Raw genomic sequence first — 144179 nt, 5'->3', positions numbered from 1 at the left:
TTAGAGGTCAGACACACCAAGAAAACAGACCACCAAAACGTACTTAGCACAGTAGGCTGCCGTTCCTTCTCTTGCTCGAAAAAACAAATAAACACTGTCTGCTGAGTACTGACCTGGTACCGACAAACCGTTCGGTTGTACTTGTAGTGTCGCCTACCTGTCAGTGGCCGACAAATTGACTGAGCCAATCCGAGAGCACGGACCTCTAAGTGGGGGAGCCGAAAGGAAAATGTAAAAAAGTTCATTACACTGGGAAAGTAGCCAATTATTATTTTAAGTATGTTCAAGCAATCCTGATGAAACAATCAAAATCGCGGCATAATACTTTTTTTCCCTAGAGCATGTCTTTACATATTCTACATCTAGCTAAGGAGTTTAGTACTTTAAGCATATTTTGTTAATGTGCGCTTGCTCATTATTAACTTGCATTATAGGGAATCATGTTTTTTGGGGGGTGGGGTGGGAAATATGGTTATTTTAAGGAAGCTTTCATGTTTCACTGTATCAATTAAGTTCTAGTCTTTCTGGCTAGCTGGCATTAGCTTGCTCTGGGCCAAGCAGTCACACACTTCATATTAAACAAATGGGGTGGTAAGTACAGCACAATGCACACAACACTAAATGATTTACCTAGCAAGCTATCTAGCAAGATTAAGAAATAATTTCAGCCCCTCTCCTTTATCCCACAGGCCCTACTGCCATTGCAAGTTGCTAGCTAACTTTAGCGTCACCATTCGCCAGTTAGCATAGCTACTCCAGTAACTCTGGGAAGCTTACAGGCAGCTGTTTGACAAAAAAAACGAATACATTGTAATATAATATAGCTAGTGACGCTAGTTATCAACAAACGCTTACTACAAATTCTATCTAGTTAGCTGGCAACAACATTAGCAAAGCTACAAGCCAAACATAGCTTAAGAAAGCCATGCTACTGCCACCCTGTGGTCTGGAGTATTTTAACGAGGCTCAAGGCAGTTGATCTGTTCCATCTAAACAACAAACATTGACTGCTGACACTCTGGGTCGAGGTTCTAAGTATCTATCGGCAGTCAAAATCCTTGGTGTGTCTGAGGCTTTAAAAAGAGTATACCGACTGAGTTCGCACTCTCCTCCCATCAGATGCCTCTGCTCTTGGTGGCTTAGAAGAGCCGGATAACCTTGCTCACAGAGATTGAAAAGGCTTTGTCCCAATCCAATACAGACTAGTTTAGGAGTTCAACTTTGGCTCAGCAGATGTTTGTTATCTGACTGTTTGGTGATTAGGCCTTGCCGGGTGGAGGACTGGCCCATCAGGTTTTAAATCTGTGTACTCGCATGCAACTAGCTAGTCCTAGCTGTGTAAACTACATTTGGAGTAATCTACGTAAGCATTTCTGTCCTAGATTCTGTCCCCATCGGTGCAATGCAGCCAACCAACACTTGAGTAAAACTATTTCTTTATACAGAACAAAACAAATGACTGGGTGAAATCCCCAGTGTTCACAATCAGCAAAGAGGTGTACCCAGAGGACAATTGGTTTCTGATCTGCACTGTGCACTGGGGTGGATTACAAAGGTTCGGGTTTCAACAGAAATAATCCCTGTCTACAAGTATTAAAACCCAAATCTGGCTTTAGAAACAACACAACAGAGGGAATGGTGCACAACAGCAAGGCTGTATTTACAATCTGGGAATACTTGAAGCAGATCATTTTAAAAAACAGCTTCCACAACCAGTTTAAGATATGACTAATCTCTCGACTAACTGAAACAATGTGCAGCACATGGAATTTTTCCAAATGGGGTAGGTTGTTTACTTGGAATTCAAAGTTATTCTAATACTGTGGTAGATTCAGAGATTTATACAGGATTCACATTTTATTAAAACAAAAAATGACATGTCATGCTGGAAGTAATAGAATTTAGTTTTCCTCAAGACAAACTAATCAAGATGTTCCATCTTCCTACAAAAGGCCTCTAGCTACTAGGCTGTTAATATTTGGGGAGTTGCCTTCCATCAGATTGCACATATTTACTGGGATGTCTGCTGATGTAATTGTTTGCTGCTGGAAAGCATGCCAGATAAAAATGAGATGGGATGTGTTGGGATGGGCGGGGGGTTAGTGGGGTTGTTCAGCAGCAACAGCGCCGATCAGAGCTGCATGAATCTTAAGTAGTCCCATGTTGAGGGGGTCTTTGTTCCCGGACCACTGACGGGGGACACTCTCCCACTTTTCTTTTCCCTTCCTTTTGGCAGGAACATTTATCATTCTTCCAAACGAACAATTGTGCTACAACACTGACCAGCACAGGCAGAACAATGAACTACTAAATCTGGGGCCTCCGTCACCCCCAATGCTGGTTGCTAAGAAACCTTTGATCTGCCGGACAGCTTGTCAACAAGCTCATCACTTACTTACTGAACTCAAAACCATCTAAGTTTTCATTCTGCACACATGTAGAAATACAGGCAGACGTACATTGTTCTACAAAAACGGGCTGGTAAAGGCTTAGCTAGTTAAAAACGGATCTGCCTCAGTATCAAAATGATCTGTCGGTTTTCAGCAATATTTTCTATGATTCTATATGCATTTAAAAACTTATGAACACATTCAAACTTTCAAAATTAAACTGTGTGCTGTAGGCTACCACTGATGCAGAGGAATGTTATCAGTCTAGGGCCTGTGGATGAAACCAGTCCAACTCCACATACCCTGGCCTTGAAGGGGTTAACTTCTTTCTGTCAGGGTGCTGCGCGTGTGTGTATATATCACAGCTGTAACCATTGAGAACGGCGTCGCTGACTCTGTGCACACTGCATGGCTCCAGTAAAGTTCAACTTATCGCACCATTTACCTGTATCGCATCAATGCAGGCAATTTATCTCAATCTGGAATTTTGACAGTGGTGCCGACAGACCCGGTCGAGCGTTTTCTAGCTCCAAGCCAACTTTGCAGTATTTGGCTTTTTTTGGTGCAATTTCTTAAATTATTATGCGCGCTAATAGCGTTTCAAATTGGTGACGTCACTCGCTTCGAGACCTTGAAGTAGTTGTTCCCCTTGCTCTGCAAGGGCTGCGACTTTTGTGGAACGATGGGTAACGATGCTTCGTGGGAGGCAGTTGTAGATGTGTGCAGAGGGTCCCTGGTTCGAGCCCAGGTAGGGGCGAGGAGAGGGACGGAAGCTATACTGTTACCTATAGGCAGAAACTAAGCAGGAAGCACTCATGGTAAAAACAGTTCAATGTTGGTCTGACCAATCAGAATCGATTACAACTTATCCAAACGAAAAACCCATGGGTAGATGGCTGCATTCACGTAAAACTGAAAGCGTAAACTACCGCATTTAACCACGGCTAAATGCCTGGGAACATGGAAGTGTACAAACAGAACAGCTATGACCTCCGTAAGGCAATCAAAGAGGAAAAAACGATAGTACAGGGACAAAGTGGAGTCACAATTAATTGCCTCAGACAAGATGTGGCAGGGACTCCAGACAATCACGGATTATAAAAGGGAAAGCCAGCCATGTCAGACACTGACGCCTTGCTCCCACAAGCTAAACACCTCTTTCGCCCGTGTAGAGGAAAATAGAGTCGCTGAAGTGGGCCCCCGCCGCGCACGAGTAATGCGTGCTCCCAATCTCTGTGGCCGACGTGAGTAAACCCTTGCAAGGCTGCCAGCCCAGACGGCGTCCTAAGAGCATGTGCAGGCTAGCTGGCTGTTCATGGAAGTTTACATACTTAGATTGTTGTCATTAAAACTCGTTTTTCAACCACTCCACAAATTTCTTGTTAACAAACTATAGTTTTGGCAAGTCGGTTAGGACATCTACTTTGTGCATGACAAGTAAATCTTCCAACAATTGTTTACAGGCAGATTATTTCACTGCATCACAATTCCAGTGGGTCAGAAGTTTACATGACTGTGCCTTTAAACAGCTTGGAAAATTCCAGAAAATGATGTCATGGCTTTAGAAGCTTCTGATAGGCTAATTGACATCATTTGAGTCAATTGGAGGTGTACCTGTGTATGTATTTCAAGGCCTACCTTCAAACTCAGTGCCTCTTTGCTTGACATCATGGGAAAATCAGCCAAGACAAAAAAAAAAAAAAAAAAATGTAGACCTCTACAAGTCTGGTTCATCCTTGGGAGCAATTTCCAAACACCTGGAGCGTGGTACAACTTATCTGTACAAACAATAGTGCGCAAGCATAAACACCGTGGGACCACGCAGCCGTCATACCGCTCAGGAAGGAGACGTATTCTGTCTCCGAGAGATGAACGTAATTTGGTGCAGAAAGTGAAAATCAATCCCAGAACAACAGCAAAGGACCTTGTGAAGGTGTGGAGGAAACAGGTACAAAAGTATCTATATCCACAGTAAAACAAGTCCAATAATTGACATAACCTGAAAGGCCGCTCAGCAAGGAAGAAGCCACTGCACAAAAACCGCCATAAAAAAGCCAGACTACGGTTTGCAACTGCACATGGGGACAAAGATCATACTTTTTGGAGAAATGTCCTCTGGTCTGATGAAACAAACATAGAACTGTTTGGCAATAATGACCATCGATATGTTTGGAGGAAAAATGGGGATGCTTGCAAGCCGAAGAACACCATCCCAACCGTGAAACACGGGGGTGCATTGCTGCAGGAGGGAATGGTGCCATTCACAAAATAGATGGCATCATGAGGAAAGAAAATGATGTGGATATCTTGAAGCAACATCTCAAGACATCAGTCAGGAAGTTCAAGCTTGGTTGCAAATGGGTCTTCCAAATGGACAATGGCCCAAGGATACTTCCTAAGTTGTGGAAAATGGCTTAAGGACAACAAAGTCAAGGTATTGTCGGCAGAACTGAAAAAGCATGTGCGAGCAAGGAGACCTACAAACCTGACTCAGTTACACCAGCTCTGTCAGGAGGAATGGGCCAAAATTCACCCAACTTATTGTGGGAAGCTTGTGGAAGGCTCCCCGACATGTTTGACCCAAGTTAAACAATTTAAAGGCAATGCTACCAAATACTAATTGCATGTATGTAAACTTATGACCCACTGGGAATGTGATGAAAGAAATAAAAGCTGAAATAAATCATTCTCTACTATTATTCTGACATTTCACATTCTTAAAATAAAGTGGTGTTCCTGACTGACCTAAGACAGGGAATTTTTAATAGGATTAAATGTCAGGAATTGTGAAAAACTGAGTTTAAATGTATTTTGCTAAGGTGAATGTACACGTCAGACTTCAACTGTATATGTGACCGATCGCCTCGATCTTATGTAGCAAAATTTTACATTGGATAAAAATAAGAGACTCAGAGCTACAAAATGGGTGAGTGGCGCAGCGGCCTATGGTGCTGCGTCACTACAGATCCTGGTTCAAGCCCAGGCTGTCCCACAGCCGGCCACGACCGGGAGACCCATGAGGCAACGCACAATTGTCCCAACATCGTCCGGGTTAGGGGAGGGTTTGGCCGACCGGGTTGTCCTTGTCCCATCGCGCTCTAGCGACTCCTGTGGCGGGCTGGGCACAATACACGCTGACTTCGGTAGGCAGCTGTACGGCATTTCCTCCGACACATTGGTGCGGCTGGCTTCCGGGCTAAATCAAGCAATATGTCCAGAAGCAGTGCTGCTTGGTGGGGTCGTGTTCCCCACCCATCTCTTTAAGGATTCACATGAAGCCATGTGCTAAACAGACTGAGGAAGGTAGTGTAATAAAACAACCAAAGATTAAGACTAAAAGTGGTGAAAAATAGTAGCCTACAATAAAGAAAACTCCAGGTAAAAAAATACACATTATCTAGTCCTTGGCCTTTATCCTAATCTGACTTTGAAAGTGTCCAGATAAAAATATTTTATAATTATTAGATGCTTACTGAGACACACTTGTTAAATTGATGGGTCAATGTGACAAAAAAAAAGTGCTAGAACCACCTCCCAGGCTAAGTGGTCACTATTGTCTAGACATGTACATTAAACCTAGTTGGTTAGCTTTAGGGACCTACAGTCGTACGCCAGCAATTCATGCATGTTGGCTAGCTATGATGTTTGTACTGTAACTATGGGTTGGGATTATGGTGCATTCTTTAGCTAGCTAGCTACATGTCTAAACAAAAGACCACGTCGCCAGATGATTACATGACCCTTCAAGTTACCCAGGTGGCCGTAAACACACCACAGACACACCTGATGTACATGACCCATCAAGTTATCAGCAAAACATGAACCATAATCCCAACCCATACCAACAGTAAAAACTGATTGTCATAGCTAGTCACCATGAATGAAAAGCTGCAGTATGTATCTGCAGGTTGCTAAAGTCAATCAACTAAGTTATAACTAGCAATGAAAATGGCTTTGTGAGATACTGATAATATTACTACACATTTCATACACGTAACGTTAAGCTAGCGAGCCAGCAAGCAAATGTTCGCTAGCTAGTTAACAGTACGTTGTAACTTGCAATGAAAAAAAAAATATATATATATATATATATATATATCTGAAAAAGTAGATAGGTTCTTACACATGGATGAGCGCTTCACGGCAGCGTCTTTTCTGTTTGATTTGTAGCTACACAAAAGTATGTGGACATCTCTTCAAATTAGTGGATTCGGAATCACATTTCACCATATGGCATTCCGACGGACAACTCTGGGTTTGGCAGATGCCAGGAGAACGCAACCTGCCCCAGTGCATAGTGCAACGGTAAAGTTTGGTGGAGGAAGAATAATGGTCTGGGGCTGTTTTTCCATGTTCGGGCTATGCCCCTTAGTTCCAGTGAAGGGAAATCTTAACACTACAGCATACAATAACATTGACAATTCTGTGCTTCCAATTTTGTGGCAACAGTTTGTGGAAGGCCCTTTCCTGTTTCAGCATGACAATTCCCCCGAGCACATAGCAAGGTCCAAACAGAAATGGTTTGTCGAGATCGGTGTGGAAGAACTTGACTGGCCTGCACAGACCTCTGACCTCAACCCCATCAAACACCTTTGGGATGAATTGGAACGCTGCTGACTGTGAGCCAGGCCTAGTCGCTCGACATCAGTGCTTGATCTCACTAATGCGCTTGTGGCTGAACGGAAGCACGTTCCCGCAGCAATGTTCCAACATCGAGTGGAAAAGCCATCCTAGAAGAGTGGATGCTATTATAACAGCAAGGGGGGGGGACCAACGCCATATTAACGCCCATGATTTTGGAATAAGTTGGTCGACGAGCAGGTGTCCATATTCTTTTGGTCATGTAGTGCAGCTTGTTTGGCCAGTTGTGTCAAGTCACTCCGGTACACACTGACTGCGCAGAAAGTAGTCCATTACAACTTTTTCCCACTGATCTTCGTCGATAACGCCTAATAAATTCAGGGCAGAATTGAGAGAAGTATCAACAATTCTGCAATTCTCCATGGCCTCAAATCAAATTTTATTTCTCACATGCGCCAAATACAACAGGTGTAGACCTTACCGAGAAATGCTTACTTACAAGCCCTTAACTCTATTTCTTGAAATGCGTTGCTGGTTAAGAAAATATTTACTAAATAAACTAAAGTAAAAAATAATAAAAAGGCACAAGAAAATTACATAATAACTAGGCAATATATAGGGGGTACCGAATCAATGTGCAAGGTACAGGTTAGTCTAGATAATAAAAAGCGAGTTGCAGCAGTGTAAAAACAAAAAGGGGGAGGTGTCAATGTAAATAGTCCAGTGGCCATTTGATTAATTGTTCAGCAGTCTTATGGCTTGGGGGTAGAAGCTGTTCAGAAGCATTTTGGACCTACACTTGACGCTCCGGTACCACTTGCAGTGCGGTAGCAGAGAGAACAGTCTGACTAGGGTGACTGGAGTCTGACCATGTTTTGGACTTTCCTCTGACACCGCCTTGTATATAGGTCCTGGATGTCAGGAAGCTTGGCCCCAGTGATGTACTTACGTTGTATCTTTCAAAAAGCAGCGATAGCAAGAATTATCTACACATACTGAACAGCTCATGTTATAGACAGAAGCATGCTACATGGCAGACCAATCCAAACGCATCTCTCGGCATATCCAGCCCATCCATTATCTCAGCTAATCATGCCTAGCAGGAAGGTTCCTGACATTTTCTGTACCTAAACCAACTAGGAACTTTACATTTTATTGGCATTTATAGACAGTATACACATTTGTTATTAAGGCACAGCAAAGTTCCAGAAGGCATTTCTGCCCCAAAACACATTAAATAAATACGTTAAAAAGCCTCTCCTGCGAAGTAGTGATGTGCGACAGATGCCTAGCTTCTTGAAATGGGTTGCGTATTCATTCTCTCCCTATCCCAGTCTGTTGTTCCCACTTGCTTCAAGATGTCCACCATTGTTCCTGTACCTAAGAAAGAATAGGTAACTGAACTAAATTACTATCGCCCCGTAGCACTCACTTCTGTCATTTTGAAGTGGTCATGGGTGAAGTCCTTGTTCACCCATGACTGCGTGGCCACGTACGTCTCCAACTCAATGATCAAGTTTTCTGACGACAACAGTGATAGGCCTGATTACCAACAATGCTGAGACAGCCTACAGGGAGGAGGTGAGAGCCCTGGTGGAGTGGTGCCAGGTAAATCACCTCTCCTTCAACATCAACAAAATGAAGGGGCTGATCGTGGACTACAGGAGACCGCAGAGAAAGCACATCCCCATCCACATCAACGGGGCCGCAGTGGAAGGGGTTAAAAAGCTTCAAGTTCCTCAGTGTGCACATCACTGAGGACCTGAAAAATGGTCCTTCACACCGAGACTGTATCACCGCCTGGTACGGCAACTGCAGGGCCCTCCAGAGGGTTGTGCGGTCAGCTAAACGCATCATCGGGGGCACACTGCCAGCCCTCCAGTACATCTACAGCACCCGATGTCACAGGAAGGCCAAGTAGATCATCAAGGACCTCAGCCACCCTAGAAACAGGCCTGTTCCCATGACCTTAAAAAAAAAAAACAGTCACTAGCCAGTATCTTACCCTGCACCTTAGAGACTGCTGCCCTAATGTACATAGTCATTGAAAACTGGACACTAATGTTTTCATAACATTTTACCCACTTTATATGTATATACTGTATTCTAGTCATGGCTCATCCTATGTAACTACTGCTGTACACACCTTTTCTATTCACATACTGTCCATACACACACACACACACACGTCAAAAGTTGACACCTACTTATTCCAGGGTTTCTTTATTTTTACTATTTTCTACATTGTAGAATAATAGTGAAGACAAAACTATGACATAACACATATGGTCATGTAATAACCAAAAGTGTTAAACAAATCAAAATATATTTTATATTTGAGATTCTTCAAAGTAGCCACCTTGACAGCTTTGCACACTCTTGGCATTCTCTCAACCAGCTTCATGAGGTAGTCACCTGGAATGCATATCAATCAACAGGTGTGCCTTGTTCATTTGTGGAATTTCTTTCCTTAATGCGTTTGAGCCAATCAGTTGTGTTGTAACAAGGTAGGGTTGGTATACAGAAGATAGCCCTACTTGGTCAAAGACCAAGTCCATATTATGGCAAGAACAGCTCAAATAAGCAAAGAGAAATGACAGCCCATCATTACTTTAAGACATGAAGGTCAGTCAATGCGGAAAATTTAAAGAACTTTGAAAGTTTCTTCAAGTGCCGTCACAAAAACCATCAAGCTCTATGATGAAACTGGCTCTCATGAGAACCGCCACAGGAAAGGGAGACCCAGAGTTACCTCTGCTGCAGAGGATAAGTTCATTAGAGTTACCAGCCTCAGAAATTGCAGCCCAAATAAATGCTTCAGTGTTCAAGTAACAGACACATTTCAACATCACCTGTTCAGAGGAGACCGCATGAAGCAGGCCTTCACGGTCAAACTGCTGCAAAGAAACCACTACTGAAGGACACCAGTAAGAAGAGACTTGCTTGGGCCAAGAAACACGAGCAATGGACATTAGACCAGTGGAAATCGGTCTTTTGGTCTGATGAGTCCAAATTTGAGATTTTTGGTTCCAACCGTCGTGTCTTCGTGAGACGCACAGTAGGTGAACGGATGATCTCTGCATGTGTTGTTCCCACCGTGAAGTATGGAGGAGGTGGTGTGATGGTTTGGGGGTTCTTTGCTGGTGACACTGTCAGTGATTTATTTAGAATTCAAGGCACACTTAACCAGCATGGCTACCACCGCATTCTGCAGCAATACGCCATCCCATCTGGTTTGCGCTTAGTGGGACTATCATTTGTTTTTCAACAGGACAATGACCCAACACACCTCCAGGCTGTGTAAGGTCTATTTGACCGTGATGGAGTGCTGCATCAGATGGCCTCCACAATCACCTGACCTCAACCTAATTGATGGTTTGGGATGAGTTGGACCGCTGAGTGAAGGAAAAGCAGCCAACAAGTGCTCAGCACATGTGGGAACTCCCTCAAGACTGTTGGAAAAGCATTCCAAGTGAAGCTTGTTGAGAGAATGCCAAGAGTGTGCAAAGCTGTCATCAAGGCAAATGGTAGCTACTTTAAAGAATCTCAAATATATTTTACATTTGTTTAACACTTTTTTTGGTTACTACATGATTCCATGTGTTATTTCATAGTTTTGATGTCCTCACAATGTAGAAAATAGTAAAAATACTTGAATGAGTAGGTGTGTCCAAACTTTTGACTGGTACTGTATATATTTATATTCCAGACTATGACACTGCTCGTTCTGATAAGTTAATCAAATAATTAAGACCATCGGATGATGTGTGTGTTGTTGTTGTCGTCATTGTGTTGCTAGATATTGCTGCCCTTCTGGAGCTTCACCTGCGATGACATCCGCAAAACTGGGCCTCCCGAGTGGCGCAGCGGTCTAAGGCACTGCATCGCAGTGCTAGAGGCGTCACTACAGATGCGGTTCGATCCCGGGCTGTGTCGCAGCCGGCCGCGACCAGGAGACCCATGAGGCGGCGCACAATTGGCCCAGCGTCGTCCGGGTTAGTGGAGGGTTTGGCCGGCTGGGAGGTCCTTGTCCCATCGCGCTCTAGCGACTCCGTGTGGCGGCCGGGCGCATGCATGCTGACTTCGGTCGCCAGCTGTACAGTGTTTCCTCTGACACATTGGTGTGGCTGGCTTCCGGGTTAAGCGAGCAGTGTGTCAAGAAACAGTACGGCTTGGCGTGGTCGTGTTTCAGAGGACGCATGGCTCTCAGCCTTCGCCTCTCCTGAATCCGTACGGGAGTTGCAGCGATGGGACAAGACTAACTCCCAATTGGATATCACGTTTTTTAACAAAACATCTGCAAAACTGTGTACGCGGCCAATGAACTTTGATTCGTCCATATAGCCCAGCTCTCCTGTCAACACCCACATACTGTAGGGATACATACAGTATATCCCTAACAAGAGAGATGTCTCAAAATGTTAGACTAAGATGACATGGTATCAAAATTGTGCAATATAACTACAGTATGATTAGGTATGAGGCAGATGTTTGCAACAGGGTAGTTGGTTAAAACTCTAGAGGGAACAATTAGTGTTAGACGCCCAAGTGACAATTACAAGCCAGAAACGTGACAAGCTAGCATTTTATTAGCCAGAAACGTGACAAGCTAGCATTTTATTTGCCAGAAACGTGACCAGCTAGCATTTTATTAGCCAGAAACGTGACAAGCTAGCATTTTATTGCCTCCGTCTCAACATAAGAGTATTATATAGGCTACAGAGGAACTCCAGCGTTCCAATGGAAAATAACAGGCGAGCCAGCAGCAACAAGCGAGCCAGCAGCAACAAGCGAGTCAGCAGCAACAACCGAGCCAGAAGCAACAAGCGAGTCAGCAGCAACAAGCGAGCCAGCAGCAACAGTGAACATAACAAATGAAGAGGATGCAAATGAGGCCCCATGAGAATCACATACGTCTTCTGGGAGAAAACAGAAAGGTTTTACCAGGCTGGGTTAGTGCTACATCACATGGGGTGGAGGTTATACCAGGCTGGGTTAGTGCTACATCACGTGGTGGAGGTTATACCAGGCTGGGTTAGTGCTACGTCACATGGGGTGGAGGTTATACCAGGCTGGGTTAGTGCTACATCACATGTGGTGGAGGTTATACCAGGCTGGGTTAGTGCTACGTCACATGGGGTGGAGGTTATACCAGGCTGGGTTAGTGCTACATCACATGTGGTGGAGGTTATACCAGGCTGGGTTAGTGCTACATCACTAGCACTAACCCAGCCTGGTATAACCTCCACCACATGTGACGTAGCACTAACCTTACACTAGCCCACTCTTCCTGCCTCTTGGCATGCAAAGCATTGCATGGGCGGGGAAAGCGTAATAAAAAGGCACACTAACATGATGGTGACATCCTCTTACTTCATCCAACAAAACAGGCACGAGAGAAGACAGTGGACGCTTTCTAGAACCTTCATGCAGACAATGGGAACAAGAACTTACTTGTCTGTCATGGCTTCAACTAGCGAATATTGATTCATGAAACGGCCTTTTCTGTCCTGCACAGTAGCTTGAAACAGGGGAGTGAAGGATGAGATGGTTTACATCACAGATCTGTGAAGGGAGAGAAGAGGTAAAGAGGAGGAGGATAGGAAGAGGAACAATGAGTTCATATGAAACATCAACAGCTTTACATGTGTCATTATAGCATTTATAAAATGCTACTTGCTGACATGGAACTCACAACACCCTATCTTTTCATGAAGAAAAAAAAACATGCATATACTTGACTAGAAAACCTAAAAATGCCCTTTAAAAATGGCCCGGTAGGTATTTCCCTTGCTTGTAATATGGACACTAAGCTTCTCTGGAACACTTATTACAACACCCTGTGTTTCAGCACAAAAGACATTTGAACAGGCTGAGGATAACTTGCAGACAAGCCCGACTTGCTCACAATTAGCAAAGGCAAGGATTGGTCTTCAACTTGTGGGGGATACAGTTGCCATGGCTACCAGCGCAGCTGAAGCCGCCAAGCATAAATTGTGATTCTAGCACTGAGAAATCCACCAGGCAACCAGACGGCTGGAAAGAGTGGTCTAGGATATTCTTCGGGGCATAAATTGCCGAAACGTTTCGTTAAATCAAATTTCACCACAACAAAATGTCATTACCTGATGAAAATGCATTACACCATCCAGTGTACATGTGTTTGCTATGGTTGCATCAATGTTAACAGTCATCACGTGGCGCAATATGTACACAAGGGTTCCGAAAGGCACTTGACTACAGTACACAAAGCATTTCTTTATGCATGCCAATGACGCCATTGTAGAAGTGTTTTTCTAAATAAAAAAAGACACCTATAGTATAGTGATGTAAAATGTGTTAACATTATTTACTACTGCAGTTGTATCATAAAATCGGTGTAAAAAAAAAAAAAGGCATAAATCATTATGCAGAGCACATTCTCTAATCCTGTAGAGTTTATCCTGCAATAGAGCTCTGATATTAAAAAGAAATGAAAACCTGCTCAATTTTGGATTTTCATTAGGATGTTGGTGACAACATTTTAATTTGGAATGTTTTATTTGCCACGCGCTTAACCTTAGAGCTCTAAGCTGTGTCCTCAGTGTACAGTAATGCATCAGCAGAATCAGCCATAAGTCTATCAGCTTATCTTTCCATAAAAAGATTAAAATAGTAACACACTAGCTAAATAGATTAGGCCCATCCGCATGTCAACACATACGCTAAAAAATATCCAACACCTATCCTGAAGAGGGATAGGTAGATAATCAGCTAGATGGGTTTTCGCTCTTTTAGCCTAAAAAACTGGGCCTGGCTACTGCCATTTTCAGCAAGTAGACAGACTTACAATAGGCCTTTTGACAATTACACTGGTCTGACATTACTGAATGATCACACACAACATGTAGGTCAAGATATACTTCACCACCTAATCAAAAGCAATGTTAAAAAGCCATAATGGTTTAGGACTGCTGGTGTGGATACCATAACAGAGATGCTCCAAGCAATAAAGTGTACCGTTGGAGCTGCCAGACCAGAGCTGATCTAGGATCAGGTCCTACCTGGTCCATAACAAATCTGATTCATTATGACTTAATGCCGGGCAGTACACGATTTCACCACAAAAATGCGTCGTCGTTTTTGCCGTCACCAGACTAAATTTTCACAATCGGGGTGAAATCCTATGAACTTAGGCTAGGATCAGTATGTCGGGACTGGGGTATTTTTAGTGGGTTAAGGACACCCCGATGATGGCTGTTTCCTACAGACCCCCGTCAGATGTCCTGAGCATTTTCTAACATGTCAGACGTTTTTGGTTTTGCATCTTGTAGTAGGAGCAGAGCTACGACTTAAATTGGACACGGCCTACTGCCAGTAGCCAATGAGCGCTCAGCATGTGAGATCAAAACAATGACCAAGAGGAAATCAACAACACATAGGTTGTCACTAGTTACCACAGCCACTATGTCAACATTGACTATATATCGTAAACATTCATTTTTTGTTGTCTTCATTTAAGATTAGGCATAAGGTTAGCAGTGTGGTTAAGATAAGTTTTAAAAACTGATTTTAATAAGATAAAATGTAGAAATAGGCGGGTTTAGTCATAATTAATGAGATTGATTGTGCTGTGGGGAGAACGCTGCTTCCTTTTCAATATTAAAAGTTCTCACCTCCAAGTCCTACTGTAGAACAATACAGTGCATTCGGAAAGTTTTCAGACCTTGACTTTTTCAACTTTGTTACGTTGAAGCCTGATTCCAAAAAATATATATAATTATATATATATAATATATATATATATATATATATATATATATATATATATATATATAAACAATACTGATTAAGTGAAAACAGGTTTTAAAAAACAGAAATAACTCATTTACTTAAGTATTCAGACCCTTTGCTATGAGACTTGAAATTTATTTTTTCATTGCTCCTCCTTGAGATGTTTCTACAACTTGATTGGAGTCCACCTGTGGTAAATTCAATTGATTGGACATTATTTGGAAAGGCACACATACGTCTATATAAGGTCCCACAGTTGTCAGAGGAAAAACCAAGCCATGAGGTCAAAGAAATTGTCCGTAGAGCCCCGAAACAGGATTGTGTTGAGGCACAGATCTGGGGGAAGGGTACCAAACAATTTCTGCAGCATGGAAGGTCCCCAAAAACAGTGGCCTCCATCATTCTGAAATGGAAGAAGTTTGGAACCACCAAGATTCTTCCTAGATCCGGCCAAACTGAGCAATGGGGGGAGAAAGTCTCTGAAAGTCCTTGAGGCCCAGCCAGAGCCCGAACCCGATGGACATCTCTGGAGAGACCTGAAAAATAGCTGTGCAGCGACGCTCCCCATCCAACCCGACAGAGCTTGAGAGGATCTGCAGAGAAGAATGCGAGAAACTCCCCAAATACAGGTGTGCCAAGTTTGTAGCGTCATACCCAAGAAAACGCGAGGCTGTAGTCGCTGCCAAAAGATGCAAAAATTTCGAAAAAACCTGTTTTTGCTTTGTCATTATGGGGTAGTGTGTGTAGATTGAGGAGGACTATTTAATCCATTTTACAATAAGGCTGTAACATAACAAAATGTGGAAAAAGTCAAAGCAATGTAAATCCATATTGTCCACGCCATATTTTGTGCCTCTGAGAAACACAGGGCAGGATCAACTAGGAAATCATCATGTAATGTGAGCACCCACATCCTGGGGTTGAGGATGAACAGAAGATCTGGGACAAGAAAACATTTATTAGGGAAATATGTGGGCACGTCCAAGTTGTTACGATTTTAGAGGTTGTGTATGCCCAGTATAAAAAGCAAAACAGATCCTACTCAGAGGCTTGATAAATACAGACCCAGACAGCCTCTAGCTGTGGAACCTGGAGACAATGACTGGTTCTCTGGGGGGGAAACCATCCTGGCTGGGTTGCCTGGCTGTCGTCTAGTGTTCCTGTCTGCCTCCGTCCACCTTGTTAGTGAGGTTAGGATGTCTGATGCAGTCTGCCTGCCCTGGGACATGGCTTGAGATTAGATTCCTATGGCGTTCCAAATTAACAGCCATGTCTTAGGGCAAGTAGTCTGGCCCCAGTCCCCTCGGTGCTCCTCCCCGTCAAGACAGGCCCTCTCTTTACAATAACATAAGGCAGCAGAATGGCTGACATTCTTCAATTAGGTCTATGCTCCTGGTCCTACCTCTATGTCTATAACTCAGTAAAGCTCAAATCTTCTCTACAATATACAGGTCTCCTTTTTGTCTTTAGGTCCACCCCAGCCCCTACCCATAAGCAATTGAGCATTCAATTCTTCTGTAAAGAAAAAATGTAAGAAAAGAAACATTGACCTGTGCCTGCCAACATTTGTACGGGTCTCTTGGGCCGGCAGATTAGACTACCCCAGAACGTGTGGGGCGATAACCACTATTTTCTCTAGTCAATTTCCTACAGCCAATAATGGAAAAGTTTGAAATATGCAGAGATAGCAGAGGGTTTTCCACAATGCAGTTGTTCATGAACCAATTGTCAAAGTGCTCAGTGCTGCAGACGCTAATGGAAAAATGGCAAGCGTTGCAGTTTGCCTTGCGGAGAGGAAATTCCATTAAAGTATGTCCAAGGGGGAAAAGCAACTGTTAAAAGGGTAGGACTGTGGAATTTTAAGAATATATCTTGATATCTGCATAGATGAATGCGTAAATTAGTTTCAGGTATCAAAGAGCTTCCAAGGAAAGTGCAGACTTCGAAGTCAATTCTGTTGTTTTCCTTTACCTTAGTTCAACCATCATCTAGGTGATTGAAAATGTTCTATTTTATAAAGATCTGTCCAATAGAATTCATGGAGGCTCATCAAGAAATGTGAATTTCACTACCACAGCAGGAATTCAAAAAGAGCATCATATATATAATTTTTTTTTTTATGAACAAAAGGGGGGACCCAACCTACATCTCTGATAAACAGACATCCACACAAAAAAAGATGTCAACAATTTCTATTTGCATTTTCCACTCTGTACATGTAGGATTAAATGGAAAATAATGAGGTGGTGTCAAATCACACATCACTTGATCCTTGTGATGTTTAAAGATGGCACATGAATGACAAAAGGCTGCATGGCTATCTGTTCTGTGCTACCACTGCTATTTCGGGGAATTGAGAGCTCCGAGGCACGAGCCCAGAGTCTTTGAAGTGCAGCGATAGCACTTGAAAAGACGTTAACTGGCTTTGATCTTGTGAAGCAAGGCAACACTGACTGGGCTGGCTGCTGCAAACGAAAACAGTATCCCCCATACCCAATAATGAGGTGGAAAACAAGCATCTCTACAGGGAGAGACCAAAAATACCAGCTTCCTTGTCAGGGTAAAATAATGACACACAGCGAGTAGCTTCACAACTTTTTCCATGTCCTGCTGTAACAAAACCTCAAAAAGGAATAGGTCACTTTAGCAAATAAATCCCATCTGTATAGCCTGGTAGAGGAAGGACATTAGAAAGGCCATTTCTTTTTAGAGCCTGTACAAATGTACCCCTTGCAGATCTAACTACCGGTAAATAAACAGTCAATAAGCTCATTTAAAAAGGCATAAATATTATTGTAACTAAAGAGTATAAGAATCAAGTGGAATACCTCACCACCGATAGTACGGTGGTGCTAAACAGTTTTAAAATCACATGCAGGCACCAGGAGATTTCACTAGAAACAAAAACACTGAATAATTCAACATCCAGACAGAGAAAATATGTAAAAACACTAAAACCATATGCATAAGCTTACTTCGAATGTGGAGCGTAGTAGTCGACTTCCAAAGACAAACTGATCATGACATGTTCTCAACAATAAAGTGTTATTGGTCACATTTATGCTGCTTCCGTCCAGTGTCTGTTGTCCCATGCAAGTCCTGGTAGTATTTATGATAACGGACTCTTACCAAGCTCTGTAGCCCAGTCAGAAGCTCCTCCAGCTGGGGAGAGTAGCAGTTGGTGGCTCCACTCTTCACAACCCCCTACCAAGATGTTAGCATGACCAGTGACAACACTGCTGACCATGACAAAGAGAAGAAAAAAATACAAGCATCCACCAGAGGCAGCAGTCACCTCCTCCTCTTTCCAGAGGCAGCAGTCACCTCCTCCTCTTTCCAGAGGCAGCAGTCACCTCCTCCTCTTTCCAGAGGCAGCAGTCACCTCCTCCTCTTTCCAGAGGCAGCAGTCACCTCCTCCTCTTTCCAGAGGCAGCAGTCACCTCCTCCTCTTTCCAGAGGCAGCAGTCACCTCCTCCTCTTTCCAGAGGCAGCAGTCACCTCCTCCTCTTTCCAGAGGCAGCAGTCACCTCCTCCTCTTTCCAGAGGCAGCAGTCACCTCCTCCTCTTTCCAGAGGCAGCAGTCACCTCCTCCTCTTTCCAGCCATACCGCTCCTTCCTTCTCTCCAGCAACAATAAATGATTCAACCGTCTGTCCAAAAATGCGACAGAAATAAGAAAAGGAGGGAAAAGCCCACTCATCCAACACACGGAGAGCAGAGCAGCCTTGCCTCTTTGGCAGCCCTACTCAAACAATAGGAGTATCTAGTGGACTTGCCTGCCTGCCTTCTCTCTGTCAAGGCAGTCAAGCGGTGCACGTTGTGGAGCGATAGCGCTGAAATCTCTCTCGCCTCTGGAATGCACACAATTCCAGGAGGAGGAGGGGGAAGAGGGGTTTCTCTGAGTGTCTATTGATTAAAAGGGTCGTTCTGCGATCCTTAGCAGGCAGGGTGAATAGGGATCAGTATTCCAGCTGCCCTCTTTCAGCAGTAAATCCTATTGTTACCCAAGGTGCTCTGGTGCTGCTACAGTGAGAGAAACAGGAGCGGGTTATATCGGACCATCATTTCAGTGGTTAGTGTCCACCCACATGAGTAGAACACGTGTTATAGGTTAAAGATTGACAAGTTGTACGACAATGGTGTGGACGTCAGCTGCAAAAGAGCGGTGGACATCCCAGTGACGGAATGTACTGTACGTAGAAAACTCCCTTTCTTTCAGCCACACTGGAAACTTTTCAAAACACTGTCAATAGCACTGTGCTTCACTGAGCTTTCTGTTTCTCCCCTCAGTGACATCCATCCTCTTGGCTTCAGCTGTTGCATCTTGGAGACTTTTCAATTTCGGAGTTCTGTTTTCCTTCGGGAAGGGGGCCAGGAGTTGCCAGGACAACCATAAATACTCTTGGAAATGGAAACCATTGTTACACTGACTGAAGGCATTTGTAAGACTGAATGTTGCGATAACAGCCATACAGTATAACACGACAGTTGGGTTTCTTTTGCATCAAGCGGTTTTACACTGGATATAGGCTACCTCACGTTAACTCAACGGTATTCACAGCGTTTCAGTTTGATCCTCCTTGGCTTATACCTATAGGCTCAATGTAGACTAATAATCTCTTGCTGTCCCCGCCGCTTCAATCAATCTGACATGAGCACAACGCCTAAAGCACCATAATGTGGTTTTGATGCTTCATTGATCCTGGACAATTCATGTCACATGCATGGAAGTCACTGAGGTGATTTCATAGCAATATTTTTGATTTTCTAAAAGTCGCTAAGACATATCAATTGACAACTGAATTTGAGCCTAGAGGAGAATTGTTTTTTAAATAATAATAAAAAAGAAAAAGACAAATTGGGAGTCGTGGTGCTGAAATGAGATCTGCCGCAACTCCATGTAAGTTGGCAGTTCTTATAGTAGCAACTGAATAGAGCAACTTCTCAAATAAAAGTAGTCGTACATACATAGTGTCAATATGAGCTCCATGCCAATAGAAATAAAGAAACGTGCAGTATCTTGTTGGGTTTTTTTGGTGAAGAAAGCAGCTGTGCAGGAAACGCTAGATCAATCTTCAATATGTAGCTTCTTATCATTTGATATGAAATCATATTTCTGCTAAATAGCAAGACAAACATTAAAATGGAATATTGAAGGATTCTGGAATGCAATGCAACACACTATTCCCCGAGGCTCCGACAACAATTTAATTGTGTCTGTTGCAAGGAGCAGATGCTCCTCATGTTTGTGCCAATAGGAAATTATTCAAGCCTGGGGATGTTGGTGTGTGGGTGTGGCGGGGGTAGTTCTGCGTCTTCCATCACAATCCTGTTGGAATGCAACATATTCCCTAAAAACAACTATAGTAAGTCCTCATGTTGCTCAGGTCCTTGAGTGCCGGGGGAACAGAGGTAATGCATATGTAAATAGGTACAACAGAACAATGGGATGTGTATGATGACTTCATAGCACCGTTTACAGTGGCCTCCACAGCTGGGGGTAGAAGGCAGCTCACAACTGCTCTGGCAATTGCCAGTCTAGCCTGGAATTCAAACTGATATGAAACTGTGCATATTGTGGTCCCCAAACCCAGCAGACCCAGTCCATTAAATGACCTGATGCAGGTCGACTTACTGCAGCAGGAAAGCTTGCGAAACACAAACCTGTGATCCAACTTGGCCGTGTTAGGTACCATGCGGAAGAAAAGACTTAAAAACCTGAACTTGTCCAATAAGACCCTTGTTTCTGTTTTCCATTGCAAAATGTTTAAAAGTGATTTCAGTTGTGTACCCTAATAAACATGACCCTGTCCTCTACAATAATTGGGGTTTGCCTCACTGGTAGCAGTGACATAGAAAACCCTCGGTGTGCTAACGGCATATCCATGCAACCCTGCACAAGCCCTCTGTCAGAGGCAATTTGAGCACTCATAAGTTCTGACAAATAGTCTGGTCTCACAGACAAGGAGTACATAACTCATGACAAGCAAAACAAACGCCATTTTTTCACATAAGTCTAGTTGGAACAAAGATGCTTTTGAGTGATATAGAGCATTCCATTTCAGTCTTATTCCAACTAGCCATAAATCAATTACCGGTGAAAAGTCTCTGAAGTCTGGGTTGCGTGCTTCAATAGGTTGTGTCACAAGCAAGAATATTCTATGTAATTCGATCTCAACTCGTTTGCGAGTCCTGTGCTTCCAATGATGTCGTTAACAACATGAACCTCAACGTCAAGACAACACAGTAGTCACACAGATGTTTAGTCAATGAAAGGATTGCAAGCGTTCAAAACATCATTAGCATGTTTGAATTAAGGAGTCACTGAATAAACCAAAACAATCTACTGCAATGAAGTCCCATAACCTTTCCTGACCTTTACTCTGAAATAACAAGACCGTAGGAAAGCAACTTGATATTGGAATTCAAGAAGTGAAACAAAATACCAAAGCAACATTTATGCATCAATGTTCTTGCATGACTTCTTCACTACAGTGAATTACCAATGACATAGCCTAAATCCGTTTATTGATCCATCATTTAAGAGTCATGATGACTACGTGCGTGTTGCTTTGAAGTAGCCTCGAGTCTAGATAATTTACCAGCATGCATTTCAATGTTAAAGCGACATCGGCCTCTTCTCCTGCTGAGAGGATTAAAGCTGAAGTTCACACACATATAATGTTGCGGATAAAGTTCGGAATTACACAATATCGTATGTACAACATCTAAAAGACCTGAACCACTATACGGAGAGATCAGATGTTTCTAAAATGACATGTCTGTTTTGGAGCCTTTGTTCATCTGTGGCCGCCATACTGCAGAACAAGCAATGAGGAAGTCTCCTGGTGGTGGGATAAATTTCTCAAAACCAAGTGGGAAAAAAAAGAGATTTGATTCACATCAGGTGAACTTCTTTAAAATGGCAGCACTGTATTCTGATGGAGGCACAGAGTCCGACAAGAGGCTCTTCTCTTCCCTGGAGTACCTGACGCGCTATTGATGAGCTCTGAAAGCACTTGGCACACACAAGTCGGCAGGAGTCAACACAGCCCTTCTGTCACTAGTCTGTCTGTTGACAGACAGGGTCCTTCCTACATTGTCTAGTTGGGTTCACCGGGTGTGCTGAGAATCATAAGTCATCATCGATATTCAACATGTTTGACTAGACAGTTCCCCATTCAAACCAAAGTTACCAAAAGTTGTCATCATATAATGTCCATAACCAGCTGATTAGTCTGTTTTCCAATGCCTTAGACTTGGCTCATAAGATGTTGGTTTCATGTACAGTACCAGTCAAAAGTTGACACCTACTCATTCAAGAGTGTTATTTTTACTATATTGTAGAATAGTGAAGACATCACAACTCTGAAATAACACGTGGAATCATGTAGTATTTTTAAGTGTTAAAATCAAAATATATTTTATATTTGAGATTCTTCAAAGTAGCTAGCCTTTGCCTTGATGACAGCTTAGCACACTCCTGGCACTCTCAACCAGCTTCATGAGGAATGCTTTTCCAACAGTCTTTCCAGTTCCCACAAATGCTGAGCACTTGTTGGCTGCTTTTCCTTCACTCTGCGGTCAATTGGGTTGAGGTTGGGTGATTGTGGAGGCCAGGTCATCTGATGCAGCACTTCATCACTCTTCTTCTTGATCAAATAGCCCTTACACAGCCTGGAGGTGTGTTGGGTTATTGTCCTGTTGAAAAGCAAATGATCATCCCATCTGGTTTGCGCACAGTGGGACTGCGTATCGCTGCAGAATGCTGTGGTAGCCATGCTGGTTAAGTGTGCCTTGAGTTCTAAATCACTGGCAGTGTCAACAGCAATGCATCAACACACCTCCTCCTCCATGCTTCACGGTGGGAACCACACAAGCAGAGACCTACTCTGCATCTCACAGACAGAGGTTAGAACCAAAAATCTCCAATTTGGACTCATCAGACCAATGGACAGATTTCCACCAGTCTAATGTCCGTTGCTCGTGTTTCTTAGCCAAAGCCAATCTCTTCTTCTTCTTATTGGTGTTCTTCAGTAGTGGTTTCTTTGCAGCAATTCGACCATGAAGGCCTGCGTCACGCAGTCTCCTCTGAACAGTTGATGTGGAGATGTGTCCGTTACTTGAACACTGAAGCATTTATTTGGACTGCAATTTCTGAGGCTGGTAACGCTAATGAACTTATCCTCTGCAGCAGAGGTAACTCTGGGTCTTCCTTTGCTGTGGCGGTCCTCGTGAGAGCCAGTTTCAGCATAGCGTTTGATGGTTTTTGCGACTGCACTTAAACTTTTTTTTTTAAGTTCTTAATTTTCCGCATTGACCGACCTTCACGTCTTAAAGTAAATGGACTGTCATTTTTCTTTGCTTATTTGAGCTGTTCTTGCCATAATATGGACTTGGTCTTTTACCAAATTTGGCCCTCTTCTGTATACCACCTCTACCTTGACACAACACAACTGATTGGCTCAAACGCATTAAGGAAAGAAATTCCACAAAATAACAAGACAACGGTTAATTGAAATGCATTCCAGGTGGCTACCTCAATCTGGTTGAGAGAATACCAAGAGTGTACAAAGCTATCATCAAGGCAAAGGGTGGCTACTTTGAAGAACCTCAAATATAAAATATATTTCGATTTGTTTAACACCGTTTTGGTTACTACATGATTCCATGTGTTATTTCATAGTTTTGTTGTCTTCACTATTATTCTACAATGTAGAAAATAGTAAAAAAGAAAAACCCTTGAATGAGTAGGTGTGTCCAAACTTTTGACTGGTACTGTACCTCCACTGTTTATGAACTGCTATATACACACACACAGCTTTAATGAACATGAATACTACCACCTCACACTGTTTTATGATTGTCTGCTGGCTGGTAAATGTTCACAGCAATTTCCGGTCCTGCTCTAACAAAGAGCCAGAGGTACAGGGCCAGAGGGACAACCAGAGTGAAGTGCGAGTCCACCATTATATTGACAAGGTCCGGGTGGCTGCCATGCCTCACATGACCCAACACAGGACTGGAATCTAATTTGATGAGGCAGAATAATTACTATATTGAGGCCTCGGGGGGGGGGGGGGGGTCCAATCAGACAGGCAGAGCATAGTATTCCGTCAGTGGGTCTTCAAGCATTATAAATCAATGTTCAGAGTAATGAACCTTTGATGTATAAAATAATAACTTAGTGAAACATTAAATTAATTAGGTACGTGAACAGATGTGTTCATACAACGAAAGCATTTAGCTGCCTATCTGTCCTCAATGCAAAGATGCATTTCTCACACTTGATAGCTCATCCACAAGGTAGGTTACCTTCTGGATGTCATACAGGCCTAACATTCTGTATGACTATCTGTTGTTGGCAGAGTGTCCAATGTTATCTACTATCAATATCTCCACAGGCTTCACATTTGACTAGAAGCGAAGAGCAACACAGTCAACTGGGTGGCAGGTAGCCTAGTGGTTAAGAGCGTTGTGCCAGTAAACAAAGGGTTGCTGGTTTCAATCCCCGAGCTGACTAGGTGAGAAAGAAAAAAAAAACCTGTCGATGCGCCCTTGAGCAAGACACTTAACCCTAATTGCTCTTGTAAGTCACTCTGGATAAGAGTGTCTGCTAAATTACAAACATTTAACTTCCACATTTTCCTATATTTGCTAGCAGGCTCCTGGACAAGCAACCAGGGGTACTAGCACCTCTGGGGGTACTTGATCTATCCACAGGGGGTACTTCAGGGGTACTACGGGCAGAGCAAAATTCAGTTGGTGGTACAGTCAGCAAAAAAAAAGGTTGGGAACTACTGCTATAGAGGACATTCATTTTAATGGCTTTGCATTGATATGCCTGAACTGGATAAGTTTCTCTGTACTACTTCACTCCATATCACCCAGGAGATCTGCTGAAAGAGGTAAAAGATCAAGCCTTCCCAGTAATAAAAATGACTATCATTATGAGAACTATGATTGATGCGTGTGTCTCAGCAGCATGATATACAGGTAACGCCGTGTTCTCGGTTGAGAGTATTCCAACGCGTATGCTCTTTGGTTTGACCCTAGCCTAGAAACCTGACAATGAAATTCATTGAATTCTACGCCGGACATTAATAAGTGTTTGGATCACAACCTCTACAAACCAGAATGTTCAATAAAATTACATTTTAACTTTACTGGTTGTCAATGTGGTTGGTCCTTTTGCAGGTAAGGATGTAAGACAACAGGAAAGTAGAATTACGTCAAGGTTTCTAGGGGCAGGACACCTGACAGTCCTTCTGCCTGCTCAGGTCAAGAGCCTCCTCAGGTCAAGAGCCTCCTCAGGTCAAGAGCCTCCTCAGCGGCCTCCCAGGCAGGCCTCCTCAGGTCAGAGCCTCCCGGCGGCCTCCCCGTCTCTCTCCAAGTGGACAAGAGTGATAGTAGCTGATGCTATGTGTTATACAGTCCTTGAATTATGTCACTATTTTCTTATACAGTCAACATTATTATTTCTCTTGTGCTAGTACTCATTCATTCGCATGCTGTTTATTATGGACAGTATATTAATTCACACATTCTCTGTAAAGATACACATCCATCTCATATATCCTCTGGAAGTTGCCTTATTCCTGCCAGTGAGTCCCTGGAGCACCGCTCGCTTTTACTGGTAGTGCGTTCAGATCTCTGTCGCCTGAAGCATGACCAACATGAAAACACCTACATGAGACGCAGGCATACTTGCCGAGTTCGTGCACGCGTTTACATGGTTCTGCGCATGCTTCAAGTGATAGAAATCTGAACTCACTACCTGCTGTAAAGTAAGTTAAAATATTATTGTATTCAACATTCTGGCTTGTAGAGGTCGTGAGAGGAAACGTTTCTGATCCAACCGCTAATTTATGCCAGGCATTGAATCCAATGCAATTCGACGTCGGGTCTCCAGGCTAGTTCAAACAATTATGTACATAAACCCTGGATTGCTGGTGCTATGTATTGGCCATTGTGAGGCTTTGAAGCCACCGGTTGGCCCTCCACCGGAGCAGTCCTCCATAGGAATTAATGGAATTTTACAGTATTTCAATTAAATGTCAAGGACAAAAAAAAAGGTTATTTTTTTGTATACTTTAAAAGGAACATTTTAATTTGTGTGTTTATTTCACATATAATTCAAACGTATGCATTAATGAGTCTTTAATAGAATAAACATGGCAAAAACGAATGTAGACATTAATAAATGCACTTCTATAGCTTCCAAAATGCTTTACAATGGTGATAGGTGCCAAGATGGAGGCACGGTAGCTTCAACACAGCCCCCCCCCCAGTCACCTAGTACATCTATTTATATAAAATCATTCAATTCAACCACTGTAATCTCAAACTGTTACGTGGATAGTCGTTCCTTCTCTCCCATTTCAATACAAATATTGTGTTGTTCAAATGAATGAGCGCCCTTCATTTATGCGTGCATCTCTAGCAACCCCGGAATGACCCTGAGAACTCATTAAACATGGAGATTTTAATCTTTAAAAAAGCCTCTTGACTAAATAATAATAATAAAAATTCTCTAACTGAAACAATTTTACGCCACATGTGTAATATATGAGGTGAGACGCTGTTGTGGCTACATTGTAACAAACGTGTATTTGCAAAAGTTATTAAAAAGCATGAAATACATTTTACAAGCCTTCCTTTGAAATTATTTAGATGGTGATGACAACCTACCCACGATTTTAGTCTGATAAAGGCAAGTCAACAACAGTGCACTTTTTTTTGTTACAGGAAAATCGATCTTTCAGAAGCATTTATTAATGTAACTAGATCGCAAACTTCAAAATAAACATAGTAAAGCTGTAGTAAATTCGTTACAAAATAAACAACCTGTTGTAACAAGTGTAAGGCGAACTAAAAGCTCCAACCCCTCAAATATAGACATTGCTCCAACCCTACTCACTGAGTGAGCAGCATGCATGACCGCAAGGCAAACTCAGATACCAGATAGACAGCCATGCAACAACCCGCAGCAGATAAAGTTTCAACAAATGCTCAGTAAAACATATCCGTATCACGAATTAAACGGTGCATTGATCTAAACATAAAATCAATATTTGACTTACTTGATAAAAAAGATCCTCTTTGTCTGGGTCGTTAAAATAGTTGACCGTGGTTGCCGGAGCTTGTCAAGTTTGTCGCTGTGGCTCACAGCATGGCGGGTGTGACCTGTGTGTGCTGCTGCGAATTCAAAAATCCTTTCTCAGCAGTGATATCAGTCGAGATAGAGTGGGGGGTGGGACAGGGAAAAGCATTATGCAAACAAGCAAGGTAGGTCTCCAGAGGGCACTGATGCGCTTGTGAGAGAGAGCGGCACAAAGCCTGCAGTTGTTACACATTTTATTCAGTCTTTAATGCTTGTTACGAATAATATTCTATTTGAAAGTTATTATGATACATAGGCCTAGCAGATAATGTAATTTATTTAACACCTTTAAAAAAAAAGATAATTGAGGACAGACAGAGGAGTTTAAATGTTGTAGCACATTCAATTTAGAATAGAATAGAACAGACTCAAACCTCCAAATGTGCGTCTGCATGGACTCACTAATGTCTAGACTTTACTTTTGACCAAAACTTTGGGGGGGAAATCCTTGGACAGCTACTCACAGACATTCTACTGAAGGGGTTGGAAAGGTCATTGTTATGGGTCAAAGGTTATGCAACATTTCCTCAAATGGAGCAGTGAATCAAAAACACAGTAAAGCCAGACAAACCATCCCTTGTCTTATGGTCCAAAGAAGGGGGTGGAGAGGGTAGAGTGCGGGGGTTCCAACCCCAGACTCCATAAAGTGGTGGCTTGGGCTAAACACAATCACATCTTTCAGCCGTGGAGCTTCTCTACTCTTGATGAAATGTGGTTGTGAAGTGTGAACAAAGTACTGTTGAAATATATCCAGTATTCCAATAGCCTATCTAAATGAATTATGATTTTTCCCTCGTCCCTTAGTCTAACTTAAATTCCATGCCCTCCATCTGTATAATGGCATAGTATTCCTACATATCTTTAAGTTTAATGGTCAGCGTATACAGTACATGTTTTCCTTCTACATAGATTTTTCAGCTATATCTTCACGACATACATCTAAACGTAAATGTCACATTATCTTTCTTCACCTTTATCTTTCAGACTTAGGTCCTTGTTTTGAGAAGATAATTGTAGTATGTTGTTGGTAAGATGTAACCGCTCTGTTACACACTATTATTGAGATATACAGTAAGTCATATAACTTAGTCCAATCACAGTCCTATCAGTCCCTGTAGTATCTAGAGCAGAGGAGGCTGGTCGGAGGAGCTATAGGAGGATGGGCTCATTGTAATGGCTCGAATGGAATAAATCGAACGGTATCAAACACATGTGAACCAAGTTTAACTCCGTTCCATCTATTCCATTTCAGCCATTGCAATGAGCCCATCCTCCTATAGCTCCTCCCACCAGCCTCCTCTGATCTTGCGCTTACTTTAAATGACTCCCTGTGTTAGTGGTACCGTAAGTGCTGCCCAAAATGAATATAAAAAGCAGCTGTGGTAATCTTCATTCACCATGTGACGTGTTGGTTAAGAGAAAACAGGTGACTATGGAATGTTTGTTGGAACCAGTCTCCAAACGCAATTCAGAGTCTGCTGATTTCTACAGATGTGCATTCTAGAATCTAGATCCCTTCCATTGCCTTCTAGATCCCTCCCTGTGCATTCTAGATCCCTCCCTGTGCATTCCAGATCCCTCCCTGTAGATTCTAGATCTATCCTCCACATATAATAATAATAATAATTTATTCAACTTTCATAGCGCTATTCATTACATAAAGAACCTCAAAGAGCTTTAAAACAACACAAAAAAATGGTTGGAAAGTCCATGGGTTGAGTAATCATTGGAGGGAGGGGGTCAAAGTGGAGAGCAAGCAAAGATGCTCTCTGGAGCAAGTCCAGGGGAAGGCAGGCAGCACGGTGTCATCAAGGTGTCTCGCTGTCCTTGCCGTCTGTGTGGCTTCTCCATAGTAGGACTCTGATTAAGTTTGAGCTCAGCCACTGCAGTTCATGGACTCCGTAGTAGGTGTAGCCAGCTAGCTGGTCCTTCACTACTACCAAAATGAAGCACCCACAGGTGAAGATATGGTAGCCATGTGGTCAGAAATCACACCACATTTCAATAATTAAAGGAGATGTATCATCTGCTTGGATAGGATGCATTTTTGGGAATATTTTTATTCTGTACAGGCTTTCTTTTTTCTCTCTGTCAGTTAGGTTAGTATTGTGGATTAACTACAATGTTGTTGATCCATCCTCAGTTTTCTCCTATCACAGCCATTCATTTAAACTCTGTAACTCTTTTAAGTCACCATTGGCCTCAATGTGAAATCCCTGAGCGGTTTCCTTCCTCATCGGCAACTAAGTTAGGAAGGACGCCTCTATCTTTGTAGTGACTGGGTGCATTGATACATACAGTGCCTTCGGAAAGTATTCAGACCCCTTCAATTTTTCCACATTTTGTTATGTTACAGCCTTATTCTTAAATGAATTTCATGGTTTTCCTCAGCTATCTACACACAATACCCATAATGACAACGTGAAAACAGGTTTTTAGATTTTTTTTTGCAAATGTATAAAAAATAAAAAAGTATTCAGACCCTTTGCTATGAGACTCGAAATTGACCAATAATGCAATGGCCACTTTAACAGATCTCTAGAGTTCCTCTGTGGAGATGGGAGAAGCTTCCAGAAGGACAACCATCTCTGTAGCACTCCACCAATCAGACCTTTATGGTAGAGTGGCCAGACAGAAGCCACTCCTCAGTCAAAGGCACATGACAGCCCGCTTGGAGTTTGCCAAAAAGGCAACGAAAGACTCTCAGACCATGAGAAATAAGATTCTCTGGCATGATGAAACCAAGATTGAACTCTTTGGCCTGAATGCCAAGCATCACGTCTGGAGGAAACCTGGCACCATTCCTACGGTGAAGCATGGTGGTGGCAGCATCATGCTGTGGGGAAGTTTTTCAGCGCCAGGGACTAGTCAGGATCGAGGCAAAGATGAACAGAGCAGAATACAGAGGGATCCTTGATGAAAACCTGCTCCAGAGCGCTCAAGACCTCAGACTGGGGCGAAGGTTCACCTTCCAACAGGACAACAACCCTAAGCACACAGCCAAGACAATGCAGGAGTGTCTTCAGGACGAGTCTCTGAATGTTCTGGAGTGGCCCAGCCAGAGCCTGGACTTGAACCCGATCGAACATCTCTGGAGAGACTTGAAAATAGCTGTGCAACGACACTCCCCATCCAACCCGACAGAGCTTGAGAGGATCTACAGAGAAGAAAGGGAGAAACTCCCCAAATACAGGTGTACCGAGCTTGTGACGTCATACCCAATAAGACTTGAGGCTGTAATCGCTGCCAAAGATGCTTCAACAAAGTACTGGGTAAAGGGTCTGAATACTTATGTAAATGTACTATTTCATGTATTTTTTTATTGGCTAACATTTCTAAAAAACTGTTTTTTCTTTGTCATTATGGGGTATTGTGTGTAGGTTGATGAGGCAAACATTTTTTTTTATACATTTTAGAATAAGGCTGTAACAAAACAAAATGCGGAAAAAGTCAATGTTGTGAATACTTTCTGAATGTACTGTATATGAGTGATAAAGTAATGTCACCCTTCATTTGCTGTTAACCTTTGGAAGTGCTTCGATAGCAAGTTTGGGAGGGGTGTGATCTCTACACCAGAGCCACTCTTCAGATATGCCAGTGAACTAGGCAATATATAGTCTTGTTGGCATGTCCATGCTGCAGAGCAGACCGATACATCACTGGAATAAATCATACTGGAAGAAGTTGTTATGCATTAAACAAAATGTGTCTGCATCATTATGTACTGACTACAGACACACGTTACTGTCTTTCAGTGTTTTTATTGTGCTTCAACTTTTTAGAGAGAACGTTTAAGTCAAGTGGTTTCAAAGTAAAGTGGTGTCGAAGACAAAATGTCAGAAAGGTGTTGCATCAGGGCATGTAGATGTTTGTGGAAGTGTGACTATGTTAGGGGATCTTAGGGCAGACCAAGAGATCACTGTGGGTGACGTGCTCTATTAATGGAATTGAACCTCAAAATTGTCTGGTGCAGAAAATGAGGTTAAAAACGTAGTGTATGTGTGTGTGCGCAGTGCTTGTGTGCGAGAACGATATGATAGTAGGTTATGATGATTCATACTGTAATGACAGGGTCCCTCTGAAAAACTTGATGAAATGCTTTAAAAATATTTTCCACTGTTTAAAAGCCAGATCATATTATATATTTAATATAAATAGTTATTCTGCCACAGCCATCTGGGGCATTCCAGATATGAACTAGACACCATGCTCAATCTATGTTGCCTGCAGCCACGGCATGCCTTCACTCTCAATAACATGAGCACTGCACCCACAGAACAACAACAGTCACAACGTTCATAAAAAAGCAAGACAATCAAAATGGCCTTGGTAGAGAGTAAATGATCAATCCAGTCAAGAATTGACCTACTCAGGCACATAAGGCTATTGCACAACCAGCAGGTGACCTCTAGCCACATAAAGCATTGCCTATTTACACTATTTTGGTAAGGCATTTATTGTAAAGTGAAAGCTGTTAACTTCATAGATTCCATTTTTTTTTTTTAAATCTGTATTTCAATCATCCTCCTTCACCTCCCCGCTGCACCAACCACCAACACACCAACACTCAGCAGGTATCCTCCAGAAATATTATAGCCAAACACATCTAAATTATGGTACACCAACTATGAGCACGTAAAAGTGGCATCCTGCAAAATTATAGTTCGTTTCTTTTTAAGTAGGCCTACACCTCAATATTGGACAGGTAAGTACCAATAAGTTCCCGTCTTCACCGATGCCCTGTTTTAACATGTCCTATAGCACCATCTCATGGCCAAAAGCTTACAACACAACATTTCTGCAGGACCAAGTAACCAATTTCAAAAATATATTTATTCTCATCAAAAGTAATGACATTCAAAAAAGACAACAGCCAAACACCATAGAATGATTTAGGCTCAAGAGTGACAAACTTCTTTCATACCATTCTGTTAAGTGATACCAAGAAATGGGCCTGGTTGTCAATCACAAATGATAAGTTTGCATTTCAGACTGATGATATCCTCAGTGGTTCAGTTTAGAGGCTGTACGGCTCTATCAACAGTTATGATCACAAATACATGAGCTGAAAAATAAACATGTATGACTGGCCACCAAAAGTGGCCTGGCTGGCTACTTGTCATGCCACACGTGCTGCCTGCATGTCAGTGGACAGTACATAGAAAAACAGGTACTTTGGAGAACCTGGAACATGTAAAGTATACAAGCAAACACCATCTTTACTGGGCTTTCAATAAGAGTTGACTTTATGTACAAAAAGCTAGTCAATACCGTCTGGTGCACCTACTTATAAATCCATTCAGTTAGAAAATAGAAAACACAGTACATATCATTAGTCCTAGAAAAGTGAGCACATGCAGCCATTTGGGAAGGTCATACAACAATGATATTAAAGTGATAGAAAAACAACATGTTATGTCAATAACATGTTACTCAATACTTTATTTCAACACTTGATCAAAAGGTCGATATTCATCGTAGGCACTTTGGTATTAGTGTAGTACTAGTAGCAACATAGTGGTGACGTACGATATCCATTAAATGCCACGGTGACAGAACATTCACCTCCTCCATGCAATCAGAATTAGCTTGGTTGCTGAGACAAAGACAGCTTCATGCACAGCAGACAATATAACTTGTAGGGGAGCAAGTATTCAATGAATACCACGGAATGTTGACAGGAAGGAACGTTTCAGATCAGTTCTTCGGTAGTGGTCGTCTAAACAGGAGAATGTGAGGCTCTGAAAGAAAGAAAGAAAAAAATATATATATATATATATAAAAAAGAAGAAGAATTAACTTACAAATTCCAAACCCTTTACATATAGTCTACGCTTAGCCTGGTCCCAGATCTGTTTGTGCCGTCTTGCCAACTCCTTTGGGTCACTCACTGTCACGCCAAGCATGACAACAGAAAATTGTCAAGAAACAAAACAAGCCCTGGGACCAGGCTATTTGCCTTGAGACGTGATTGATGTGGTGTAGACCAAGAATTTAGCGTACAAACCAGGTTCATGGATCATATAGTGCACCCATCCAAGAGACTGCTGCACTCCCATTCGCCTCCACTCATCCTCAGACATCAGGTGGGATTTGGGGACTTGTTTCACCATCTCCCGTGGCAACACAACATGTCTGTTGGAAGAGCAAGGAGAGCAACAATAAACACATTTTTACTGTAGTAAATAATATATTCAAAGTCCATATAGTTTGAATATTTTCTAAAAGTACTGGTTAGTGGTTATGTACTTTATAACCTAAAACCAGTGCGAGTTCATCTTTAGACTGTAGCTAGCTAGGCCTATCCAACTGAACGGAACAATAAAAGAGGCTAAGATTCAACGTTAGATATTGGTAGGTAACAGTTAAAGTAGCTAGCTAGACCACCAATTCAAATCAGGAACTGGTTATTAATGGAATTATCAATTGAAAGCTGAAACTTCAACTTTCATCAGACTGCATGAATTGACAAAGCCATCGATCACGTGACACCATTCATTATGTGACGACTCAATAGCTCATTTGAAGTATCTCAGGTGGGAGATTTATGTAGACATAAAACTATTAGTTTGAGCTACTCGAGTGGCACAGCGGTCTAAGTGCTGGAGGCGTCACTAGACACCCTGGTTCGAATCCAGGCTGAGTCACAACGGGCCATGATTGGGAGTCCCATGCCAAGTCCCATAGGGCGGCGCACAATTGGCCCAGCTTCGTCCGGCATAGGCCGTCATTGTAAATAAGAATGTGTTCTTAACCGACTTGCCTAGTTAAATAAAAGGTTAAATATTCCAGGAAATGCTATTGCAGGCTAGCTCAGTGCTGCCCCCTCTCATTGAGTGTCTCAAGTTGAAGGCTGACTGGGGTACTGCAAGCTGCCATTAGCTATTAAATTATCCTTATAACTTTTTTCTGTGATTTTAAAATAATCAGGGCATACATCTGGTGTAACAGAAGCAATTATTGGTTTCATGATTATCTTCTAAATTGTTATTTACGCAAAGATTTTCCCTTCACTAGAATGGAGGATCCTGTTTTCTGCAACGCCCGCAGAACCGCAGTCGACCTTGAACTTTGTGATTTCAACGAGAGGGGGGCAGTCATTTACCCCTAACTTACAGCAAGGGTGGTAAGCAGTAGCTCTATCACTGGGGTCCCAATATCTATGTCCATAGATGATATTAAAGAAAATGTGAAGGGAGGAAGAGTGATTGAGGCCAAAAGGTTGATCAGTAGGAAAGAGGGTCAAAGAAGAAAGCCAATCAGTGCTGCTGAGGGTTGAGAAGGTTTTGCCTGGAAAAGTACAGATTGGATTCCTTAGATACAATGTAAAATAATTTCTCCCATCCCCATTGTGGTGTTTAAAATGCCAAAGAATGGGACGTGTAGCTGTTCAATGCAAAGAAAGGAAAAGATGTGCCAAGTGTGGAAGGAACATGATTATGGTGAATGTGGGAGCAATGTGAAGGTTATTTGTTGTAATTGTGGTGGGGAACATAGTGCAGCATTTGGTAGATGCCAGGTACAAAGAGAGGCTCAGAGATATAGAATCAGTCATGATATATCATATGCAGGGGCTTTAAAACAGATTAGTGGAACTAGTGTGGAATGATGGCCCTTCCTGTACTAAGTGGACCTAATGTAGGGGCTGGTGTTTCTGCTGATCCTGGCATGGTTTACGAGGCATGTTCAGAAATCTAGCGCGCATGAATGTACGGTGTCAAAGGACACTTTGATTATGAATAGTTGACTTGGTAGCTTTTATTTGTAAGGTTATCAAAATGTCTTGGGTTGTGGAAAGCAGAAATGGCAGGTTGAAGGTTATGGTGGAGATGGCAAAAGAGATATTGGGGGTAACAGATGTAACTGTTGAAATGGTTGTTGACATGCTGAACAATCCTAAGGGTGGAGTGTTTCAGCATGATATAGATGAAGTTTAATGGGGTAGAAGTTAGTGGGGATTTATTTGTTTTCATGGTAGTACAGAATTGGGCAAATCATGAGTGATCGTACATTCCAGCACAGTAAGTGGCTGCATGCACTGAAACGATTGTTCCATGATAGCATAGAAGAAGCTGTAGCTCTGGTGCAGGGTGTCGTTCTGCAGCGCGCCAATCCACCCGCATGCTTGTAGTGGAGATCCGACACATGCGCATGGATCTGGCGGTAAGCATACGTCTTATTTTGTATTTTGAAGAATTGACAACAGGCATATCGATAAATGTTTGTCGCTAAGCTACCGACATCATCTTAACTTTGGTTACTTAGGAAAGTATATTGAAGTTAGTCATTAAACAAACTTCCCTCAATGGGAGAATAGTGAGTACGCATCCGAACAACGTCACGGACCAGAGCTAACTAAGCAAAGTAGTAGCACAGAACAATGAGACAGATATTTCACCGGATGTATAAGTGTGAAGCATCCGGTTGGGGTTTCCACTCACCAAATATGGTGGTGAGAGGAAGCCCTTTGGCCTGCAGTGGGAGAAAATTGATTTTGGCCGATATTCTGCTTATTCTCTCATCGATAAACATTTGATCTCAACAGTTTTCTGTTTCTAAAACTAGAATATGTTACTACAGAGTGGTCAGATATTTGTAGACTTTACCAAAGTTAAAAAAAAAAAAAAAAAAAGCGTTAGGAAGGAGTGCAAGGGCAAATTGAGTTGTTGCACACGCGCACTTCAGAGTAGGCGTTCCCTAACGGAAATATGCTAATTAATATTATAACGCGCCAATAGGCTCTCGCTACCTCGCACTTGCCTCTGCCCACTATGATTAATACTATATATGGTAGTATTACTAGTAGCAGCAAAGATGGAACTCATCTACCTAACTAGATATTAACAGTTCACTGGAGTAATTTTAAATATAAAAAAGGACGAACGACAGTCGTTGGTAGTTACGCCATTTTCGCCTCAGAGAATATAAAGCTGGCTAACTAGTTATTCGTGTGGTTTGCGTATTGCTGCCTTTCACAGTTCGAAAATTGAATTAGCTACATTTTGTCCACAATTTGTTTTTTTTTCATGGGGGAGAGAAATCGCATCACCATCTAACTGTAGATATATAACCCGTCCCACTACTTCGGTCCTTATAGATCCTGGCTAACGTTAGTTAGTTAAACCACACACGCTAATAGTAGCTACCAGCTAACGTTAGCTAGCGAGCCAAGTTAACACAGGATCAGGAAGCGAACATACCTGTATTCATAGTGTTCGTCGTTATATTTGTCTGAGTAGTAGATTTGTTTGTGTGACATATTGCCAATAAACAACTTTGACAGTATACACATGCAATTCCACTGCACTTTGTTTGAAAGTACTCCACGAACGTCCCCACTGCTAGCTTCGTTGCAACACGTTTGGCTAACCGATTCAAACCTATGGGAGGAAAAAAAAAGCCTTACCAAGCCACTGATTGGATAGAAAGGGATCACATGACAATAACTAAGCATGTGCAGGTCCAATGAGGGAAAATGTCCACACTAGGCAAATCAAGTGCCTAATTTACACCATTCACAACAATATATTTACGTTTCATCAAATAATTGTGATAGTTTTTTTTATAGCTATTTTTTCATTCACTTTGCAACTGAGTCCTGCAACATTGTAACGAATGATGGAATGTACGACTTGAAGCAGCCGTAGATCTCTGATAGCAGTGATAGCTATATTCTATCATCAGAGAGGAAGAGACTAAGCTAGAGGCTTTACTCCGCCAAATATATGGATATACTGACAAGATACATGTACTTCCGCCCTAACGATGGGAGTCGTTGTCCACAAAGCGGCACGGTGGGCTGTCAATCTCCCGTCTATCCTTTTTTTTTTTTTCGATTGGTGGAAACATCTCATTATTGTAATAATTTTTTGGAATATGTCTGACAAAGTGAAAATGTAGAGCTTCTGTCAACCTCACTCGCGCTGCGCATAATGTAGATATCAAAGAACACCGCGGTTCTCGGGCGGTGTAGTTTGGGAAACCATTCACTTCAGAAAAAGTTGTGATATTAATCAAGTTTTCTTTCATTATGTGTTATCGCTGTTAAGACACTGATGCCCTTTGCAACCACGTTGTGACAAAAACTCACTCTCATTCTTATGTTTAATAAATGTATTGTATAGTGTGTGTGTGTGTGTGGCAGGCTTACAATGATGGCAAAAAACAACATTTGAGAGTGCGCTGACCCTGGTGCTAGGAGTATGTAGCTGGAGGTTGAATATTTGATGGGGTACGGGACAATAAAAACGTTTGGGAACCACTGATGTAAGTGTAACAGTTTTGCTTCTGTCCCTCTCCTCCCCCTACATTGGCTCAAACCAGGGACCCTCTGCACACATCAACTACTGACACCCTCGAAGCATCGTTACCCATCGCTCCACAAAAACCGCGGCCCTTGGAGAACAAGGAAAACGACTACTTCAAGGCCTCAGAGCGAGTGACGTCACTGATTGAAAAGCTATTAGCTCGCACCACGCTAACTAGCTAGCCATTTCACACCGGTTACATAGGCTTTACGTGCGTTAGCCAACAGAGCACAGATAGTGCTGTTGGCTAGAGCACACTTGCAAATACCAGAGTGGGCACACTCGTTAAATAACATAATATTGAGTTGTGAGAACCATCAGTAGAGTGTAAAATGCGATGGAAACCCATTTCACTTTTTTAAAATATTTTATTCGGTACATACTAATTTTACCTCAATGTATTTTTATGTGCACTACATCATTACGCACCTCCTTTTATCTGCAACAAGTCAATTTGATGCAAACACATCTCTGGTGGGAAAATGCGCATATTATTTTAATGCAGATTTTAGAATATTCGCATTAAAATCTGTCTCCCAATTGGATGGAAATCTAGCTACTGTAGGTATTCTGTAGGTGGATCAGGGCAGTGTGGAGTGCAATTGAGATTGCATCGTCTATGGATCTGTTGGGGCGCTAGTCATTGTGGCATGAAGCCTTAGAGTTCCCGTGAACAGGAATGATGGTGATCAGTTTTAGATGTGGGATTTCAGACTGGGACAAGGAGTGGTTGAAATTTTTTTACATTTTATTTAGCAGACGCTCTTATCCAGAGCAACTTACAGTAGTGAATACATACATTTCATTTGATTTTCATTTCATGCATTTTTTATTTACTTATTATTATTTAATTTTTTTTGTACTGGCCCCCCGTGGGAATCGAACCCACAACCCTGGCGTTGCACACACCATGCTGGCATTGCAAACACCATGCTCGACCAACTGAGCCACAGGGAAGGCCTTGTGAAAATGCTTGCCAGCTGTGAATATGCTTGCCAGCTGTTCTGTCCATAGTTGCGGTTGGGTTGTTGGAAATGCAACGATATAAGTGGACACGTGGCATTTCAGCAACTTTGAAACCCACTTTATATCGGAGTGGTGCCTGTTGCTCACCCGCGTAGCTGCCCTTTCATTAGCTAGAATGGTCCCGCCTGACACTTTCCATTGTTAGTGCGGTCACTCTACTATTTTGTCCATAATATAGAAAATCTTTGATCATATTCATCAACAACAATATCAGTGGTTGTTTGCCTGCCTATCGCCATTACATTTAGATTTTAGTAATTTAGCAGACGCTCTTATCCAGAGCGGCTTACAGTTGTGAATGCATACATTTCATCCATTTTTTATTTTATTGTAATTTTTATTTATTTTTCATACTGGTCCCCCGTGGGAATCAAACCCACAACCCTGGCGTTGCAAACACCATGCTCTACCAACTGAGCCACACGGGCCATGTACCAGAACACTTTCAGATGCATACATCAATGATGTCGCTCTTGCTGCTGGTGATTCTCTGATCCACCTCTAAGCAGACGACACCATTCTGTATGCTTCTGGCCCTTCTTTGGACACTGTGTTAACTAACCTCCAGACGAGCTTCAATGACATACAACTCTCCTTCCGTGGCCTCCAACTGCTCTTAAATGCAAGTAAAACTAAATGCATGCTCTTCAATCGATCACTGCCCGCACCTGCTCGTCCTTCCACCATCACTACTCTGGACGGTTCTGACTTAGAATATGTGGACAACTACAAATAAACTCTCCTTCCAGACTCACGTTAAGCATCTCCAATCCAAAGTTAAATCTAGAATCGGCTTCCTATTTCGCAACAAAGCATCCTTCACTCATGCTGCCAAACATACCCTCGTAAAACTGACCATCCTACCGATCCTCGACTTCATCGATGTCATTTACAAAATAGCCTCCAACACTACTCAACAAATTGGATGCAGTCTATCACAGTGCCATCCGTTTTGTCACCAAAGCCCCATATACTACCCACCACTGCGACCTGTACGCTCTCGTTGGCTGGCCCTCGCTTCATACTCGTCGCCAAACCCACTGGCTCCAGGTCATCTACAAGACCCTGCTAGGTAAAGCCCCGCCTTATCTCAGCTCACTGGTCACCATAGCAGCACCCACCCGCAGCACGCGCTCCAGCAGGTATATCTCACTGGTCACCCCCAAAGCCAATTCCTCCTTTGGCCGCCATTCCTTCCAGTTCTCTGCTGCCAATGACTGGAACGAACTGCAAAAATCACTGAAGCTGGAGACTCATATCTCCCTCACTAGCTTTAAGCACCAGCTGTCAGAGCAGCTCACAGATCACTGCACCTGTACATAGCCCATCTGTAAATAGCCCATCTAACTACCTCATCCCCATACTGTATTTATTTATTTATCTTGCTCCTTTGCACCCCAGTATCTCCACTTGCACATTCATCTTCTGCACATCTATCACTCCAGTGTTTAATTGGTATATTGTAATTATTTCGCCACCGTGGCCTATTTATTGCCTTACCTCCCTTATCTTACCTCATTTGCACACACTGTATATAAACTTTTTTCTACTATATTATTGACTGTATGTTTGTTTATTCCATGTGTAACTCTGTGTTGTTGTATGTGTCGAACTGCTTTACTTTATCTTGGCCAGGTCGCAGTTGTAAATGAGAACTTGTTCTCAACTAGCCTACCTGGTTAAATAAAGATGAAATAAATGTCAGTGGTACTGCAAGGCCAAAACAAAAAGGAAATCCAGGTAGGCCCATGGTCCGTATATCTTTTTATATTTTGAATTCCCGAGTCAAAACGGAGAGTGGAAAAACAGAAAACGGCTCTTTTTTATTTCTGAAATCTGCAATCTTGTTTTCCCATTTATTGTGTCAAAATTGGACATGGTATAACGGAAAAATAAATAACAACAACCTTTATAATTTGTTCGATTTTTGTTTTTCATTTTGTTCATACCCGGATGTACTATTCCCCTTATATAATATTCACAGGATTGGGGGAGGGGTGTTTACAGCTTAGGTTGGCAGCACAAAGAAAGGATTAGACTGTGAGTGTGACTGGAAGATAAAAGTACTTATGTTAGCTAAGATGCATAACTTATTATGTAGTTAACATGCCAATAGAATAAACTCAACAACTGAACAAAGTTGGCTTGCACTAGCTGGCTAAATATAACTAACTGGCTGGCTACTGACTAGCTAGCTGGCTGGCTAGCTAGCTCTACCTTGTTACTGGCTATAGTCATGCTAGCTAGTATTAGTTAGTGGAAGTAAGTTAGTCCCACAATCTGCTTTTAAGTGCCCCCAACCGGCTTTTATGTGCCGCCAACCGATTGTCTTTTTTTGTTCATTTATTTGCGTTGTTTGTAACTTATTTTTTTACTTATTTTGTGCATAATGTTGCCGCTACCATCTCTTATGACCGAAAATAACTTCTGGACATCAGGACTGCGATTACTCACCACGGACTGACAGAATCCTTTTGTCCTTTAACGAGTCTGACGAGGCCGACGCGAATGACATACTGCTTTCTCGGGAACAGGCCCAGATCCCTGTGATTTGCATGAAGAGGAGGAGGAGAAAAAGGGACGGAGGGCGGGATGCCTTCTGAGAATTCGTAGGCGATTGAATAAACCCCCACTTCCTTCCATTCTGCTAGCAAACGTGCAATCTTTGGAGAATAAAATCGATGGCCTATGCGGAAGATTAAACTACCAACGGGACATTCAAAACTGTAATATCTTATGCTTCATGGAGACGTGGTTGAACGACGACACTATCAACATACAGCTGGCTGGTTATACGCTGCACCGACAGGATAGAACAGCGGCGTCTGGTAAGACAAGGGGCGGCAGGCTTTGTATTTTTGTAAATAACAGCAGGTGCACGATATCTAAGGAAGTCTCGAGCTATTGCTCGGCTGAGGTAGAGAATCGCATGATAAAATGTAGTCCACACTACCTAGCTAGAGAGTTTTCATCTGTATTTTTCTTAGCTGTTTACATACCACAGTCAGAGGCTGGCACTAAGACAGCTTTGAATGAGCTGTATTCCGCCGTAAGCAAACAAGATAACGCTCACCCAGAGGCGGCGCTCCTAGTAGTCGGGAACTTTAATGCAGGGCAACTTAAATCTGTTTTACCAAATTTCTATCAGCATGTTAAATGTGCAACCAGAGGGAAAAAAACTCTGGACCACCTTTGCTCCACACACAGAGAGACATACAAAGCTCTCCCTCGCCCTCCATTTGGCAAATCTGACCATAATTCTATCCTTCTGATTCCTGCTTACAAGCAAAAATGAAAGCAGGAAGCACCAGTGACTAGATCAATAAAAAAGTGGTCAGATGAAGCAGATGCTAAGCTACATGACTGTTTTGCTAGTAAGGACTGGAATATGTTCTGGGATTCCTCCGATGGCATTGAGGAGTACACCACATCAGTCATTGGCTTCATCGATAAGTGCATCGATGACGTCGTCCCCACTCTCCGCAGCCGATGTGAGTAAGACCTTTAAACAGGTCAACATTCACAAGGCCGCAGGGCCAGACGGATTACCAGGATGTTTATTGCGAGCATGCACTGACCACTGGCAAGTGTCTTCACTGACATTTTCAACCTCTCCCTGTCCGAGTCTGTAATACCAACATGTTTTAAGCAGACCACCATAGTGCCTGTGCCCAAGAACACTAAGTTAACTTGCCGAAATGACTACCGACCAGTAGCACTCACGTCTACAGCCATGAAGTGCTTCAAAAGGCTGGTCATGGCTCACATCAACACCATTATTCCAGAAACCCTAGACCCACTCCAATTTGCATACCGCCCCAACAGATCCACAGATGATGTCATCTCTATTGCACTCCACACTGCCCTTTCCCACCTGGACAAAAGGAACACCGATGTGAGAATACTATTCATTGACTACAGCTCAGTGTTCAACACCATAGTGCCCTCCAAGCTCATCAATAAGCTAAGGACCCTGGGACTAAACACCTTCCTCTGCACCTGGATCCTGGACTTCCTGACGGGCCGCCCCCAGGTGGTAAGGGTAGGTAACAACACATCCGCCATGCTGATCCTCAACACAGGGGCCCCTTAGGGGTGCGTGCTCAGTCCCCTCCTGTACTCCCTGTTCACTCATGACCGCACGGCCAGGCACGACTCCAACACCATCATTAATTTTGCCGATGACACAACAGTGGTAGGTCTGATCACCGACAACGACGAGACAGCCTATAGGGAGGAGGTCAGAGACCTGGCCATGTGGTGCCAGTACAACAACCTCTCCCTCAACGTGATTAAGAGAAAGGAGATGATTGTGGACTACAGGAAAAAGAGGACCGAGCACGCCCCCATTCTCATCGACGGGGCTGCAGTAGAGTAGGTTGAGAGCTTCAAGTTCCTTGGTGTCCACATCACCAACAAACTAACATGGTCCAAGCACACCAAGACAGTCGTGAAGAGGGCACGACAAAACCTATTCCCCCTCAGGAGACTGAAAAGATTTGGCATCAAAAGTTTCTACAGCTGCACCATCGAGAGCATCCTGACTGGTTGCATCACCGCCTGGTAGGGCAACTGCTCGGCCTCTGACCGCAAGGCACTACAGATGGTAGTACGAACGGCCCAGTACATCACTGCGGCCAAGCTTCCTGCCACCCAGGACCTCTATACCAGGCGGTGTCAGAGGAAGGCCCTAAAAATTGTCAAAGCCTTCAGCTACCCTAGTCATAGACTGTTCTCTCTGCTACCGCACGGCAAGCGGTACCGGAGCGTCAAGTCTAGGTCCAAGAGGCTTCTAAACAGCTTCTACCCCCAACCCATAAGACTCTTGGACACCTAATCAAATGGCTACCCAGATTATTTGCATTGCGCCCCCCTTACACCGCTGCTACTCTCTGTTGTTATCATCTATGCATAGTCACTTTAATAACTCTACCTACATGTACATATTACCTCAACTAACCGGTGCCCCCCGCACATGGACTCTGTACTGGTACCCCCTTGTATATAGTCTCGCTATTGTTATTTTACTGCTGCTCTTTAATTACTGGTTACTTTATTTCTTATTCTTAAATGTATTTTTTTAAACTGCATTGTTGGTTAGGGGCTCGTAAGTAAGCATTTCACTGTAAGGTCTACTACACCTGTTGTATTCGGCGCATGTGACTAATAAAATGTGATTTGATTTGATGATAAAGTTGCCTGGCCAGAGCTACCTGCTGCAGAAAGGTCCGATTTCTCCATTACTTTCTGTAGCTAACTTAGCTCGATTTTCTGTTGGCTGATGGTGTTTACTGACTCTCTAATGAATAGCAGTTACTGTAAATGTTTACCTATCTGGCACTTTGCATAGCTAACTTAGCTATTGCTTACACGTACAACAATATCCAATTAATCTATAGTCAATGGTAATGTGTGTGTGCGTCTGTGTGAGTTCTGAATGTCCCCGCAGGAGAAAACCACAGTATGACATCTCAGCTGATCATCATGAACTTCATGTAGTTACATCAGCCAATACAGTCAGTTAAAATAAGCCTTTTTATTGGTGTGGGTATAGTTCATCAACATCCTCTCCTGCTCACTGAAAGGCAAGACGGAGGCTATACTCTTCAGTTGTGAATGCGACAATTGGCCAACTTCTCTGAATGTGTACCAGTGTAGGATTTTAATTTGATCAACCTGTTGTTGCAGGAAATTTCCTACACATCAGGAAATGCTAACTTGTAGTGTATTCAAAGTTTTTAAAAAGGCTTTGTAATTTCCACTTTAAAATGTCAGACTAAAAATGTATCAAAGCTTACAAAAATTACAATGAATTATAATCCACACAATAATTCACATTTCCTGATCAATGATACAGAACCAGTCTAATATTTCATGGTTACTGATTCACTAATCCTGTCCCCATGACTGTAAGTCTGCATATCCTACTGTGCTGAGACAATATCAAATAGGCTTTATTGGCATGGGAAACACATGTTAACATTGCTATGGCAAGTGGATTGAATAGACAATCACAAATTAACAGTTAACCCTCTCTCTCTCTCTCTCTCTCTCTCTCTCTCTCCCTCCCTCTGTGTGTCTTGACAATCCTCACAGTTCACTCACAGGTGGTAGGCTGGTTGATGGTGCCTGCAGGGCTGTTTGAGGGTCAACTGGACAGAACATATCAGAATTGTTGGACTTCAGCTGAGACCCTCCTCTCCTTCCCCGTCCTTCAATGAAAGACCCTTCATGATGCTCTCAAGGTGTGTCGCTCCATTTCTCTCATGTCGTGTGGTATTACCTATAGATGACCCCTTGATACTTTCAAATTGTTTGCCTCTGAATGGTTGTCCACATATTCAGACTGTTAAGTTGTTACCTGTGTGTTTTAAATCCTGCGTCCCTCTCACAGAATTTTAATGATTCCTCAACTACCACATGCTCTCTCTCTCTCTCTTTTTCTCTCTCTCTCTGTCTCTCTCATTAAACATTAACACGGTTTAATTAAATGCTGTTGCCTAACGTTAGCTAGCTTGATAGCGATGTTAAGAGTTGAACAGGCTAACTCCCTGTAGAATCAAGACGGGCTGGGGAAGAAGATTAAATGTGCAGTTACTTCAATCGGGGTGTTGCAATACACAGACGAGATGACAGCAAACTGCTACAGAGATAATTTGCCTAGTGGTGCTTGTATAATGATTCCTACAGAAACAAACAAGTAGTTCATTGTTTATTAACGTGTAATTAACATTTACAATCTAAGTAAATACCTAATATTTTTTTAACCAAGGTCATCTCAGCTTCTAAGCAAGGAGGGAAAGGAAAAGGGAAGGGGGATACCTATTCAGTTGTATAACTGAATGCCTTCTGAAATGTGTCTTCCGCATTTAACCCAACCCCCAGAGAGGTGTGTGTGGGGGGGGGGGGGGGGCTGCCATAATCGACATCTATCTAATATAACTCAAAGGGTTTTCTTTAATGGAAGCTTATCTAATGTCAAGCATGTAAAGTGTGGTGTACCGCAGGGCAGCTCTCTAGGCCCTCTACTCTTTCCTATTTTTACCAATGTCCTGCCACTGGCATTAAACAAAGCATGTGTGTCCATGTATGCTGATGATTCAACCATATATTCATCAGCAACCACAGCTAAGGAAGTAATTGAAACCCTTAACAAATAGTTGCAGTCTGTTTTGGAATGGGTGGCCAGTAATAAACTGGTCCTGAACATCTCTAAAACTAAGAGCATTGTATTTGGTACAAATCATTCCTTAAGTTCTAGACCTCAGCTGAATCTGGTAATGAATGGTGTGGCTGTTGAACAAGTTGAGGAGACTAAATTACTTGGCGTTACTTTAGATTGTAAACTGTTATGGTCAAAACATATCAGTCTTTGCTAGGTAAAGCCCCGCCTTATCTCAGCTCATTGGTCACCATAGCAGCACCCACCTGTAGCACCCGCTCCAGCAAGTATAGCTGCAGCTGGCCCAGAACAGAGTAGCACGTTTTCCTCTTCATTGTAATCAGAGGGCTGATAAAAATACTATGCATGCCAGTCTCTCTTGGCTAAGAGTTAAGGAGAGACTGACTGCATCACTTCTTCTTTTTATAAGAAACAATCATGTGTTGGAAATCCCAAATTGTTTGCATAGTCAACTTACACACAGCTCTGACACACACACTTACCCCACCAGACATGCCACCAGGGGTCTTTTCACAGTCCCCAAATCCAGAACAAATTCAAGAAAGCGTACAGTATTATATAGAGCCCTTATTGCATGGAACTTCCTTCCATCTCATATTGCTCAAATACACAGCAAACCTGGTTTAAAAAAACCAGATAAAGCAACACCTCACGGAACAACACCTGTCCTCTATTTGACCTAGATAGTTTGTGTGTATCCATTGATATGTAGGCGTGTGCCTTTAAAAAAAAAATGTATGTAGTTCTGTCCTTGAGCTGTTCTTGTCTATTGATGTTCTGTATTATGTCATTCTGTATTATGTTTCATGTTCTGTGTGGACCCCAGGAAGAGTAGCTGCTGCTTTTGCAACAGCTAATGGGGATCCTAATAAAATACCAAATACCTTCATGACCTGTCTACCTTCCTGACCAGTCTCTTCATGACCAGTCTACCTTCCTGATTATTATTATCCCAGTGTAGAGATGAAACGTGCTGCAAAGCCACATGCTCTAAGTCCTCTCTGGTCTACCAAGGTGTTTTCATGGGCTGATGTGGGTAATGCTAATACAGAGAGAACCATTGTACATGTATTTATCCTCTTTAAAGCTTTTAAAGCCTTTTTATGCCATTGTGTTTACCACTTCAATGCCCTTGAAGCATATAAAACAAATTGTATCATTATATTACATATTCAACAAAAAAATATTAATATTGCCTTAATAGAAGGAACTATGAACTCTGCTCTGTATCAGAGACTTCTACAGGAGAATGTCAGACCATCTGTCTGTGAGCTGAAACTGAAGTGCAGCTGGGTCATGCAGCAAGACAATGATCCAAAGCACACAATCAAGTCTACATGAAAATGGCTAAAAAGCAACATATCTGAGGATTTGGACTGGCCTAGTCAAAGTCCAGACCTAATCCCAATTGAGATGTTGTGGCAGGACTTAAAATGAGTAGTTCATGCTTGAAAATCCACAAATGTCGCTGAGTTACAGCAGTTCTGCATGGAAGAGTGGGACAAAATCCCTTTACAGTGACGTGAGACTGACCAACAACTACAGGAAGTGTTTGGTTGGAGTCGTTGCAGCTAAAGGTGGCACAACCAGTTATTGACTGTAAAGTGGGCAATTACTTTTTCCACACAGAAGCATTGGGTGTTGCGTAACTTTTATGAAATAAATTAAATAAGTATGCAATTGTGTTATTTGTTCACTCGGGTTCCATTTATCTAATATTAGGTTTTGGATGAAGATCTGATTGGTGGGCTGTAGCCTCGGGCCTTTGCTTCTTAATTCTCTGACCCCTCCCCTCTCTTCCAATGAGCCAGTGCCTGAGTATTTAACATATGTCTGTGGCAAATCTTTATTGTATGAGTAAAAATTCATCTTTATTTTATACCAGAGAGAACAAATGGGAATATTTGTGCAATCAAAAGGGAATATTCACAAGGTACAGACCACACCTTCAACTGTATATGTTTACAGTATTTAATGGAAGGAGACAGACAGGAGGTGGGTGCTCAACATTACCCAACGGGTTATTCTGTAAATACACTAGTATTCAGCCATATTTAAGACTTTTTTATTTAACTAGGCGAGTCAGTTAAGAACAATTTCTTATTTACAATGACGGTCTAACACGGCCAAGCCCTAACCCAGACGACGCTGGGCCAATTGTGCGCTCCCCTTTGGGACTCCCAATCACAGCTGGTTGTGATACAGCTGGGAATCGAACCAGAGTCTGTAGTGACGCCTCTAACACTGAGATGCAGTGCCTTAGACCGCTGCACCACTCAGGAGCCCAAAGACTTGACGCAGGATTAATAAAAGTAACTTCAACCCATATCAGATTTAAGAAAATTGGACATCTTATTGTACCTACAGTACAAACACATAAATAACCACAATAATGCATCCTGTGTCACATTTATGACACTTCATTCAACGTGCTTTACCTTCAAATCTTAAAACCGGCCTAAAAACAGGGAATGCTGGCTTAAGTGGATGATGACTACATTTGGGCAGTAGTGAAAAGATGTATAAAGACAAATTAATATCATGCAATCTTATTTTGTCTTAGCTTCTCACTTATAAAATATTCAATTTTATTTGATTTTGGATGACAGGGAAAATGCGGCAATTACATTACCTTTTAGGGGGAGGGGGTAGGGGAAGAGGGAATTTCTTCAACCAAACCCATCTACACCCATCTATCCACTCTCTCCACCCACATCCTAACAAACAAGTGCCATCTGTCAACTCTCAGTAAAAAACACACTTGATGCTTATTTATAAAACCCTCTTAGGCCTCACTCCCCTCTATCTCAGACACCTACTGCAGCCCTCATCCTCCACATACAACACCCGTTCTGCCAGTCACATTCTGTTAAAGGTCCCTAAAGCACACACATCCCTGGGTCGCTCCTCTTTTCAGTTCGCTGCAGCTAGCGACTGGAACGAGCTGCAAAAAATACTCAAACTGGACTGTTTTATTTCCATCTCTTCATTCAAAGACTCAATCATGGACGCTCTTACTGACAGTTGTAGCTGCTTCGCGTGAAGTATTGTTGTCTCTACCTTCTTGCCCTTTGTGCTGTTGTCTGTGCCCAATAATGTTTGTACCATGTTTTGTGCTGCTACCATGTTGTTGTTACCATGCTGTTGTTATGTTGTGTTGCTACCATGTTGTTGTTATGTTGTGTTGCTACCATGTTGTTGTTATGTTGGGTTGCTACCATGTTGTTGTTATGTTGTGTTGCTACCATGTTGTTGTTATGTTGTGTTGCTACCATGTTGTTGTTATGTTGTGTTGCTACCATGTTGTTGTTATGTTGTGTTGCTACCATGTTGTTGTTATGTTGTGTTGCTACCATGTTGTTGTTATGTTGTGTTGCTACCATGTTGTTGTTATGTTGTGTTGCTACCATGTTGTTGTTATGTTGTGTTGCTACCATGTTGTTGTTATGTTGTGTTGCTACCATGTTGTTGTTATGTTGTGTTGCTACCATGTTGTTATGTTATGTTGCTACCATGCTGTTGTTATGTTGTGTTGCTACCATGTTGTTGTTATGTTGTGTTGCTACCAGGTTGTTTTCATGTTGTGTTGCTACCATGCTGTGTTTTCATGTTGTGTTGCTACCATGCTGTGTTTTCATGTGTTGCTGCCTTTGCTATGTTGTTGTCTTAGGTCTCTCTTGTCGTGATGTGTGTTTTGACCTACATTTGTATTTTATTTTGTATTTTTAATCCCAGCCTCGTCCACGCAGGAGGCCTTTTGGTAGACCATCATTGTAAATAAGAATTTGTTCTTAACTGGCATGCCTAGTTAAAAATTACAAATTAAAAACAATTTAAACATTGAAGTAAACCGATTTATCAAAGGGCAGTTGAACAAGAGTGAACAAAGTTTAGTATGAGGGGGATAAAGTAGTTAATTTGGCATACTGGTAGCATGGGATTGGTGCCAATAGCAAACAAGTTCCCCCAATGTATTCTGGAGCGAGAAAGCGAGCATGGGGCAGTTGAGGAATCATTCAAATTCCGTGAGAGGGACACAGTATTTAAACACACAGGTAACAAGTAAATAGCCTGATTACGTGGACAACAACTCACAGGTAAACATAAGCGCCTCATCAGACTCACCTGGACTCAATCACCTTCCTGATTACCTTCCCTATATATGTCACTCCCTTTGGTTCTTTCCCAAGGCGTTATGGTTTCTGTTCCCGTTGTTTCATGTCTGTACGCTACTCTTGTTTTGTCCCATGTGTTATTTGTTATTAAAAGTCACTCCCTGAACTTGCTTCCCGACTCCCAGGGTACACGTTACAATGCCTACCAGCAGGCTGAGGAGTGGGAGGAGTGGGAGGCCCTGGTGCACAACTGAGCAATAGGACAAGTACATTAGTGTCTAGTTTGAGAAACAGACGCCTCACAAGTCCTCAACTGCCAGCTTTATTAAATAGTACCTGCAAAACACCAGTCTCAACGTCAAAAGTGAAGAGGTGACTCTGGGATGGTGGCCTTCTAGGCAGAGTTCCTCTGTCCAGTGTCTGTGTTCTTTTGCCCATCTTAATATTTTCTTCTTATTGGCCAGTCTGAGATATGGCTTTTTCTGTGCAACTCTGCCTAGAAGGCCAGCATCCCGGAGTCGCCTCTTCACTGTTGACGTTGAGACTGTTGTTTTGCGGGTACTATTTAATGAAGCTGCCAGTTGAGGACTTGTGAGGCATCTGTTTCTCAAACTAGACACTCTAATGTACTTGTCCTCTTGCTCAGTTGTGCACCGGGGCCTCCCACTCCTCTTTCTATTCTGGTTAGAGACAGTTTGCGCTGTTCTGTGATGGGAGTAGTACACAGCGTTGTACGAGATCTTCAGTTTCTTGGTAAATTTCTCGCATGGAATAGCCTTCATTTCTCAGAACAAGAATAGACTGACGAGTTTCAGAAGAAAGTCTTTGTTTCTGCCCATTTTGAAGCTGTAATCGAACCCACAAATGCTGATGCTCCAAATACTCAACTAGTCTAAAGAAGGCCAGTTGTATTGCTTCTATAATCAGCACAACCATCTTCAGCTGTGCTAACATAATTGCAAAAGGGTTTTCTAATGATCAATTAGCCTTTTAAATTGATAAACTTGGATTAGCTAACACAATGTGCCATTTGAACACAGGAGTGATGGTTGCTGATAAAGGGCCTCTGTACGCCTCTGTAGATATTCCATTACAAATCTGCCGTTTCCAGCTACAATAGTCATTTACAACATTAACAATGTCTACACTGTATTTATGATCAATTTGATGTTATTTTAATATACACTGCTCAAAAAAATAAAGGGAACACTTAAACAACACAATGTAAATCCAAGTCAATCAACACTTCTGTGAAATCAAACTGTCCACTTAGGAAGCAACACTGATTGACAATAAATTTCACATGCTGTTGTGCAAATGGAATAGACAACAGGTGGAAATTATAGGCAATTAGCAAGACACCCCCAATAAAGGAGTGGTTCTGCAGGTGGTAACCACAGACCACTTCTCAGTTCCTATGCTTCCTGGCTGATGTTTTGGTCACTTTTGAATGCTGGCGGTGCTTTCACTCTAATGGTAGCATGAGACGGAGTCTACAACCCACACAAGTGGCTCAGGTAGTGCAGCTCATCCAGGATGGCACATCAATGCGAGCTGTGGCAAGAAGGTTTTCTGTGTCTGTCAGCGTAGTGTCCAGAGCATGGAGGCGCTACCAGGAGACAGGCCAGTACATCAGGAGACGTGGAGGAGGCCGTAGGAGGGCAACAACCCAGCATCAGGACCGCTACCTCCGCCTTTGTGCAAGGAGGAGCAGGAGGAGCACTGCCAGAGCCCTGCAAAATGACCTCCAGCAGGCCACAAATGTGCATGTGTCTGCTGAAACGGTCAGAAACAGACTCCATGAGGGTGGTATGAGGGCCCGACGTCCACGGGTGGGGGTTGTGCTTACAGCCCAACACCGTGCAGGACGTTTGGCATTTGCCAGAGAACACCAAGATTGGCAAATTCGCCACTGGCGCTCTGTGCTCTTCACAGATGAAAGCAGGTTCACACTGAGCACGTGACAGACGTGACAGAGTCTGGAGACGCCGTGGAGAACGTTCTGCTGCCTGCAACATCCTCCAGCATGACCGGTTTGGCGGTGGGTCAGTCATGGTGTGGGGTGGCATTTCTTTGGGGGGCCGCACAGCCCTCCATGTGCTCGCCAGAGGTAGCCTGACTGCCATTAGGTACCGAGATGAGATCCTCAGACCCCTTGTGAGACCATATGCTGGTGTGGTTGGCCCTGGGTTCCTCCTAATGCTAGACAATGCTAGACCTCATGTGGCTGGAGTGTGTCAGCAGTTCCTGCAAGAGGAAGGCATTGATGCTATGGACTGGCCCGCCCGTTCCCCAGACCTGAATCCAATTGAGCACATCTGGGACATCATGTCTCGCTCTATCCACCAACGCCACGTTGCACCACAGACTGTCCAGGAGTTGGCGGATGCTTTAGTCCAGGTCTGGGAGGAGATCCCTCTGGAGACCATCCGCCACCTCATCAGGAGCATGCCCAGGCGTTGTAGGGAGGTCATACAGGCACGTGGAGGCCACACACACTACTGAGCCTCATTTTGACTTGTTTTAAGGACATTACATCAAAGTTGGATCAGCCTGTAGTGTAGTTTTCCACTTTAATTTTGAGTGTGACTCCAAATCCAGACCTCCATGGGTTGATAAATTGGATTTCCATTGATTATTTTTGTGTGATTTTGTTGTCAGCACATTCAACTATGTAAAGAAAAAAGTATTTAATAAGATTATTTCATTCATTCAGATCTAGGATTTGTTATTTTAGTGTTCCCTTTATTTTTTGGAGCAGTATACATAAAATGTGTTTTTCTTCCAAAAACAAGGACATTTCTAAGTGACCCCAACTTTCTGAACAGTAGTATAGCTAACTAAGAAGATGATCTCTTAGTTTTCAGTGTTCATGGGAGATCTTGACAGCTTAGGAGTTAGGCTACTTGTAAATTAGGTTATTCTAATAATATGTTTTACCTGTGTCAGAATTACATGGCCAGTATTGAATAGAGGAGAATCATAGCCAATTTTGAGCGTTTGAGAGATGGTTTTACAACAGGAGTATGCAGCATTGGTTTCACCCGTATGAACTGTGTATTGGCTATTTGCTCTTATACATGAGTGCCGGTGGGAAGTTATTTTAGGACATCGGACATAATAATGACATTAATACATGCTAATAGCTAAATAGTTAACTAGCGAGACAATCAACCAAACTACACAATATGTTTTGAATTGGCTATCTAGTTAGTCTGTTGTATATCATTATTTTACCTTTTACACACACCATTACTTTTCCAGGATTTTCATTGCTGCCCAAATACTGGGCAAATAACGATCTAAACTAGCAATGAATATCAACAAATGTGCACAAGCGGCTAGACTCGCTTTGATCTCAAAAACACATCTCGTGACTGCATGATTGAAAGGCTGCTTGTGGCTGTCAATGCAGGCCTACAATAATGTTACTTCGATTGGGAGGACAGTGTGCAACACATCGCATCCGGAGGACACTTTGATCCAATTCTGATCGTAATAGCCTAAAAGGATTTGATATTGTGATTTTTTTTTTACTTGTCCATTCGGACAACTTAAATCTAGAATTTGCTTGTCTGGCTTTTTAAAAACTTGCCCAGTGCAAGTGGAAAACAGTTCATGTCGAGCCCTGCTAACAGGAAGTGTAAAGAAGGGTCTTTCCTTGAAGGACGGCGAAGGAGAGGAGAGGAAGTCCAACAATTCTGATATGTTGTGTCCAGGTGTCCCTCAAACAGCCCTGCAGGTACCATCAACCAGCCTACATTCACTCTGTATGTGAACTTTGATTGTCAAGAGATATAGATAGATATAGAAAGCGAGAGAGAGAGCGAAAGAGAGGGTTAACCGTTCATTTGTGATGGTTTATTCCACTTGTTTTGGCAATGTTAACATACACTGAGTGCACAAAACATTAGGAACACCTTCCAGAACTTAATGTAAGGAAGAAAAGGGTTATTGTCTTTATTTTGAACATAAACTGCCTCCCAATCTCCAACGGCAAGGTTTGCGTAATTCGGGCCTACTGCTGTGCTCATTCCAGTGCCTTTTGTTTGTGGGTAGAATTTGTCATCATTTTTCAAATAGTTATTTGTAAGTACCAAGTTCAAACAGCTCCGACAGAAAGTCATTAGGCGGATTCACTGAGTCGTCACATGACTTTAGGAATTTGGCAATCGATTGTAGACCTTCAGCATGGGGAATGCAGGTATGGAAAAAGTATGGAGGCCCGTGGAGGGGACGCTGGATTGGGGTTCCTCATTCTTTGTAGGGTCTTCAATATGTAGCTTGTGCTGGATCTATTTAGAGAGGAAAAGAAACATTTCAGGTGAAGTTGTCGCATGAATTTTTGTAGGTATCCACGTTTCAATTTGAAAACATTTTGAGTGGTAGAGAAAAACAGTTCCTTACCTGCGTCAGGGATATTTTGGAGAGGTTCAGGACAGGAACTTGCACGTCTCTGGTGACCGCCTCGGTGGGTCCCATGCTCTGTCTGCCTCTCCTGGTTTTGGAAGCGCTACATTGACGACTTCATTTTATTTTGGGGTTCATCTAAAGACAATCTTGATGACTTTGTCTGTGACCTGAACAACTCAATGACTTTCCTTCAATTCACTGTCATGACGTTGGCCTTATGGGGGGAGGTTTATGACCCCCATTAATACCTTCCCCCCCGTTTCTCTCTCTCTACTCTATAGAGTTGACTCTTGAAAAGCCCTTTGTTAACATAGAGATTCTGGGAACATCAAAAGGTGGGAAACGGAACCATATTTCAGTAATCCAACCAGTTGAAAATATGCGTTGGTACTTAATGAATATGATGTCAGATCAGTTGGCATCTGAGACATGATTACTGATGATACGACAACATAAATTGTATCTTGGAAAATATACACATTCTAGTTCACATAGAATTGTTGTGCAATTTAAATGTTTAAATATGAAACTATTTGTGAAAAGATTAAATGTAATTTTATCTTCTTTAATGAGAGAACGGTTTGTCATAGAGAAAACTCTGCTCACTCAGTGGCCCCGCCCAAGTGAACAGACTTTGGTTGTAAACTATGAAATACGCCCTTCTTTCACCACTATATAAACACATTGACGAAAATTAAACTTCCTGTTCCAAGGATGTGCGGTCTTGCGGTCCCCACGTTGAAAGGACAAAGATCACCTACAGAACTAAGCCAACCTCAGCGTGAGCTCTGCTTGAACGACAAGAACCTAACAAAATTAGCATCGAATCTCAACGTGAAGGTGACGATCTACACGCCGGAAGGATGAATTGACTATACCAGCCAGAATATAGCATGAGCTTAAAAGTATGGCAACTTGGTATGAACTTTGAACTCTTATTCACTAAAGAAGTGATACCCTCTCCGCCCGCTAAACGCGGGCTAGGAGAGAACGGACAGAGTATCCCTTCTACCACGCTCCAGTTCACCACTAGACATTCTTCAGAGGACCAGAGATCCATGCTGGACCACCCCGCCTTCTATCTACAACCAATCTACCGAAGCGCAGCTCAGAGTAAATATTTATAGCATTTTCCTTTTTCAAATGGGCGGTCATTTAGAATGCATAAGATACTGTATTTACGATAGTATAGCTGCCTACTGCCCGATAGAGACACAAAATCCTTTTTGTTCCTCAGTCTTCCCGCTCTTTCATTCAAAACCCAACCCCCTTTCTTTGTGTAACGAGCTGTCATATCTGTTCCGTCCGCCAGGGACATTTTCCTTTATGACATAATTTGTAATCAATGTATGATCCATTCTGTGTATATGTAATTCTGCGTGATTATTTAGGTATTTAGTAAATAAATTATTAAACCAAATTTTCTATTGCTGATTCAACTTGTTAGCCAGGGTTCGTGAAGATAACCAAGAATTTACAACTTTCAGATGAGACTAAATAAGGTGACGATTAAATATTGACTGCTATTGAGTTAAAAGATTACCAGGTCTTTAAGAGTTTTTCGGAAGATAACAGCTCTATAAACATTATTTCGTGGTGCCCCGGCTTTCTAGTTAATTACATTTACTTGATTATCTTAATCAGGTAATATTAATTACAGAGAAATTATTTTATAGAATAGCATGTCATATCACTTAATCCGGCATAGCCAAAGACACGACATCACTGTTGAAAGTGACTCCAACAGTATCAACTTCCTAGATCTCAAAATATTCAAAACTACCATCTACCGGAAACCAAAAGAGAGGAATACTGTCCTTCACTTCAACAGTAATCATCCGCGACATCTCAAAACCAATATCCCGACTGGCCAGTTTCTGCGCCTGAGATGCAACTACTCTACACTCAAAGAGTTTGATGCTCAGGCAAAGGACATGACACATACAGTGCATTCGGGAGGGTATTCATGTTTTCTACATTTTGCTATGTTACAGGCTTATTCTAAAATGGTCTAAAATATTTTTTTCCCCTGATCAATCTACACACAATACCACATAATAACAAAGCAAAGAGATTTTAGCTCAATTTCAAGTCTCATAGCAAAGGGTCTGAATACTTATGTAAATAAAGTAATTCTGTTTTTATTTTTAATACATTTGTAAAAATGTCTAAAAACCAGTTTTTGCTTTGTCATTATGGGATATTGTGTGTCGATTGATGAGAAAAAATATTCAATCCATTTTAGAATAAGGCTATAATCTAATAAAATGTGGAAAAAGTCAAGGGGTCTGAATACTTTCTGAATGCACTGTTTATTGCAACAGTTGTTGGTTCACTAATGTTTTTATTACCACTATGTACCACCCTCACACAGGTGTAGGCAATTGTAATTATCATACCGAAATGCATTAGCCTGCCGGCCGAAAATTAAAAGGTGAAATGAGGTGACGTCTTTTTAAAAACTTTTTGGTGTGCCGCCATTTCCCAATGTTTCTTGAACTTGATATTTCATTTGATGAGTATTTTTATCTTCCTGTCACACTCACACAGTCTAATCCTCGTGTTTGTGCTGCTAACCTAGGCTGTAATCACCCCCCCCCCCCCCCCAGGCCCGGTGCATATTCTATGAGGGGCCTTGTACTTCTGGGTATGAACAAAACTTAAAAACGAAAAAAACTATTATTTTTTGTTTTTATTTATTTTCTGTTATTCAAAGTCCAATTTTGACAGAATAAATTAGAAACAAGTTGTTTTCTGATTTTCATTTTTCAAATTCAGAAACGAAAAACAAGCCATTTTACCTTTTTTCCACTCTCCGTTTTGACTCGGAAATCTAAATAAAAGTACAAGGACATTGAATTAGTAATTAACACTATGCTTGATTCCTTTTTGCAGAAATGTAAGTTTTGCAACTTATTTTCAGTGAATAAAACATTTTGTACAAAAAGGTAAAGTTAATGTCAAGAGAAAATACAGTCAAGAAGAAATACTGTAAAGTTAAACACAATTGAAAATAACGTGCACACTTTGCTTTAGTAAATGTTTTAATTAATACTAAATCATCTGTCTGACAATTGTTTACAGCCCTCATATGACAATATTAAAATAACTCTGTAGTAACATTATCCTCCAAATGCATCCACCAAATTCTCCCTACCCTACTACAACTCATTCATTGGCCTTTGTCAATGTGACATTTGTGATGGCATGTGTGCACAGCCATGCCCTCCCCATCCCTGCCAGTATACAGTGGAGCATCTCTCCCCTCACAAATACAACTCACCGCCAGGCAGGCAGCCATGGCATTTGCTGGATTAGAGCTGTCAATCTCTTTAGCCAGCCCCCTCACCCCATTCTTGTTGCTATGCTGTCTTTGAAACTATGGTTACGGTAAAGGTGCCTTTAGGGAGTGATCATCCTGTGTTGACTTACCTCGTTTATATGGCCAATCATGGTTGACTGACTGTCTGACTGACTGGCTGTTTCAATACGGAAAGAAATAAACAGTTATTTTATGACTGTTCGTTATGGAGCTAGGAAAATAGATGATGACCTTGTAACTGTGTCCGGATAGCACTGCGTTTACAAAAGTAGAGAACATATACAGTACCTGAGAGGGAAATAATTATTGTGTTTTTAAAATGTGTATTATTATGATTCCTATAAAATGAATTTGTTAAAATAACAAATGAAAAGCTTTTCTAAATACCATGTTCCATCTTGAATTAACTGATCGTCCTTACAACTGTAACATATAGAGTATTTCACAGGGTGAAATCAACCAGAATTGTATTGTCTGTTTCTCCATCGTGAGTTGATATGGATATTTTAACTCTGAATGCGCTCCTGGTTAAGAGGACTATTCCCCAGCCTATCTTCCACACACACACACACACACACACACACACACACACACACACACACACACACCACACACACACACACACACACACACACACACACACACACACACACACACACACACACACACACACACACACACACACACACAGCCTCGATTTCCTCTCCTCCACTTCCTGTTGCTCCTGTCTTAATGAACCAGTCTGAGAGAGGGCTTGACACACTCGAGTCATGATTATGGAGATGATCTGTCAGGGTTGTGTGGATTATTATAGTCAACAGGAAATGATTCTCTTTCTCTCTCTCTTTCTCTCTCTCTCACGCTCTCTCTTTCACTCTCTCATTCTCTCTCTTTTTCTCTCACTCTTTTACTCTCTCTTTCTCTCTCACACTCTCTCTTTCACTCTCTCTTTCACTCTCTCTCTCTCTCTGAGTAGTGGCCATTGAATGGTCTCTGTGTTTGCCATTTTCCAGTCCAGTTTTGTAACAACATAACAAAACAACATACAGTTTAATTATTCTGCTGATACCCCACTGGGACCGCAGTCATTTAGGTTACTAGGTTCTGTGTGAAATCTCATGGCACACAAACTAAACACAAGCTAAACAGTTTTTCCCCCATTTCAACCAACATTAGGTATCATTATATTTTATGTAACTTCTATATTACTTTATTGTCTTGTTTCTGTAGCTAAACCATCATGGACAAATTGACTCAGGGCCTTCAGCTGATGATGATGATGGGAGTTTTACTCCATAGTCAAAACAACAACAACAACACATTGTACTGTACACAGTACAGACACTAGAATAAGGTACAGACGTCCCAGTATTAATACAATTACTGTTAAAAATCAAATAAACTTGCAGTCCACCTATGGTATTTTGCTGAATACCAACACGTGTGTGAACATATGAGTCATCATCTACTGTCACACCCTGATTGTCTCCACCCCCCTCAAGTTGTCGCCATCTTCCCCATTATCCCCTGTGTATTTATACCTGTGTCCTCTGTTTGTCTGTTGCCAGTTTGTTTTGTTCGTAGAACCAACCAGCGTTTTCCCCCTTTGCTCCTGTCTTGTCTAAGTTCCTGTTTTCTAGTTTTTCCCGGCTTTGACCCTTCTACCTGCCCTGACCCTGAGCCTGCCAGCCATCCTGTACCCTGCCCCACTACTTTGGATTACCGACCTCTGCCTGACCCTGAGCCTGCCTGCCGTCCTGTACCCTGCCCCACTACTCTGCATTACCGACCTCTACCTGACCCTGAGCCTGCCTGCCGTCCTGTACCTTTGCCCCTGTTGTTGTTAAAAACATTGAACTGTCCATGACTGACCCAGCAGACTCGGACCAGCTCCGCAACGCCCTCTCCTCCCAAGGAGCCACCATTGGTAGGCACGAGGAGTTGCTTTGTGGTCTTATGGAAAGGCTCCAGACCTTGGCCGAACGCCACGACCAAGCATTGAATACATTGCTGGAGCAATTCCTTGGGTTGTCTACTATGCAGCCTACCACGACGGTAACGTCCCAGCCCTCTCAGAAACCCGGCTGTTAGCAGCGCCGTCACCCCGGTTTCCCAGGAACATCGCTTACCTCCCCCTGAATGTTTCGGTGGAGAGTTGGGAACCTGTCGGGCGTTCCTCGCTCAGTGTTTTCTCACCATCAAGCTGCAGCCCTCCTCCTTCCCCTTGGACCGCTCAAAGATAGCGTACCTCATCATGCTGATGTCCAGGAGGGCCCTCGCCTGGGCTACGGCCGTTTGAGAACAGCAGTTGGCCGTATGCTTCAGTCTGGAGGAATTCGTGGCAGAGGTGAAAAAAGTTTTCGATGCCCCGTTGTCCGTGAGAGAGGCTGCCCGGAAGTTACCAGCTTTCGCTTGAACTCCCTCAGTGTGGCAGAATATGCAGTGGATTTGTTCATGCTAGCAGCGGAGGGTGCCTCGAACCCGGAAGCGCTGTTCGACACGTTCCTGCACGGATTATCAGAGGAAGTAAAGGACGAGCTTGCAGCCCGGGAACTACCGATAGATCTCGACTCACTCATCGCCTTAACCATCCGGATCGATGGACGGCTACGGGAACGTAGGAGGGAGAAGAGGTCTGATTGCGGTCCCAATCGCTCACTCAAGGATCCCACCTTGCATCTGATGAATTCCGGAAGTCCCTGGCGTCTACGTCTCCGAGAGGATCCGAGCTTACCCGAGTTCCTCCAAGAGCCCCCGAAGACTGCCGATTCACCTCTTCCCGAGCTGATGCAGCTCAGCAGGGCTAGGCTGCCTTCAGCCAAATGGGCATGCAGACTGAACACCCAGAGTTGTCTGTATTGCAGTACTGTCGGTCATTATGTGTCTACCTGTCCCTTCAACAGACCTAGCTCATTTGTAGGAATGAGTATTCTGGTGGGTCTTAAGGATCATTTTGCTTCCCCCCTTACTCTCCCCCCTCTCCATGCCATCCTGCTATGGGACAACCAGTCAAAGTCTCTCCAGATACTCATCGACTCGGGAGCCGATATGAATCTTATGGACGTGAGCTGGGCATCCCCACTCAACCCCTCTCCATTCCCATGGATTTTAGAGCACTGGACGGGCGCTTTATAGGCCGGGTCACCCACCATACCACCCCCATCAACTTACGAGTGTCGGGGAACCACAGCGAGACGATTCAGTTCCTGCTAGTTGAGTCTCCGCAGGTTCACATGGTATTGGGATTCTCTTGGCTCCAGCGACACAATTCTTCTATTGACTGGTCTACTGCTGCCATTGTGGGCTGGAGCCCATACTGCCACACTCATTGCCTGAAGTCAGCTCTGCCTACCCCGGGACGTCTTCCTGGGGGCTTGGAAATTGCTTCGGACCTCTCCGCCATTCTGGTGGAGTACCAAGACCTCCGGGAGGGGTTCAGTAAGGCCACGGCTACACCTCCGGAAGTAGAGACCATTCTCCCCTGCTCCAAGATCATTACCCCATCTGCTGTTCGTCCTCTGTTGCCCCGTACCCTCCGAATACTTCCTACTTTTCATGTGTCCAGAGTTAAATCCATGTCTCACAGCCCTTTGTCTCCTGTTTCCAGGCCCACCCCTCTCCCCCAACTCATCAACTGCCAACCGGCGCGGAGGAGAGGTGCTGGGTCCCCGCCAGAGACATCCTAGACCCAGGCCTCATCGTGGATTTCCAATGCCGACACCCCTGTTAACCAGGTATGTGCCCTGGTAGGACGCCAGGTAGCGCCCCTGGGGGGGGGTACTGTCACACCCTGATCTGTTTCACCTGTCTTTGTGCTTGTCTCCACCCCCCTCCAGGTGTTGCCCATCTTCCCCATTATCCCCTGTGTATTTATACCTGTGTTCTCTGTTTGTCTGTTGCCAGTTAGTTTTGTTCGTTGAACCTACCAGCATTTTCCCCTTGCTCCTGTCTTGTCAAAGTTTCTGTTTTCTAGTTTATCCCGGCTTTTACCCTTCTGCCTGCACTGACCCTGAGCCTGCCTGCCGTCCTGTACCTTTTGCCCCTGTTGTTGTAATAAACATTGTTACATTACCATTACCATCTACCACCAGCCATTACATTACATTTACATTCTAGTCATTTAGCAGACGCTCTCATTCAGAGCGACTTAAAGTAGTAAGCGCATACATTTTCATATTTATTTTATACTGGTCCCCCGTGGGAAACGAACCCACAACCATGGTGTTGCAAGGCCTTTCAACTGAGCTACAGAGAACTATTATAGCAATTTATTATAATAGAATACATGTCTACAGTATTACATTTAGACAGAAACACAATAATACATGTTCATTTTGCAGTAGTTGTCGTTTGACATATTAACTGAATGTGTAGCTGACCACCATTCATATGCATGTAAAAAAATAGCCCTCAGTGACAAATCATCTCAAAAGAGGGGGGGGGTACATTTTCTTTTGTAAAAATGTATATTTCAAATTCCTTTCATGTTATTCAAAATTAGCATTGCACCATGTATATCAATATTTACATCTAAATTATAACATACCTCACTGTTCAAATTACATTTTTTATAGTGTTATTAAAACCGGAAGAATCGGCACCTGCGTTCAGAATGGATTCTTCCACTATTCTGCAAGCCTACCCTGAATGAGTCATCCAGCTCGTCTCTTATTGGATAAGACCATTCCATCCCGAGGGACTGCCTTCCTTGCAGAGAGAGAGATAGAAAGGCCTTGCTCCATTCACAGAAACATTGGTATGCGAGCCTAGCTGTTTCATTCACATAAAGACTAAATAATATTTGCCTTCATCGTTCTGATTCTTCTATTGTCTTCTTTCTCTTGTCCTCTCTGATTTAAGAGAAGCTTCTTTTATCTCTCCTTCCTTTTTTGTTTGCTTTTGTTTCTGAGGAGAAAGCAAACGTGCTTTCCTTTTTTTCTGTATTTGCCAGGCAGGAAGGCGAGAGAGAGAGGGAGAGAGCGAGAGAGCGAGAGAGAGACAGATAGACAGAGAGAGAGAGAGAGAGATGTTGGGAGGGACTGCAGTGCAGTGCGAAATCTGCAGCAGCAGGATGAGAGAGAGCGGAAGCTTATGAATGACTGTCAGTCTTCTTACTTGTGTCGCTCCTGTGGACATTTTACATGAATGGTTTTTGGCTTCATGTAGAAAGACTGCTGATCTAGACTGCTGCTCTACTGATGCCTTGCCTTGCTGTTTGGATGAGCCTGTCTTCTTGTGTTTCTGTTCTGCGCTGAGTCAGTGTTATCTGTTTAATTTGAAAACTTGTTTTTATTCTGTTTATGAATTATTCACTGGGATAATTCAGGACAGGCAGGTTGTTATCAGAGAGGTGAAGTATCATTCCACTGATCCTTTGTCTCAGAATGTAAATAGAATAGTGATGATGCAAATTCAGCAGAGGAAGGAAAATATCTATTCTACATTGTTCAATATTTTTTGAATGATAGATTATCATGAAGTGTACTGATGCGTTTAAATACATAGATGTGTTATCTAGATGTATTTTAATACAAGATTAGGGTCTATTTTTGCGTTTGTTTAAAATATTTGTATTAATCTCATGCATGTGTCATCATCATGGTAGAATATAATATTTACCTTTATGATGTTATAGAAGATATGTATTGATGTCCTTGTCCGTGTCATTGCATTTGTTTTGCACGCTCCAATGAGACAGTATGTTAATGTAACATTCAACTTATACATTTTGTTGCAAATACAGATACAAGTAAGATTGTCCTCTTCTTCTGAAGTACTGTAGACATGGAATAGATTCATTGCCAGCGGCATGCCTATCACTCACATGAATGTTATTTTTCCTTGTTTCCTATTTATTTGTCATCACCTGTCATCATTAGGCTATATTCAGCATCAATTACTTAGATTTTTCCCTTCACAGGAACATAACCTCTTTTAATCCCAGTCTGTAGAGGAGTTTGTTTTAACCAGATAATGAGGGAAGGGAGTATGAAGGGAGACAAGTTGATAATCATTTATTATCTTTTATCATCAGGATATATTTTTGTCTTTGCGATTCTCTTTCCCCTTTTCCCACAACCGACCGTACCACAGAATAAAATAGAAAAGCATTCCTGCGGTGAAGAGGAAATATCCGTCTGGGAAATTTGAGAACTGATTGGTTCTAGTGTGCTGTAAGTGGGAGGATTTTTTTTTTTGTAACAGGAAGTGATTTTCAGTGTTCAGTGAGCCTTTTGTTGAGAAGGTCTCTGTTCAGATCTGTGAGTCATGCTTCTGCTTTGAGCCGGTAGGCAACAGTGAGAGGAGAGCAGCAGCGCTATATAACTATATCCTCCTCTACCACGTCCATCTCTCTCTCTGCATTCTGGAAGCTTCTGGAACCTTTTTTTCACCTTTCCTCCATGTTCTATTTCCATGGATTGTGTTCTTCTTTTCTGTTTATTTTCTACCAACGGATTGGATCATCGCGGCGTTGGATTTTCCTAACAGCAACCTCAGCCTCAGCATCAATAACAGCAGTAGCAGCAGCACTAACCCAGCTCTCTAACTTCCTCAGCAGCAGAGAAAATTCTAGTCAACCATCGTACAGGGCCTGCTGGGGTTACTATAAGGCATTTGCTATGTTTAAGGAGAGAAGGATAATTTACTTGGCGGCGTTACATCTGCCGGTGCGTTTGTAAGGCAGAGGAGGGGGGAATGCTTCACCGTACCAAATACAACAGATTCAGGAATGAGTCGGTGACGTCCGTCGATGATCTACACGGCCTCACCATGAACCCCAAGGTCTCGGCAGCCCCTGCGTCCTCCGCCGAGCCCCCGTACACCCCTCCTGCAGCGCCATCCGAGGGCGGCGTGAACCACCACCACCACCCCGCTGCCGACCCCTCAGACGATGGAGCCACCACCCTGTGCACCCTCATCAACAAGGTGTCCAACCTGAAATTCACCAACTCAGGCTCCAGCCTGCTGGGTATCAAGAGCCTCCCCTCCCACGTCAAGGACCTGACCCTCTCCAAGCTGCAAGGTGCTGGAGGCTCCGGTGGTGGATCAAGCGGTGGCTCCAGCTGCATTGGTAGCGGCTCTGGCTCCAGTGTGTCGTTGGCAGCCTCCGGTGGTGGTAACGGTGGTGGCAGTGGCGGTAACGGCTCCTCCTGTGGCTCAGCCTCCAGCATCTCCCACCACCACCACCCCCCCTGCTCCCACTCCCACTCCTCCCAGCAAGAGCCAGGCACCATGAGCAACGCAGGGGGAAAGAAGGGCAGCAGGTTGGGGCTGGAAGAGAGGGAGGCTGGGCAGAGACAGGGACATGGAGGGGAGGACTGGGGACCTAGTGGAGGAGGAGGAGGTGGAGGTGGAGGAGGAGGAGGTAACAGTGGACTGGTGAATAAACCCTGTTCCAGAGGATGGCTGCATTCCAGTGAGAAGATCTCTGGACCCGGAGTGACGTACATTGTAAAGGTTGGTGTTGATTCTTGGTTTTCCTCTCTCTCTCTCTCTCTCTCTCTCTCTCTCTCTCTCTCTCTCTCTCTCTCTCTCTCTCTCTCTCTCTCTCCCTTCATCCGTCCATTTTTTTTCCTTTTTCTCTCTCCTCTCCCCCATTCTCTCTTTTCCCTCAATGACTGAAAAGAAGAAAATGTACGGTAGCCTAACCGCCAGATCGTGATCATCATCTTGCCCTAGTGTGGGCGTAGATAGAAACAGCAGGGATTATTGTGAAGAGAAAGACCAGCAAATAATCATTGAATAATTCAGACAAACAGAGAAGGTCATCATTGATAAAATCAGAGAAAACCCTTTGATGCCATAACAAAAGGCCATCTAGCATTCCTCCACCGTCCGAATGCTTTTATGTTTATGATCGTCTTCATCCTTTCATTTTTATATTTTCTTTTCCTTTCCTCCTTTTATGCCTTTATATGTTTTGGCGCAGGTTAGGTTACAACATGTTTGCCTGTACTGTATATGTACTGAATATGTACTGTATATGTACTGTACTGTATATGTATTGTATATGTATATGTACTGTATATGTACTGTACTGTATATGTATTGTATATGTACTGTACTGTATATGTATTGTATATGTATATGTACTGTATATGTACTGTACTGTATATGTATTGTACAGTTGAAGTCGGAAGTTTACATACACTTAGGTTGGAGTCATTTAAACTTGTTTTTCAACCATTCCTCAAATTTCTTGTTAACAAACTATAGATTTGGCAAGTTGGTTAGGACATCTACTTTATGCATGACACAAGTAATTTTTCCAACAATTGTTTACAGACAGATTATTTCACATATAATTCACTATCACAATTCCAGTGAGTCAGAAGTTTACATACACTAAGTTGACTGTGTCTTTAAACAGCATGGAAAATTCAAAAAAATGATGTCATGGCTTTAGAAGATTCTGATAGGCTAATTGATATAATTGGAGTCAATTGGAGGTGTACCTGTCAATGTATTTCAAGGCCTACCTTCAAACTCATCGCCTCTTTGCTTGACATCATGGGAAGAAAAAAAAAATCTGCCAAAACCTCAGAAAAAACATTGTAGACCTCCACAAGTCTGGTTCATCCTTGGGAGCAATTTCCAAGTGCCTGAAGGTACCACGTTCATCTGTACAAACAATAGTACACAAGTATAAACACCATGGGACCATGCAGCCGTCATACCGCTCAGGAAAGAGATGCATTCTGTCTCCTAGAGATGAACGTACCTTGATGCGAAAAGTGCAAATTAATCCCAGAACAACAGAAAGGACCTTGTGAGATGCTGGAGGAAACAGGTACAAAAGTATCTATATCCACAGTAAAACGCGTCCTATATCGACATAACCTGAAAGGCCGCTCAGCAAGGAAGAAGCCACTGCTCCAAAACCTCCATAAAAAAGCCAGACTACGGTTTGCAACTGCACATGGGGACAAAGATTGTACTTTTTGGAGAAATGTCCTCTGGTCTGATGAAACAAAAATAGAACTGCTTGGCCATAATGACCATCGTTATGTTTGGAGGAAAAAGGGGGAAGCTTGCAAGCCGAAGAACACCATCCCAACCATGAAGCACGTGGGTGGCAGCATCATGTTGTGGTGGTGCTTTGCTGCAGGAGGGATTGGTGCAATTCACAAAATAGATGGCATCATGAGGCAGGAAAATTATGTGGATATATTGATGCAACATCTCAAGACATCAGTCAGGAAGTTCAAGCTTGGTCGCAAATGGGTCTTCCAAATGGACAATGACCCCAAGCATACTTCCAAAGTTGTGGCAAAATGGCTTAAGGACAACAAAGTCAAGGTATTGGAGTGGCCATCACAAAGCCCTGACCTCAATCCTATAGAAAATTTGTCTCAGATCTGAAAAAGCGTGTGCGAGCAAGGAGGCCTACAAACCTGACTCAGTTACACCAGCTCTGTCAGGAGGAATGGGCCAAAATTCACCCAGGCTTCTCGAAAAATTTGACCCAAGTTAATCAATTTAAAGGCAATGCTACCAAATACTAATTGAGTGTATGTAAACTTCTGACCCACTGGGAATGTGATTAAAGAAATAAAAGCTGAAATAAATAATTCTCTCTACTATTATTCTGACATTTCACATTCTTAAAATAAATTGGTGATGCTAACTGACCTAAGACAGGAAATTTTACTAGGATTAAATGTCAGGAATTGTGAAAAACTGAGTTTAAATATATTTGGCTAAGGTGTATGTAAACTTCCGACTTCAACTGTATATGTATATCTACTGCACTGTATATGTACTGTATTGTATATGTAATGTATATGTACTGTATATGTACTGTATTGTACTGTGTATGTACTGTGCTGTGTATGTACTGTACTGTACATGTACTGTATATGTATATGTACTGTATATGTACTGTATATGTACTGTACTGTATATGTGGAGACTGAATACTGCTGTGGCTCTAGCTAGTGATACAAGGAAGAGAATCAGACAGGCAGCAAAATGCTTGTCCTCACCTACTGTTCTCAGACCATATCAGTGTACCTGCACAAGTGTATTCAGTCACCAAGAATTTACACCGTTTAGGCAATACAGATTTGCACAAAGTTTAACCAAATGTAGGCTATCGTTGTTGTAAGTAACAGATTATGAAAATGAATGGAGGAAATATGAATGAAGAGGACCTGTACAAGGTGTGGTTGGAACAACCAAAACCCACAACAGAATCTGCAGATTCTGTCCAATACAAAAATTAGCAATGCTGATCCCTGGGAGCCTATATAGCACTTTATCCTGTACATTGAATGAATACATATCTGCTCATTTCTATGTTTGAATTTATTTTGAGAAATGCAGCGTAACAGTTTGTCAGGTGAAAGAACACGAAGCAAACACATAATGTATGATCAGAATTTCATAGAGTCTGACATATCTGAATCAGGCATGTTTATGTCCAATGACACATTTCCTGTCCGGGTGTTAGTCCATTAACAAATAGGCAGCAGTGGGGTTAGAGTGAGTTAGTTTGACCGACACACACAGCCAGTTGAATCAATACATTGAAAGTGTCCACAGAGGGGAAAGGGGAAATAGGTCTCTCTCATCTCCCCCATGCACTTTTCCCCCCGGTCTTAATGCGTTCCAAATGGAACCCTATTCCCTATATAGTGCACTACTTTTGACCGGAGCCCTAGCACTATGTAGGGGATAGGGTGCAATTTGGGATGCTGTGCCTGTTTATTGAGTTATTGGTGCTATTCTGCTCTTGGGCCTTTTAATGAATGTCATGTGGTCGTGGTTACACACCATGCTCCATTAGCTTAACAGAGCAGTGGCTAGACATAGTCGTGTTGCCGTGGTGAACATTCTAGACATGGAAGTCTATTTTAACGCTACACTAGTAGATCATTTGCTCATGTCTGTTGATAGTGTGTTCTATTATGATGCTATATGGTGTCTTTCATGTGTATTGTCACTGACACATAGGTTATGCTAACCGTGTTCTGGACGCAACGAGGAAATATTTATTGTGATATACTGGTACACTCTGTGTGACCAGTTTAGTTTGGTTGATAATGTGTAATAACAATGAAAAATATATATTGTATTAGAAATTGCACTTTGAATTCAGTTTACGAGCAACTGAACCCAGTAATCCTTTAACACGCTGTTCTCCATACTTCTCGGAAACCATAGCAATCCTCCTTGTGTCTCTCCCTGGCCAAGTTAGTGTTTGATTCTTGACTGAAGGTGTAGCTACATATTAAATGCAATTTCCGTAGCTTACAACACAGTGAATAGGCTATTCATATAAAGCTACAGGTGTGGTCTAGTGAGAATAGCCAGTAGGTTAGCCATGTAGGTTGGGCTATAATATACCAGATATGCCTTGATTGGTAAATAGTGTGGGACGTTGAATTTTTGTTATTCTTGCTAAAATGTTCTGATTACATTTGCTACCGTGTCTCTGATGAGTTCAATAGTTGTTTGGTATTACAGTCTTTCTCTTTCTGTTGATACTTTACCTACAACATGCAATGATGGTTCAGTGTCAGATTAGATTAAAATAGGATTTACCTCTCTGCACCTGCCTTTGTTTCTGTTATGTATAATAAATGCGGTACTTTGATAAACAGTGATGTGTACATTGGAAATGCACTGTATAAAATGGGGCCTTTGGTTGAAATATTGTAGGCCCATTGCATTGTGAGCTATATTTATAACTATTTATATGTCCTGGCTAGCAATATATTATTTAGACTATATTTTAGAGTTCTCCCCTCTCCACTCATCTCTCTCTCTCCACTCATCTCTCTCTCCACTCATCTCTCTCTCTCTCCACTCATCTCTCTCTCTCCACTCATCTCTCTCTCTCCACTCATCTCTCTCCACTCATCTCTCTCTCTCTCTCTCTCTCTCTCTCTCTCTCTCTCTCTCTCTCTCCACTCATCTCTCCCTCTCTCCACTCATCTCTCTCTCTCCACTCATCTCTCTCTCTCTCCACTCATCTCTCTCTCTCCACTCATCTCTCTCTCTCTCCACTCATCTCTCTCTCTCCACTCATCTCTCTCTCTCCACTCATCTCTCTCTCTCCACTCATCTCTCTCTCTCTCCACTCATCTCTCTCTCTCCACTCATCTCTCTCTCTCCACTCATCTCTCTCTCTCCACTCATCTCTCTCTCTCCACTGCCTGAAGTAAGTTGGACTTTGTTCCCTTTCACTCTCTCCATGATTCAAAAAACATGGTTTGTAATTTACCGGCATTGTTATTTACCGGCAAAACATGGCATCTAAACAGTATAGCAACACTGCAGGTCCCGTAGCCTTTAACCACTCCTTCACGACCCTCTACTGTTGATTTACCTTCCACCACCTTTATATGGTCCTGCATTGTGGTTACAAAACCTCACACATTGATAGACACCTCACTTGATCAACTGTGGGTATTCACTTTGGGTACTGTGAAAGCAAAAACATGTACTTTCAGTGCAAATCGATAAATACAGTTCTGTTTCTATTCTATTCAATTCCAGCTCTAAATATCATAGTTTCTGTGCACGTAATATATCCATAGCATTCTGTCTCACCTTTGACCAAAAGGCTACAGAGGTTAACCAACCAGCCAGGAAACACACTGCACTGTGCATGATTATTATTAAGTGTTTTCATTCATTTCCTCCTTTTGCCCTGTTTTGTTTAGAGCCACTTCTTTATGAGTCTGTCTGAGTGAAGATGAGGAGAGAAACTCCATCTCGCTCTTTTTTTTATTCTAGGGACAAAATGTTCCCTGCCAGTGGCATTAGCCAGCTAGAAGAGAGGAGGGTATGTGGGTGGATGTTATACTGCATGGGATTGGAAGACAATTACATTCATTGGATCATACTGCACTAACAGGTGTCTCTCCGTGAGAGGAAATTAGTCCCCTGGATAGTGTAGGTCACTGTGCTTACATACACTAACCTTCCCTGGCCTGCTCTTATAGCTCAGACAGACACTAACCTGGCCTGCTGTTATAGCTCAGACAGACACTAACCTGGCCTGGCCTGCTGCTATAGCTCAGTCAGACACTATCCTGGCCTGCTGCTATAGCTCAGACAGACACTAACCTGGCCTGCTGCTATAGCTCAGACAGACACTAACCTGCCCTGGCCTGCTGCTATAACTCAGACAGACACCAACCTGGCCTGCTGCTATAGCTCAGACAGACACTAACCTGGCCTGCTGTTATAGCTCAGACAGACACTAACTTGGCCCTGGCCTGCTGCTATAGCTCATACAGACACTAACCTGTCCTGGCCTGCTGCTATAGCTCAGACAGACAATAAACTGGCCTGCTGCTATAGCTCAGACAGACACTATCCTGGCCTGCTGCTATAGCGCAGACAGACACTAACCTCGCCTGCAGCTTTAGGTCAGACAGACACCAACCTGCCCTGTCCTGCAGGTATAGCTCAAACAGACACTATCCTGGCCTGCTGCTATAGCTCAGACAGAAACTAACCTCCCCTGGCCTGCTGCTATAGCTCAGACAGACACTAACCTTCCCTGGCCTGCTGCTATAGCTCAGATAGACACTAACCTGGCCTGGACTGCTCCTGTAGCTCAGACAGACACTATCCTGGCCTGCTGCTATAGCTCAGACAGACAATAACCTGGTCTGCTGCTATAGCTCAGACAGACATCAACCTGCCCTGGCCTGCAGCTGTAGCTCAGACAGACACTAACCTGGCCTGCTGTTATTGCTCAGACAGACAATAACCTGGCCTGCTGCTATAGCTCAGACAGACACCAACCTGGCCTGCTGCTATAGCTCAGACAGACACCAACCTGCCCAGGCCTGCTGCTATAGCTCAGACAGACACCAACCTGCCCTGTCCTGCTGCTATAGCTCAGACAGACACTAACCTGTCCTGGCCTGCTGCTATAGTTCAGACAGACAATAAACTGGCCTGCTGCTATAGCTCAGACAAACACCAACCAGCCCTGGCCTGCTCATATTGCTCAGACAGACATTAACCTTCGTTGGCCTGCTGCTAGAGCTCCGACAAACACCAACATTCCCTGGCCTGCTGCTATAGCACAGACAGACACTATCCTGGCCTGCTGCTATAGCTCAGACAGACACTAACCAGCCCTGGCCTGCTGCTATAGCTCAGACAGACACCAACCTGGCCTGGCCTGCTGCTATAGCTCAGACAGACACTAACCTGCCCATGCCTGCTGCTATTGCTCAGACAGACACTAACCTTCCCTGGCCTGCCGCTATAGCTCAGACAGACACTAAACTGGCCTGGCCTGCTGCTATAGCTCAGACAGACAGCAACCTTCCTGGCCTGCTGCTTTAGCTCAGACAGACACTCACCTTCCCTGGCCTGCCACTATAGCTCAGACAGACACTAAACTGGCCTGGCCTGCTGCTATAGCTCAGACAGACAGCAACCTTCCTGGGTTTCTGCTATAGCTCAGACAGAGACCAACCTTCCCTGGCCTGCCATTATAGCTCAGAAAGACACTTCCCTGGCCTGCTGTTATAGCTCAAAGAGACACTTTCCTGGCCTGTTCATATAGCTCAGACAGACACCAACTTTCCCTGGCCTGCTGCTATAGCTGAGACAGACACTAACCTGGCCTGGCCTGCTCATATAGCTCAGACAGACACTAACCTGGCCTGGCCTGCTGCTATAGCTCAGACAGACACTAACCTGGCCTGGCCTGCTGCTATAGCTCAGACAGACACTAACCTGGCCTGCTGCTATAGCTCAGACAGACACTAACCTGGCATGCTCCTATAGCTCAGACAGACACTAACCTGGCCTGGCCTGCTGCTATAGCTCAGACAGACACTAACCTGGCCTGGTCTGCTCCTATAGCTCAGACAGACACTAACCTGGCCTGCTCCTATAGCTCAGACAGACACTAACCTGGCCTGCTCCTATAGCTCAGACAGACACTAACCTGGCCTGCTCCTATAGCTCAGACAGACACAAACCTGGCCTGCTGCTATAGCTCGGACAGACAAAAACCTGGCCTGGCCTGCTGCTATAGCTCAGAGAGACACTATCCTGGCCTGGCCTGCTGCTATAGCTCAGACAGACACTAACCTGGCCTGGCCTGCTCCTATAGCTCAGACAGACACTAACCTGGCCTGCTGCTATAGCTCAGACAGACAATAACCTGGCCTGGCCTGCTGCTATAGCTCAGACAGACACTATCCTGGCCTGGCCTGCTGCTATAGCTCAGACAGACACTAACCTGGCCTGGCCTGCTGCTATAGCTCAGACAGACAATAACTTGGCCTGGCCTGCTGCTATAGCTCAGACAGACCCTAACCTGGCCTGCTGCTATAGCGCAGACAGACACTAACCTTCCCTGGCCTGCTGCTATAGCTCAGACAGACAGTAACCTGGCCTGCTGCTATAGCGCAGACAGACACTAACCTTCCCTGGCCTCCTGTTATAGCTCAGACAGACACTAACCTGGCCTGCTGTTATTGTTCAGACAGACACTAACCGGCCTGCTGCTATTGCTCAGATAGACACTAACCTGGCCTGTTGCTATAGCTCAGACAGACACTAACCTGGCCTGCTCCTATAGCTCAGACAGACACTAACCTACCCTGGCCTGCTGCTATAGCTCAGACAGACACTAACCGGCCTGCTGTTATTACTCAGACAGACACTAACCTGGCCTGCTCCTGTAGCTCAGACAGACACTATCCTGGCCTGCTGCTATAGCTCAGACAGACACTAACCTGGCCTGCTGCTATAGCTCAGACAGACACCAACCTGCCCTGTCCTGCTCCTGTAGCTCAGACAGACACTATCCTGGCCTGCTGCTATAGCTCAGACAGACACTAACATGGCCTGGCCTGCTGCTATAGCTCAGACAGACACTAACATGGCCTGGCCTGCTGCTATAGCGCAGACAGACACTGACCTGGCCTGCAGCTTTAGGTCAGAGAGACACCAACCTGCCCTGTCCTGCAGGTATAGCTCAAACAGACACTATCCTGGCCTGCTGCTATAGCTCAGACAGACACTAACCCTCCCTGGCCTGCTGCTATAGCTCAGACAGACACTAACTTGGCCCTGGCCTGCTGCTATAGCTCAGACAGACACTATCCTGGCCTGCTGCTATAGCTCAGACAGACACTAACCTGTCCTGCTGCTATAGCTCAGACAGACACTAACCTGGCCTGGCCTGCTCCTATAGCTCAGACAGACACTAACCTTCCCTGACCTGCTTTTTATTGCTCAGACAGACACTAACCTTTACTGGCCTGCTGCTATAGCTCAGACAGACACTAACCTGGCCTGCTGCTATAGCTCAGAGACAAAAACCTGGCCTGCTGCTATAGCTCAGACAAACTCTAACCTTCCCTGGCCTGCTGCTATAGCTCAGACAGACACTAACCTGCCTTGGCCTGCAGCTATAGCTCAGACAGACACTAACCTGGCCTGCTGTTTTTGCTCAGACAGACACTAATCTGGCCTGCTTCTATAGCTCAGACAGACACTAATCTGGCCTGCTGCTATTGCTTAGACAGACACTAACCTGGCCTGCTGCTATAGCTCAGACAGACACTAACCTGGCCTGCTGTTTTTGCTCAGACAGACACTAATCTGGCCTGCTTCTATAGCTCAGGCAGACACTAATCTGGCCTGCTTCTATAGCTCAGACAGACATTAACCTGGCCTGGACTGCTCCTGTTGCTCAGACAGACACTAACCTGGCCTGCTGCTATAGCTCAGACAGACACTAACCTGGCCTGCTGCTATAGCTCAGACAGACACTAACCTGGCCTGGACTGCTCCTGTTGCTCAGACAGACACTAACCTGGCCTGCTGTTATTGCTCAGACAGACACTAACCTTCCCTGGCCTGCTGCTATAGCTCAGACAGACACTAACCTGGCCTGCTGCTATAGCTCAGACAGACACTAACCTGGCCTCGCCTGTTGCTAAAGCTCAGACAGACACTATCCTTCCCTGGCCTGCTGCTATAGCTCAGAAAGACACTAACCTGCCCTGGCCTGATACTATAGCTCAGACAGACACTAACCTGGCCTGCTGCCATAGCTCAGACAGACACTAACCCTCCCAGGCCTGCTGCTATAGCTCAGACTGACACTAACATGCCCTGTCCTGCTGCTATAGCTCAGACAGGCACTTTCCTTCCCTGGCCTGCTGCTATTGCTCAGACTTACACTAACCTGGCCTAATGCTAAATCTCAGACTGACACTAACCTGATCTGGCCTGCTGCTAAAGCTCAGACAGACACTAACCTGGCCTGCTGCTATTTCTCAAAGAGACACTAACCTGGCCTGCTGCTATAGCTCAGACAGACACTAACCTGGCCTGCTGCTATAGCTCAGACAGACACTAACCTACCCTGGCCTTCTGCTATAGCTCAGACAGACACTAACCTACCCTGGCCTGCTGCTATAGCTCAGACAGGCACTTTCCCTCCCTGGCCTGCTGCTATAGCTCAGACAGACACTAACCTTCCCTGGCCTGCTGCTATTGCTCAGACTGACACTAACCTGCCCTGGCCTGCTGCTATAGCTCAGACAGGCACTTTCCTCCCTGGCCTGCTGCTATAGCTCAGACTTACACTAACCTGGCCTAATGCTATATCTCAGACATACACTAACCTTCTCTGGCCTGCTGCTATAGCTCAGACAGACACTAACCTGGCCTGCTGCTTTATCTCAGACAGACACTAACCTGGCCTGCTGCTATTTCTCAAACAGACACTAACTTGGCCTGCTGCTATAGCTAAGACAGACACTAACCTGCACTGGCCTGCTGCTACAGCTCAAACAGACACAAACCTGGCCTCGCCTGTTGCTAAAGCTCAGACAGACACTATCCTTCCCTGGCCTGCTGCTATAGCTCAGACAGACACTAACCTTACCTGGCCTGGCCTGTTGCTAAAGCTCAGACAGACACTAACCTGGTCTGCTGCTATAGCTCAGACAGACACTAACCTTACCTGGCCTGGCCTGTTGCTAAAGCTCAGACAGACACTAACCTGGCCTGCTGCTATAGCTCAGACAAACACTAACCTGACCTACTGCTATAGCTCAGACAGACACTAACCTTCCCTGGCCTGCTGCTATAGCTCAGACTGACACTAACCTGACCTACTGCTATAGCTCAGACAGACACTAACCTTCCCTGGCCTGCTGCTATAGCTCAGACAGACACTAACCAGCCCTGGCCTGCTGCTATAGCTCAGACAGACACTAACCTTCCCTGGCCTGCTGCTATCATTCAGACAGACACTAACCTTCCCTGGCCTGCTGCTATAGCTCAGACAGACACTAACCTTCCCTGGCCTACTGCTATCATTCAGACAGACACTAACCTGCCCTGGCTTGTTGCTATAGCTCAGACAGACACTAACCTGGCCTGCTGCTATAGCTCAGACAGACACTAACTCTCCATAGCCTACTGCTATAGCTCAGACAGACACAAACCGGGTCCTGGCCTGCTCATATAGCTCAGACAGACACTAACCTGGCCTACTGCTATAGCTCAGACAGACACTAACCTTCCCTGGCCTGCTGCTATAGCTCAGACAGACACTAACCTTCCCTGGCCTGCTGCTATCATTCAGACAGACACTAACCTGCCCTGGCTTGTTGCTATAGCTTTGACAGACACTAACCTGTCCTGCTGCTATAGCTCAGACAGACACTAAACTGGCCTGTTGCTGTAGCTCAGACAGACACTAACCTGCCCTGTCCTGCTCTTATAGCTCAGACAGACACTAACCTGGCCTGCTGCTATAGCTCAGACAGAACACTAACTTTCCATGGCCTACTGCTATAGCTCAGACAGACACAAACCGGGTCCTGGCCTGCTCATATAGCTCAGACAGACACTAACCTGCGCTGGCCTGCTGCTATAGCTCAGACAGACACTAACCCAGCCTTCTGCTTTACCTCAGACAGATACTAACCTGCCCTGGCCTGTTGCTTTAGCTCAGACAGACACTAACCTGGCCTGGCCTGCTGTTATAACTCAGACAGACACTAACCTGCCCTGCTGCTACAGCTCAAACAGACTTTAACCAGGCCTGCTGCTATAGCTCAGACAGACACTACCCTGACCTCGCCTGCTGCTATAGCTCAGAAAGTGTCACGCCCTGACCTTAGAGATGTTTTTTTCCCTCTATTTTGGTTAGGTCAGGGTGTGATGTGGGGTGGGCAATCTAGTTTTTCTTTTTCTTTGTTTTAGCTGAGTGTGGTTTCCAATTAGAGGCAGCTGTCCATCGTTGTCTCTGATTGGGAACCATACTTTTTTTCCCCCTCCTTGAGTTGTGGGATCTTGTTTTTGTGCAGCTGCCTTTGAGCAGCCCCAGAGCGTCACGGTTCTTTCTGTTTTACCTGTTTATTGTTTTGTTCGGTTTTTCTAAAATAAAGTATGTGGAATTACCGGCACGCTGCGCCTTGGCTTATATATGACAGGGAGTTCGAAGATAGCGAACGTGACAGAAGATCCCACCACCAGAAAGCCAAGCAGCGTGCGCTTGCTGGGAAGACGAGCTGGACCGGGGAGAACCAACATCAAGGGAAGCACGAGAGGCATCCCCAAAAATATTTGTTTTGCACACGGGGAGTTTGGCAGAGTCAGGGTGGAGACCTGAGCCAACTCCCCGTGCTTACCGTGGGGTGCGAGTGACGAGGCAAGCACTGTGTTATGTGGTGATGCGCACTGTGTCGCCAGTGTGCACTCACAGGCCGGTGCAATCTGTGCCCGCGCCCTGCAGTGGTCGAGCTGGGTTGAGCATCCAACAAAGACGGGTTGTGCCAGCCATATGCTCCAGACCTCCAGTGCGCCTCCACGGCCCAGTATATCCTGCGCCAGTTCTGCGCACTGTGTCGCCAGTGCGCCTGCACAGCCCAGTTCGTCCTGTGCCAGCGCTCTGCCTTTGCCGGGCTAAAGCAAACATCCAGCCAGGACGGGTTGTGCCAGCCCTGAGCTCCAGACCTCCAGTGCGCCTCCACGGCCCAGTATACCCTGTGCCAGCTCTGCGCACCCGGTCTCCAGTGCGTCTCCCCAGTCCGGTGAGACCTGTTCCAGCTCCACGAAAGAAGCCTCCAGTGATGATCTACGGCACGAAGCCTCCAGTAATAATCCATGGCCCGGAGCCTGTAGGGATGATCCATGGCACGAAGCCTCCAGTGATGATCCATGGCCGGGAGCCTGTAGGGATGATCCATGGCACGAAGCCTCCAGTGATAATCCATGGCCCGGAGCCTCCAGTGATAATCCATGGCACGAAGCCTCCAGTGCTGATCCATGGCAAGAAGCCTCCAGTGATGATCCATGGCACGGAACCAGTAGCGATGATCCATGGCACAGAGCCTACAGCGAAGTCCCCCGGTCCGGAGCACCCAGCGACGTCCCCCGGTCCGGAGCCCCCAGCGGCGGTCGACGGTTCGGAGTCTTCAGTGGCGGTCGGCGGTTCAGAGCCTCCGGCGATGATCCACGGTCTGGTTCCTCCGGCAACACAGAAGTGGGGGGATCAGCGGGCGGTGTGGGGGCTACGCCCCGAACCAGAGCCGCAGCCAAGAATAGATTCCCACCCGGACCCTCCCCTATAGGTTCAGGTTTGCGGCCGGGAGTCCGCACCTTTGGGGGGGGTACTGTCACGCCCTGACCTTAGAGACTTTTATTTTTGTCTAGTTTGGTTAGGTCAGAGTGTGATGTGGGGTGGGCAATCTAGTTTTTCTATTTCTTTGTTTTGGCTGAGTGTGGTTTCCAATCAGAGGCAGCTGTCCATCGTTGTCTCTGATTGGGAACCACACTTAGAATTACCGGCACGCTGCGCCTTGGCTTATATATGACAGGGAGTTCGAAGATAGGGAACATGACAGAAAGACACTAACCAGCCCAGGCCTGCTGCTATAGCTCAGATAGACACCAACCTTCCCTGGCCTGATGCTATATCTCAGACAGACACTAACCTGGCCTGGCCTGCTGCTATAGCTCAGACAGACACTAACCTGGCCTGCTGCTATAGCTCAGACAGACACTAACCTGGCCTGCTGCTATAGCTCAGACAGACACTAACCTGCATTGGCCTGCTGCTATTGCTCAGACAGACACTAACCTGGCCTGCTGCTATAGCTCAGACAGACACTAACCTGGCCTGTTTCTATAGCTCAGACAGACACTAACCTGGCCTGCTGCTGTAGCTCAGACAGACACTAACCTGGCCTGCTGCTATATCTCAGACACACACTAACCTGTCCTGCTGCTATAACTCAGACAGACACTAACCTGGCCTGTTTCTATAGCTCAGACAGACACTAACCTGGCCTGTTTCTATAGCTCAGACAGACACTAACCTGGCCTGTTTCTATAGCTCAGACAGACACTAACCTGGCCTGCTGCTATAGCTCAGACAGACACTAACCTACCCTGGCCTGCTGCTATAGCTCAGACAGACACTAACCTGGCCTGCTGCTATAACTCAGACAGATACTAACCTGCCCTGGCCTGCTGCTATAGCTCAGACAGACACTAACCTGGCCTGCTGCTATAGCTCAGACATACACTAACCTGGCATACTTTTATAGCTTAGACAGACACTAACCTGGCCTGCTGCTATAGCTCAGACAGACACTAACCTGGCCTGTTTCTATAGCTCAGACAGACACTAACCTGGCCTGCTGCTATAGCTCAGACAGACACTAACCTGGCCTGCTGCTATAGCTCAGACAGACACTAACCTGGCCTGCTGCTATTGCTCAGACAGACACTAACCTTCCCTGGCCTGCTGCTATTGCTCAGACAGACACTAACCTTCCCTGGCCTGCTACTATAGCTCAGACAGACACTAACCTGCCCTGGCCTGTTGCTATAGCTTAGACAGACACTAACCTGGCCTGCTGCTATAGCTCAGACAGACACTAACCTTCCCTGGCCTGCTGCTATAGCTCAGACAGACACTAACATGGCCTGCTGCTATAGCTCAGACAGACACTAACCTGGCCTGCTGCTATAGCTCAGACAGACACTAACCTGACCTGCTGCTATAGCTCAGACAGACAGTAACCTGGCCTGCTGCTATAGCTCAGACAGACACTAACCTTCCCTGGCCTGCTGCTATAGCTCAGACAGACACTAACCTGGCCTGCTGCTATTGCTCAGACAGACACTAACCTGGCCTGCTGCTATTGCTCAGACAGACACTAACCTGGCCTGCTGCTATTGCTCAGACAGACACTAACCTGGCCTGCTGCTATTGCTCAGACAGACACTAACCTGGCCTGCTGCTATAGCTCAGATAGACACTAACCTGGCCTGCTGCTATTGCTCAGACAGACACTAACCTTCCCTGCTGCTATAGCTCAGACAGACACTAACCTTCCCTGCTGCTATAGCTCAGACAGACACTAACCTTCCCTGCTGCTATTGCTCAGACAGACACTAACCTGGCCTGCTGCTATAGCTCAGACAGACACTAACCTGGCCTGCTGCTATAGCTCAGACAGACATTAACCTGGCCTGCTGCTATTGCTCAGACAGACACTTACCTGGCCTGCTGTTGTAGCTCAGACAGACACTAACCTGGCCTGCTGCTATAGCTCAGACAGACACTAACCTGGCCTGCTGCTATAGCTCAGACAGACACTAACCTGGCCTGGCCTGCTGCTATACTGTAGCTCTGCTGTTGTAGCTGGTGCTGGATTCACAACTAGTCTGAGACTGGAGTTCTGATCTAGGATTCGTTTTTCCTTTTAGATCATATGGAATGAGAAATGGATGTATGATGAAGTGTTTCAAAATAATCGTGTGGATCTAGGTTCAGGGCCCTATTCCCCAAACACTTCTTATGCAAAAGAATAAATAAAGAATAAAAATAAGGACTACATAAGATAGTTCTTATGCAATTCCTCAACAAGTTCAATTCCTCAACAATATCTTAAGATTTAATGATTTTCTTATGAACTTCTCAAATATCTTCTCACAAATATTTCATAAGATGTTTGTTGCTAGGCAACCGTTTTAGCTTCCTCTCTAGCTAGCAATGGAAATCATGTTAGCATATTTCTGTTCTAAAACATGTTATTGACTTTAAAATGAATCAATACTGATACTTTTAGATGAAGTTTGTGAATGAATTAAACATGTCCAATTGCTTTCATGAGCTTTTTTCTCACTGCCCTGAGTTTAAGACAAAGGTTTAACTATCTTGGAATTAACATTTCCAATAACTTTATTTTCAAGAATCTAATTTCTTCTTAACTTTTTGCTTAAGGAGAAACATAAGAAATAGTGCAATAACATTTTCAAGAACCTTTTTGAGGAATAGCAACTTTGCTTATCTTTTTTCATAAGTCTATAGTTAAGGAAAAAATGGCAGTTAAGAAGACATTTACATTTACATTTACATTTAAGTCATTTAGCAGACGCTCTTATCCAGAGCGACTTACAAATTGGTGCATTCACCTTATAATATCCAGTGGAACAACCACTTTACAATAGTGCATCTAAATCTTTTAAGGGGGGGTTAGAAGGATTACTTTATCCTATCCCAGGTATTCCTTAAGAAGGTTTTGTGAATCTGGGCCCAGGTCTCCCCTGTCCACATAATGTTATTCATTATGATCTAAAAGGCTAAACTGATCCTAGATCAGCACTCCTACTCTGAGACGCTTTTGTGAATATTTATTTATGAACCTTTGAGATAAAACTATTTTTTCAAGAGAGCCCTGTATACGTTTACAAATAAAACCCAGTACATAAATAAACCACAACAGACCTACATAACCAATACAAATAAAACACACTATAATAAAACAGACTGTAATAAAACACAACAGACCTACATAACCAATACAAATAAAACACACTATAATAAAACACACTATAATAAAACACACTATAATAAAACACACTATAATAAAACACACTATAATAAAACACACTATAATAAAACACACTATAATAAAACACACTATAATTAAACACACTATAATTAAACACACTATAATAAAACACACTATAATAAAACACACTATAATTAAACACACTATAATAAAACACACTATAATTAAACACAACAGACCTACATAACCAATGCAAATAAAACACACTATAATAAAACACACTATAATTAAACACACTATAATAAAACACACTATAATAAAACACACTATAATAAAACACACTATAATAAAACACACTATAATTAAACACACTATAATTAAACACACTATAATAAAACACACTATAATAAAACACACTATAATTAAACACACTATAATAAAACACACTATAATTAAACACACTATAATAAACCACAACAGACCTACATAACCAATGCAAATAAAACACACTATAATTAAACACACTATAATTAAACGCACTATAATGAAACACATAATACACATCATTAAACATATTTAAGAAAAGCAATCGCATTCTGTATTATAAAAGTCTCCAATCAATAATGTTAAATTCCTGAAAGGCACCAGAATATCAAACTGCAAGGAATGCTGTTTATTGTTCCACACATAAGGGACAAAAAAAAACTAGCCAGATTTTCCCAATTCTGTGGAGTCCAAAGGGATCTCCAGAGTTATCCATCCCTGAGAACGAGTTTGGTCATTTGTACGTCAAAAATTAATCAATTAAGTAATGTACAGAGGAAGTTTCTGCAAGACTACTGTGTAAATACATAAGAGAGTGCAGCTCTCTTCTTACAGACAGAGAGGTCCAGTGGTGATTTTAGCATGTAAATCTTGGGTTGTATGCCAGCAAAGACACAACACAACACTAAACAATACATTAATTGCACTATAATGGTGACAAACGGTGCCCCCAAACTGTTAGGGCCTACATAAAGCTGTTCCAACAGCAGAGTCCCAACAGCAGTACCAACACCTTACCACTGCTACACCTGGCTATCAATGGAGCCTTGTCTGGCAGCGAAATAGTTCATTCAGCCTCATTTACTGCCTTTAAAAACATCATAGCTGATATGGCTGACTTGCTTAAACAAATGTGGTTTCTACTGACAATTGAGATGTACAAACTATGGCATAAGGGGACGACAAGCGGATAAGAGGCAATCCGTAATTTCAATTAAGACATTAATGAGCGAGCTAGGACGGACGTAGTGAATATAACTATTTCTTCAACACTTTTGAAATGTAGTCATGGCCAACATTTTTGGGAATGACACAAATATTAATTTTCACAAAGTCTGCTGCCTCAGTTTGCATGATGGCAATTTACATATAGTCCAGAATGTTATGAAGAGTGATCAGATGAATTGCAATTAATTTCAAAGTCCCTCTTTGCCATGCAAATGAACTGAATCCCCCAAAAACATTTCCACTGCATTTCAGCCCTGCTACAAAAGGACCAGCTGACATCATGTCAGTGATTCTCTCGTTAACACAGGTGTGAGTGTTGACGAGGACAAAGGCTGGAGATCACGCTTGCTGACTGAGTTCGAATAACAGACTGGAAGCTTCAAATGGAGGGTGGTGCTTGGAATCATTGTTCTTCCTCTGTCAAACATGGTTACCTGCAAGGAAACATGTGCCGTCATCATTGCTTTGCACAAAAAGGGCTTCACAGGCAAGGATATTGCTGCCAGTAAGATTGCATCTAAATCAACCATTTATCAGATCATCAAGAACTTCGAGGAGAGCGGTTCAATTGTTGTGAAGAAGGCTTCAGGGCGCCCAAGAAAGTCCAGCAAGCGCCAGGACCGTCTCCTAAAGTTGATTCAGCTGCGGGATCTGGGCACCACCAGTACAGAGCTTGCTCAGGAATGGAAGCAGGCATGTGTGAGTGCATCTGCATGCACACTGAGGCGAAGACTTTTGGAGGATGGCCTGGTGTCGGGGCGCGGCCCTCTCCAAGAAAAACATCAGGGACAGACTGATATTCTGCAAAAGGTACAGGGATTGGACTGCTGAGGACTGGGGTAAAGTCATTTTCTCTGATGAATCCTCTTTCCGATTGTTTGGGCCATCCGGAAAAAAGCTTGTCTGGAGAAGACAATGTGAGCGCTACCATCAGTCCTGTGTCATGCCAACAGTAAAGCATCCTGAGACCATTCATGTGTGGGGTTGCTTCTCAGCCAAGGGAGTGGGCTCACTCACAATTTTGCCCAAGAACACAGCCATGAATAAAGAATGGTACCAACACATCCTCCGAGAGCAACTTCTCCCAACCATCCAGGAACAGTTTGGTGACGAACAATGCCTTTTCCAGCATGATGGAGCACCTTGCCATAAGGCAAGTGATAACTAAGTGACTCGGGGAACAAAACATCAATATTTTGGGTCCATGGCCAGGAAACTCCCCAGACCTTAATCCCATTGAGAACTTGTGGTCAATCCTCAAGAGGCGGGTGGACAAACAAAACCCCACAAATTCTGACAAACTCCAAGCATTGATTATGCAAGAATGGGCTGCCATCAGTCAGGATGTGGCCCAGACGTTAATTGACAGCATGCCAGAGAGGATTGCAGAGGTCTTGAAAAAGAAGGGTCAACACTGCAAATATTGACTCTTTGCATCAACTTCATGTAATTGTCAATAAAAGCCTTTGACACTTATGAAATGCTTGTAATTATACTTCAGTATTCCATAGTAACATCTGACAAAAATATCTAAAGTGTCACGTCCTGACCAGTAATAGGGGTTATTGGTTATTGTAGTTTGGTCAGGACGTGGCAGGGGGTATTTGTTTTATGTGGTTCGGGGTTTAATGGGATATGTATTTATGTAAGAGGGGTGTTTGATTTATGTGTTCCGGGGTTTTTGGGTAATGTTCTTGTTTTGTATTTCTATGGTTTTCTATGTTGTGTATTTCGTTGTGTTGGCCTGGTATGGCTCTCAATCAGGAACAGCTGTACATCGTTGTTGCTGATTGAGAGTCATACTTAGGTAGCCCTGTTTCACCTGTCCCTTTGTGGGAAGTTGTTGTTGTACTGCTGTGTGTTAGCATGCAACACTGTTCGTTCGATCGGTTTTTGTTTGTTACGTGTTCTATTAAAGTTAAGATGAGCACTCAACCCGCTGCGCCTTGGTCCATTACGTACGACGGCCGTTACAAAAAGACACTGAAGCAGCAAACTTTGTGGAAATTAATATTTGTGTCATTCTCAAAACTTTTGGCCACGACTGTACAGCGAGAGAATTCCGAACATGGGCTGTTCTTCCAATGTTCTCCCTGTACACCAAGTCAGAACCGTAGGATAAATAAAGGAGGCATATAAGCAGACAATGAAAGCTCTTACAATATTTGATTATTACATTTCTCTAATACAGGGGTACCACCAAGTCAGAACAGTAGGCAAAATTAAAAGGTGATAATAGACCAAATAATTAGGGTGAAGCACATGGGCTACTAACAGCTTACTACACAACATACACTTAGTATTACTTTCTTAGCTACAGTATACATATCTCCCTGGCATATTACATCATTTATGCAGCAGCATACAAAACATTTTTGGACTCACCTCACCTCACCTCACCTTTTTGGATTCACTTGAACAGGAAGGTGGCGCGGCGGTCCTTCGTGGGCAAATTTTGTCGTCAAAGTCTGCCATTCTCTGGATTTATGGTGCTTTCAAGACAACTGGGAACTCGAGAAAAAAAAAGTTGAATCATGATGACAGCAGTGATCTTCAGGTCGTAGCTCTCGAGTTGGGTGAAAGTTAAAAACGTATTTTCACAGTCGTAGCTTGTTTTTCCCAGTTGTCTTGAACTCACTAAAGTCAGATTTTGCAGTTTCGAGTTAAAAGTTGTTTTGAGCGCGGCACAGATCATGCTTCATTGACAGCATAGCCAATGTTGAATGTTTATCATTTTAAACTAGGAAAAGAGACCCTTAATCTTAGACTTGGTACCGCACAGCCACTCCACTGAATAGCAGGCTAATGACTGCTTTGCGATGCTTGCAGTTAGCCACTTATTCCTTCCAAACCACTCATTGTTGAATTTGCGATGTCCAACTTGTTGTGTAATGTTTGTGGCCAATGAGCACCAATACATTTTACCTATAGTTTCTCTTCATAATTTCTCTTCATACGACAAGGATTAAAAAGGATTTGCCAGTAGATTGTCGACTTGATTCATGATGATGACTGCTAGCTAAGATTTTGAAAGTATGATGTTGGACAGTCCAATCAAAGGTACTGTCGATAGAATGTGATTTGACATCATTTTATCTGTGGCCAATGACCTTGAGCCTTCTTGGATGGGCACTTCTAATGTAACTCTATGGCAGCACCCAAAGGGCTTGAATTTTCAAGGTCTACCCTTAGACTTGGCCGTGACGTAGTGTCTCCATGAGTGACAGAAAACTGAACCAATCACGGCGCAATGCTCTGTATTTTCTGCTGACTTGCCCCACCACCACAGAAAGCACTGAGCTAGGCTGAAACACCTGTATTTTGGAGCTGCCTTACTCAAGAAAGCAAAAAAGAGATCATGTTTGTATGGAGGCTTTAACTCAATGATATATATATTTTTACATTGTTTGCAAACTGATATGTGACACGTATTAATGCCAAAATTACATGCAAAGAGGCAAAATATTACATGTTTTGTAAAGAATACAATGATGAGTTCTAAAACATATCGCAGTGATAAAACGTATTAGTGAATGGAATACTGAGGCCAATGGCTTCAAAACAGATGCTGCCGCGTAAATATAAATAATGTCAACATAGTCTATTACAGGGAGAATCTTCCTTCTGTTTTCGGGAACTGAGGCAGGATTTATTTCTATATAAAAAACAATCAAAGATCTCAAGCTTCTTTGTCAAGTTTCAATGTGTGTTTCAAAAGGCAAACTTGTCATCAATCCAGATACCGAAGGATTTATAGTGAGAAACATGCTCAATTTGGGCTCCATTTTGGAGTGCAAAATACGCAAGTCCTCAGGGTCAACGCTACGAGACCGAGAGAACAGCAGAAACCTGGTTTTATTTGCATTTAACACTAATTTAACATCAGTAAGTGATTTTTGGATTGAGTCCAAATCATGCTGAGGGTCACGAATGGCCTGCTGCATTGAAGAGGCACAGGAATAAATAACTGGGTCATCTAGACCCCGGTCCTCTTTCTCAGACTACAATGGGCTGCTTATATTATAAGAGGTAGAATTGCAAATATCCTGGGTGTTAAAGTCACATTGTTTTGACATAATTAAATTCTTCACATCTTAACATTCATCCATTAAATAACTGAATCTCTTCTCTCTCTCTTCTAGTATTTGGGTTGCATTGAAGTCCTTCGGTCGATGAAATCACTGGATTTCAACACGAGATCGCAAATAACAAGGTAAGAGATTCATGTGTTTTGTTGAAGGAAATGGATACTATGTGGGAGCGATTTATTATCCGTTGTGTTATCCATTTGACCCATATCTTACCCATACTTTACCCCTGTTTTACCCAAATGTACCCGTATTTTACCCCCATTTTACTCATGTTTTACCCCAGTTTTGCCCCTGTTTTAATTTGACCCATATCTTACCCATACTTTATCCCAGTTTTACCCCCATTTTATCCCAATTTCACCCCTATTTTATCCCTATTTGACCCCATGTTTTACCCATATTTTACCCATATTTAACCTGTTTTACCCCTATTTGACCAAGACAATGCTTACTTACTTACCTACACTGCATTCGGAAAGTATTCAGACTGACTTTTTCCACTTTTTGGTACGTTACAGCCTTATTCTAAAATGTATTAAATTGTTTTTCCCCCCCTCATCAATATACACACAGTACCCCATAATGACAAAGCAAAAACAGGTTTATAAAAAAGAAAAACTGAAATATCACATTTACATAAGTATTCAGACCCTTTACTCAGTACTCTGTTGAAGCACCTTTGGCAGCGATTACAGCCTCGAGTCTTCTTGGGTATGACGCTACAAGCTTGGCACACCTGTATTTGGAGAGTTTCTCCCATTATTTTCTACAGATCCTCTCAAGCTCTGTCAGGTTGGATGGGGAGCGTCGCTGCACAGCTATTTTCAGGTCTCTTAGAGATTTTTTACATTTACATTTACGTCATTTAGCAGACGCTCTTATCCAGAGCGACTTACAAATTGGTGCATTCACCTTATGATATCCAGATGTTCGAATAGGTTCAAGTCCGGACTCTGGCAGGGCCACTCAAGGACATTCAGAGACTTGTCCCGAAGTCACTCCTGAAAAACATCTCCACAGCATGATGCTGCCACTACCATGCTTTACCATAGGGATGGTGCCAGGTTTCCTCCAGATGTGACACTTGGCACTCAGGCCAAAGAGTTAAATCTTGGTTTCATCAGACCAGAGAATCTTGTTTCTCATGGTCAGAGAGTTCTTTATGTGCCTTTTGTCAAACTCCAAGCAGGCTGTCATGTGCCTTTGACTGAGGAGTGGCTTCCGTCTACCATAAAGGCCTGTTTTTTTCTCTGACATGCACTGTCAACTGTGGGACCTTATATAGACCGGTGTGTGCCTTTACAAATCATGTCCAATCAATTTAATTTACCACAGCTGGACTCCAATCAAGTTGTAGAAACATCTCAAGGATGATCAATGGAAACAGGATGCACCTGAGCTCAATTTGGAGTCTCATAGAAAAGGGTCTGAGTACTTATGTAAATAAGGTATTTCTGTTTTTTATTTGTAATACAAATATTTTTGTAATTTGCTAAAATTTCAAAAAATCTGTTTTCGCTTTGTCATTATGGGGTATTGTGTGTAGATTAATAATTTGTTTTATTTAATCCATTTTACAATCAGGCTGTAACGTAACAAAATGTGGAAAAAGTCAAGGGGTCTGAATACTTTCCGAAGGCACTGCATACTTATCTCTTATACTCACCTAACTGCCCCCATTTATTTAAATTCATCTCCATTGTCCCCAACAAATAGAAACATTAGAAGAAGCCTGTATTTTCTATGGTTGTTTTTTGAATGACAAGGCCATGGCTGCCAGTAGAGCTGTGACTGTGAGAGACGTGAAGCCTGTACTGTGAATATGGCATGTCTGTGTCACGTTCACTTTTCCGCTTGACTTCATGGAGTCAGCTAGCTGGTTTAAACCAGAGTGAAAGCTGTGCTCAGAGCCACTCTTCATTGTGCGCCTAGCATTCTGTCTGGTTTAACCAGCAGCGTTCAAGTCCACTGCAAGGCAAGGACCACATGATATTGTACTATCCATTGACGAGAGGGAGAGAGAGAGAGAGAGGGAGAGAGAGGGAGAGATAGATAGAAAGAGAGAGGGGGAACGAGAGAGAGAGAGGGAGAGATAGAGAGGGAGAGAGAGGGTGATGGAGAGATAGATAGAGGGAGAGAGAGTGGGAGAGAGAGAGAGAGATAGAGAGAGAGGGAGAGATAGAGAGAGAGGGAGAGATAGGGAGAGAGAGGGGGGAGAGGGAGAGATACATAGAGAGAGAAAGAGAGAGAGGGAGTGGGAAAGATGGAGAGGGGGAGGGAGAAAGGTAGAGAGAGAGAGTCAACTTTTGGTATACTATAAATAGACTTCCTATTCTAAAAGAATTGAGAGCATGTATTTAAAGACGGTGATAAAAATAAAATAAACACATTTCTGTCTCATCACCACCAAAGCTACTGCTATAAATGTACTGTAGCATAACACTGTTCTTTTGTTTCTTATTGGATTATTAGGTGAGTTATCATCATACTAGTCTAGAATCTAGAAGGAAGCTGTCTTATAGCAGAGGGCCAGGATTCAAACACATATTTCCCTTGCCTCTATCTGTTGTAGAAAAATGCAGGTAGCCTAGCAGTTAGGAGTGTTGGGCCAGAAGGACCTTGGTCAGGGAGGTGACCAAGAACCCGATGGTCACTCTGACAGAGCTCCTGATTTCCTCTGTGGAGATGGGAGACCCTTCCAGAAGGACAACCATCTCTGCAGTACTCCACCAATCAGTCCTTTATGGTACAGAGACCAGACGGAAGCCACTCCTCAGTAAAAGGCACATGACAGCCTGCTTGGAGTTTGCCAAAAGACAGCTAAAGGACTTTCAGACCATGAGAAACAAGATTCTCTGGTCTGATGAAACCAAGATTGAACTCTGTGGCCTGAATGTCAAGTGTCACGTCTGGAAGAAACCTGACACTATCCCTACGGTGAAGCATGGTGGTGGCAGCATCATGCAGGGGAATGTTTTTCAGCGGTTGAGCCTGGGAGACTAATCAGGATCGAGGGAAAGATGAAAGGAGCAAAGTACAGAGAGATCCTTGATGAAAACCTGCTCCAGAGCGCTCAGGATCTCAGACTGGGGTGAAGGTTCACCTTCCAACAGGACAATGACCCTAAGCACACAGCCAAGACAACACAGGAGTGGCTTCGGTACAAGTCTCTGAATGTCCTTGAGTGGCCCAGCCAGAGCCCGGACTTGAACCCGATCGAACATCTCTGGAGAGACCTGAAAATAGCTGTGCAGCTCCCCATCCAACCTGACAGAAGAGCTGCAGAGAAGAATGGGAGAACCTCCCAAAATACAGGTGTGCCAAGCTTGTAGCGTCATAGCTAAGAACTTGAGGCTGTAGTCGCTGCGAAAGGTGCTTCTACAAAGTACTGAGTCATTTTTTATTTTATTTATTTTTTATTTAACCGTTATTTAACTAGGCAAGTCAGTTAGGAACAAATTCTTATTTTACAATGACGGCCTACCCCGGCCAAACCCTCCCCTAACCCGGATGACGCTGGGCCAATTGTGCGCCGCCCTATGGGACTCCCGATCACGGCCGGTTGTGATACAGCCCGGGATCGAACCAGGGTAGTGACGCCTCTAGCACTGATATGCAGTGCCTTAGACAGCTGCGCCACTCAGGAGCGAAGGGTATGAATACTTATGTAAATGTTAATACTTTCCAAAAGGCACTGTATTTCTCTTGCATCTATAAGACTGATGATAGCTAAGCTTACCCGTTGTTAACCAGCTCTATTTTCTGTGGCATGGAAGAGTCATCCTGTCCTTGTGTCCTTCTATCTCTTTACCACCAGAGAGGCCATCAGCTTGGTGTGTGAGGCAGTCCCGGGGGCCAAAGGAGCGCTGCGGAAGAGAAAGGTACCCCCTAACTTACTCCCCATATCTGGGCAGAGAGGGAGGGAGGGAGGGAGGGAGAGAGAGAGAGAGAGCGAGAGAGCGAGAAAGAGAGAGAAATAGAGAGAGTGTGTGTGTGTGATAGAGAGAGAGTACGAGAGTGTGTAAGAGAGAGTGAGAGATACAGAGTGAGAGATACAGAGTGAGAGATACAGAGTGAGAGATACAGAGAGAGAGAGAGAGAGAGAGAGAGAGGGTGTGGGACTGTGTTCTCTGTGTGCGTGGGCATAGATCCAGCCCACGACGCACAGTGAGTGTTCAGCTATGGTCAGCTCTGCTCAGTGACTCATGTAGAGCAGAATATCACTAATCAGGAGGCTGAGCTGGAGATGGGGAGCCATGCAATGTGTCTGTGTCCTCGTAGTGTGGGGTGTTGATCCATGCTATGTATTTACATTTACGTCATTTAGCAGACGCTCTTATCCAGAGCGACTTACAAATTGGTGCATTCACCTCATGATATCCAGTGGAACAACCACTTTACAATAGTACATCTATATCTTTTTTTTTTTTGACCTGGAGATGGAGAGCCATTCTATGTGTGTTACTGTGTGGATCCATGTTTCTGTCTTAGAGAAGCTTGCCCTCATACTAGGGGGTATGTGTCATTGTGGTGTTGTGTGGGTGTGGGTGGGTGTGTGTATTAATGAGCTTGATATGGGGAGCCATGCAAGCTAGCTATGTGCCTGAGAGGAGCGCGTCCTCTTATAATACATTTAATCAAAGCAATATTCAGGTTGGATTCCATGCTAGCCTTTCCAGTGTACATCACAACTTCCTCTGCCTGAGATAATATAATAATATAACAATCTGATGTAGTTAAACTGTAGACCAGTGGTCACCAACGGGTCGATCGCGATCGACTTGTCGATCTCCAAGGCAATTCTAGTCAATCGCCAAACATTTCTGTAAAAAACTCAACGATAAAGCCTTGCGTTCCTATTTTTTTTATTCGTCTTGGGCTGTTTGTGGTAGTTGCAGCCAATTCAGCTGCCCTGCGCATCGGGTAGGAAAACTGTTGCCAATTCTTGTGTCTGAAGGTACAAACTCTGCCTTCCCGGTGGGCCTGGAGAGGAAATCAAGTGCACTATGCCCCCTCTGGCCAATCAGATGGCTCAGATGACCGAGTCTGCAGTAACGTAGCAGCCATACAAGAAAGCTACGGCAAAATTGATACTGTGAGATTTCAAAACGTTTAAATCCATGAATAGAGAGATTGTTAACGAATACAGGAAAGAGCTGCTGTTTTTATGAGTGAGTTCATGTTTAAGTTCTTACTCAGCATTGTCAACACTTTGTTTTCAACAGTTTTATAAGCCATAAAATGCACGTTCTTCATACTTCCACTCAGCGCTACAACCAGCACTGCAGCTGTAATGAATGAGTAGGAAAGTGTATCTATAGGCTTGCGTTGTTATTATTAGCGGCTTGGGTATTTTTTAATATCAATGAATATTTCACTTTCTCTGTTCATAGGAGTAACAATATGAACTTGTGCATGAGGCAGAAATAATGCGGTGGGACTCGAGTTTCGCCATCAGCTGGAAGACGGTGTCCCTTTTTGGTCAGTGTCAGGGAGGAAAGGAAGAGCGGAGGGATGTTGAGAGACGGACCCTCAGTCTGCTGCTCTCTCCCTCTGCTGAGACTGACCCTCAGTCTGCCGCTCTCTCCCTCTGCTGAGACTGACCCTCAGTCTGCTGCTCTCTCCCTCTGCTGAGACTGACCATCAGTCTGCTGCTCTCTCCCTCCGCTGAGACTGACCATCAGTCTGCTGCTCTCTCCCTCCGCTGAGACTGACCCTCAGTCTGCTGCTCTCTCCCTCCGCTGAGACTGACCCTCAGTCTGCTGCTCTCTCCCTCTGTTGAGACTGACCATCAGATGCAGGCACCATCAGCCCACTAAAATAAAAAGCAAATTATTTAAATGTATGCCCACTCAGCTGTGCCTCACAAGTAATACAACACCGGTGTGATCATATAGCCTACATCATATAGCCTAATATAATTTTAAAAAATGTCCGGAACAACAATGCATTGGTAGGTGAATTCAGGCAAAGCCAGTATGGTGATAATGTATTGGGCCTATAGCTTACTGAACAAACCTCATTACTACAGTACTGCTTTTAATTGGTTAATGTTGCATAGGCTTACATTTTTTAAGTCATGTTAATAAAAAATCAGAGCGGTAGATCTCGACATGCATTTTGACTCAGAAAGTGATCTTGACTCAGAAAAGGTTGGTGACTACTACTGTAGACGATCATAGTATAGCAGCTGCTTCAGTGTCCTGGCACTTTTGGTTTTTGAATAAAATGACAAACAAAATGTATTATTATTATTATTATTAATATTATTATTGCTCTATTTGTGTATGAAGTACAACTCATCCCCTACCTGCCTCTCTTCTCTCCCCCCCAGCCTCCATCTAAAGCCCTGTCCAGTATCTTGGGGAAGAGTAACCTCCAGTTTGCTGGGATGAGCATCAACTTGAATATCTCCACCAGCAGCCTCAACCTGATGACCCCAGACTCCAAACAGGTCAGTTTAGAAACAATGTAAAGTTAAGAAAATATCTTTCTGTAAGAGATGTCAAGAACAGTTAGGCTACTGTGTTATTTGATTTCCTGATCAATGTGTGGTCTTTATTATTTTACCTCTGCCAGATCATAGCCAATCATCATATGCAGTCCATTTCCTTTGCATCGGGAGGAGATCCAGTGAGTGATCCAGTAAGAACATTTTGTTTTATTTTAACCTTTATTTAACCGTTATTTTAACCTTTATTTAACCGTTATTTTAACCTTTATTTAACTGTTATTTTAACCGTTATTTTAACCGTTATTTTAACCGTTATTTTAACCAGGCAAGTCAGTTAAGAATAAGTTCTTATTTACAGTGATGGCCTACCGGGGAAGAGTGGGTTAACTGCCTTGTTCAAGGTGGCAGAACGACAGATTTTCTTACCTTGTCAGCCCGGGAATTCGATCCAGCAACCTTTCTGTTACTGGCCCAACGCTCTAACCATTAGGCTACCTGCTGCCCAACGCTCTAACCACTAGGCTATCTGCTGCCCAACGCTCTAACCACTAGGCTATCTGCTGCCCCATATTGGTTTATTTTGTGTATCACTCATGTCAATCCAGTGTATTAACACATCTATGCATTAGTATGCAGACTCTCCTTAGGACTGCTGTAGATGTCAATGTATGAATGCCTTCCTGGTTGACTTTCCCTTTGACGTCTCTGTTCACTGTTGACTATTTTTCCTTTCCTTGGTCCAGGACACGACTCATTATGTTGCCTATGTAGCAAAAGATCCTGTCAACCGAAGAGGTAGGCCCTACCTGTATTTCCCTTCTTCTTCTTCTTCTTCTTCACCTTTCTCCTGCTGGTAGTTGACCTCTGCACCTCCTCTCCTATCCTAGCGTGTCATATTCTGGAGTGTTGTGATGGTCTGGCCCAGGATGTGATCAGCACCATCGGCCAGGCCTTTGACCTCCGTTTCCAGCAGTACCTCCAGTGTCCCTCCAGCAAGATGACCTCTGTACACGACAGGTGAGCCCGTCTGCCATCATAGGCAACAGTACTGTGACATTATTTCCTATGTTTTGTGTGTGTATGTGTGTGCCCTGCTAGACATATGCTGTACGTCCTTCCTATCCTCCCTGCTAGCCATATGCTGTACGTCCTTCCTATCCTCCCTGCTAGACATATGCTGTACGTCCTTCCTATCCTCCCTGCTAGACATATGCTGTACGTCCTTCCTATCCTCCCTGCTAGACATATGCTGTACGTCCTTCCTATCCTTCCTGCTAGACATATGCTGTACGTCCTTACATCCTCCCTGCTAGACATATGCTGTACGTCCTTACATCCTCCCTGCTAGACATATGCTGTACGTCCTTCCATCCTTCCTGCTAGACATATGCTGTACGTACGTCCTTACATCCTCCCTGCTAGACATATGCTGTACGTCCTTCCATCCTCCCTGCTAGACATTTGCTGTAGGTCCTTACATCCTCCCTGCTAGACATATGCTGTACGTCCTTACATCCTCCCTGCTAGACATTTGCTGTACGTCCTTCCTATCCTCCCTGCTAGATATTTGCTGTACGTCCTTACATCCTCCCTGCTAGATATTTGCTGTACGTCCTTACATCCTCCCTGCTAGACATATGCTGTACGTCCTTACGTCCTCCCTGCTAGACATATGCTGTACGTCCTTACATCCTCCCTGCTAGATATTTGCTGTACGTCCTTACATCCTCCCTGCTAGATATTTGCTGTACGTACTTACATCCTCCCTGCTAGACATATGCTGTACGTCCTTACATCCTCCCTGCTAGACATATGCTGTACGTCCTTCCTATCCTCCCTGCTAGACATATGCTGTACGTCCTTACATCCTCCCTGCTAGACATATGCTGTACGTCCTTACATCCTCCCTGCTAGACATATGCTGTACGTCCTTACATCCTCCCTGCTAGACATATGCTGTACGTCCTTCCTATCCTCCCTGCTAGACATATGCTGTACGTCCTTACATCCTCCCTGCTAGACATATGCTGTACGTCCTTCCTATATCCTCCCTGCTAGACATATGCTGTACGTCCTTCCATCCTTCCTGCTAGACATATGCTGTACGTTCTTCCTATCCTCCCTGCTAGACATATGCTGTACGTCCTTCCATCCTTCCTGCTAGACATATGCTGTACGTCCTTACATCCTCCCTGCTAGACATATGCTGTACGTTCTTCCTATCCTCCCTGCTAGACATATGCTGTACGTCCTTACATCCGCCCTGCTAGACATATGCTGTACGTCCTTACATCCTCCCTGCTAGACATATGCTGTACGTCCTTACATCCTCCCTGCTAGACATATGCTGTACGTCCTTACATCCTCCCTGCTAGACATATGCTGTACGTCCTTACATCCTCCCTGCTAGACATATGCTGTACGTCCTTACATCCTCCCTGCTAGACATATGCTGTACGTCCTTCCTATCCTCCCTGCTAGACATATGCTGTACGTCCTTACATCCTCCCTGCTAGACATATGCTGTACGTCCTTCCTATCCTCCCTGCTAGACATATGCTGTACGTCCTTACATCCTCCCTGCTAGCCATATGCTGTACGTCCTTACATCCTCCCTGCTAGACATATGCTGTACGTCCTTACATCCTCCCTGCTAGACATATGCTGTACGTCCTTCCTATCCTCCCTGCTAGACATATGCTGTACGTCCTTACATCCTCCCTGCTAGACATATGCTGTACGTCCTTACATCCTCCCTGCTAGACATATGCTGTACGTCCTTACATCCTCACTGCTAGACATATGCTGTACGTCCTTACATCCTCCCTGCTAGACATATGCTGTACGTCCTTACATCCTCCCTGCTAGACATATGCTGTACGTCCTTCCATCCTCCCTGCTAGACATATGCTGTACGTCCTTACATCCTCCCTGCTAGACATATGCTGTACGTCCTTACATCCTCCCTGCTAGACATATGCTGTACGTCCTTCCTATCCTCCCTGCTAGACATATGCTGTACGTCCTTCCTATCCACCCTGCTAGACGTATGCTGTACGTCCTTCCTATCCTCCCTGCTAGACATATGCTGTACGTCCTTCCTATCCTCCCTGCTAGACATATGCTGTACGTCCTTACATCCTCCCTGCTAGACATATGCTGTACGTCCTTACATCCTCCCTGCTAGACATATGCTGTACGTCCTTACATCCTCCCTGCTAGACATATGCTGTACGTCCTTACATCCTCCCTGCTAGACATATGCTGTACGTCCTTACATCCTCCCTGCTAGACATATGCTGTACGTCCTTCCTATCCTCCCTGCTAGACATATGCTGTACGTCCTTCCATCCTCCCTGCTAGACATATGCTGTACGTCCTTACATCCTCCCTGCTAGACATATGCTGTACGTCCTTACATCCACCCTGCTAGACATATGCTGTACGTCCTTACATCCTCCCTGCTAGACATATGCTGTACGTCCTTACATCCTCCCTGCTAGACATATGCTGTACGTCCTTCCTATCCTCCCTGCTAGACATATGCTGTACGTCCTTACATCCTCCCTGCTAGACATATGCTGTACGTCCTTACATCCTCCCTGCTAGACATATGCTGTACGTCCTTACATCCTCCCTGCTAGACATATGCTGTACGTCCTTACATCCTCCCTGCTAGACATATGCTGTACGTCCTTACATCCTCCCTGCTAGACATATGCTGTACGTCCTTCCTATCCTCCCTGCTAGACATATGCTGTACGTCCTTACATCCTCCCTGCTAGATATTTGCTGTACGTCCTTACATCCTCCCTGCTAGATATTTGCTGTACGTCCTTACATCCTCCCTGCTAGACATATGCTGTACGTCCTTACATCCTCCCTGCTAGACATATGCTGTACGTCCTTCCTATCCTCCCTGCTAGACATATGCTGTACGTCCTTACATCCTCCCTGCTAGACATATGCTGTACGTCCTTACATCCTCCCTGCTAGACATATGCTGTACGTCCTTACATCCTCCCTGCTAGACATATGCTGTACGTCCTTCCTATCCTCCCTGCTAGACATATGCTGTACGTCCTTCCATCCTTCCTGCTAGACATATGCTGTACGTCCTTACATCCTCCCTGCTAGACATATGCTGTACGTTCTTCCTATCCTCCCTGCTAGACATATGCTGTACGTCCTTACATCCTCCCTGCTAGACATATGCTGTACGTCCTTACATCTTCCCTGCTAGACATGTGCTGTACGTCCTTACATCCTCCCTGCTAGACATATGCTGTACGTCCTTCCTATCCTCCCTGCTAGACATATGCTGTACGTCCTTACATCCTCCCTGCTAGCCATATGCTGTACGTCCTTACATCCACCCTGCAAGACATATGCTGTACGTCCTTCCTATCCTCCCTGCTAGACATATGCTGTACGTCCTTCCTATCCTCCCTGCTAGACATATGCTGTACGTCCTTACATCCTCCCTGCTAGACATATGCTGTACGTCCTTCCTATCCTCCCTGCTAGACATATGCTGTACGTCCTTCCTATCCTCCCTGCTAGACATATGCTGTACATCCTTCCTATCCTCCCTGCTAGACATATGCTGTACGTCCTTACATCCTCCCTGCTAGACATATGCTGTACGTCCTTACATCCTCCCTGCTAGACATATGCTGTACGTCCTTCCTATCCTCCCTGCTAGACATATGCTGTACGTCCTTACATCCTCCCTGCTAGACATATGCTGTACGTCCTTCCTATCCTCCCTGCTAGACATATGCTGTACGTCCTTCCTATCCTCCCTGCTAGACATATGCTGTACGTCCTTACATCCTCCCTGCTAGACATATGCTGTACGTCCTTCCTATCCTCCCTGCTAGACATATGCTGTACGTCCTTACATCCTCCCTGCTAGACATATGCTGTACGTCCTTACATCCTCCCTGCTAGACATATGCTGTACGTCCTTCCTATCCTCCCTGCTAGACATATGCTGTACGTCCTTCCATCCTCCCTGCTAGACATATGCTGTACGTCCTTACATCCTCCCTGCTAGACATATGCTGTACGTCCTTCCTATCCTCCCTGCTAGACATATGCTGTACGTCCTTCCTATCCTCCCTGCTAGACATATGCTGTACGTCCTTCCATCCTCCCTGCTAGACATATGCTGTACGTCCTTACATCCTCCCTGCTAGACATATGCTGTACGTCCTTCCCTATCCTCCCTGCTAGACATATACTGTACGTCCTTACATCCTCCCTGCTAGACATATGCTGTACGTCCTTACATCCTCCCTGCTAGACATATGCTGTACGTCCTTACATCCTCCCTGCTAGACATATGCTGTACGTCCTTACATCCTCCCTGCTAGACATATGCTGTACGTCCTTCCTATCCTCCCTGCTAGACATATGCTGTACGTCCTTACATCCTCCCTGCTAGACATATGCTGTACGTCCTTACATCCTCCCTGCTAGATATATGCTGTACGTCCTTACATCCTCCCTGCTAGACATATGCTGTACGTCCTTCCTATCCTCCCTGCTAGACATTTGCTGTACGTCCTTACATCCTCCCTGCTAGACATATGCTGTACGTCCTTACATCCTCCCTGCTAGACATATGCTGTACGTCCTTACATCCTCCCTGCTAGACATATGCTGTACGTCCTTCCTATCCTCCCTGCTAGACATATGCTGTACGTCCTTCCATCCTCCCTGCTAGACATATGCTGTACGTCCTTACATCCTCCCTGCTAGAAATATGCTGTACGTCCTTACATCCTCCCTGCTAGACATATGCTGTACGTCCTTCCTATCCACCCTGCTAGACATATGCTGTACGTCCTTCCTATCCTCCCTGCTAGACATATGCTGTACGTCCTTCCTATCCACCCTGCTAGACATATGCTGTACGTCCTTCCTATCCTCCCTGCTATACATATGCTGTACGTCCTTCCTATCCTCCCTGCTAGACATATGCTGTACGTCCTTACATCCTCCCTGCTAGACATATGCTGTACGTCCTTCCTATCCTCCCTGCTAGACATATGCTGTACGTCCTTACATCCTCCCTGCTAGACATATGCTGTACGTCCTTACATCCTCCCTGCTAGACATATGCTGTACGTCCTTACATCCTCCCTTCTAGACATATACTGTACGTCCTTCCTATCCTCCCTGCTAGACATATGCTGTACGTCCTTCCTATCCTCCCTGCTAGACATATGCTGTACGTCCTTACATCCTCCCTGCTAGACATATGCTGTACGTCCTTCCTATCCTCCCTGCTAGACATATGCTGTACGTCCTTCCTATCCTCCCTGCTAGACATATGCTGTACGTCCTTACATCCTCCCTGCTAGACATATGCTGTACGTCCTTACATCCTCCCTGCTAGACATATGCTGTATGTCCTTACATCCTCCCTGCTAGACATATGCTGTACGTCCTTCCTATCCTCCCTGCTAGACATTTGCTGTACGTCCTTACATCCTCCCTGCTAGACATATGCTGTACGTCCTTCCTATCCTCCCTGCTAGACATATGCTGTACGTCCTTCCATCCTCCCTGCTAGACATATGCTGTACGTCCTTACATCCTCCCTGCTAGACATATGCTGTACGTCCTTACATCCTCCCTGCTAGACATATGCTGTACGTCCTTCCATCCTCCCTACTAGACATATGCTGTACGTCCTTACATCCTCCCTGCTAGACATATGCTGTACGTCCTTACATCCTCCCTGCTAGATATTTGCTGTACGTCCTTCCTATCCTCCCTGCTAGACATATGCTGTACGTCCTTACATCCTCCCTGCTAGACATATGCTGTACGTCCTTCCTATCCTCCCTGCTAGACATATGCTGTACGTCCTTCCTATCCTCCCTGCTAGACATATGCTGTACGTCCTTACATCCTCCCTGCTAGACATATGCTGTACGTCCTTACATCCTCCCTGCTAGCCATATGCTGTACGTCCTTACATCCACCCTACTAGACATATGCTGTACGTCCTTCCTATCCTCCCTGCTAGACATATGCTGTACGTCCTTCCTATCCACCCTGCTAGACATATGCTGTACGTCCTTCCTATCCTCCCTGCTAGACATATGCTGTACGTCCTTCCTATCCACCCTGCTAGACATATGCTGTACGTCCTTCCTATCCTCCCTGCTATACATATGCTGTACGTCCTTCCTATCCTCCCTGCTAGACATATGCTGTACGTCCTTCCTATCCTCCCTGCTAGACATATGCTGTAAGTCCTTCCTATTCTCCCTGCTAGACATATGCTGTACGTCCTTCCTATCCTCCCTGCTAGACATATGCTGTACGTCCTTCCTATCCTCCCTGCTAGACATATGCTGTACGTCCTTACATCCTCCCTGCTAGACATATGCTGTACGTCCTTACATCCTCCCTGCTAGACATATGCTGTACGTCCTTACATCCTCCCGGCTAGACATATGCTGTACGTCCTTACATCCTCCCTGCTAGACATATGCTGTATGTCCTTACATCCTCCCTGCTAGACATATGCTGTACGTCCTTCCTATCCTCCCTGCTAGACATTTGCTGTACGTCCTTACATCCTCCCTGCTAGACATATGCTGTACGTCCTTACATCCTCCCTGCTAGACATATGCTGTACGTCCTTACATCCTCCCTGCTAGACATATGCTGTACGTCCTTCCTATCCTCCCTGCTAGACATATGCTGTACGTCCTTCCATCCTCCCTGCTAGACATATGCTGTACGTCCTTACATCCTCCCTGCTAGACATATGCTGTACGTCCTTACATCCTCCCTGCTAGACATATGCTGTACGTCCTTCCATCCTCCCTACTAGACATATGCTGTACGTCCTTACATCCTTCCTGCTAGACATATGCTGTACGTCCTTACATCCTCCCTGCTAGACATATGCTGTACGTCCTTACATCCTCCCTGCTAGACATATGCTGTACGTCCTTCCTATCCTCCCTGCTAGACATATGCTGTACGTCCTTACATCCTCCCTGCTAGACATATGCTGTACGTCCTTACATCCTCCCTGCTAGACATATGCTGTACGTCCTTACATCCTCCCTGCTAGACATATGCTGTACGTCCTTACATCCTCCCTGCTAGACATATGCTGTACGTCCTTCCTATCCTCCCTGCTAGACATATGCTGTACGTCCTTCCTATCCTCCCTGCTAGACATATGCTGTACGTCCTTCCATCCTCCCTGCTAGACATATGCTGTACGTCCTTCCTATCCTCCCTGCTAGACATATGCTGTACGTCCTTCCTATCCTCCCTGCTAGACATATGCTGTACGTCCTTCCTATCCACCCTGCTAGACATATGCTGTACGTCCTTCCTATCCACCCTGCTAGACATATGCTGTACGTCCTTCCTATCCTCCCTGCTATACATATGCTGTACGTCCTTCCTATCCTCCCTGCTAGACATATGCTGTACGTCCTTCCTATCCACCCTGCTAGCCATATGCTGTACGTCCTTCCTATCCTCCCTGCTAGACATATGCTGTACGTCCTTACATCCTCCCTGCTAGACATATGCTGTACGTCCTTACATCCTCCCTGCTAGACATATGCTGTACGTCCTTACATCCTCCCGGCTAGACATATGCTGTACGTCCTTCCTATCCTCCCTGCTAGACATATGCTGTACGTCCTTCCTATCCTCCCTGCTAGACATATGCTGTACGTCCTTACATCCTCCCTGCTAGACATATGCTGTACGTCCTTCCTATCCTCCCTGCTAGACATATGCTGTACGTCCTTCCTATCCTCCCTGCTAGACATATGCTGTACGTCCTTACATCCTCCCTGCTAGACATATGCTGTACGTCCTTACATCCTCCCTGCTAGACATATGCTGTACGTCCTTCCTATCCTCCCTGCTAGACATATGCTGTACGTCCTTCCTATCCTCCCTGCTAGACATATGCTGTACGTCCTTCCTATCCTCCTTGCTAGACATATGCTGTACGTCCTTACATCCTCCCTGCTAGACATATGCTGTACGTCCTTACATCCTTCCTGCTAGACATATGCTGTACGTCCTTACATCCTCCCTGCTAGACATATGCTGTACGTCCTTACATCCTCCCTGCTAGACATATGCTGTACGTCCTTACATCCTCCCTGCTAGACATATGCTGTACGTCCTTTCTATCCTCCCTGCTAGACATATGCTGTACGTCCTTCCATCCTCCCTGCTAGACATATGCTGTACGTCCTTACATCCTCCCTGCTAGACATATGCTGTACGTCCTTCCTATCCTTCCTGCCAGACATATGCTGTACGTCCTTCCTATCCTCCCTGCTAGACATATGCTGTACGTCCTTACATCCTCCCTGCTAGACATATGCTGTACGTCCTTACATCCTCCCTGCTAGACATATGCTGTACGTCCTTACATCCTCCCTGCTAGACATATGCTGTACGTCCTTACATCCTCCCTGCTAGACATATGCTGTACGTCCTTCCTATCCTCCCTGCTAGACATATGCTGTACGTCCTTACATCCTCCCTGCTAGACATATGCTGTACGTCCTTACATCCTCCCTGCTAGATATATGCTGTACGTCCTTACATCCTCCCTGCTAGACATATGCTGTACGTCCTTCCTATCCTCCCTGCTAGACATTTGCTGTTCGTCCTTACATCCTCCCTGCTAGACATATGCTGTACGTCCTTACATCCTCCCTGCTAGATATATGCTGTACGTCCTTACATCCTCCCTGCTAGACATATGCTGTACGTCCTTCCTATCCTCCCTGCTAGACATTTGCTGTTCGTCCTTACATCCTCCCTGCTAGACATATGCTGTACGTCCTTACATCCTCCCTGCTAGACATATGCTGTACGTCCTTCCCTATCCTCCCTGCTAGACATATGCTGTACGTCCTTACATCCTCCCTGCTAGACATATGCTGTACGTCCTTACATCCTCCCCGCTAGACATCTGCTGTACGTCCTTACATCCTCCCTGCTAGACATATGCTGTACGTCCTTACATCCTCCCTGCTAGACATATGCTGTACGTCCTTCCTATCCTCCCTGCTAGACATATGCTGTACGTCCTTACATCCTCCCTGCTAGACATATGCTGTACGTCCTTACATCCTCCCTGCTAGATATATGCTGTACGTCCTTACATCCTCCCTGCTAGACATATGCTGTACGTCCTTCCTATCCTCCCTGCTAGACATTTGCTGTACGTCCTTACATCCTCCCTGCTAGACATATGCTGTACGTCCTTACATCCTCCCTGCTAGACATATGCTGTACGTCCTTACATCCTCCCTGCTAGACATATGCTGTACGTCCTTCCTATCCTCCCTGCTAGACATATGCTGTACGTCCTTCCATCCTCCCTGCTAGACATATGCTGTACGTCCTTACATCCTCCCTGCTAGACATATGCTGTACGTCCTTACATCCTCCCTGCTAGACATATGCTGTACGTCCTTCCATCCTCCCTACTAGACATATGCTGTACGTCCTTACATCCTCCCTGCTAGACATATGCTGTACGTCCTTCCTATCCTCCCTGCTAGACATATGCTGTACGTCCTTACATCCACCCTGCTAGCCATATGCTGTACGTCCTTCCTATCCTCCCTGCTAGACATATGCTGTACGTCCTTCCTATCCACCCTGCTAGACATATGCTGTACGTCCTTACATCCTCCCTGCTAGACATATGCTGTACGTCCTTACATCTTCCCTGCTAGACATATTCTGTACGTCCTTCCTATCCTCCCTGCTAGACATATGCTGTACGTCCTTCCTATCCACCCTGCTAGACATATGCTGTACGTCCTTCCTATCCTCCCTGCTATACATATGCTGTACGTCCTTCCTATCCTCCCTGCTAGACATATGCTGTACGTCCTTCCTATCCACCCTGCTAGACATATGCTGTACGTCCTTCCTATCCTCCCTGCTAGACATATGCTGTACGTCCTTCCTATCCTCCCTGCTAGACATATGCTGTACGTCCTTCCTATCCTCCCTGCTAGACATATGCTGTACGTCCTTACATCCTCCCTGCTAGACATATGCTGTACGTCCTTCCTATCCTCCCTGCTAGACATATGCTGTACGTCCTTACATCCTCCCTGCTAGACATATGCTGTACGTCCTTACATCCTCCCTGCTAGACATATGCTGTACGTCCTTACATCCTCCCTGCTAGACATATGCTGTACGTCCTTCCTATCCTCCCCGCTAGACATATGCTGTACGTCCTTCCTATCCTCCCTGCTAGACATATGCTGTACGTCCTTACATCCTCCCTGCTAGACATATGCTGTACGTCCTTCCTATCCTCCCTGCTAGACATATGCTGTACGTCCTTCCTATCCTCCCTGCTAGACATATGCTGTACGTCCTTACATCCTCCCTGCTAGACATATGCTGTACGTCCTTCCTATCCTCCCTGCTAGACATATGCTGTACGTCCTTACATCCTCCCTGCTAGACATATGCTGTACGTCCTTACATCCTCCCTGCTAGACATATGCTGTACGTCCTTACATCCTTCCTGCTAGACATATGCTGTACGTCCTTACATCCTCCCTGCTAGACATATGCTGTACGTCCTTACATCCTCCCTGCTAGACATATGCTGTACGTCCTTACATCCTCCCCGCTAGACATATGGTGTACGTCCTTCCTATCCTCCCCGCTAGACATATGCTGTACGTCCTTCCATCCTCCCTGCTAGACATATGCTGTACGTCCTTACATCCTCCCTGCTAGACATATGCTGTACGTCCTTCCTATCCTCCCTGCTAGACATATGCTGTACGTCCTTACATCCTCCCTGCTAGACATATGCTGTACGTCCTTACATCCTCCCTGCTAGACATATGCTGTACGTCCTTCCTATCCTCCCTGCTAGACATATGCTGTACGTCCTTACATCCTCCCTGCTAGATATATGCTGTACGTCCTTACATCCTCCCTGCTAGACATATGCTGTACGTCCTTCCTATCCTCCCTGCTAGACATTTGCTGTACGTCCTTACATCCTCCCTGCTAGACATATGCTGTACGTCCTTACATCCTCCCTGCTAGACATATGCTGTACGTCCTTACATCCTCCCTGCTAGACATATGCTGTACGTCCTTCCTATCCTCCCTGCTAGACATATGCTGTACGTCCTTCCATCCTCCCTGCTAGACATATGCTGTACGTCCTTACATCCTCCCTGCTAGACATATGCTGTACGTCCTTACATCCTCCCTGCTAGACATATGCTGTACGTCCTTCCATCCTCCCTGCTAGACATATGCTGTACGTCCTTACATCCTCCCTGCTAGACATATGCTGTACGTCCTTACATCCTCCCTGCTAGATATTTGCTGTACGTCCTTTCTATTCTCCCTGCTAGACATATGCTGTACGTCCTTCCTATCCTCCCTGCTAGATATATGCTGTACGTCCTTCCTATCCTCCCTGCTAGACATATGCTGTACGTCCTTCCTATCCTCCCTGCTAGACATATGCTGTACGTCCTTCCTATCCTCCCTGCTAGATATATGCTGTACGTCCTTCCTATCCTCCCTGCTAGACATATGCTGTACGTCCTTCCTATCCTCCCTGCTAGACATATGCTGTACGTCCTTCCTATCCTCCCTGCTAGACATATGCTGTACGTCCTTCCTATCCTCCCTGCTAGACATATGCTGTACGTCCTTACATCCTCCCTGCTAGACATATGCTGTACGTCCTTACATCCTCCCTGCTAGACATATGCTGTACGTCCTTCCTATCCTCCCTGCTAGACATATGCTGTACGTCCTTCCTATCCTCCCTGCTAGACATATGCTGTACGTCCTTACATCCTCCCTGCTAGACATATGCTGTACGTCCTTACATCCTCCCTGCTAGATATATGCTGTACGTCCTTATATCCTCCCTGCTAGACATATGCTGTACGTCCTTCCTATCCTCCCTGCTAGACATATGCTGTACGTCCTTACATCCTCCCTGCTAGACATATGCTGTACGTCCTTACATGCTCCCTGCTAGATATATGCTGTACGTCCTTATATCCTCCCTGCTAGACATATGCTGTACGTCCTTCCTATCCTCCCTGCTAGACATTTGCTGTACGTCCTTACATCCTCCCTGCTAGACATATGCTGTACGTCCTTACATCCTCCCTGCTAGACATATGCTGTACGTCCTTACATCCTCCCTGCTAGACATATGCTGTACGTCCTTCCTATCCTCCCTGCTAGACATATGCTGTACGTCCTTACATCCTCCCTGCTAGACATATGCTGTACGTCCTTACATCCTCCCTGCTAGATATATGCTGTACGTCCTTCCTATCCTCCCTGCTAGACATATGCTGTACGTCCTTACATCCTCCCTGCTAGATATTTGCTGTAATGTTTGCAGGAAGAGCTTCACGATGCATGTATTAATCCTGCTTTCTAGTGAGCAGCAATTCACAGCTGATCGACCCTCTGTGTGATGACAGGGTTCTGAATATGGAGTCAGTCTGGACAGAGGAGGAGGAGGAGGAGCCTGCTGATCATCCATACTACAACAACATCCCCGGCAAGATGCCACCACCTGGAGGGTTCATAGACACCCGGCTAGGCCAGAGCATCCAGGCTGAGGTACTGGACAGTTCCCTCGCCACATCTCACCATATGCAGTAGCAACAGCCAGTACAGAGTGCTACACTTTAGGGCTCCAGAGTGGTGCAGCGGTCTAAGGCACTGCATCTCAGTGCAAGAGGCATCACTACAGTCTCTGGTTCGAATCCAGGCTGTATCACATCCAGCAGAGATTGGGAGTCCCATAGGGCGCTGCACAATTGTCCCAGGTTTGGCCGGGGTAGGCTGTCATTGTAAATAAGAATTTGTTCTTAACTGACTAGCCTAGTTAAATAAAGGTTAAAATGTGTATATATATATATATATAAAATATATACAATTCTACCTCATCCACCTCCCTATAGTAATATCATAATAAGATATGCCCCCAGGATGGTTCATAAATACCAGGCTAGGCTGGACCAACCAACCAGACTGAGACACAGAAAACCTGGTCACACCTACCTCACCATCCACTTAGCTATAATAATATATACCACTTAGCAGATGCTTTTATGCAAAGAGTTCAACACAGTTTTGAACAGTGACTACATACATGTTTTATGTGATCACTGCGAGACATTAACACACTATCTTGGCTTCGCTGGCGTTGCACCGCAAATCAACATGTGTACGTACGTCATCACCAGTTACAAATACAATTCCCAGGATGTCCATTCCACACTTACCTCATCTACACTAACCTCATCCATCCAACCTCATCCACACCAACCTCATCCATCCTACCTCATCTACACTAACCTCATCCATCCAACCTCATCCACACCAACCTCATCCATCCTATCTCATCTACACTAACCTCATCCATCCAACCTCATCCACACCAACCTCATCATCCTACCTCATCTACACTAACCTCATCCATCCAACCTCATCCACACCAACCTCATCATCCTACCTCATCTACACCAACCTCATCCATCCAACCTCATCCACACCAACCTCATCATCCTACCTCATCTACACTAACCTCATCCATCCAACCTCATCCACACCAACCTCATCATCCTACCTCATCTACACTAACCTCATCCATCCAACCTCATCCACACCAACCTCATCCATCCTACCTCATCTACACTAACCTCATCCATTCAACCTCATCCACACCAACCTCATCCATCCTATCTCATCCACACCAACCTCATCCATCCTACCTCATCCACACCAACCTCATCCACACCTACCTAATCTATCCTACCTCATCCACACCTACCTCGTCAATCCTACCTCATCCACACCAACCTCATCCACACCAACCTCATCCATCCTACCTCATCTACACTAACCTCATCCATCCAACCTCATCCACACCAACCTCATCCATCCTACCTCATCCACCCCTACCTCGTCAATCCTACCTCATCCACACCAACCTCATCCACACCAACCTCATCCATCCTACCTCATCCACACCAACCTCATCCATCCTACCTCATCCATCCTACCTCATCCACACCAACCTCATCCATCCTACCTCATCCATCCTACCTCATCCACACCAACCTCATCCATCCTACCTCATCCACACCAACCTCATCCATCCTACCTCATCCACACCTACCTAATCCATACTACCTCATCCATACCTACCTCGTAAATCCTACCTCATCCACACCTACCTAATCCATACCTACCTCATCCACACAACCTCATCCACACCTACCTAATCTATCCTACCTCATCCATTCTACCTCAGCCACACCAACCTCATCCATCCTACCTTATCTTTCCTACCTCATCCATGCTACCTCTTCCTATGGCACCCAGGGCCTACATACGTCACCACAGTCTAGAAATACATCCTGTTAGCCTCTGGGATTTGATTTGCTTCCCAATCATGAATGAGATGGATACTGCTGACAGAGGAAGGAAGGAATACAGACCTTGCAGAAGAGTTGCTGTTTTTTATCTTTATTTTTCTCTGACTCATTCTGTTGTTGTTCCTGTGTCTGTCCCTCGAGCAGCAGGCCCCAGGGGCTGGGGTGGACCAGACTTACTACCAGGGTAGACACTGTGGCGAGATCTGGGGAGCGGACAGGAGGCCTACTGGGATACTCGTCCAACAGGGTAAAAGAGGATCTATCTGTCTCTGGTCTCTCTTTCTCTCTCTCTCTCTTTGGATATCTTTCTGGACGTGTCTTTTTTTTCTGTTTTTCTGCCCTCTCTCTCTGTCTGTCTTTCTCTGTCTCTTGCTCTCTCTCCGTCTCACCTTCTCTCTCGCTCACCATTACGATTGACCATTACGTATCGGTCCCAGTTAAATTTAACTAAACATAATCTTAGGACCAAAATAGCTTTTTACCACCTGAGGAACATTGCCAAGGTACGGCCGTTTCTCTCTCAGGCTGATACAGAGACTCATCCATGCTTTTATTACAAGCAGGCTTGACTACTGTAATGCTCTCCTGTCTGGTCTACTGAAGAAAGCCATTGGTCAATTGCAAAACATACAGAGTGCTGCAGCACGGGTACTGACCAAGACCATACGGAGAATACACCTTACAGCAATTTTAAGGTCTCTGCACTGGCTGCCTGTGAATTTAGAATTCATTTTAAGATTGTTCTAAATCAATCCACAATTGTGCACCCCAATACATGTCAGACATGTTTTTAAGTTATGTACCCAGTAGGTCCCTCAGGTCCTCTGGCACTGGCCTTTTAACTATCACAAAGCTTAAGACCAAGAGGCATGGAGAGGCAGCCTTTAGTTATTATGCCCCCAGCCTCTGGAATAGCCTGCCAGAGAACCTGAGGGAGAGACTAAACTGTGGACATATTTAAAATATCTTAAAACACACCTTTTTAGCTTTGCTTTTCATTAGGGGGCTTTTTAGTTGTTCAGTTTTTATTGTTATTCTTTTGTTTTTTATCCTCTTACATTTGTTGTGTAGCAAATATTTCCGTTTTTTCCCCATTGTTTTTATATATTTTTTCCTGTGAAGCACATTCTGTTGCATTCCATGTCTGAAATGTGCTGTATAAATAAAGCTTGATTTGATTTTAATCTAAAATGTAATCTATGTAATCCCCAAAAGTAATTATTTATCATGAGAAGGCCATAAGCAATAACTAGTAATGCTGAATACTCCAAGAAAGTTCAAAATCTCACCTTTCTGGTCATTCTTTAAAATAAATTGCTGAGGTGTAGTCACTTTTCAGGACACAAGCTCAAGTACACAGTACAAATATGATAAAAATAAGAACGTTTATATAAAATAATGGCATCCACAGATATGGTCTGATTTTGGCTAGGCTACTTTGAAGCAAGGTAAGACATGCCTCATAATATGTAGTAAAACCTTCAGGTTTCAAACAGTTAAGTATATGTTTTCAAAATGCATACTGCCTCCAGCTCATTGCAAAGTGGTGTGTCACTTGCCTTCCGTTGCCTTTGCATTTGCTGTTTGAGATGTTGTAGCAGCAGCTCTCGCGCTGTCTGACAGATTTTACGCTCAAAGACTGTATCTGTATGCTGTACGCATGTGATAAAATACATAACGAATATAAACATAACAAAGATACATAACGAATATACTGTACACAAGTGGCAAATTAAGTACACAAAATTATGCAAATGAACCTATAGACGGATAAACATGACCAGTCAAATGAATTTCCATCGACGCGTATTTCCATCAATGAAGAGGCTAAAAAGCGTTACTTCACAATGGTGTTTTTTCTTCTTTTCCCGGACAATTTGCCTGTGCCAATTTTATTTATCAGCTTTTCTATTTTTTTATAGGTCAAAAGCCAGCTATTTCCGGCTAAGGGAAATCTTGACACACCCACACAAGTCAGCTCAGACAGATCCAGCTTAGAGAGACCCAGCTCAGAGAGGACCAGCTCAGAGAGGCCCAGCTCAGAGAGGCCCAGCTCAGAGGAGGGGGCCCAGCTCAGAGAGGCCAAACTCAGAGAGGCCAAACTCAGAGAGGCCAAGCTCAGAGAGGCCCAGCTCAGAGAGGCCCAGCTCATGAGCTCCATCAGCAGCAGATTTGAATGGAAAATGAATGTGTTTATTCAATAAAAGTGTGCATTGAATCGTATCGAACCAAATCGTTTCGTTACTCTAATCATGTAAGGGTGCGTGCTGGTGGCAGGGAAGTCAGGCGCAGGAGATCGAACTTGGTATAAAACGGAGCAGTTTAATAAGTGCTCAAAAACTCAGAAAACCAAAATATACAAAATAATACACGTGGGTACAAAACCCGTCGCACACCAGAACATATCTTGCACAAAGCTTACAAACAAACAATCACCGACAAGGACAATGAGGGGGAACAGAGGGTTAAATACACAACATGTAATGAATGGAATTGGAACCAGGTGTGATACAAGACAAAACCAAAGGAAAATGAAAAGAGGATCAGCGATGGCTAGAAGGTCGGCGACTTCGACCGCCGGCAGTCGCGACAAATCAAATAGAATCGGCACCGAATCGTTTCAAACTAAAACGTGTCGTTCATGTATCGTATCAGATCCCATGCATCTAAACTCAGCAAAAAAAGAAACGTCCTCTCACTGTCAACTGCGTTTAATTTTAATATTTTGTAAATATTTGTATGAACATAACAAGATTCAACAACTGAGACATAAACTGAACAAGTTCCCCAGACATGTGACGAACAGAAAGGGAATAATGTTTCCCTGAACAAAGTGGAGGTCAAAATCAAAAGTAACAGTCAGTATCTGATGTGGCCACCAGCTGCATTAAGTACTGCAGTGCATCTTCTCCTCATGGACTGCACCAGATTTGCCAATTCTTGCTGTGAGATGTTACCCCACTCTTCCACCAAGGCATCTGCAAGTTCCCGGACATTTCTGGGGGGAATGGCCCTAGCCCTCACCCTCCGATCCAACAGGTCCCAGATGTGCTCAATGGGATTGAGATCCGGGCTCTTCGCTGGCCATGGCAGAACACTGACATTCCTGTCTTGCAGGAAATCACGCACAGAACGAGCAATATGGCTGGTGGCACATTGTCATGCTGGAGGGTCATGTCAGGATGAGCCTGCAGGAAGGGTACCACATGAGGGAGGAGGATGTCTTCCCTGTAACGCACAGCATTGAGATTGCCTGCAATAACAACAAGCTCAGTCCGATGATGCTGTGACACACCGCCCCAGACCATGATGGACCCTTAACCTCCAAATCGATCCCACTTCAGAGTACAGGCCTCGGTGTAAGGCTAATTCCTTCGACGATAAACGCAAATCCGACCATCACCCCTGGTGAGACTAAACTGCGACTTGTCAATGAAGACGAGTCCTGTCTGCCAGTCCTGTCTGGTCCAGCGACGGTGGGTTTGTGCCCATAGGCGACGTTGTTGCCGGTGATGTCTGGTGAGGACCTGCCTTACAACAGGGCTACAAGCCCTCAGTCCAGCCTCTCTCAGCCTATTGCGGACAGTCTGAGCATAATGGAGGGATTGTGCATTCCTGGTGTAACTCGAGCAGTTGTTGTTGCCATCTTGTACCTGTCCCGTAGGTGTGATGTTCGGATGTACCGTTCCTGTGCAGGTGTTGTTACACGTGGTCTGCCACTGCGAGGACGATCAGCTGTCCGTCCTGTCTCCCTGTAGCGCTGTCTTAGGCGTCTCACAGTACGGACATTGCAATTTATTGCCCTGGCCACATCTGCAGTCCGCATGCCTCCTTGCAGCATGCCTAAGGCATGTTCACGCAGATGAGGCATCTTTCTTTTGGTGTTTTTCAGAGTCAGTAGGAAGGCCTCTTTAGTGTCCTACGTTTTCATAACTGTGACCTTAATTGCCTACCGTCTGTAAGCTGTTAGTGTCTTAACGACCGTTCCACAGGTGCATGTTCATTAATTGTTTACGGTTCATTGAACAAGCATGGGAAACAGTGTTTAAACCCTTTACAATGAAGATCTGTGAAGTTATTTGGATTTTTATGAATTATCTTTGAACGACAGGGTCCTGAAAAAGGATGTTTATTTTATTGTTGAGTTAGATACATATCATTCCTGTATGGTATAAGAGCCCATGTATCTACATACGTATAATTCGTGTATGGTATAAGAGCCCATGTATCTACATAAGTATCATTCCTGTATGGTATAAGAGCCCATGTATCTACATACGTATCATTCCTGTATGGTATAAGAGCCCATGTATCTACATACGTATCATTCCTGTATGGTGCCAGAGCCCATGTATCTACATACGTATCATTCCTGTATGGTATAAGAGCCCATGTATCTACATACGTATCATTCCTGTATGGTATAAGAGCCCCTGTATCTACATACGTATCATTCGTGTATGGTATAAGAGCCCATGTATCTACATACGTATCGTTCGTGTATGGTATAAGAGCCCATGTATCTACATACGTATCATTCCTGTATGGTATAAGAGCCCATGTATCTACATACGTATCATTCCTGTATGGTATAAGAGCCCATGTATCTACATACGTATCATTCCTGTATGGTATAAGAGCCCATGTATCTACATACGTATCATTCGTGTATGGTGCCAGAGCCCATGTATCTACATACGTATCATTCCTGTATGGTATAAGAGCCCATGTATCTACATACGTATCATTCCTGTATGGTATAAGAGCCCATGTATCTACATACGTATCATTCGTGTATGGTGCCAGAGCCCATAGATGCGTATCTAGTCGTCTTGAAAGAGAAAGATATGCATCCCTCGTTTCTACTAACTCATAACTCCCCCCAGGTAAGAAGAGAAAGACTCTTTATTGTCTATTTTTTTCTTCAGATGACAGAAAATATAAATTCGTTTTTCTTGCTTTTAACTTTTGTTTTGACGTCTAGGATCATGTGACATCTACAGTCTGCCGGAGGGGAAGAGCACAGCACCAAAAACGGGGGATGTGCCTACGTACGTGAACACCCAGCAGATCGACGCCCAGGTGCTGGCAGCGCTGCAGGCTGAACAGGACAGCATGGCAGCAGAAGGGGCAACGGGCACAGCAGCCAAAGAAAGTCCAAGGAAAGACCTGTTCGACATGAGTAAGAATACCTACCTCTAACTGCTTATTGCTAACAGTAACGAGAGAGAGAGATATGTTTGCCTGTAAGCAATATTCACATTATTGTACAGCATGGCAGAGGGGGCATCAGGCGTAGCAAAAGACAGTCCCAGGAAAGACATGAGTAAGAACTAACCCTAATGCTAATAACTCTAGCATATTCCTATTCAACATCTACGAGAAGACTAACCGCGAACCGTTAATTACACTAGAATATTCCCATTCAACATCGACAAGAAGAAGAAACTAACTGCTAAACGCTAATTGCTGTTAACACTAGCATAATCCTATCCAATGATCTGGTCCTATTACGATATCTACCCCTCCCCTTGGCCCTAGCCCTTCAATGTTTACAGATCTGAAGCTTTACCACTACACTGCTTATACTTATCCTTAGACATACTAACATAGAGGTGTAAGGGAACAAGGGGGATGGATAGGGAGTGATTTAGGACCGGCTGAACATACTTATAAAAATAAGAAACTCACTGCTAAAATGTTTATGCTAATAACACTAGTATAATTCCTATTGAACCTGTATAGAAGAACCTTACCACTAATCGCTAATTGTTAACAGTAATAACACTAGTCCAACCACGAGACATGATTATAATTATAGAGGTGATCTGGCTATTGTTTCCAGGGGGTTGTTTTGTGCTATAATTACATTGTGTCAGGTCCAAGACAAAAGGGAGATATCACTGTAGACCACAGGAGGCTGGTGGAACCTTAATTTGGGAGGATGGGCTCGTGGTAATGGCTGGAACAGAATAAGCGGAGTGTTATCAAACACACGGTTTCCATGTATTTGATGCCATTCCATTAGGTCTGTTCTTGCCATAATTATGAGCCGTCCTCCCCTCAGCAGCCTCCTGTGCTGTAGACACTATAATATGTCGTGGCTTCCCACAACCTCCCCCCAACTTGAGGGTTACAGGTATACTGCATGTTATTCAGATATAGCTGATATATCTGACAAACAAATTGCATGTATGCCACGTTGCTCCTTATGAATGTAGCGTCGAGGTGAATGAAGAACCATGTGTGTCATAATGGAGGCTGGGGATGAGGTGACATCTTGGTTATAATAGGTTCCTTTATCCAGGTTCTTCCTCCTCCTTTACACTATATGAACAATTTACTGAATAATGTTTCAATTACTACCGAGTGCCTACACATAAGTGTCATTATTTCCAGGAATAAAACTAGGGAAGTATTCATGTATGACTACACAGACATATAGCATAGTACCACATCTCACCATACATTATGGAAGTTATAATCAACCAGGGGCTATGCGTTCTAAAAACAATGTATGAACGACGTGGAAGGTGTGTTCCACGTCGTGTTGGTGTCCTTTAGTAGTGATTTCTTTGCAGCAATTCGACCATGAAGGCCCGATTCACGCAGACTCCTCTGAACAGTTGATGTTGAGATGTGTCTGTTACTTGAACTTCGTCTCGGGCCTAACAACACCCATGCCGATATATCCACCAAACACCGGCTTCTTCTTCACTTAAATAATGCACGCTATAGAATGCTTTTCAAGCCAATCACAAACTAGTATTCAACAATGCAATGGTGTAACATACATTACACAACTTACATTGTCCATGCTCCCCTTTGTACCTGCATAGGCCTATTTCCGCCATATTGTGCTCCCTGCTTACATGTATTCTTTATCCCACCACCACAGAGCCTTTTGAGGATGCCATCCTGACCCAGTCAGCGGTCCCTGCCCTTCACAAGGCTGGATCTGTGGATAACTCCAGCCCCTTGTTGGTGCGCTCTGCTGCCTTCAAGGCCCAGGAGGAGCTGGAAGGCCAGGCCTGGTACCACGGAGAGATGAGCCGACGAGACGCAGAGAAACTACTGGTAGACGACGGAGACTTCCTGGTTAGGAAGAGCACCACCAACCCTGGGTCGTACGTACTGACGGGCATGCACAATGGGCTGGCCAAACACCTACTGCTGGTGAATCCTGAGGGCACGGTGAGCAGGGAGGGAGAAGCGGGCGAGAGAGAGTTACACTAGTGTGAAAAGGCGAATAAGAGAAAGGGTGAGTGATTGAGTAAATACCCACTGGGCACAGAGGTCAATTCAACGTCTATTACTCATTGGGCCAACGTAATTCTGTTGAAATGACATGGAAACAACATTGATTCAACTAGTGTGTGTCCAGTGAGTAAGTAATTGTGAGACAAAGAGAGAGAGAGAGAGAGAGAGGTACAGTATGCTAGAGAAATGTTTACCTGTAAATAATACTCATATTATCCCCCATGTCACTCACTCACTTTTGTATCCTTTGTATCTTTTGAAAAGGTGCGGACAAAAGATCACATATTTGACAGCATCAGTCACCTGATAGGCCATCACCGTGACAACAGCTTACCCATAGTGTCTGCAGGAAGTGAACTTTGTCTGAAGCAGCCTGTGGGCAACAGGAAATAGTGACGATCCACTCACTAAACCTGATGGGAGATGGAGTTCTGAAACTTAAACCTCCAATTCCTCCTGAAAACCTGAAACTTGAAGATGAAAATAGAGAATATATTATTGTTGAAAAAAGGTTACTTAACGATGATGACAGTGTCTTGGAAGCGGTCTGTGGCTGAGCAAACTCCCAGGCCACAAAAAGGAGGATGAGAAAGAAGAAGGTTTGCTGATATAAAAAATATTTATAGAACTGTTATTATTTTGTTGTGATGATTGAAATGCTATATTTTTGAGAAGACATATAGGTGCATTTGGGACATATATGTTGATTTGGTGTTTTAAAAACAAAGAAAAACAAGTTAGTAGTTTAGATGACGAAGCGCAAATCGACATCAAAGAGGGGAAAGAAAATAGTATTTTCGAATAAAACCCTGAATTTTTGTTTTGTCTATCAAGCACAACCAGATTTACACAGTCATTGGTAAGTAGGAGTTACATAGAGGAGAACAACTATTTGAAAATGCTGTTGTTTATATTGAAACTATTTTAGGATTATTTGTCCTTTATCGCAGCTATAGCGCGACGACATCTTCCCTTGGGGTTACTAATGAATCTATCCTGGTCCCAGACCAGTTTGTGATGTCTTGCCAACACCTGAGGGCGGGACAATGACCATAGCCCATAGGAGTGGGTAAGACAGCACAAATGGGTCTGTGACCAGGCTAAAATGAATCTGCTTTATAAGAATTAAAGACGTGAATGTGTTTTGCTTTACAGTAGTCACAGTGTGTTGGGGTCAGGGGTCGCAACCTTTGGCCCCTCATAGTGCTGTCAACATGGCTTTAAAGATACTGGGTGAATCTGTTGTACTCCCTTGATTCCTTGCATCCTCTCTCCTTGCCCCCCCCCCCCTTCTCAAAACCTTCCGATAGCCTTATGAAACCAGACTGATCTAACTGTAAGTCTCTCTGGATAAGACCGTCTGCTAAATGACTAAAATGTAAATGTAAAAATGTGACAATGTCACATTCTGTTTCACTTCACGAAACGTAAGCTCAGTGGTCAGTCTGGTTTCATGAGGCTATATAGATCCGAGGGGAGGACCCTCACATCTTCTGCTCCAATGTGCTTTGAGAAGGAAACAAGGAGGGAGGGGCATGAGGAATGAAGTTATTACTATTGAGATTGACCCAATGACATTTTATTTATAATGAAGTACTCTACTTGTGTCACTGCAGTCGCATGACTTGACAAATCTAACTGTTCCTGTGGACATTGTTCATAGACCTTGAACCCCCTTGGGAGTTACTTGTGTATGCTCACACTGTTAAAAAAAATATATATATATATATTTATTGCTTTTCAAAATATTATTTCATAATTGGTTTCTGGATCCTTCTTTAAACTGGGTGTGTAGTAAGTCAACTAGTTTGGAGCTTCGATCATGCAAATGAATATTCTTCACATCATTTCTAGCATTTATGGCTTTATAGTGGACTTTTAAAAGTGTATTATTTGACAAATTATTATCACAAATGTATAGCACAATCAGAAGTTTAAAAGATTATCTGTGTTAATTGTATTGAGAACAATTCACCAACGTGTTTTAACTTAAATCACTATACCGACGGGAGGTTTAGAAAAATCCTCGCGATTTCACCTAGCGCACTCTTAATTAGATAATAAGGATATTAGATCACTTTCTCTTGTGTAACAATATTGATTATAAATTAATTCTCATTTCTCAATGTATGGATTTGGATAGGTCTATTGACATCACAGAATGGTCATCAAGTACAGAAAAGCTGACTGATAGAACAGCTAAATTGGCCTTTTACCTATGCATTTAGACTGAATTTACATAACTAGGAATAGTTCAATTATATTTATCATGTTATATAGCATATGTTACATATTTGTTTTATATACCTATTGTGATAACATTGTAATAAAATAAAAAATAATGAATATTGGAGTTGTATGGTACAACTTATTTAAATTCAACCACTTGAAATCTATACATTAATATAGTTTACAATACATATTTAGAATTTTTATTTTTTTACAGTAATTGCATAGGTAAAACAGCCATTTATCTAAATGGTTACAGAAGCTGAAAATAAAACATGTTTTAGCCTCATGTTCATGCATAAGTACAGAAACTGAATACTATGACCATTTACAAAACCTGTGACAAACGGGATACTGATGCTGTTAGATAATGATGTGTACAGGATTGATCCAAAACAGAACCTGTGTTTCCAGTTCATTTGATTGACAAGAAGATTTATGATACTGTAGGCTACCTGTATTTTGCAGCAAGAGGAAGTGAACGTGGATCTACTCTCACAACTGTCTTTTAAATAAGTCTTACTCTGATTTTTAAAGGGGATCATAGCAATGTTATGATATGATAACCTCCCCATCAAAATATGATACAGTTGCTGTCTAACCTAAAGCAGTTCCATGTACTTTTAGTCTAGATTGTGTACATTTACAGACAGCCCGCTGCTTTCGTGGCAGTTTATGAACAGACGAAATAGAATAGTTATACATTTTGTTTGGCAGATCTGTACAGTGACTTTTTGGAAAGGACCAGATTGAAGAATAGTTTCCCAAAACTCTTAGGGACAAATCCTGACTGGAGGTCGACGCATGATATTCAAACCTTTAAACAAATAATCAAATAATCTTACATGAATCAATCTTACACCATTACAGTAATAGCTTGGCATAAATAATGTTATGTTAGCTCAACAAAGAATTGTGAGTCAACTCAACATCCCCATGTATACTGTAGGGAGTCACACTAGAACATGGCTTTTTCAGATTTCTGTTGATGAAAATGTGCCTTTTATTTGTACCAATGGTGTTTTTCTTCTTCAAAGTGCAATAGCTGGAACTTCTTCATGGGCATGCCCTGCCGTTCGTTAGAGTGCATCCCATTGGCACCCTAATCCTTATATAAAGCACTACTTTTGACCAGGGGTCCCTGGTTAAAAGTATTGCACTATAGAGAATAGGGTGCCATTTGGGACGCATTCTAAGAGTTGTGTTTCGCAGTACTGCTTGAGTGTTGCTGCTTGAGATTCAACGTTTTTCTCTCTCTCTAGTTTCCAAATTCTGAATATGATGAGTCTTTTTGTCAGAAGGACCACAAAAACACATTTTGGAACAAGTAAAAAATAAAAAAAAAACAAAGAAATGAGTCCAAACAATGTTTACAGATTTAGTCTTTGGTTGTATGAGTTATCATCATTCTGTATGACTGTTGGCAATAAAACCGTGAATGTTCTTTTTTTGTTTGATGAACAGTCATACTATTTTCCATGCAGTTCCACTGACTCCCATTAAACAGCATGCGGTATATGTGCCTCAATGCACAGCAAACGTATGTAGTGATAACATCAGTGATAACATCAATCGATTGTTTTATATCAAATGCTGTTTTCTACATACAGTATTCCGATTAATTGCATTCCAACTGAACCACTTAATGTGTAAAATTTACTGTTATGTCTGAAAAATATTTGTCTTATTTGAGAAGTTTGTTTATGTTTGTCTTGAGCAATTGTCAGCTGAATAGATGAACTGAAAAGTCTCTTTAGTTCAGTGGTCGATCTCCAAGGCATTCATAGTCGATCACCAAACATTTCTGTCAAAAACAATGATAAGGACTTGCGTTCCTATGTCATTTTTTGGTTTAGCGCTGTTGGTGGTAGGTGCACATGATTCCGCAGCCATAGCGCCAGAAAGGAAAAAAAGTGTTTCCATTTTGAACCGTTTCATGTGCTTGAAGGTGGAACTCCACGTACCCGGCAGGCCCAGAGAGAAAATCAAGTTCCCCTATAGGCCTACCGCTGGCCAATCAGATAGCTCAGCTTACCGTGTCTGCAGTTTCCTCGAGCCATAGGCTGTAAAAAGAAGCCTCAAATGCACAGCAAAGTTGATACTGTGAGATTTCAAAACACTTAAAACCATGACTCGAGAGAGAGACTCGATGAATACAGCAAAGAGCTGCTGTTTTTACAACTAAGTACATGTTTAAGTTGTTATTCAGCAACGTCAACACTTTCATAAACCATAAAATGCGTGTTCTCCCTACTTCCACTCATTCTACAACCAGCACTGCAGCTGCAATGAATGAGTAGGAAAGTGTTTTAATAAGCCTTAGTTATTATTAGCAGCTTGTGTCTTTTTCAATATCAAGGAAAATGACACTTTCTCTGGTCATAGGAGTAACAGCATGAATTGGTGCATGAGGCAGAAATAATGTGGTGCGACTTGAGTTTCACCATCAGCTGGAAGACTGTGTCCCCTTTTCTCAGAGGAGGGATGGTGAGTCGTTTGAGAGGCTGCTTCACCGCTGCTCCCTCCCTCCCCTCAGACTGACCATCAGATGCAGGCCATCAGTACAGTAAAAAAAAAAAGCGAATTATTATGCTCACTCAGCCGTGGGTGCATGAGGCAGAAATAATGCAGTGCGACTTTGAGTTTTGCCATCAGCTGGAAGACTGTTTACCCTTTTCTCAGAGGAGGGAGGGACGGTGAGTCGTTTGAGAGGCTGCTTCACCGCTGCTCCCTCCCTCCCCTCAGACTGACCATCAGATGCAGGCCATCAGTACAGTAAAATCAAAAAATATTATTATTTTGTCACTCACAAGTAATACATCAAATTATCTATTACCAGTCTGATCATATACCTACAATGTTGAAATATAATTTTAGAATGTCCTGCGAAAAACAACATTGGCAGGGTAATTCAAGCCTAGCCAATATACAGTGATAATGTATTGGGCCTATAGCCTACTGCACAAACCTCATTACTACAGTACTGTTTTTAATTGGTTAATGTTGCATAGGCTTACATTTTTTAAGTCATGTAAATAAAAAATCTGAGCGGTTTGCTTTTGGACTCAGAAATTGGTCTGGACTCAGAAAAGGTTGGTGACCACTGCTTTAGTACATAGCAGCAGAGGGTGGTGCCCTGCAACCTCCAGTCAACACTTCAACCTGGTTTAGCTCTGCTACAGGGAAGCTTCACTTCAACCTGGTTTAGCTCTGCTACAGGGAAGCTTCACTTCAACCTGGTTTAGCACTGCTACAGGGAAGCTTCACTTCAACCTGGTTTAGCTCTGCTACAGGGAAGCTTCACTTCAACCTGGTTTAGCACTGCTACAGGGAAGCTTCACTTCAACCTGGTTTAGCTCTGCTACAGGGAAGCTTCACTTCAACCTGGTTTAGCTCTGCTACAGGGAAGCTTCACTTCAACCTGGTTTAGCTCTGCTACAGGGAAGCTTCACTTCAACCTGGTTTAGCTCTGCTACAGGGAAGCTTCACTTCAACCTGGTTTAGCTCTGCTACAGGGAAGCTTCACTTCAACCTGGTTTAGCTCTGCTACAGGGAAGCTTCCATGAGCTCATAGACATATTAACAGTTAAATGATGCTACAGTACAGGTAGTAGCATAATGTTGAGCAAATCATCTGGTTAAATACAATCGTTTTACACAATAAAACAAAGAGCATGCTACCATTGTATAATTAAGCAATAAGGCCCGAGGGGGTGTGGTATATGGTCAATAAACCATGGCTAAGGGCTGTTCTTAGGCACGACGAGTGCTTGGATACAGCCCTTAGCCATGGTATATTGGCCATATACCACAAACTCCCAAGGTGCCTTATTGCTATTATAAATTGGTTACCAACTTAATTAGAGCTGTAAAAATAAATGTTTTGTCATACCCGTGGTATACGGTCTGATATACCACAGCTGTCGGCCAATCAGCATTCAGAGCTCGAACCACACAGTTTATAATGTAGAGTAACAGTATTTAGGAAAAACTGTACACATATGTCAAAGTATGACAAACAAAAAAATAATAAATAGCTTTTTTCAAGAGTTACATTTACAATGAATGTAAAATAACCATCTGTTTACCATCCCAGCCCACCATGCGTGCTTTACAGGACCTACAGTATAGTGGCAGTCTACAGCTTCACTGTAGTTTATGGCCTAGATTAAATTTGGACCGCGGAATATCTGCGTCATAGAGCGATTTGACATTTAAAGGTAATTAAACATATGCAGCGTTTACCATGAATGCAGTCTCTGCGAAAGCAGAAAACGTTACCTTTAAAAAGGTGCCGAATTTAATATAGCCCCCTATATCTCGACTGCACAGTGTTTATCTGGTCTGGACAGTTTCTGGACCCTCTACCCTCACAGAGAGGGAGAGCCAAGTGCTTGTTTGTGGTTATGAAGTAATTCGGCTAAATATACTGAACAAAAATAGAAACGCATCATACGTACTGCCAAATTCTCTATGACGACGTTGGAGGCGGCTTATGGTAGAGAAATTAACATTAAATTGTCTGGCAACAGCTCTGGTGGACATTCCTGCAGTAAGCATTTGTGTGCAAAATTGAAGAGAAATAAGCTACAAAAAGCGTATGGAAAATGTAGGGCCTCTTATTTCAGCTCATGAAACATGGGGCCAACACTATACATGTTGCGTTTATATCTTTTGTCAGTATAGTTACATTATAGGCCTTCAATGTCTCTCCATCCTATGCACAGCATAGGGCTACAATGTCTCGCGTTGCCACACTTCGTAGTCTCTTGTGTTCATTCAGAATGATTTGGATATGGAGGTTCAGGGCCCAGCAGAAAACCTCAACCCTCCTCTCCATTGGCCACATTGGCGCACGATGATGTTGGACTCTTTATCAAGGTCTGTGCCACTATAATATTCAGACTACTGTCCCTGTTCTTCTGCTGCTCATCTGCCCTGCTGTGGTTGTTAGGATTATTATGGGCTGTGCTCCTGCTGTGCTCCTGCTGTGCTCCTGCTGTGCTCCAGGTTACTGGGCTTATTGGGCTCACCGCTGCTGGAGACCTTCCCCTTTATCAGACAGCCACAGACCAAGCTAAAGAAGGCTCTCCTCATCTCCCTGCTGGCCAAGGTGTAGATAACAGGGTTCATGGCAGAGTTGAGCACGGCCAGGGCTATGAAGTAGTCGGCCTTGTAGAGGATGGTGCAGCAGCGATGCTCGCAGGCCACATCAATGAGGAGGAGGACGAAGATGGGCGTCCAGCATGCAATGAAGACGCCGACCACGATGATGACAGTACGGAGGAGGGTCATGGAGTGCTCTGAGTTCGAATGTTTCGTCACCTTGCGACTGCTGGATAGATAGAAAGACAGAGAGATAAATAAAACCATGGATGGATGGATGGATGGATGGATGGATGGATGGATGGATGGATGGATGGATGGATGGATGGATGGATGGATGCATGGACACCGGCCACCCATCCATCCAAGACAGAAGACAAAAAAACAAGTAACCAACATATAGATAGCATCAATACACACCTGGTCCTCACCAACATGTAGATAGCATCAATACACACCTGGTCCTCACCAACATATAGATAGCATCAATACACACCTGGTCCTCACCAACATGTAGATAGCATCAATACACACCTGGTCCTCACCAACATGTAGATAGCATCAATACACACCTGGTCCTCACCAACATGTAGATAGCATCAATACACACCTGGTCCTCACCAACATGTAGATAGCATCAATACACACCTGGTCCTGACCAACATGTAGATAGCATCAATACACACCTGGTCCTGACCAACATATAGATAGCATCAATACACACCTGGTCCTCACCAACATGTAGATAGCATCAATACACACCTGGTCCTCACCAACATATAGATAGCATCAATACACACCTGGTCCTCACCAACATGTAGATAGCATCAATACACACCTGGTCCTCACCAACATGTAGATAGCATCAATACACACCTGGTCCTCACCAACATGTAGATAGCATCAATACACACCTGGTCCTCACCAACATGTAGATAGCATCAATACACACCTGGTCCTCACCAACATGTAGATAGCATCAATACACACCTGGTCCTCACCAACATGTAGATAGCATCAATACACACCTGGTCCTCACCAACATGTAGATAGCATCAATACACACCTGGTCCTCACCAACATGTAGATAGCATCAATACACACCTGGTCCTCACCAACATGTAGATAGCATCAATACACACCTGGTCCTCACCAACATGTAGATAGCATCAATACACACCTGGTCCTCACCAACATGTAGATAGCATCAATACACACCTGGTCCTCACCAACATGTAGATAGCATCAATACACACCTGGTCCTCACCAACATGTAGATAGCATCAATACACACCTGGTCCTCACCAACATGTAGATAGCATCAATACACACCTGGTCCTCACCAACATGTAGATAGCATCAATACACACCTGGTCCTCGACCAACATAGTAGATAGCATCAATACACACCTGGTCCTCACCAACATATAGATAGCATCAATACACACCTGGTCCTGACCAACATGTACAGTGTCTTGCAGAAGTATTCATCCCCCTTGGTGTTTTTCCTATTTTGTTGCATTACAACCTGTAATTTAAATTGGTTTTTATTTGGATTTCATGTAATGGACATACACAAAATAGTCTGAATTGGTGAATTGTTTAAAAAAAATTGAAAAAAAAAAAACAACTCAGAAGTGCATATGTATTCACCCCCTTTTCTATGAAGGCCCTAAATAAGATCTGGTGCAACCAATTACCTTCAGAAGTCACATAATTAGTTAAATAAAGTCCACCTGTGTGCAATCTAAGTGTCACATGATCTGTCACATGATCTCAGTATACATACACCTGTTCTGAAAGGCCCCAGAGTCTGCAACACCACTAAGCAAGGGGCAGCAGCAAGCAAGCAGCACCATGAAGACCAAGGAGCTCTCCAAACAGGTCAGGAACGAAGGTGGGGAGAAGTATAGATACGGGTTGGGTTATAAAAAATATCCAAAACTTTGAACATCCCATGGAGCACCATTAAATCCATTATAAAAAAATTGAAAGAATATGGCACCACAACAAAATGCCAAGAGAGGGACGCCCACCAAAACTCATGGATCAGGCAAGGAGGGCATTAATTAGAGAGGCAACAAAGAGACCAAAGATAACCCTGAAGGAGCTGCAAAGCACAACAGCGGAGATTGGAGTACCTGTCCATAGGACCACTTTAAGCTGTACACTCCACAGAGCTAGGCTTTACGGAAAAGTGGCCAGAAAAAAAAGCCATTGCTTAAAGACAAAAATAAGCAAACATGTTTGGTGTTCGCCAAAAGGCATGTGGGAGACTCCCCAAACATATGGAAGAAGGTACTCTGGTCAGATGAGACTAAAATGTTGCTTTTTGGCCATCAAGGAAAACGCTCTCGTCACCCGAGAACAAAATCCCCACAGTGAAGCATGGTGGTGGCAGCATCATGCTGTGGGGATGTTTTTCATCGCCAGGGACTGGGAAACTGGTCAGAATTGAAGGAATGATGGACGGCGCTAAATACAGGGAAATTCTTGCGGGAAACCTGTTTCAGTCTTCCAGAGATTTGAGACTCTTCACCTTCCAGCAGGACAACGACCCTAAGCATACTGCTAAAGCAACACTCGAGTGGTTTAAGGGGAAACATTTAAATGTCTTGGAATGGCCTAGTCAAAGCCCAGACCTCAATCCAATTGAGAATCTGTGATATGACTTAAAGATTGCTGTATACCAGTGGAACCCATTCAACTTGAAGGAGCTGGAGCAGTTTTGCCTTGAAGAATGGGCAAACATCCCAGTGGCTAGATGTGCCAAGCTTATAGAGACATACCCCAAGAGACTTGCAGCTGTAATTGCTGCAAAAGGTGGCTCTACAAAGTATTGACTTTGGGGGGGTGAATAGTTATGCAAGCTCAAGTTCAGTTTTTCTGTCTTATGTCTTCTTTGTTTCACAATAAAACATATTTTGCAACTTCAAAGTGGTAGGCACATTGTGTAAATGAAATGATACAACCCCCCCAAAAAAATCTATTTTAATTCCAGGTTGTAAGGCAACAAAATAGGAAAAATACCAAGGGGGTGAATACTTTTGCAAGCCACTAGATGTGTAGACAGACAGACAGACAGACAGGCAGGCAGAGCAGAGCAGACAGAGACAGACAGACAGACAGACAGACAGACAGACAGACAGACAGACAGACAGACAGACAGACAGACAGACAGACAGACAGACAGACCAATCGATCACCATAAGATAGCATCAATGCATACCTGGTCCTCACCAACATGTAGATGCGTATGTACAGGACGGACATGGCCAGCAGCAAGGCCATGAAGATGATGATGCAGAAGGCCACGTACTTCTTGGTATAGAGCGGTAGGACTGTGGAGCAGTCAGGGAGGTTGTCCAAGCAGTTCCACCCCAGGATGGGCAATGCTCCCAGGGATATCGCTATGAGCCAGCAGGTCCCTATGAGCAAGAACACCCTGTAATTCTTACTGGCATCATAGGGCCTCATTTTAATCATGGTCAGATGTCTCTCTATAGCTATAGCCAGGAGACTGAATGTGGAAGCCCCCAGGGCTACAAACATGCTCCCTTCCCTCACAAACCACAACACTGGAGACAGGTGAAGGGTCTTCTCCCCTGACATGAGGAGGTTGACGATATAAGCCACCCCAGCCAGAAGGTCACACAACGCCAGGTTGGCTATGAAGAAGTACATGCGGTTGTGGAACTTGTGGTTTTTCCATATTGCTACTAGAACAATCAGGTTCTCCAGGATTATGAAGCAACAGATGATGAGGAACACGATGGTTTTAGCATCCAAGGTGACGCCACCACCTGTGATTTTTCCATTCTGACGGTTTTCCAGCTTCCCTGTGTAGTTATAGTGGATAAATATCTGCTGGTTCATCGTCTCTGGTTTTCAAGCTGTTATTCCACAAATGTCCAGCAGAGATGAGTAAAGAGGCGTATTAAAAGTCCTTTTTTGAGTGAGATCGACGAATATCCCACCTTTTACAGCTGAGCTGAAAAGTGATGGACCAGCTAGATAAAAAAAAAAAAAGATTATTAACACGTTAGTTTTTTTTTATCCCTCTCTCTTGATCGAAAATGAATGAGTGCATCTGGGTAGCATCTATCCGGAAATTGAGACGTTTATTATCCAGAGTTGCTGCCCTAGAAACATGTTTCATTTAGTCTATGATTGAGGTATGCTGTCATTTAAATCTTACTGCCAATTCAAAGGCTCTCGACGAGCACACCCTTTGTTCTTAATGTGTTTAAACACAAAATAACATACAACCAGAAAAAAATACAATTCATGTAATTTCACTAAATTATGTTACATTTCAAATAAAGATAATCTTAAAAACACATTTTATTTTTGTCTATAGTTTATACTGGCGACTATAGCCAACAAAATATATTTTTAATCATAGTTTTTATTATAGCCTATTGAAAGGAATTAGAATCCCGTCCAGCTATAGATGTAAATAGTAAAGAGTCACCGTCAGATGCTCTAGTCTGGAGCCGATTTCAGAGATCCTTTCCAGCGACGCGCGAAAGTTACTCGACTTCATCCAAGCTTCTTTCAGATAATTAAATATTTTTTACATTTCTTCAAGTGGTGGTGATAAATCCTCTTCATTTAGTAATAATACGAGTCTACAACGTTATTCCTTCACCCCCAAAGTTCTTCTTGCAGAAGTTTCAGTATTTGTCTTTACACATTTCTCTACATCTGTACTGAAGTAGCCTGCCCCTCTTTCTTCCATGTCTGACTAATGGCTGAAGGCTCACACCTCCCTTCCAGAGAGACTGACGGGAAACTAGGGAGGGCTGTATTAACAACACTGCAGACATTATTAAACATGCATTACTCAAAGTCATTTGGATCAATATTGAGTCCAGTATTTTCATCATGGTAAGATACAACTACCATGATACAATGTAGGTGTCATTGTAAATAAGAATTTGTTCTTAACTGACTTGCCAAGTTAAATAAAGGTAAAATCTTTTTTTATTTAAAAAAAAAACAAGGCCCTCACACTGTTAAAACTCCCAATTCACCACTTTATTGACAACGTTTAAATCCAAAACAGTTCTTCATCAGGTAAAAAAAAAACCCAGCTCAAACCATTGTTTCTGAAGTAATAAGTGGTAGGTATCATGTTGTATAAAGGATTGGAGACAGGCGAAGGAATACGTAATTGGGGTTTTTAATACTCCACCCAAAAATACAACATGCCATGAAAGGCACAGGGACGAAGCCAAAAACAAACACGTAAACAAAAACAGGGATGTAACCCGAACAAAAGAGCGAAGTAAAACCTCTAGTAAATACACGGGACGAGACCCGTAATAACAATACACGGGACAAGACCCGTAATAACAATACACGGGACGAGACCCGTAATAACAATACACGGGACGAGACCCGTAATAACAATACACGGGACGAGACCCGTAATAACAATACACGGGACGAGACCCGTAATAACAATACACGGGACGAGACCCGTAATAACAATACACGGGACGAGACCCGTAATAACAATACACGGGACGAGACCCGTAATAACAATACACGGGACGAGACCCGTAATAACAATACACGGGACGAGACCCGTAATAACAATACACGGGACGAGACCCGTAATAACAATACACGGGACGAGACCCGTAATAACAATACACGGGACGGGACCCGTAATAACAATACACGGGACGAGACCCATAATAACAATACACGGGACGAGACCCATAATAACAATACACGGGACGAGACCCGTAATAACAATACACGGGACGAGACCCGTAATAACAATACACGGGACGAGACCCGTAATAACAATACAAGGGACGAGACCCGTAATAACAATACACGGGACGAGACCCGTAATAACAATACACGGGACAAGACCCGTAATAACAATACACGGGATGAGACCCGTAATAACAATACACGGGACGAGACCCGTAATAACAATACACGGGACGAGACCCGTAATAACAATACACGGGACAAGACCCGTAATAACAATACACGGGATGAGACCCATAATAACAATACACGGGACGGGACCCGTAATAACAATACACGGGACGAGACCCGTAATAACAATACACGGGACGAGACCCGTAATAACAATACACGGGATGGGACCCGTAATAACAATACACGGGACGAGACCCGTAATAACAATACACGGGATGAGACCCGTAATAACAACCAACAAGACAATGATGATCAGAGGGCACATATATACAATTACTAATCAGGGGAATTGGAATCAGGTGTGCGTAATGAGACAGTTCAGTGACGCCTGGAGCGGGAATCCGTGACAGTAGGCTACAATATAGGTGACCTTGCACCACTTTTCACAGCCTGGTCTCATAGACTAGATGTAACATAGTAAATGTAAATTCGGGAAACTCAAATTAGTATGATATGTTAATTAGCAACTTTGCAACTATTTAGCATGTTAGCTAACCCAAACCTTAAACCTTTAACCTAACTCCTAACCCTAACCTTAACCCCTAACCATAATCCCTAACAGTAGTATTAGCCACCTCAGCCAGATTATAAACTCTCCAAAATCTCAATTTAAAATAATGTCTTACATGGCTCTTAGATTACCTACTCACTTTAAACTATTTGATAACTTATAACCATGTTATAACTGTTTTATAATTAATGTTCCTGAACCCTGAACAGCTGCAACTGTTTTACCAAACAGAGAAAACTAGAGAAGACCCACAAAGGCCTGTTCTAAAGACTTCCACACCAAACCAATGGTATAAACATCATATGGTGTGACTTTAAAATAGCCCTCTGACTGTGCTGCAGCAGCAGGTTCTGCTCTGCCTTGTGGTAAAGGCGTGTACCTTTGGCAAAGGGGAGGGCTATGGCATGCTAAGAGAGTGGGGAGACAGGCAGATAAAGAGACAGAGACACAGACAGAGACAGAGAGAGAGAGAGAGAGACAGAGAGAGAGAGAGAGAGAGAGAGAGAGAAAGAAAGAAAGAAAGAAAGAAAGAAAGAAAGAAAGAAAGAAAGAAAGAAGAAAGAAAGAAAGAAAGAAAGAAAGAAAGAAAGAAAGAAAGAAAGAAAGAAAGAAAGAAAGAAAGAAATTAATTGAGGGAAACAGAGAGAGAGATATCTGTTAGGCGAAATACTGCAGTGTGCAGTAACAGCAGCGAGATGTGTGGCCTGTTGCCATGAGAAAAGGACAACCAATGGAGAACAAACAACATTGTAAATGCAACCTATAATTATCTGTTTATATATTTTCCCTTTCATACTTCAACTACTTGCACATTGTTACAACACCTGTACATAGCCAATAATATAACATTTGAAATGTATATATTCTTTTAAAACTTTTGTGAGTGTAATGTTCACTAATGTTTCACTTATTTATTTCCTTTTTGTTTGTCTATTCCATTTGCTTTGGCAATGCAAACATATGTTTCCCATGCCAATAAAGCCCCTTTGAATTGAATTGAATTGAGAGAGAGCGAGAGAGAGAGAGAGAGAGAGAGAGGAAGAGTCTGGCCGAAAGTTTGGTGACATTTACTGCTTCCTCTCATTGATGAACTGAAATGTTACCTACAGTGATCGCTCCCTAAGCACAGCAAATCAGTTAACACAGTCCATAGTGTAGATGATTTTGCAGCAGGAATCTACCCCTCCCTTTGCCAGTCCTCTCCAGGCTATTCTCTCCTCTAACCTTCTGCCAACCCAGGAACCCCCCTCCCTCCCTCCCCCAGCCTGTCCCAGGCTGCCCTCCCCTTCCCCTGCAGTTCACCTAAATAGCTAACAGGTACTGTCCCATCTCAAAACCATCCCTGACGCCTCCCTTGACCCACTGCAGATCACCTACAGAGCTAACAGGTCTGTGGGCAACGCTGTCAACATGGGCCTATACTGCATCCTCAAACACCTCGATAACCCAAAGACATATGCAAGGATATTGTTTGTGGACTTTAGCTCTATGTTCAATACCATCATCCCAGAACTGCTACAAGACAAACTTTCCCAGCTAAATGTGCCCAGCTCCATCTGTCAGTGAATCACTGACTTCCTGACCAACAGGACTCAACATGTGAAGCTGGGAAAACACTTTTCAGCACCGAAGCGCAACAAGGAAGCATGCTCTCACCTCTACACTACTCACTCTACACCAATGACTGCACCTCCAACGTATCTCAAATCAAATCAAAGTTTATTTGTCACGTGCGCCGAATACAACAGGTGTAGACCTTACAGTGAAATGCTTACTTACAGGCTCTAACCAATAGTGCAAAAAAGGTTTTAGGTGAAGTAAAGTTAGTCAGGCTGATTGAGGTAGTATGTACATGTAGATATGGTTACATACTACCTCAATCAGCCTGACTAACCGGTGTCTGTATGTAGCCTCGCTACTTTTATAGCCTCGCTACTGTATATAGCCTCGCTACTTTTATAGCCTCGCTACTGTATATAGCCTCGCTACTGTATATAGCCTGTCTTTTACTGTCTGTCAGATGACAGACAGTAACACTAGATACTAGACTGGTTGGTCTCGTCACCAACGGCGAGGAGTCCATATACCGTGCAGAGATCAACCAGCTAGTGGCCTGGTGCAGTTGCAATAACCTGGAACTCAAAACAGACAAAACCGTGTAAATGGTGGTTGACTTCAGAAAACGTGACAGCCTCTGTACGCCCATGTAGATATTCCATAAAAAATCTGCCGTTTCCAGCTACAATAGTCATTTACAACATTAACAATGTCTACACTGTATTTCTGATCAATTTGATGTTATTTTAATGGACAAAAATGTGCTTTTCTTTAAAAAAACAAAGACATTTCTAAGTGACCCCAAACTTTTGAACGGTACTGTATATTCTTTTTAACTCATTCACTCTGTTGAGAGTTAGAATAGTAGAATACACCAGGTGCAAGTTCTAAATTGGGTTGTGCATCAGTAGTTTTACTCCTGTCATGTCAGTCACTGATAGTCAGTCAATTAGCCATGTCAGCTAACAGTTTTAGATTATTAAGCTAGTTTTGCGGTCTTCTTTCTATATTAACTTGTTATCATGGTCAAATTACCAGCCGGAAGGCCCCTATTGATTTTGTTAGTCAGTCTCACTCAGATATATTAAAAACAGCTAACATTTCTCTCCACCCCGTGACAAAATGAGAAGAATTGCAGCCAATATGTTTTTAAACTGCAACACTTGCTCTAAACCCTATGGCAAAATCAGTTTTGGTTCTTAAATCATAATGAATAAAAGGGGGAAGGGCCTGATCCTAGATCAGCACTCCTACCCTGAGACGCTTTGTGACTATAGTCTACAGCGTCCAGCAGCAGCAGCAGCAGCAGCAGCGTACTAGGCCTGTGATCCTCCTGGCTTTGAGGACCTGACCTGCAGGCTACAGGAAGGATGGGAAGGGCAGGCAACATGGTGATGTAACACACCAGTGATATAGAGAGGGAACACCAGAACACACGGGATGGGGATGTGTATTACTGTGTGAGAGCCTCTGAGCTGAAGGATGCCTGGTTTAGTGAAAAGGTCATCTCGCTTGTCAGACTCAAGGCACTCCACGGCACCTTTGGGAAGAGACTGGTGGTTTCAACATGGAATGATACAGTAGTAACTTTACTATAATGCAGGTTTTGTAGCGTCATCTAAGCATAGATGCTCTTGAAAAGCAAAGTACGCAGATTTACACCAAACAACAACATATAAATAATGGTAAAAAATGATGTAGTGTAAGCATTTGTAATAAATATTGCCACTAAATTCTTCCTTTCAATTTCCCCATTTAAAGAAGTGTGGGTCAATCGCATTGGCCAATAACTGTTTAATCTTCTTGTGTGTAATATGGTTATTAACTGTAAGGAATGCTTTGTAATGTGTAGTAGTGGTGTAGCCTGCTTCCAGATCTGGTTTTGTTGTCTTGCCAACTGCTATCATCTGGATCCAGGCTAGTTAATGGTGTGGTCTGGTCAGGCTCCACTCTCTTTGTTACGGTTGCAATCAAAGCTATTTGCTATTTCCTGGTCCTGAAGGTCACTGTGTGCTCACTGTGCCAGGCAGCAACGGGAAAATATCTCTCTTTTCAGAGGAAAATGCCCAACCTGTAGTCAATTCTTTAAAATACTTGATCGTTTGCTCTAGCCTGCCTGGAGTGCCAGATGGGCGGTGTTTGCCATTTTGGGACTATTCTATTAGTTCATTAACCCACGCGAACTCAATCAAGCAGAGATAAAGTATTTTAAATGATTTAAATTAGTATTTGAACCCAGGTCTGGTTGCAAACATAGATGGAAACCGTTGAGATATGCTGTGCAGAGAGCCTTGGTTGGTTTACAATAGATGAGATGTTAGAAGAGTTGCCAGGATGAAAACTCTGTCTGGTGAGATTTAGAACCCTATGGAACCAGAAATAGTGTGCTGTGTGTTAGTAGTCTTGTGGGTTGCTTAGGGTTGCACTCCTGCAAGGACCACCCTCGCAAAATGTTATTTTGTAGTCAACCATAAATGTGGTTTCTGGGATCACATTTCCTTGTCATCTTCGTCAGCAAGATAATAATTAGTCTCCAGTCCACTGCAGTGCACCAACTGGACTGGAGTTAAGTCTGTGGCTGGCGTCTCCTTGCATCGTCATCAATGCTTTAGTCCACACAGTTGTGTTTTCTCCTTCTGGATAGTATTTTTGAACCAAAACCTCAGACCTGCAGTCTCTCATTTAACTTAGTGCAGACCCTTGCCTCTTCCTTCCACAGTAGAAGCTCCTCTCACAGCTGTGAATTCAATCCCTCATGGAATGTTTTCTTCATCCCTTTAGTGGGTTCGCCCCAAATAGCACCCTATTCCCCTATTTAGTGCACTGTGTAGGGAATATAGGGAGCCATTTGGAACGCAGCCCTGTAGTCCTTCCTACAGTAAGAGCTCACTCAGTGCAGTGGTACCTTGGCCAAGTAAATTCCTAACTCTGGACCAGCAATTACGGTAGGTCAACTCAACGATGATTAGCTGTGTGCATTATCAGCATTGTCAAATTGTACTGCAGCCTTGAAATTCCCATCCACAAAAAAATCCACCGAACCATCACCCTACAAATTCATTTGGCATAAAGACCAGCTAGCTTTGTACTTGGAGCCAATTCAATTGAGCTACAACTTGATGCTGCATTTCCGTTTGTACTGTAACCCCTCATTGGGGTCAGAGTCAGTGGGATAGAAATGTACAATTAGGAGTAGGCTTTTGCTTTTAATTTCTGCCCCTCCAACACAGCCCGTGAATTTGGGCTACAAATAAGAGGAGACGTCCTGGCCTGTGGCTTAGTGGTGACGATCCCACAGAAGCCCTGTGATTCGTTAGCATGGCGGGGGGGGGGGGGGGGGTTCATTACACCAATCAAGCATAGCTAAAGTATCGGAAAGATTTAAAATATTTGAACCCCAGGTACTGCTGTGGCAGTCATAAAATTTTGTCAGACAGTTATTGTCACGCAAAAGACTACCGGCCTCACGGTAATTGACCGTTAACTAACATCAACACGTTCATCATCTCCAAGCCTCCACACATACAAGCCGCTGATGCGCCCCTTTGGAACATCTACATTTAAAAAAGTCTAATAATGTCACGTCCTGACCAGAAAAGGGGTCATTTTGTTATTGTAGTTGGTCAGGACGTGGCAGGGGTGTGTTTGTTTTGTGTGTTTCGGTTTTTTGGGGTTATGTTCTATGTTAATATATTTCTATGTTCGTTCTAGTTCTTCTATTTCTATGTTTAGTTAATTGGGCTGACCTTCAATTGGAGGCAGCCTGTTCCTTGTTGCTTATAATTGAAGGTCCTATTTAGTAGGGGTGTTTTTCCATGGGTTTTGTGGGTAGTTGTTCCTTGTATAGTCAGAGCACCTTACAGGACTGGTTTTTGTCGTCGTCGTCGTTTATTATTTTTGTTAAGTGTTCACGTTTATAAAAATAAAAGAAGAAGATGAGCACTGCACTCGCTGCACCTTGGTCTACTTTTTACGACGCACCTGACAAATAAATCAATTTAATTTACACCTTATCAATAAATTCATTATTTATTTTAGTCAGGTCTATAGAAACATTATGATACCGAAGAAAATATATTTCAGAAGAACAGAATAGCAATAATGCTGTTAGCCTTTGTTATCTGGCTATGCTGCATGCCATAGTCTGTCGGTTTGTTCATTTAGCAACTAACCAGAATTAAGTCCAGTAGAATTATTTTATTATTATTTTATTTTATATGATTATATAGTAAGAATAGTATTAGTTGAACTGAGCTGAATAAAATAGAAAAGGTAGTTTACCCATCATTACGTAGCGAGTGCGCATATGAAGTTGAGTATAAAAAAAAGTGAACATTTGATACATATGCTAGATTTGGACTTATTTGGGAACTTTAGTTGTGTGATTTTTGATACAAACCTAGAATATCTTAGAAATCAAAACTTATATCGGCTGCATGATGCAACTACAGGCTATTGCGATCTGTTCCTTGCCTCAGGCTGCACACACTGGTCTCTCATCAAGATGTCATATTTTCACCCATCAGACTATTCTCAACTGAATTTTGTCTTTACTAATATGTACCATTTGTTTAGATTTGGAATGGCCCATTATCCAATGGGCAGGGAGAGAAAATACATGTCATCTGTATGCACTCCAATAGCGAATGGAGGTTCTACCATATATCGCTTTCCTACCGGCCTCCACGCATCAACCACTGTTTGAGGAGCATGCTCTCGCCTAAACTCTGTATACCATGGGCTCTCCAACCTTGTTGCTGCAGCTACCCAGTGCTTAATTTGGGAAACCAAGTGAAATCTGTTTGGGAACATCGACAGTAACGTTAACATGTTTTCGCAAACAAAACATATTTCACTAAACTGTGAAATATGCATAATAATACTGTCACGTCCTGACCATGGTAAGATATTATTTTCTATGGTAGAGTAGGTCAGGGCGTGACAGGGGGTGTTTTTCTATGTTTTGTATTTCTATGCTCACGTTCTAGTTTTGGTATTTCTATGTTGGTTTTGTTTGGGATGATCTCCAATTAGAGGCAGCTGGTCCTCGTTGTCTCTAATTGGAGATCATACTTAAGTAGGATTTTTTTTCCACTTGGTGTTGTGGGATCTTGTTTTTGTATTGCTCAGTGAAGCCTGCAGAACGTGACGGTCGTGTTTCTTTGTTTATTGTTTTGTATAGTGTTCTGAGTATAATAAATGTTATCATGAGCACTCAACACGCTGCACCTCGGTCTACTACTTACGACGATCGTCACAGAAGATCCCACCACCAAAGGACCAAGCAGCGTGGTCAGGACAACTGGACATGGGAGGAGATTCTGGACGGGAAAGGACCCTGGAGTCAGGCTGGGGAGTATCGCTGCCCGAGGGAGGAGATTGAGGCACCAAGAGCAGAGGGGCGTTATTATGAGGCACTATACCAACCACGAGGCAAGTGCGAGAGGCACCCCCAAAAACGTGTTATGCGGGAATGCGCACTGTGTCGCCAGTGCGCAGCTACAGCCCGGTGCAAGCCGTGCTAGAGTTGCCGTGCTAGAGTTGCCACAGTTGCCGTGCTAGAGTTGGCATTCAGCCATGAAGGATTGTGCCGGCTCAGCGTTCCTGGTCTCTGGTGCGTCTCTTCGGCCCAGGTTATCCTGCGCCAGCTCTACGCACGGTACCCCCAGTTCGCCAACACAAACCTGTGCGACCTGTTCCAACACCCCGCGCTTGCCGGGCTATGGGGGTATCCAGCCAGGATGGGTTGTGCCAGCCATAAGCTCCAGACCTCCAGTGCGCCTCCACGGCCCAGTATACGCTGTGCCTGCTCTGCGCACCCGGCCTCCAGCGACGTTCCCTCGTCCAGAGCTCTCAGTGACGTTCCCCAGTCTGGAGCCTCCAGCGACGTTCCCTAGTCTGGTGAGACCTGTTCCGGCTCCACGTACGAAGCCTCCAGTGATGATCCATGGCCCGGAGCCTGTAGGGATAATCCATGGCAAGAAGCCTGTAGGGATGATCCATGGCCTGGAGCCTGTAGAGATGATCCATGGCACGACGCCTCCAGTGATAATCCATGACCCGGAGCCTCCAGTGATGATCCATGGCACAAAGCCTCTAGTGGTGATCCAAGGCGCGGCGCCTGCAGTGACAATCCATGGCATGGAGCCTGTAGCGACGGTCCGCAGCCCGGAACCTCCTGAGACGACCGGCAGCCCAGAACCTCCTGAGACGGCCCGCAGCCCGGTTCCTCCGACAACGATCCACGGTCCGGGGTTACAGAAGCAAAGGGATCAGCGGGCGGAGCGGGGGTTACGCCCCAAACCGGAGCCGCCTCCTCTGTTAAAGGATCCGCGGGATGAGAAGGTTATGTGTACTGCACCAGAGCCGCCATAGACATTAGTTACCCACCCTACCCTCCCTTTAGTTTTTTTTGGGGGGGGGTGTTTTGTTTAGGTGCGGTCGGAGTCTGCACCTTTGGGGGGGGTACTGTCACGTCCTGACCATAGTAAGATGTTATTTTCTATGGTAGAGTAGGTCAGGGCGTGATAGGGGGTGTTTTTCTATGTTTTGTATTTCTATGTTCTAGTTTTGTTATTTCTGTTGGTTTTGTTTGGGATGATCTCCAATTAGAGGCAGCTGGTCCTCGTTGTCTCTAATTGGAGATCATACTTAAGTAGGGTTTTTTTCCACCTGGTGTTGTGGGATCTTGTTTTTGTATTGCTCAGTGAAGCCTGCAGAACGTGATGTTCGTGTCTCTTTGTTTATTGTTTTTGTATAGTGTTCTGAGTATAATACATTTTATCATGAGCACTCAACACGCTGCACCTTGGTCTACTCCTTACGACAATCGTCACAAATACAGTCCACACTCAAAGGCCTTTTGAAGTATAGGCTAGACCAATTATGGACCAAAGACATCATAGTCATTTTGTTTGATGTTTTTCTACCATGCGTAATATGCGGTAGGCTAAGTATTGATAATTATAAACTGGGTGGTTAAAGCCCTGAAGGCTGATTGGCTGACAGCCGTGGTATACCACCTGTATGATAAAACAATTATTTTACTGCTCTAATTACGTTGGTAATCAGTTTATAATAGCAATAAGGCACCTTGGGGGTTGTGGTATACAGTATGGCCAAAATACCACACCCCCTCCTGCCGTATTGCTTAAAGATATTCCGTTTTTTCCGGGCCTGGGCTCATAAGCTTATGCATAAGCTACAGTATGATTATGGGAGTTTTTAATTAATTATCCCCTTATCCCCATTTCATTGTTTTCATAGTTTTTTGGGTCTGTGAAACAAAATCCACAATGTTTTACAGTTTCAACCAGCTGTTGAACTTCTTCAAATTGATCATCACAGTGAGGTGAGTTTTAAAAGCACATTCTGTTTTAATGATACTTATTTGATGTGATTTTCCATTGCATTTGCATTGATGTCAGAGTGGTTAAAGGAACAATAGAGCCCTGAGTACCAGGCCATTAGGACCTGATGGAGGGACAGTAGAGCTCTGAGTACCAGGCCATTAGGACCTGATGGAGGGACAGTAGAGCCCTGAGTACCAGGCCATTAGGACCTGATGGAGGGACAGTAGAGCCCTGAGTACCAGGCCATTAGGACCTGATGGAGGGACAGTAGAGCCCTGAGTACCAGGCCATTGGGACCTGATGGAGGGACAGTAGAGCTCTGAGTACCAGGCCATTAGGACCTGATGGAGAGACAGTAGAGCCCTGAGTACCAGGCCATTAGGACCTGATGGAGGGACAGTAGAGCCCTGAGTACCAGGCCATTGGGACCTGATGGAGGGACAGTAGAGCTCTGAGTACCAGGCCATTGGGACCTGATGGAGGGACAGTAGAGCTCTGAGTACCAGGCCATTAGGACCTGATGGAGGGACAGTAGAGCCCCGAGTACCAGGCCATTAGTGACCTTATGGTAGTTAGCAAGTTGGGTACTACTAAAGCATGTCCAGAGTGAATAAAAGGAGTTTTCTGTAAACGGTAACGTGGAATTTTACTGTGGCCATTACTCATGACGGCCGTGAGGCGGAAATAGGGTCACCACAACAGCCCTACAACACAGGTCTTTCCGTCTGTCTATCCATCCATCCGTCTGATTTGCTGTGGTTAAGACAAAGAAAAAAAACTGTACAAGCACAGCAGCACACAGATGCCAACTTCTGGCACCCCTATGATGTTGAAGTCTATGGATTAATGTGGTTTACCTGAGAAAAACTGCCTGTCAGTTTAAGATTCTTCAATTCGATTTTGTCTTTGGGATTGATGTAACGCCCTGGCCATAGAGAGGTTTTTTTTTGTTCTTTATTTTGGTTAGGCCAGGGTGTTACATTGGGTGGGCGTTCTATGTTCCTTTTTCTATGTTTTGGTATTTCTTTGTTTTGGGCCGTGTGTGTGGCTCCCAATCAGGCACAGCTGAAGCTCGTTGTTGCTGATTGGGAGTCACACATAAGGAGCATGTTTTTCCTTTGGGTATTGTGGGTAATTGTTTCTGTTTTGAGTATTTTCCTAACAGGACTGTTTGCTGTCGTTTTTGTTCATTTTGTAGTGTTCTCTTGTTTTTTGAATTAAAATTCTAATAATGAACACATCCTCTGCTGCACCTTGGTTCCCTCTTCCAGACAGCCGTTACAATTGAGGACAGAGAGAGAAATAACTGTCCAGCTGCTGTTGATAATAACAGACTACATAGTATCCCAACCTGGTCTAAGAGCTTTTCATATTATTCTGTATGTAAATCTGGAACACTCCTTTAGTGTTATGTGTTGAGTTTGGTATGGATGCTTACTTAAGACTAGGTGACAAATCTTTCGATGTGCCTTTTTGTTACGTTACCGCCTTACTTAAAATTGATTTAAAAAAATTCCCCTAGTCAATCTACACACTATACCCCGTAATAGCAAAGAAAAAAAAACGTTTTTTAGTCATTTTTGCAAATTGCATAATCAACTGAAATATCACATTTACACAAGTATTCAGACCCTTTACTCAGTACTTTTTTGAAGCACCTTTGGCACAGTTACAGCCTTGTGTCTTCTTGGGTATGACGCTACAAGCTTGGCTCGCTGGTCACCATAGCAGCACCCACCTGTAGCACGCGCTCCAGCAGTTATATCTCTCTGGTCACCCCCAAAGCCAATTCCTCCTTCGGCCGCCTCTCCTTCCAGTTCTCTGCTGCCAATGACTGGAACGAACTACAAAAATCTCTAAAACTGGAAACACTTATCTCCCTCACTAGCTTTAAGCACCAGCTGTCAGAGCAGCTCACAGATTACTGCACCTGTACATAGCCCATCTATAATTTAGCCCAAACAACTACCTCTTCCCCTACTGTATTTATTTATTTAGCTCCTTTGCACCCCAGTATTTCTATTTCTACTTTGCACTTTCTTCCACTGCAAATCTACCATTCCAGTGTTTTACTTGCTATATTGTATTTACTTCGCCACCATGGCTTTTTTTGCCTTTACCTCCCTTATCTCACCTCATTTGCTCACTTTGTATATAGACTTATTTTTCTACTATATTATTGACTGTAGGTTTGTTTTACTCCATGTGTAACTCTGTGTTGTATGTGTCAACCTGTATGTGTCAACCTAGCCTACCTGGTTAAATAAAGGTGAAATAAAATAAAATAAAAAAAACACCTGTATTTGGGGAGTTTCTCCCACTCTTCTTTGCAGCTCTGTCAGGTTGGATGGGGAGCATCGCTGCACAGCTATTTTCAGGTCTCTCCAGAGATGTTCGATCGGGTTCAAGTCTGGGCTCTGGCTGGGCCACTCAAAGACATTCAGAGACTTGTCCCAAAGTCACTTCTGCATTGTCTTGGGTGTGTGCTTAGGGTCATTGAGCTGTTGGAAGGTGAACCTTCTCCCCAGTCTGAGGTCCTGAGCGCTCTGGAGCAGGTTTTCATCAAGGATCTCTCTGTACTTTGCTCCATTCATCTTTCCCTCAATCCTGACTAGTCTCCCAGTCCCTGCCACCAAAAAACATCCCCACAGCATGATGCTGCCACCACCATGCTTCACCGTAGGGATGGTATTGGCCAGGTGATGAGCGGAGCCTGGTTTCCTCCAGATGTGGCGCTTGGCATTCAGGCCAAATAGTTCAATCTTGGTTTCATCAGATGATAGAATCTTGTTTCTCATGGCCTGAGAGTCCTTTAGGTGCCTTTAAGCAAACTCCAAGCGGGCTGTCATGTTCCTTTTACTGAGGAGTGGCTTCCACCTGGCCACTCTACCATAAAGGCCTGATTGGTGGAGTGCTGCAGAGATAATTGTCCTTCTGGAAGGTTCTCTGGCCATTGTGTTCTTGGTCACCTTCCTGACCAAGGCACTTCTCCTGCGATTGCTCAGTTTGGCTGGGTGGCCAGCTCTAGGAAGGGTCTTGGTGGTTCCAAACATTTAAGAATGTTCTTGGGGATATTCAATGCTGCAGAATTTTTCTGGTACCCTTCCCCAGATCTGTGCCTGGACACAATCCTGTCTCAGAGTTCTACGGACAATTCCTTCGACCTTGTGGCTTGGTTTTTGCTCTGACATGCACTGTCAACTGTGGGACCTTATATAGACAGGGGTGTGCCTTTCCAAATCATGTCCAATCAATTGAATTTACCACAGGTGGACTCCAATCACGTTGTAGAAACATCTCCAGGATGATCAATGGAAACAGGAAGCACCTGAGCTCAATCTCAAGTCTCATAGCAAAGCGTCATACCCACGAAGACTCAAGGATGTAATCGCTGCCAAAGGTGCTTCAACAAAGTACTGAGTAAAGGGTCTGAATACTTATGTAAATGTTCGCTTTGTAATTATGGGGTATGATGTGTAGATTGATGAGGAAAAAAATATATTTATCCATTTTAGAAGAAGGCTGTAATGTAACAAAATGTGTAAAAAGTCAAGGGGTCTGAATACTTTCCGAATGCACTGTAACCCGTAGTTGCTCTGGATAAGAGCGTCTGTAGAATGTAAATGTTAGTTAACTTTAACCCTAACGCCGAGCTAACGTTAACAACCTAGCTAGAATTTGTAACATCATACATTTAGCAAATTCGTCACATATTGTACATTTTACAAATTCGTTACATATAGTACGAATTGTAATTTGTAACATATACAAAATGGGTGATGGACATGCACAAATTAATACATACCATACGAAACGTAACATATCATACTAAATAGAGTGTCTAGGATTTACATACAGAATAATACGAAATACTCTGAGACCAGGTTGAGTATCCTAACTGTATAAGTCCATACTTTGAGTCAATATTCACGTAATTATAAGGAATTCTCTTTGACCACACCTACAAATTGTGGATTTTTTTGTTGTTGTTGTACAGAAATAACAAAACATACCGAAAAGCCCCTGTGTTGTTCAATATACATGTAACCAGGTCAAAAATCCCAACCTCGCAATGCATGAAGAGCCCTATGGCTTTGGGCTATTCGGCGTGGGAGAGTGGGAAATGTGGGGACCCGGTGTCCAAGTAGACTGCACGTAGATATGTGTGTGGAAAACATTTAATCACAGGTAAGACATTTAACTTGTTTAGCGTGGTATTTGTAACTCCACTCAAAACTTGTAGCAGCGCCATGAAAAAGGGCATGAGGGAAGCCCTACAATATCAGGTTTTTCTAAGTAGTGAGAATGCTCAGGAGCAAGAAATGTTGGAAAGTCATCTTTAGACCTGTTGTACTTTTGTTAAGTGTAGCTTTGTAATTGACTAAAACAAGCAGACAACAAGAAAATTGCAAATGAAAAAGGTAAAGTTTTTGCTGTGAGGTAACCACAGGTTATTTTCCCCACAGGCAGGCACCTTCTATCTAATACCGACTGCGACTATTACACCGTGTGCTTTAAATCAAATCAAATCAAATTTTATTTTTCACATGTGCCGAATACAACAGCTGTAGACCTTACAGTGAAATGCATACTTACAAGCCTTTAACCAACAATGCAGTTTTCAGAAAAATTATTAAGTAAAATGTTAAATAACAAATAATTAAAGAGCAGCAGTAAAATAACAGTGGCGAGGCTATATAGAGGGGGTTGACGCAATTGAGGCAATATGTACATGTTAGTAGAGTTAAAGTGACTATGCATAGATAATAAACAGAGAGTAACGGTGGGTCCATTACAACATGTACTTTAAGAGTCCATTACAACTTGTACTTTAAGAGTCCATTACAACTTGTACTTTAAGAGTCCATTACAACTTGTACTTTAAGAGTCCATTACAACATGTACTTTAAGAGTCCATTACAACATGTACTTTAAGAGTCCATTACAACATGTACTTTAAGAGTCCATTACAACTTGTACTTTAAGAGTCCATTACAACTTGTACTTTAAGAGTCCATTACAACATGTACTTTAAGAGTCCATTACAACATGTACTTTAAGAGTCCATTACAACATGTACTTTAAGAGTCCATTACAACATGTACTTTAAGAGTCCATTACAACTTGTACTTTAAGAGTCCATTACAACTTGTACTTTAAGAGTCCATTACAACTTGTACTTTAAGAGTCCATTACAACATGTACTTTAAGAGTCCATTACAACTTGTACTTTAAGAGTCCATTACAACTTGTACTTTAAGAGTCCATTACAACATGTACTTTAAGAGTCCATTACAACATGTACTTTAAGAGTCCATTACAACATGTACTTTAAGAGTCCATTACAACTTGTACTTTAAGAGTCCATTACAACATGTACTTTAAGAGTCCATTACAACATGTACTTTAAGAGTCCATTACAACATGTACTTTAAGAGTCCATTACAACATGTACTTTAAGAGTCCATTACAACATGTACTTTAAGAGTCCATTACAACTTGTACTTTAAGAGTCCATTACAACATGTACTTTAAGAGTCCATTACAACATGTACTTTAAGAGTCCATTACAACATGTACTTTAAGAGTCCATTACAACATGTACTTTAAGAGTCCATTACAACATGTACTTTAAGAGTCCATTACAACATGTACTTTAAGAGTCCATTACAACTTGTACTTTAAGAGTCCATTACAACATGTACTTTAAGAGTCCATTACAACATGTACTTTAAGAGTCCATTACAACATGTACTTTAAGAGTCCATTACAACATGTACTTTAAGAGTCCATTACAACATGTA

At 43.7% G+C, this 144179-nt stretch overlaps 5 protein-coding genes across 10 annotated transcripts in view; 2 read left to right on the top strand and 3 right to left on the bottom strand.

Moving 5' to 3' along the window:
• The window catches only part of LOC145859986 (uncharacterized), a gene marked incomplete at its 5' end in the record, with an annotated part of 30690 nt that extends 20801 nt beyond the window's left edge, over positions 1-9889 (top strand). Inside the window, one exon of the mRNA XM_082959671.1 lies at positions 9832-9889. Within this exon, the coding sequence (XP_082815797.1) occupies positions 9832-9889 (58 nt within the window). The remainder of the gene's footprint in view (positions 1-9831) is intronic.
• sema4d (sema domain, immunoglobulin domain (Ig), transmembrane domain (TM) and short cytoplasmic domain, (semaphorin) 4D) overlaps positions 1-26975 on the bottom strand; it is a 100928-nt gene extending 73953 nt beyond the window's left edge. For 4 of the 6 annotated variants that reach the window (XM_014138877.3, XM_014138879.3, XM_014138876.3 and 1 more), the window contains exons 1-2: positions 26827-26975; positions 12426-12536 (exon numbers count right to left, since the gene is read on the bottom strand). In XM_014138877.3, the coding sequence (XP_013994352.3) occupies positions 12426-12463 (38 nt within the window). In that variant the 5' untranslated portion in view covers positions 12464-12536; positions 26827-26975. The other 2 variants (XM_014138875.3, XM_014138873.3) reach the window with 2 other exon arrangements.
• Positions 26976-32295: 5320 nt separating this feature from the next.
• zgc:86839 (CKS domain-containing protein) lies at positions 32296-36300 on the bottom strand. The gene is made up of 3 exons (XM_014138881.3): positions 36107-36300; positions 32914-33041; positions 32296-32647 (listed from the first exon to the last, which is right to left on the bottom strand). Exons 1-3 carry the CDS (start codon positions 36196-36198, stop codon positions 32604-32606), a joined length of 264 nt encoding a protein of 87 aa, XP_013994356.1. The 5' UTR covers positions 36199-36300; the 3' UTR covers positions 32296-32603.
• Positions 36301-61961: 25661 nt separating this feature from the next.
• shc3 (SHC (Src homology 2 domain containing) transforming protein 3) lies at positions 61962-118004 on the top strand. The gene is made up of 12 exons (XM_014138882.3): positions 61962-64730; positions 86506-86576; positions 90272-90335; positions 92789-92908; positions 93034-93099; positions 93652-93703; positions 93796-93925; positions 106432-106573; positions 108541-108643; positions 113381-113578; positions 115295-115590; positions 115921-118004. Exons 1-12 carry the CDS (start codon positions 63969-63971, stop codon positions 116047-116049), a joined length of 2133 nt encoding a protein of 710 aa, XP_013994357.3. The 5' UTR covers positions 61962-63968; the 3' UTR covers positions 116050-118004.
• A 1125-nt stretch (positions 118005-119129) lies between these two features.
• On the bottom strand, positions 119130-127742 carry s1pr3b (sphingosine-1-phosphate receptor 3b). Its single transcript, XM_014138885.3, has 3 exons — positions 127466-127742; positions 126221-127001; positions 119130-123220 (listed from the first exon to the last, which is right to left on the bottom strand). The coding sequence occupies exons 2-3, from the start codon at positions 126865-126867 to the stop codon at positions 122845-122847; spliced, it is 1023 nt and encodes a 340-aa protein (XP_013994360.1). The 5' UTR covers positions 126868-127001; positions 127466-127742; the 3' UTR covers positions 119130-122844.
• Between the last annotated feature and the right edge of the window lie 16437 nt (positions 127743-144179).

Source organism: Salmo salar, chromosome 13, assembly GCF_965601325.2.
Source record: "Salmo salar chromosome 13, fSalSal1, whole genome shotgun sequence".
NCBI classification, from domain to species: Eukaryota; Metazoa; Chordata; class Actinopteri; order Salmoniformes; family Salmonidae; genus Salmo; species Salmo salar.
This window is presented reverse-complemented; position numbering and strand designations above follow the sequence as displayed.

Coding starts and splice junctions, on each gene's coding strand:
- s1pr3b (XM_014138885.3), bottom strand. CDS start 126,867: ATGAACCAGCAGATATTTATCCACTATAACTACACAGGGAAGCTGGAA. Junction 123,221..126,220: donor TACATGTTGGTGAGGACCAG/GTATGCATTGAT, acceptor CTATCTATCCAG/CAGTCGCAAGGTGACGAAAC.
- shc3 (XM_014138882.3), top strand. CDS start 63,969: ATGCTTCACCGTACCAAATACAACAGATTCAGGAATGAGTCGGTGACG. Junction 93,100..93,651: donor GAGATCCAGTGAGTGATCCA/GTAAGAACATTT, acceptor TCCTTGGTCCAG/GACACGACTCATTATGTTGC. Junction 93,926..106,431: donor ATGACCTCTGTACACGACAG/GTGAGCCCGTCT, acceptor GTGTGATGACAG/GGTTCTGAATATGGAGTCAG.
- zgc:86839 (XM_014138881.3), bottom strand. CDS start 36,198: ATGTGTATACTGTCAAAGTTGTTTATTGGCAATATGTCACACAAACAA. Junction 33,042..36,106: donor GACGAACACTATGAATACAG/GTATGTTCGCTT, acceptor CTCTTCCAACAG/ACATGTTGTGTTGCCACGGG. Junction 32,648..32,913: donor CTATATGATCCATGAACCTG/GTTTGTACGCTA, acceptor TCTTTCTTTCAG/AGCCTCACATTCTCCTGTTT.